General features: G+C 36.7%; 14 protein-coding genes, 1 long non-coding RNA gene and 1 pseudogene across 24 annotated transcripts; 6 read left to right on the top strand and 10 right to left on the bottom strand.

Annotated features, from left to right (window-relative positions):
• Positions 1–8008: 8008 nt before the first annotated feature.
• On the bottom strand, positions 8009–13277 carry LOC110748967 (putative E3 ubiquitin-protein ligase XBAT35). 2 transcript variants are annotated; one of them, XM_021948954.2, is made up of 10 exons: positions 12869–13277; positions 12611–12725; positions 11934–12014; positions 11702–11790; positions 11461–11552; positions 11142–11223; positions 9814–9916; positions 9608–9682; positions 9269–9354; positions 8009–8860 (listed from the first exon to the last, which is right to left on the bottom strand). In XM_021948954.2, exons 1-10 carry the CDS (start codon positions 12968–12970, stop codon positions 8210–8212), a joined length of 1476 nt encoding a protein of 491 aa, XP_021804646.1. In that variant the 5' UTR covers positions 12971–13277; the 3' UTR covers positions 8009–8209. The 2 variants fall into 2 exon arrangements, with proteins under 2 accessions (XP_021804646.1, XP_021804647.1); XM_021948955.2 differs by lacking the exon at positions 9608–9682.
• Positions 13278–14795: 1518 nt separating this feature from the next.
• LOC110748964 (PH, RCC1 and FYVE domains-containing protein 1-like) lies at positions 14796–21656 on the bottom strand. Its single transcript, XM_021948948.2, has 9 exons — positions 21074–21656; positions 20248–20334; positions 19922–20011; positions 19702–19788; positions 19504–19608; positions 16611–18656; positions 16362–16508; positions 15643–16007; positions 14796–15280 (listed from the first exon to the last, which is right to left on the bottom strand). The coding sequence occupies exons 1-9, from the start codon at positions 21119–21121 to the stop codon at positions 15103–15105; spliced, it is 3153 nt and encodes a 1050-aa protein (XP_021804640.1). The 5' UTR covers positions 21122–21656; the 3' UTR covers positions 14796–15102.
• An 858-nt stretch (positions 21657–22514) lies between these two features.
• On the bottom strand, positions 22515–26862 carry LOC110748999 (NAD(P)-linked oxidoreductase superfamily protein). Its single transcript, XM_021948995.2, has 7 exons — positions 26427–26862; positions 26246–26329; positions 25943–26103; positions 24930–25047; positions 24416–24551; positions 23657–23835; positions 22515–23139 (listed from the first exon to the last, which is right to left on the bottom strand). Exons 1-7 carry the CDS (start codon positions 26727–26729, stop codon positions 22900–22902), a joined length of 1221 nt encoding a protein of 406 aa, XP_021804687.1. The 5' UTR covers positions 26730–26862; the 3' UTR covers positions 22515–22899.
• A 316-nt stretch (positions 26863–27178) lies between these two features.
• On the bottom strand, positions 27179–29030 carry LOC110748995 (putative glutathione S-transferase). The gene is made up of 2 exons (XM_021948991.2): positions 28671–29030; positions 27179–27727 (listed from the first exon to the last, which is right to left on the bottom strand). The coding sequence occupies exons 1-2, from the start codon at positions 28983–28985 to the stop codon at positions 27374–27376; spliced, it is 669 nt and encodes a 222-aa protein (XP_021804683.1). The 5' UTR covers positions 28986–29030; the 3' UTR covers positions 27179–27373.
• A 1592-nt stretch (positions 29031–30622) lies between these two features.
• On the top strand, positions 30623–31780 carry LOC110748951 (cotton fiber protein). The gene has a single exon (XM_021948931.2). The coding sequence runs from the start codon at positions 30807–30809 to the stop codon at positions 31479–31481; it is 675 nt and encodes a 224-aa protein (XP_021804623.1). The 5' UTR covers positions 30623–30806; the 3' UTR covers positions 31482–31780.
• Positions 31781–32215: 435 nt separating this feature from the next.
• On the bottom strand, positions 32216–37240 carry LOC110748993 (pre-mRNA-splicing factor SLU7-like). 5 transcript variants are annotated; one of them, XM_088247687.1, is made up of 10 exons: positions 37086–37240; positions 36037–36200; positions 35831–35943; positions 34842–35255; positions 34569–34704; positions 34154–34453; positions 33132–33348; positions 32855–32958; positions 32639–32707; positions 32216–32537 (listed from the first exon to the last, which is right to left on the bottom strand). In XM_088247687.1, exons 1-10 carry the CDS (start codon positions 37099–37101, stop codon positions 32460–32462), a joined length of 1611 nt encoding a protein of 536 aa, XP_088103813.1. In that variant the 5' UTR covers positions 37102–37240; the 3' UTR covers positions 32216–32459. The 5 variants fall into 5 exon arrangements, with proteins under 5 accessions (XP_088103813.1, XP_021804681.1, XP_088103815.1 ...); XM_021948989.2 differs by lacking the exons at positions 35831–35943; positions 37086–37240 and adding an exon at positions 35575–35642 and having other exon boundaries at positions 36037–36176; XM_088247689.1 differs by lacking the exons at positions 35831–35943; positions 37086–37240 and having other exon boundaries at positions 34842–35642; positions 36037–36176.
• An 8935-nt stretch (positions 37241–46175) lies between these two features.
• On the top strand, positions 46176–48714 carry C-NAD-MDH1 (Lactate/malate dehydrogenase family protein). Its single transcript, XM_021948924.2, has 7 exons — positions 46176–46335; positions 46779–46937; positions 47029–47204; positions 47568–47845; positions 47928–48063; positions 48148–48259; positions 48351–48714. Exons 1-7 carry the CDS (start codon positions 46293–46295, stop codon positions 48443–48445), a joined length of 999 nt encoding a protein of 332 aa, XP_021804616.2. The 5' UTR covers positions 46176–46292; the 3' UTR covers positions 48446–48714.
• Positions 48715–48996: 282 nt separating this feature from the next.
• Positions 48997–50717, bottom strand: LOC110748950 (uncharacterized). Its single transcript, XR_002525541.2, has 3 exons — positions 50452–50717; positions 49997–50254; positions 48997–49341 (listed from the first exon to the last, which is right to left on the bottom strand). It is a non-coding gene; the product is annotated as an uncharacterized LOC110748950 (long non-coding RNA).
• A 560-nt stretch (positions 50718–51277) lies between these two features.
• LOC110748949 (transcription factor MYB30-like) lies at positions 51278–53544 on the bottom strand. The gene is made up of 3 exons (XM_021948930.2): positions 53271–53544; positions 52944–53073; positions 51278–52335 (listed from the first exon to the last, which is right to left on the bottom strand). The coding sequence occupies exons 1-3, from the start codon at positions 53401–53403 to the stop codon at positions 51804–51806; spliced, it is 795 nt and encodes a 264-aa protein (XP_021804622.1). The 5' UTR covers positions 53404–53544; the 3' UTR covers positions 51278–51803.
• Positions 53545–61652: 8108 nt separating this feature from the next.
• Positions 61653–62804, top strand: LOC110748958 (large ribosomal subunit protein uL18y). The gene has a single exon (XM_021948939.2). It carries the CDS (start codon positions 61717–61719, stop codon positions 62611–62613), a length of 897 nt encoding a protein of 298 aa, XP_021804631.1. The 5' UTR covers positions 61653–61716; the 3' UTR covers positions 62614–62804.
• A 1441-nt stretch (positions 62805–64245) lies between these two features.
• Positions 64246–66759, top strand: LOC110748986 (actin-depolymerizing factor). Its single transcript, XM_021948977.2, has 3 exons — positions 64246–64417; positions 65366–65631; positions 66313–66759. The coding sequence occupies exons 1-3, from the start codon at positions 64403–64405 to the stop codon at positions 66461–66463; spliced, it is 432 nt and encodes a 143-aa protein (XP_021804669.1). The 5' UTR covers positions 64246–64402; the 3' UTR covers positions 66464–66759.
• Positions 66760–68106: 1347 nt separating this feature from the next.
• CRY2 (cryptochrome 2) lies at positions 68107–72828 on the top strand. 2 transcript variants are annotated; one of them, XM_021948976.2, is made up of 7 exons: positions 68107–68267; positions 68430–68494; positions 68642–69283; positions 69947–70168; positions 70273–70979; positions 71129–71804; positions 72466–72828. In XM_021948976.2, the coding sequence occupies exons 3-7, from the start codon at positions 68974–68976 to the stop codon at positions 72489–72491; spliced, it is 1941 nt and encodes a 646-aa protein (XP_021804668.1). In that variant the 5' UTR covers positions 68107–68267; positions 68430–68494; positions 68642–68973; the 3' UTR covers positions 72492–72828. The 2 variants fall into 2 exon arrangements, with proteins under 2 accessions (XP_021804668.1, XP_021804667.1); XM_021948975.2 differs by having other exon boundaries at positions 68626–69283.
• A 3231-nt stretch (positions 72829–76059) lies between these two features.
• On the top strand, positions 76060–77495 carry LOC110748998 (phosphoenolpyruvate carboxylase kinase 1-like). 2 transcript variants are annotated; one of them, XM_088247450.1, is made up of 2 exons: positions 76060–76969; positions 77181–77495. In XM_088247450.1, exons 1-2 carry the CDS (start codon positions 76199–76201, stop codon positions 77247–77249), a joined length of 840 nt encoding a protein of 279 aa, XP_088103576.1. In that variant the 5' UTR covers positions 76060–76198; the 3' UTR covers positions 77250–77495. The 2 variants fall into 2 exon arrangements, with proteins under 2 accessions (XP_088103576.1, XP_021804686.1); XM_021948994.2 differs by having other exon boundaries at positions 76060–76976.
• A 5344-nt stretch (positions 77496–82839) lies between these two features.
• LOC110748991 (low affinity inorganic phosphate transporter 1 pseudogene) lies at positions 82840–86422 on the bottom strand (annotated as a pseudogene). Its single transcript, XR_015832816.1, has 2 exons — positions 86165–86422; positions 82840–84690 (listed from the first exon to the last, which is right to left on the bottom strand). The product of XR_015832816.1 is annotated as a low affinity inorganic phosphate transporter 1 pseudogene (transcript).
• Positions 86423–90025: 3603 nt separating this feature from the next.
• LOC110748961 (putative inorganic phosphate transporter 1-3) lies at positions 90026–93598 on the bottom strand. 2 transcript variants are annotated; one of them, XM_088246440.1, is made up of 2 exons: positions 93276–93598; positions 90026–91852 (listed from the first exon to the last, which is right to left on the bottom strand). In XM_088246440.1, the coding sequence occupies exon 2, from the start codon at positions 91803–91805 to the stop codon at positions 90195–90197; it is 1611 nt and encodes a 536-aa protein (XP_088102566.1). In that variant the 5' UTR covers positions 91806–91852; positions 93276–93598; the 3' UTR covers positions 90026–90194. The 2 variants fall into 2 exon arrangements, with proteins under 2 accessions (XP_088102566.1, XP_021804637.1); XM_021948945.2 differs by having other exon boundaries at positions 93363–93597.
• Positions 93599–104465: 10867 nt separating this feature from the next.
• On the bottom strand, positions 104466–108055 carry LOC110748973 (serine/threonine-protein phosphatase PP1-like). The gene is made up of 4 exons (XM_021948961.2): positions 107472–108055; positions 105889–106448; positions 105584–105802; positions 104466–104894 (listed from the first exon to the last, which is right to left on the bottom strand). Exons 1-4 carry the CDS (start codon positions 107644–107646, stop codon positions 104871–104873), a joined length of 978 nt encoding a protein of 325 aa, XP_021804653.1. The 5' UTR covers positions 107647–108055; the 3' UTR covers positions 104466–104870.
• Positions 108056–125023: the final 16968 nt, after the last annotated feature.

The following is a 125023-nucleotide window of genomic DNA, read 5'->3' as shown; positions in this document are numbered from 1 at the left end:
CAGAACCACCTATTTCTATATCTTCTTTTAAAATTCATTTTTGCAAGAGATATCAACTAAATTGAAAATTGTTTAGTCATCTAATCAACTGTTTTCAAATGAATAAACAGTTTTTCGATAATGAAATGATTATGATAGTAATCAAATGACCAAAAAATTTCACCATTGTTGATTTTTAGCATGAACGATCCGTGAAGGGTGGCCTCGAAGAGTCGGTTCCGATCATAAGGTCACATTGCGGGATGAGGATGAGAAAACAAAAGTAGAATACGAAGGTAGCATTCTCAAAACAATGGATGACATGTAAGTAACCATAGGTCTGTAAAGCCATCCCATATATTGGGGGGTGGCATTTGTACTAGCATGTAAATTTGAGGGTTGTTATGGACATTCGAGAGAGCCATGCGACCCAATCCCAGCGGCGGTATTATTGTTAGGTGGAGGATCCGCATGAAATCCAACCATGTCGGAGGCCTTGGTAATTGGCTGAGATTGGAGAGCGACCACCATGAAGGTTTACTTTTCAATCATAGAGCACCGAAGTTGGGAAAAGCTGTAAGAAACAGTTTTCTGTTTAATATTCAATGAGATGATTTGAAACCCTCCACTAAATGAGGTGGTTGAGGGTATTCATATGTATTGAATCTATTGATTTGATTAACTCAAGATTTAATCCATATAGTACGGATCTGCTCAATCACCTTGTATTCTTGTACAGGGATGGATGGAGCCCATTTTTTGGTTAGGTTTGTCTCAAAATGCATACCAAACCAATACACTTTCATAGTTCAAATTGTTTCAGTTTGGTCCTCAAACTAGTATAACTGAGCCAAATTGATCTATTTAGTGACTGATTTAGTTCAGTTATCTCCCTCCATAAGCAATTAAGTAAATGACGCAGCGAGATGAGATAGGGAGATCAAATGATAACCCTAAAGTAACAATTTCGAAATCCACCAGAAAATTGAGTAAAACTCAAAGGTATTTGATTGATAATAAACTAAATTAACCGACAGAATCCATAATTGCTTCCAACTTCCTCAATCAATTAGAAAATCCCAACGATACGCCTTCCTTCTTTTCATAGCGCCATAATTGATGCTCAAGCATGATTTTCCATATTTGAACCCCAATTTTCTGATTTTGAATTTTGTTTCTTTTCTAAATTTCCTTTGTAGCAACAAGCCTATAATTTGTCCTACATCAAGTCCCTTCACTTATTAATAATTTGACCTTGAGTTCTCCTTAAAACGAACCTAAGTAGAGCTTTAATTAATTTCATAAACAAGATTAGAATATGTCAGTTGAGAATCAAACTCCGTGTATGAATTATTTTCCTCTCCAACATCAAATTTATCCATACCTTTAATTTTAGAGGAATCCAATTGTTGTTCTTCATTTTTTGGGAAATCTTCTTCAACAACAATAAGAGTTTCAATCGGCACAATCTCTTGTTTTTCTTTAATCCCTTCCTCCATCTTGTGGGTTACTATATCATCTATTAATTCAACATCCATCATAGTTTCTTCTTGTTTGACATCTTTCTCCATCTTTTCTTGACTCGCCATGATATTGAGTTGAGCAATCTTGTAACCATTCCTTAACAATTATATATCATATTCAAAAGGAAAGAATTTGTTTCACAAGAAGTCTCTTCATCCAACGCCAAAAACTGATAGGATTTTCACCTCAATGTAGGAATCCACCAACAAACTGGAATCCACTAGAAAATTAAGTAAAACTCAAAGGTATTTGATTGATAATAAACTGAAGTAACTGACAATACAATGCCATGAGTTGGCTTAAATAGAAAACAAAGAAACTCTAAAATCATTGGAAACCCTAGGTTTCAGAATATTCCTAAAACTTAGCTAACAAGAAAACAATAAAAATCCTAATTAAAATCATATCAGGAAAATAATATCTTGATTGATAACTTATTCTAAAAATAAAATAAAACATTAAAGTAAATATAAATCTTGACAAAATCCATAATTGCTTCAAACTTCCTCAATTGATCAGAAAATCCCAACGATACGGTTTCCTTCTTTTCCTAACGCCATAATTGATGCACAAACATGATTTTCCGTATTTGAACCCCAATTTTCTGATTTTGAATTTTGTTCCTTTTCTAAATTTCCCTCGTAGAAACAAACCTATTATTTGTCATACATCAGTAAATATTATATATATTCTCTTGCATTAATACCATAAATTGAACAATAATTAAGAAAACTTTTACCGTTAGATGGATAACTTGTGAGTGAGGATGTCAAATGCAATGGTTTAGAGATTTTAATTTGTGGTATTAAATGTTTGATATTGATGTGTGGGAACAACATAATGAAAAATGATATGATAGTTAATTAAAAAAAAAGACAAGTTTAAGAAAATAAAATAAAATAAATATAGACGGTTTGATTCAGTTTAGTAAGTTTCCAAATGGACCAAATTGAAATTAAATTCATGTGATTTAGTTCGATCCGGCCAAACCAACAAACTGCTTTGATTGGTTTTGGCCGGGTTGAACTGTTCAGGTAGTTTTTGCCCACCAAATGTGACCTTGGAAATTTTACGAGTTTACTAAAATTTCAGACTTCCGGTTTCATCGTTTGTATGCTTGCTCCCATTTTTCAACATTCAATGATTGAATGATTTACCTTGTTGTATATAACACGACTTCTTTATTTGGATTGTCAAGCACTCAAGAAAGAAGATTGGAAATTTCTAAGATGATGCCATATGTTATATGCTTTTCCTCGTCTGCGATCTATCATATGTCAAGAATCAAATATGCTGATCTATCTTTCATGTCAAGATCCATTGATATGAATGAAAGGAAATTCCAATGTGGGATTCAGACAATCATATATAGTCAAGACGTACAAGTTATTTTCATATGAAAACGAGTGATTGGATTCAACTAAGGAAAGGAAGGTGATAATCAACCTTCCCCGACCCAAAAAAGGGAAATGAATGGGATAAATTTTGCTGTTAAATTAATAACATTTATCAACCTTTGTGCATGTATGATGACTTATTAACCTACGAATAAAGCCAAAGAAACAGTGTAATTACTTTATTCAAAGATGCACTCATGGGTCTTGAATAAGTGTGATGACAGAATTGACTCCCCATGCCACTATTATTATTGCTTTTATATATTTGTCCTTTTAAATGTTCTCCTTGTTTTTTATTTCTCAACTTCTGTTTTTTTATTTTTTTCAAACTATATATGATGAAGTTCAAGTAAGGCTTGGATATATAGGTCGAACCATTGCAGTTGTAATTGTTTCATAGCAACATATCAAATTGTGACACAATTACACCTCAAATCGTGACACAACATATCATATAGGTCGAACCATTGCAGTTGTAATTGTTTAAGATCTCGTTCGTTACTTAGAGTTTTTTTTTTTTTTTTGAAAAATTCTAGGATTACATTAATAATTCAGCCAAAAAAGCCACTAACCACAGATAGTCATTACAATAATGGAGCGGTCTAACATCAAAATTAAGACAATTTGGTGCGCCTCCACTAATGATCACGTAGGATCGAAGAAACTCTGGCATAGGCATCCCAACTAAAATTGCAAACTCAAAATTTAAAAAAAAAGAAAAGGATAAAGCTGGAAAAAACCAAGGCATTACAATACAAATAAAACTCTCACAAAGAATGGATGAAAAGCTCTCACAAAAGGAGAGGTGAAAACTACACAAAGAACCCAAAGAGTTTCTGTGACTTATTCCGAATATAAAAATTCTGCAAAAAGGATGGTGGTGAAGATCCGACGCCGAAACGCATGTGGAGATCCGACTCTGAGATGCAGCCACCTGTGATTGTTAGAGGAAAATCATAACAAAACGAAGACAAATAGGGAAAATATTTTATCTCTGGAAATGAGGGAAGAAGAGAAGAGGGGGAGAGGGGTTCTTCCTCCCTCAAAATAAAAATGGCTCTATGAAGGTTTTTTGGGAGAGAGGAGGTTAGGGTTTTCGTTACTTAGAGTTTAAGGTTTAGCATTTAGCTCCCCTATTTTGAATCATAAACTCTAAAATGACACCACTGTTACACCCGAAAGTAATGAATACTAAATTATATGTCATAAATCTTTTGAACCATACTAAATCCTATACTAATCAATCCCAATAACTCATAATAAGCCTTATAAACAATTTAAAAACCTATTGTAATTGTGTCCAAGAGTACGGGTACTAAATGGAAGAAGTTGGGTGCTACTAAGGAATTGGACTCTTACTTGGGGTTTTCAATTTTAGTTTTCTGTTTTTTTTTTTTAATTTAAACTACAAGGGGGTGCTGTTTCTCACACACATTACTAAGGCGTCATGAGGGTTTGAACTTGAGACCACTGGTCTGTAAATCAAGGCCTTTTTCCACTAGTTTGCAATTTTAGTTTTCTTTTGTTATACCAAGAAATTGGCTAGAAAGCATGTCAATACAAATTCCATTAACACAAGTTTGGTATGCATTCTATACTATCTCTTGGCTACTCTCATTTTCTTGTTATTCATCATAAGAATATATTTGACATTTTTTAATGATCAAGGAAAAGAAAATGTTCAATATTTTTATTTTCTTATATAGGCGACATTGTCAAAAGGGGAATCAAATGAAGAACTTCGGGTGGCGGCAGGGCCCCCACAACCCACATGTAGTTTAATATATAAAAATAATAATTATATTATAATATATTAATATAACAATAATTAGTAATTTGAAAATCAACATTTGGTTTCCCGTTGAATGATTTGTTTAATAATACTTTATAGTATTTTTTTTAAAAACTGTTAGCGATGAGTTTTAGTTGTAAATTTATCATTTTGGCTCAAATATATATATTTTTAAATATTTTCGTTCAAGACTTATATTTAGAAGATCATATTGTTGTTTTGGCACATCGCCTCTAAAATCGCAGAACTCTCTTGATATTCTTAATTACTTGAGTTATAAGTCATTTACCAAAAAAAAAAAAGGGTTTAATTGTTAAGAACTCCATTCATAATTTCATAAAGGGGAAATTATACATTGCACCACTTCTAGCTCACCCACACACATTCCACATTGCACATACATCACCGTTGCTAGGTCTAAGAAGGGAAGTCAATTAAAAGTGTGGAGACATTAACAACAACATTAATATGTTGCAGGCATCAGGCTTGCCTTGTCCAACATTTTGATTGATATTTGATTTGCAGAATCAAGTTTCAAAATCCAAAAAATAAAAGAAAAAAAAAATCCCAAAATTCGAATTCTCTCCTCTTTTTCCTTCCCTCACTCTGTCACTCACACAGTTGAATATACTAAGAGGTGATTAGAGAATTACTTCGATTACACGCCAACTAATTAAACGTGTAAATCTTCATAATATTCGAGTTAGTACAAGCATGATTACATGTGTTGCTTCTTTAATGAAAGGGTTAAACTTCAATTTTACAGCAAAGAGATATCAAAATAAAGATCCGGGCAGGGGTACCGGGCAAAGAGCATATATAGCTTCCTACCCGCATTTTCCCTATTTCCTTGTTCTCTTTTATTGAAAAGAAAAAAGCAAAGTAACTTGCATAGATATATCATGTCTCCATCTTTTCAAGTATGGGACATTATGTGAAGTAAAGGTTAACTTTCGACAAAACTAAACCATTTTTAAATTGCAAACATGGAATTTACTCTTCTTGGGTGGTAGTAGGTGGTGTAAATTCACAGTAGTGAACCAAAAGTTTCATTCAAGGGAATTCGGAATTACCGATGCACTGTATATGTATGAACACAATAGAATCTTTACGCTATAATGTAACGAGGAATTCTTGTTTAGACTCATTATCATTTATTGGAATCTCGAGAAATAAGAAAACATCTTTTAAATTTATGGTTTATGGTGGATCCCGCACTTTATGTGTGAGATTCTGACGCTAGCAGTAAAAGATAAATAGATAATTTAATTTAAGAAACTCACCGATTCCAATTACTTTTTCGGTTTGAAATCTTATTTGAACTTTAGAGAAATGTTTTTGTAATGGAGCATGCTTGTGTTGACTAGTTACAATGCATCAAACGATCACAAAAATGTGCGTTAGGGTCATTGTTTACCATGAGCCTCACATCTTCAATGAGAGAATTCAACAATAATATTCGTGTCAAAGCTGTTTACATACAAGGCGTGAGACTTGCCGTGACCAATGAGCCAATCTGCCAATTTCTATTTGGCTGCCAATTTCTTGCTAGCTCAACGAGTGGTTCTTGGAAGGTAAAAAGAAAAGAAGGTAAGAAATCGCCAAACTTGCATGTACCACAGAGATTCAGGCCTAGCTTGCATGTACCACAGAGATTAAGGCCAAGAATATCATTCTCTCTTAGATTCTTAACCAATTTCAAATCTCATAAGCTCATCTCAAATTCAAGTCACAAACGACCTTTAGCTAAATAAAATTAAGCCTAATCAACTTTGGCCATTGAACAAAAACAAAACCCTAACTAATTAGCAATTTACTGATGAGAGAGGTAAGCGAGCCCCATGCGTTAGTAACACTTTTATAACCTTAAATGTAAGTCCCATGGAGGTTTAATGAGTAATCGGTTGGAAAATCTGTGACATGATGATTACAATGGAAGCTTTAGCTCGTAGGCTCACAAGATGTGTGGTTGAAAAAAACCCCTACCATATTATTCTATAATTTCTCCACGAGATGTGGGGTTTATTTATCTTAATTATGCTTTAGTATTTGACCAAAGATTTGGCACAACCCCAGCTCTTTACTAGCTGAGCTACCCAGTGTAACTCAAAATTATAGAGTTCAAGAAAATTTGCTATTGAGTGGAATTTCTTGTTCCAACCACACAAAAGCAACGGAATATGCTATAACTAGCTAGCTAGCTAGCTTTTTTTTGGGGTCAGAAGCTAGCTAGCTAGCAAAGGAAAAATAATAATAATGAAACACGACCATCCATTAGGTCTTTTGTGGTTGACAACCATATTATATATAAAAGAGTAATGGATTTCTGGTGATGATGAAATATAAATGTACATAAATATTTCTTTGTAGTTAAAAGGTGCAACAAATGTAGTAATTGGACCCTGCTGCCATGGCCACCCGTAACAAGCTAGATTCCTAAGATACTTTAATCATATGCATGGCTCATAACTAGATCACACTGTCTTTTCTTTTGGCATTCTCAAAAGGACATGGCTTTCCTCCTTCCCACGAAAGAGACATTCCTACTTATTGTAAATTGTAGTTTGATACATAAGCAAAAATAATTCATCAAAAACACAGAAATAAAAATCTCTACACACATGTCAAATTGGGATTGGCAGAAAAGTAAAGTTCCTACTCTCAAAGCAAGTATTTTCCTTCTCAAAATACAAAACCCAAAAAAGAAAAAAAAAAAAAAAAAAAAAAAAAAAAGTATTGGCAATCAAGGAAACGTAGCTATCCAGCATACCACCAATAGTTTGTGGCTGACAAGCAATCCCCCAACATGGACATGGTACCCTACAACTACAACGCACTGCCCATGACCTCACATTTGGTTAAATGCTTGGCGTCATGGAAAGTTAGGAACAGCACAATTTGAAACCAGTCCCATTTTCTTCAATTTTTTTTTTTGCCAATGCCATATGATATTTGATAATTTGCAAAATTTCAACTCTTTAAGAATATCATAAATTGTGGTCCTATATCAGTCTGATGAAATTCATTATATTTATGGTGGATGCTGAAATGAGTTGGGATTATGTAAGGTTTGATTTTCTTCCATTGAAACAAAAAAATAAATAAATATAACAAACTATTTAAACTTAACTAGTTTAAAGCTTCAGAAGTAAAAAGAGTTCGTTCTCCCTAATTTCAAGGAGTAAATCCTATAGCTTGAATTCATTGAAGACCCCAAAAAGTATATTTGAAAATATACCTTTTGGGAAATGCATATCATTTTCATATACAACTTATAACAATGAAAAATCAAAATTAAGAGAGGCTGCTGTCTCACTGATACTTAAGAAAGCATGGTGAAAGGTTTACTAATATGTGGTAATAATATGTACAGAAAACTCAGGTGGGGGTCCCAACAAGAACTTCATCTATTAATACAAACACAAGCAGCTTCTTTACACACAAAAAAGAATACAAAGCTTCATGGTGTTCAAGTTGCAGTAACCATGTAGAGCTTCATTATATGCTGGTTCGAGGATCATACAGCATACAGCCTTACGATCTGGTCAATCTTGGCCCGACAGACAGGGCAACCCCATTTCTTAGCTTTAATCTCACCCAAACAAGACATGCATCCAGCCATATGCCCACATGGGATGCAAGCTCCTTCAACCGGAGCATCCAAACAAATCACACAAGAAGAAGAATCACTTCCACCTTTCTTTTCATTAAGTTTAGCAGGTATACCTTCAACACTTGGGGATGGCATATCAATAGGACTGAAATCAATTGATGGATAGTGAATAGGCTCCTCATCTGCAACTGGTGGAGCTGATGGGATTATATCTGGAGTAGGAGCTGTTTGGATGGAAGAGATATCCTGGATTTCCGTTTTCTGGCTACTTTCATTCCCTGGCCACTCACTGCTACTACTTGCATTTGGATCAGCAGTTGGTGCATCCCAACCATTATAGATGCCAGTATTCATGGAGGATGTGCTCCAACCATTATCACTACTGGATGCACTTGCTTCATAGGTCAGGTGTGCATCAGGAAAGGACGGTCTCTCCTGCAAAGCAGACTGAATGGAGGCATTGATAGCCATGTCCAACTCTAAATCTTCTGCAGGTGGTGGTGCAGTTGCTGGAACAACTGGGGGCTGGTTGTTAGCCAAAAATGCAGGACGTGCCTGAAAAATTCCACAAAATTTAAATTATGATAGCCTCCCAATCATCATGCCAGAGATAAAATGGTGACCTAAAAATTTAGCGAATCACTAGTCTGCAAGATAAAATTTACAGAGTTTCTATTTCGACTTTTAAGATAAATGATTGCAGTGTTTGTAAATAAGCACTCTTTTCCACATTTTCTATCCGCAGCCCTTTGAGCATGACAGTAGAAAATGTCTAAAAGAGTGCTTATTTACAAACACGATCATCATTTTTACAAAAGAATAAATTTCTTGAGAAAACTAATGATTTTAGTACTTCAAAAGTACTTTCACGGTTCTACCCACAAATTCGTCACATTTAATTATCGAGGTGATTGCTTTAGACAGATGGCAGAGAAAGATAAGATCTGTGCAGATGAGATTTACCTGTGGAATTCCTTTGCATGCATTGCAAAACCACTGAAGTTGTTGCTTATCATTTTCATCTGCAGATGCAAGTTTGATGCGTGTTTCTGCAAAGAAGGCATGCTGAGTTTGAATAGGATATTAACAAAAGAAACCTAAAACTCATGAGGAACTTCCTTTTCTTCCTAGCTAGAAGGCAAGCCTATTATAGATAGGAGGCTGGAGAATGGCATGAGTACATTACTGCAGCACTTAATTTGGAAGATACTGGAAGATGTCCAATATCTTCTGTTAAAGTGCTTCTTCAATCACTTTCATCATTTACATTGATCGGAAGTAATTAACAAACAATGTACTTACGCCTAACTTTTTGATGCCTACACCTAGCCTCTTGGGAGATGTAAATGCTTCTTCTCCGCCTCCTGCCTCTTGGGACTAAGCATGGACATAGAATTCAATTAAAAAAGGGCTAGGAAATGAATGTGACATCAACTCCTAGATTTATAGCCTAAAGAATTAAGGTTTAAAATTAGTCCTAAAGAATATTTTTGGAATCAAGGAATTACTTGTGGAGCTATCATGAATTACAACAGAAGGATCAGACTGGTGTAACTTCGGTTCTTCCAAATTGACTTTCCACAACGCAACAACTGTCCGTGGTCGGGCGTCCTGCTTATTCCAAAAGAGTTCAATATAAGAATACTACCAAAATAAGAGATCCATTAGTTAATTAGATCCATCAATGAACTTATCGTCAAAATATAAAACAATGCAGAACATAGAAACAAAGTGCACCCTAAATACATCAATCTAGAGTAGAGAAAGGTAGATAATTGATTTTGGACAACTAATTCTATTAAAATGTTCGGGTAATAGGAAATGAGCCAACAGCGTAAATCAAGCTTGCATGCAGAGAGACAAGCTAGCCTTTCAAAAGCTTCTCAACCAAGAATCACAGTAGAGAGCTGAGAGTAAGAGTTGAGTGGGAATGTACTTCGATGGAACTTGAGTAAAGAGTATAGTAGGAGGTATTCGGAAGAATATACAGTTCAAGTTAGGGAGTACCTATTGAGCAGAAACTACTTGAACTAGTTTGCTTTCTCTGAAAGTGAATTTGATTTCACATACTTAACTTCTTGGCATTATTATTTTATTTTTATCATTCCCATCATTATTTGTCCTGACTAGGAGTTTTATACCCCCACAACTGGTAATAAACCAGGATTCAACTTTAATCCTAACAAGAAATATTAGCTCCAAATTTAAAATTGAGAGGTTTGATGGAAAGGAAAGTTCTACGATTCGGCAAAGAAGGGTAAAGGTCATCCTAGTTCAGTGGTGAGACTACCAACTCACCAACTTCCTAGGGGAAGTAACATGATTATTTGTTATGAGTTATACAAAAAGAAATATTAAATGGTGAAGTCATTTTATTTCAAGTATTAATTAGGACATAGCATTCCAAGTGCATAAACTTTAAATGATTGAGAAAATTATCACGACGTGACAGCACTATAAATTAATGCCTAATACATCTTCAATCCTAAAAAGAGGCATGAGCTCGGCAATTAAAATGATGGCGAAAATAAAGATTTAAGAACATCTATTATAAAAAAAAAATAGTATTCATAGAAATTATCCAATTTCAGAAATTAGCCATCAGATTTAACTCATCCAGACATTCATGTAGGTTTTGAATTAAGCAAGTGCTATTTCTTTTAACAAAAATAAACTCAAATTAGTGTCCAGGATATCTGCAAGAAACCATTCAATGTAGCCTACATTAGGAATGACTTGAATGCAATGTATTAGTAGAGGCACAAAATGTAGAAAGAAGTAAAATCATACATAATGCATAATCCACCTAAGAATAGCCGACTATACTGAGTAATACCTGCATACTAGAATATATGGCAAGTTCCAACTTGAAAGGCTTGGTAGGTTTGCGGGAACCACTTGGCAAAACAACAACCCAACTGCAAAATATGCAAGGCAATAGTAGGCACGCATATTAAGTGATCTTTCAGACAATTACTCAATAAGGATACAAAAATAGATAAAACAAATGAGAGCTATGTAAACTTCTTCAAAGCAGGTCAAAGCAATCTGCCTATATTGCTTAGACATCTTGCTGAATAGATCATGAATAGAAAACTAAAACGACTAAATATAAATACTTCAAGATGAAATCACTTGTTGTACATAACACTCACACTTTTCTTGAAACCAATAGAGGAGCAAGTACTTCAAGAAATCCAGGACCATAAAACTCCCGCAACCAACCAGAGAATAAGCAAATATGCCTCTACAAACATTGGGAAAGAAAGGAAAAACGAAAGAAAGCAAGAGATGTAAGAGTGAAGAACCATCTTTAAAAGAAGACAATTAAAAACATATTGTTGGAACGTAAAAAATATGCATATACTGACATTGCAAACTAATGTTTGAATATACCTCAATCGCACGGACAACATTGGTGTGCCCTTTTGCCCTAGCAACGTCAAGAGGAGTTTGACAGTCATCATTCATGATTAACACATTTGCTGAAAAAAATTTGAACAGATTATATATTTATGCAATAAAGACAGCAGGAAAAGAAACTGCATTTTTTATTCTAAAATCATAAGTCATAAACTCCTTTCTGAATAAGACTTTGCAGAGATGAATTGATGACAGAATTGCATACCTCCATGTGACAGAAGTAAATTAACAATATCTTCTAGCCCTTTTTTAGCTGCATGATGTAGAGGAGTCCCAGCATTGCGACCTAAAGCGCATTGAGAAGAGGACAAATATAAATAATAATAAAAACATTGAAGCAAGCTAAAGATCAAGATGCATGAGTATATAATAGCATTTCTCAAGAATACTGGGAATTACAAGATGAGTTTCTTATACGTTTGGTAAAACACAATAAGCAGCAAAAAGTTTCTAGGGAGGAGAGAGAGATCAGAAGAAATAAATGTAATCTTAGTGTTCCATTTTCTGTACTGGAAATTTTTTTTAGTACAACAGTAGGACTTAAGATCCATGGTGCTATTGCCATTATGATTGTAGTATACATGTGAATCCAACATGAGTTCCACATAATCACACAATATTTGGAGGGAGGATTCAGACTTAGAATCTGCATTTGGTACAGTTCCTCAATATCTATGACCACAAAATGCAAATTTGTTGTTAATTTTCAATAACCATTCTTTCTTCTCCCTATACAATTACTTAAAATTCAACATGATCAACCCAACTAAGAAATTATCAAATTGCAATTAATTTATTAACAAGAGTGATAGTGATAGGAAAAAAAAAACAAAATACAGAAGGTTCGCCAAGAGAAACTCTAAACCCAGAAGTGAAACATACCGGGGCGATAGGCGTTGACGTTTGCGCCAAGTTCAATCAAGGCTTTCGCAACATTATAAAGTCCAGGATTTATACATGCCAAGATCAATGGGGTTTTCCCCTCTCTGTCAATCCACTGACCACCAAAATCACCATAATCATCAATAATTCAACAAAAAGTACCCCAAAAATCCAAAATTTACAACAATTATCACTACCAATAAACACATCATGATTACAGTTTTAACAATAATCGAAATTAACCTCCATTTTAAATACCTCAAGGCCTGCGCCTTCTCTGCAAAGGGCTTTGATCCCTTCGATGTTTCCATAGCTAACTTGCTGATAGAGCAGCTCGTCTTTGGATTGCTGTAGCCCCATCGAAATCCCACTAGGAACTGAAATAACCTTGCGGGTTTTGGAAGCAAAATTTGAGGGGCGAGGGTTTTGAATCCAGAAAAACTAGAAACTAAAAAATTTTCCAGGAAAATCAGGACGGATTCCCTGGAAAATGGATGGAAAGTGTTGTGCTTTCTACGGAACTTGTTCAAAATGGAAATAAATATAAACAATTCCTTACAAATAATGAAACAAGTGGATGATGAAAATTAATTGAATTCGTTTCCTTAGCAACGAAGATATTTTTTATAGCGAAAATATTGGTAAATTAGCAACCAAGATTTTAAGAGTCAAACTCTTTATTTTACTTTATAACATATGAAGGTCCTTACAAAATACTTTCTACAACGAGTCATAGTGTATTATTGGACACAATTTTTTAAAATATGTTGAAAAATTCGGTAATTATGTAATATTTTAATATTATTTATTTAAATTTTATAGTGTATATTTGTTTTATTTAATAATATGTGAAAATACGTGATTTCAACCTATTTTATTGAAAATTTAGGGGGAAAAAATAACATTTGTTATACATGAGGAATATGTATAATTCGTGAATTGTCTGTTTGATTTAAAATAATATGTATTTTATCATATTTTTATGACGTATATGAAAAACGGAAGTATGTTTTAATTAAAAAACATATATATTTATATAATATATATATATATATCATATGCGAATTTACTAAATATCGAACTCAACACAAATATAGACAATTGCATTGATGAGAGAAGTGAACTTGAAAATTCACTCATAAGTATCACTGGTTTGTTTAAGAGTCAAACTTCACATAAGGCCAAACTTGGTGCAACTATTTACATTTTTTTTTTCGTGCAGTTTAGTTCAGTGTTCTTTTTTTTTAGCCATCCATGACAGTACTTTTGTTTTGATTATTGCCTCTTGGACTTGTGTCTGCACAACACTTTTTCATACATGTCATGTTAAGGTGATTGTTGGTGGAATTGATTGTTGGGAGAGGAGTTTTACACAAATATTTATTCGGGGTGTTTGGGGGTTTCGAATCTCTGTACACATGGATGTAATAGCTCGACCAACTGAGCTATACCTTACTGATAAGAAATGGGTGGCATTAATAGGGTGAAATGATATTGCCAACCACCTTAAATCTAATCATTTTAATAAAGTCATACATGCTTTATTGAATTCAAACCGTGTTGTTTAATAATGAAAAATAGGTGACGTTTATAACTCTAGTCTCACCTATGCATATGAATATTGAGGTCGAGACTTTGGTTGGCCTTGACCGACTTGGATAGATAACATTAGTTGGATTGGAGACAAAGGACAATACCAAGTTGGGTAAGAAATCGGATGGCCTTCCTCACAACTCTCACCAAAATCATAACTCTCAACCAGTACCTGTCCACACGAAACTCATAACTCATGATTTCCAGAAGAGGCATTTGGATTTTAGAAAGTGAAATTGGTAAAAAGCAAAGGAATTTGTAGTAAGATACATCCTTAGATAAAATTGGTCTAAGATTATTGAACATATATAAAGCATATGAAGGTGCTGCTGCTAACTATGTAGAGGCAACTAGTGGTTTTTCCAGCTTTTCAATCTAATGTTACTTAGGTGAATATGATTTCTTATTAATTAGTTTTACCTCCCAAATTGATAGCAGCACCTCTAGTAGTCAACAGGTTCATGCAAAAACTTCAATTTAGTGATGTCTCTAAGAGTATTTAAGCTATATAAATCGACCGACGGCATATAAGCATCGTAAGAAGTTCACTTACTACACAATTACAGTGGTATCAGATGCCAGAAACAGCACAGAAAGAAAGAGATCACCAGTTTAAATTGAATGAATGAATTATAGTGAAGCTTTCATGCCTTTAAATTGCAAAACTCTCACATTCTGACCTGTCCCTCTGAATATGAAGTATGTTCCCTTCTTTTTTTGTGGTGAAGTAGAACTCCTCTCAATCATTCCTCTAAAAAGAAAAAAGGTTCTTGATCTATTTTGTTCTGAACAAAGATATGTTTACACCTAAACTGATTCATACAGTGCCACTCTAAAGCAGATTCTTGATCCTACTTACCCACTTTCTAAACCGTAATGTAAGAGACTAAGTTATGAAACTATGTAGTGGAAGGTGAGGCTGCCTCACTGTTTTCCTCAGCAGCAGGTACAGGACTGCTGGGCGGTAGACTTGGGGAAGGACTTGCCCTTGCCTTCAGCTGACTGTATCTCTTAAGCAGCCTATCTTTGTTATTTGTCCACCATTCTTCTGCCTGTTGCGAACTAAACTTTCGTTTGCTGCAAGAGATATTGGAGATTGGTAAGAGACAATTAAAAGAGAACGGCATTAAAATGATCGAAGACTTGGGGATACATTGCATTGTCATAAATAACAAATTAACTTGAGGAAATGAATGAAGTGTGCAGGTGCAGAAAATGTGACTCCTAGAAGAAACACACAAGTGCAGCCCCACTATGCACCTTGAAAATCAACATAGCAGTGGGGAATGAGGACCATAAGTTTTGAACTCAGGACCTCCTACACGAAGAGCTCTGATACCATGTTAGAGAACCATTTGACCCAAAAAATTAAGGGTCTATTGGCTGTCTAACACAAACACATAATTACTGAATTTTGAAAAAAGAAAAGAAAAGTTTACCTGAATTTAACACGCCTAAAAACCCTAGCACCATTTTGTAGTTGAAGGAGAGTAACATAAACACCCGGTTCAAATTGTTCAATGACTTCCTTCTGTCCTGACCGTATTGTTGATGATTCGGGTGATCTCAAGTGGCTTTCTGAGCTGTTTTGAGGTTCAGCCTCCCCAGGGTCTTCTCCTTTGTTGTCTTCCGTTTTAGAAGACTCAAAATCCAAGGAAGTTTTATCGGCCGCATATTGTTGTTCAAGTTCTAAGCTTGGTCTTCCGATACTTGTGTTAATAAAATCTTCAGCTTGAGTACGCAATTCTTTGAAAGTATCACTGTCAGAAACCTCAGGAGGCAACTTCTCTTCCCATTCTTTCATCTGCGTGACAAAGAAAGAACACATAACATCAGCATATTTCACCTCAATGGGGGCAGGGGGTTGAAAAGAGCAGATGATTATCTTTTCAATGCCATTGTTATTCTGTCAAGGGAAATATTCATGCGACAAAGATTTTCCTTTATTGAAAAGCTAATTTACCCTATAATTACAATAGTATTTCAGAGACAGCACCAGGCATTAGTAGTAAACATTTGGTGAGTACGTTATACCATATAGAAAACCTTATTTAATGTTTTTAATTATTGTTATGACTACATTACCCCATCTTATTGCCAGGAGCATCTTCTCTACACAAAAAAATGACAATTGGAATATTGAGAAAATTTAATAAACCTGTTCTGTGATGGATTTGACGAGTTCTTTGGCAGCTCCGCACTTAGAATATTGCTCATCAGCTAATGAACCAGCTTCTTTAGCATGTTTCTGTAGTTTCTGTATCTCTACATCTTGAGCATCACACTTGTGCTTCAGACTTTTAACCTGAAGTAAACGGAGGAAAGCTTACTGAGAGAAGGCTTCTTGGCTTTGACATTTCTATACCAACCAACAAAATGATGCAACAAAAAGGTGTAAAACTAGTACCTGGTTTTGCAACTTCGATACTTCTTGAGTCAGAATGTCATTTGTCTTCTTAAGACTGTCAATAACACTCCTAGAAAATATAGGTGTTACAGACCGTGGAGGGCTTGGTCTCCTTGAATATGGTGAACTAGATCTTGAATTGGGCTGAGGAGGTGTTGTCATAACAGGCTTCAAAGCATTTTGAAGCGCACTCAATGAACTGGGAAAAGCCATATCTTTTAGTTGTAAAAGGGATGGAACTTGGGAAGCCCTGACTATAGAAGGAGATTCCGATCTGACCCCAGGCTTTGTCGACTTGACCTCAAGATATTTAATGGGTTCTATAGTGGGAGAAAGCAGAATCCTTGAAGATTTTATATCTCCCCTGTTTAGAAAATCCCTGCTATCCATTGAACGGGTGACTGTAGCTCTCCTACTAACATTAGAAGAATAACCAGCCTCAGCAGCTTTAAGTTTTGTATAACAAGCATCACATACACGATGTGGTTTTCCAGGAGTGGGGGCCAATGCTGCTCTCAGTGCTTTTTTGGAACTACAAGCATGACAATGGACCAGTCCACAATTATAACAATTATGCCTCTTTCTAGTAAAACCAAATGTCTGTCGACAACCTGAGCAAATTGATTGATCAGCTCCAGAGACCCACTTATGGATGCATATACTTGATGTGAAGTTTGAGCCACATGAAATGCTTTTCACATGCCTATCTTTCAGAGCTTCAACCAAAGTTGGAGTTTTCCGGTCTTCTGCATCCCCGTGTCCCAGCCTTCCGTTAGCACCTCTTCCCCAAGTGAATACTTCACTTCTTGATGTCAGGACAGCAACATGATATTCCCCACATGCAATTTCTTCAACAAACTCACCAACCAATTTATCCTGTACTAGGCAAGGTACTCTCCCATCAGAACTTGGATTGCCTAGCTGACCATATGCAGTGCCACCCATGGTAAACACATGACCTGATGTGGTGAGGGCAATAGTCATAGTGTGTCCACATGCTAGCTGGTGGAAATTATAGTCAATAAGGGAAGAGACACAGGTGGGAAGAAGATAAGTATCTTTGCTTCCATGACCTAAACGATGTTTGTCACCATCACCCCAGGTGAACAACTTTCTGGATGAAGCATTTGGACCAGACTGGCCCATAACCTCTACAATAGCTGCAGTATGCCAAACTCCGCATGCTACTTTTATTGTCTTTAGTCCATTCAATAACTGTACCTCCCTTGGATATGGAACACTCTCTCGATCTCCATGACCCAAAACACCAAATGCTCCATCTCCAAATGTAAACATTTTTCCACTGGAAGTTGCCAAAGCTGAATGCCATGCGCCACATGCAACAGATAGAACCTGAAGTCCTTCTAAAGGACCAGTAACCCTTTTAGGGATCCAGTGGCTAACATCAGTTCCATGACCAAGAAGTCCAGCATTATGTGTACCATCACCCCAAGTAAATAAATCACCAGACGTAGATACAGCACATGTATGATACTCGCCACATGCAACAAAATCTACATTATTAGTTGCAAGGAACTCAACAAGGCGAGGACGACTAAAGTCTCTATCAATCCCATGACCAAGTCTTCCACCAGATTCCTCTCCCCATGTGAAAACCTCACCTTGCCTTGTTACAAGAGCAACATGTCGCACACCACAAGCAATCTGATGAACATCAAGAACAACATTCGACTCCAAGGGCCTTGGAATCAGCACATCCGTTTTTGTAGGGATTGGATTTGCAGACCCATCAGATACATTTCCATCAGACCAGATCTCTCCCCACACATAAACGTCTCCTAGTGATTCTATGTCATCAGGTCCAGACCCTCCACTTGAACAGCTAGGAGTGCTTGAAACACTAATCCGAAAACCATCTCCTGCACTTGTTCTTAGTTGCATATTTGCACGTTCTGAACCCACATCTGAGCCTGAATTCACTGATTCACGAGAATCAACTGATACCCTACCACGGGCAATGCTTGAAGCGAACTCTAAGGTCTCACCAGAAGGACGGCCATTAATAGAGTCACCACAGTCTTGCAACTGAAATTAAAGCAAACAACTAGATTGGATCTTCAGAAAGAGTATGAATGCAGAATAAATCTGGTAGACCAAGAAAATTGTGTAACATTCACTTTGCAAATATGAGTGCTGGTGGTTTCTCATAGTGCATGAATTGTATGAAGGAAACCACCAAATATATTAATGCAAAAATGATAGAAGTTACATCACAATGCACACTATTGTACCATTCAAATTTTAACTTATATATAATTATATCTTAGAAAATCTTCAATTGATAGTTCTGATCAAAGATTTCTTGGCTTTTTAACTATCCTTTTGATTCCATAACTTACAATTCAGATGCTCCACATGTTAAAGCTTATATGCAAGAAAACTTAATCGTTGAACATGAACTCAGTTTTAATGCAATAATGTTATCCATAGTTGAGAAGATGTAGTTGAACCATGGAGACCACTATTACATTAATAAATCACTGAGTTCATGTTCAAAACATTGCCAAAACCAATCTGCAAATGATATAATTTAGTAAGTATAAGAATAAAGATAGCCAGTTACATAAGAAATATAAAATGGTTGTCATGCAACTTTGGAGCAGATTTTTTATACCATCTCTAAGTATTTCACCAGAAACATTCAGCCCTTTCAAAAGAAAAACTGGGATCAACTAACCTATTATACTCATTTCAAAATTAACCATCTAGACATCGATGTTATTTCAAAGGCTTGCATACTCCACTAGTTTTCTAGATTTAAATTAGTAATTAAGGTCAGAATATAAGGGACAAAGAGCAAGTACTGGGAGATAAAAAGAGCGAGAACAAACATAAGCAGTCATATATACATTTGGTCAAAACAGAAACTTACATCAGAAATATCACTCTTAGTACGTCTACCACGTTGTTGTCCAGAATAAATTAGCGCCTTAAGGCCAGCAAACCATACCTCTGCCTCAGCTTTATCCTTGCAGATCTACAACAATAATTTTCTGGGTTCAAACCTTTCATCTAACTGACCATAATAGAAAAACTTGAAACTAGTACTTTAGTACTTGATTTTACTGACCAGATCAAGTGATCGTTCACTGTTGTTATATAGAAGAGAAAATGACAAGTAATCCTTTTCTGGGCGCAAGAATCTTCGAAACACAGCCTATAAAGCAGATAAAGTATATATTCTGTCAACTAGGAAACGAAAGTAGTTCATAATTATACTGAAACACAGCATTAGAGAATTGGAACAACAAAATATTAATTAGCTCTTAGGAGTTGAGTATTTAACTCACTGTTCTCTGTCCAGGGATAATTCGAGAGACGGAAGATAACTTCAGAGTTCGTTCTTCGCCATGTGAGTACCAGATTAGAGTAGTTTCATCCTGTTAATAATATGAAAATTGAAGTCATTCAAGCGGTTAAGATATGTGATAATTTTTCATGGAGATGCGCTCATAGATAGATGATCAAGGTAGTTGCTCAATCCAAAATATGTGTGTAGAACTACCAAGATACATGAGCACATGTCTGGAATAACTAAATGGGCAGCAGATGCAGCATGATAAACGCATTGGTATGAAATAAATCCAATATCCCTACTGTAAAGAAAATTACTCACAGTAGAAATTCTGAATGGACGAAGCTTTGGCTTCCCTTTTCTGCTATACTTGATTAACTGGGAACCTTTTTTTAATGCAACGAGTGCCTTCATAAGAGGGAGGAATATTAGGGGATAAGTATTGGCAAAGTACACAGAGATCAAAATCCCCAATAGACTTAGCCATATAAAAGAGAGAGCGTTGAAGGGTGCAGTCTGCGCAAAAACGCAGACAAACTATTTCCATTACTTTTATTAAATGTTTACCAAGAAATTGGGTTTCCATCAGTTCCTATCTCATATCCAAAAACATATTGTTTGAGTAGTACAGGTAACTTCAAAGGAGAAGGCTGATCCATGCATGAGAAAAAGGGGCACTTTACATCAAAATACAAGTACATATAGATCCTATTTTCATCCTCCTTCATCTATTTTTTTCTTTCTCCCCCTTTTTGTATGTGTAATACATTAATTTATTAATTCTGACATTAAAATTCAAGTATTTTTTTTTCCCTGTATGTCATCCATATCATTAGTTGCAAACTGAGCGAAAGAGTAACATTTACATTTTTATGTTTGTCATATTGTCATTGTTTCCATTACCATTGGGTTTGTATCGTTTTCAATCTACATATGCTTTGACTTATGAAACTATCATATCAAGGTCGGCCAACATGTGATCTGCATAACACAATTATAACCTAATCCTCATAAAAATACAGTCAATTACCCTCTTTTCACAACGAAAAACTGCATAAAAATGTATGGGGTGACTTTGTTTTCTAGGCAAAACAAACAAGACCAGATGATCTAAGGAAAATAAAGAGAGCTTTGATGGGAAACTGACTTGTTCAATATCACGCTCGTAATTCCCATAGCTAGCAGGATCTGCCATTCCATCTGAAACTTTCGTAAGGAATTAAACACCGAAGAAGAAGCAAGCTCAACCGACAACTGCATCGGCGACTTCCCTTCACCAGTCTTCATAGATGCATATGCTTTCTTCCACTTTGGCCTCTCATCAAAATTCCTAGTATCCTTCTAAATGAGAACCATATACATTTCAAAAGAAAAATACTTCAATTGGGTTGTTGAAATTGATAGCTTATTCAACCCTAAAGTGCCCTTCATAAAGAAATTTCCAAGGAAAAAGATGCAACCAAGTTATATATATTCACCAAAAAATTTGGCAGAAAATGTGAATATTAGATTTCTGAGCGTTTTAACAAATTGGGTCTGGCAGATTGACCATGAAGACAATGCAGATCAATCAGAGAGACAGAAATCAGAGAGAGAGAGAGAGAGAGAGAGAGAGAGAGAGAGAGAGGAGTGGAAATGAGAGGGCAGTAAGCGATCACATGTTTAGGGAAGTTTGCAGCTCAAAAGAAATGGGGGCGAGATATTGGCGCGCCTCTTTCTCTTCCTCCACGTCTAACAACGAATTAAACTGCTTTTCAAATAAATAAATAAAATTAGACCCAATCTGCCACGTCATATGATTTGGGAACTCAAATTAGTAGATGTGGATGACATAATTCATCACAAACGTAAGGTAAATAAGGCACTGCACTGGTGTGACTTACGGTAAGTAGTATAGATAACTTTAAGGACGTGTAATTAAACGGACGATAATTGTTGAATAAAAGAAAAATGTGATAAATGGACAGTGCCGAAGAGCATCCACAATCTTGCTCTTTATTTTTTTGTTAAATTTTAGCTAAAAACATATGAAAGTTGTTTTAGGAGCTCTTTATAAAATTTAAACTTCAATCATGCTCTTTGTTTTAGAGAGTCATAAATGCTATAACTCTTTTTTAATTAGTCAATCTCTATTAAAAAATAATATAAAAAATAGTTAACATTAATTAAAGGTTTGAAATACTCATTAAATAAAGCAGCATTAAATTATAGGGAGCCACTAGAAGCCCTTTCTCTCTCCTCATATTTAGAAGCTCCTAGAGGTTTTCCTATTTTAGAAGGTGAATAGGGAGCATGGTTGGAATTGTATTTTTCCGATTCCTCCTTAAAATTTGTCTAAATAGGTGGTTTAGGAAGCGTATTGTGAATGCTTTAAGCTGCCACAGCCAGACAAGGTGCACAACTATCATCGGTCGGGATCCTTTGCCAATAACTTGGAGTCTGCCTACTTCGTGGTAGCACAAGATACATGGTTAAACAAAATATTGGAGTTAAAGGTAGCAATTTTTAACATGATACAACAATTACATGAAATTAGCAGACCAATGTTGACGATATCCTGATTTTCTAACTTTACCTCATAATATATGTGAGCCAAATTGAACACGACATGACACCATTTGAGTATGTTAACCCAGGCGCTCCCATTGGTGAAAAGGGAAAGAAGAAAGAAACGAAAAATACAGAGTTGAGTTACAAATCACGACCCCGCCCTTCATACTGATCAACCTAGACAGTTTATCAAGCATGAAGACAACACTTGCGCAAATTAGAGGAAAAGAAAGAAAAAGAAAACAAAGAAGGATACAGAAAATTCCTGAAAAGGAAGTCGAGGCCTTGTTAATCTCATGCTTCTGCTCACCGCACAAAACCGGAATTCCCAAGGTCAAACAAGGGATATCATTGACCTTCGATTGTCATCTAAACCAGACATGTGAAGTGAAAACAGTAATTACACTTCCTAGGCTACTTTTTTCAAAGAATGGTAGGGTCTTTGTATCTCTTGAAAATATCTTCAATGTCAGCCACCACTTCCGGTGGCAAAGGCCTCTCTGTCAACAGAAAAGCATCAATGTCTTCCTTCAGTTGGTTCACAGAAGTTGCACCAACGATTGAACTTGTCACAAATGGACGGTCCCGTGCAAACCCAAGTGCAAGCTGAACCAGAGTTAGCCCGTGCTTCTTGGCTGTCTCGATATACTTTATTGTTGCTTCCTGAAAACAGAAAAAGTAACATTAAGGCAGAAAATCAAAAAGCTGTAATGGAAATTATCCTCATCAATCTATATTCAGAACATAAAGTAACTCGTCAAGCAAGGCAAACCAACTATTTCCAAAACATCCAGTGTACTAACTATATTTCATGCTGCTGTCCGGCCATGGTTTTTAATATATCCAATGACAAGTTGGAAGCAATCAACCTACTTGTGGGTGCGTGGTGCTAAGTTCAAAGGCCTTCTAATTAGGAGTCCTAGCCTTTAATTGCAAACAAGGGCACTTGTATCAATAATGGGATTAAATTAAATTTGAAATTTTCTTCTAATGAAAGTATAAACAGTCAGCAAGTGCTTTATTCAAATCAACAGTAAACACTGTTGATAAATCCCCATATCAGAGCAGTTCATATTTTTTTAGATAATAAAATAACTAAATATATCGTGCATGTCTGGTGTTTATTTGAATTTAGTCTACATGATCTATTATCTATATGACATGTTGAATATTAGCATACCCTGGCAACAGATTGGTTATATCTTTCCATGTAGCCAGGGAAGAGGTTCAGCCTCCCTTTTTTTGCAGCTTCGGAATTGATATCTATGTACTTTCCAGTAAGAGATCCACCAGCCAGTGGAGAATAAGCCAGTAAGCCAATGTTGTAATTTTTTGGGTGGCAAACTTCAACAAGATCAACTGCAAATAATCAAGTAATAGAATTACAAACTCAGTGAAGTTAAGAGAATGGCATACAAAAACAGGGAGGGAAAAGGTAAACATGGCATCATGTAAACATCTCTATCCAATGCACACAACAGAGGTGTCGATGAGTAAAAGCAACAGGTTGGATACACAGCCCAACCATGTCGACATCCCAATACATGAGAAGATATAGGTCAAGTGAGGTAGGTATAACTTAGCTTAGCACTCAAACAAGTAAAAGACTGTAATTTCAACAAGTTCAGCAAAGATTAGTTAAAGACAGTCAAACAAACTGACAGAACGGAAACAACTAATGAACCATGTTGTATTATTTAAATGTGTCTCAAAGGACTAAGATTGCAAATTAGTAATCAAAGAAAATGGAGGCATTTACTTTACCATTTTAGGTATAATATACTTAGTTCAAACATATTTTGATGTATTAACTAGCCTATTCACATCATGGAGTTGATATAACTATCTAAAGAGAAATATCAATAGCAAGTTTTATGTCAAGCTGACTAATATTAACGTAAAAGATTTTATCTGCTCATAGCATCAGAATATAACTTACTTTCAAAATGAGTTCTAACTAGCAGACTGTAACTGTTTTGGATACTGACGATCTTTGGTAGTCCTTCAACTTTAGCTGCATGTACAAATTCCATCACTCCATATGAAGTTTCATTGGAAACACCAATGTAGCGTACCTATACCATTCAAAAGGAATCTATATCACGTAAGTTAAAGATGCTTAGAGACATCAAGCAGTTACACAGAGCACGCAACACTCCAATTTTTAGTAACATTCATGAATCATCTCAGAAGTTATGCTTTCAAGATTCACTCTTCTTCTAGTTATGAGTGTACCAACTCATAAATCCCCAGTATGTTCCATCTACATTGATGCAGACACAACTAGGAATTCACAAAGACAAACTCAAGAGAACTATGATGCTATGTTTAAATTCACATTATAACAAGTCTTGAAAAAATTAGTAGTTTTTACATAACTTCCACCTCTGATGGCAGGTGCTTTACAGTTGAACCCTAAAGTCAAAACTTTCATTGGTTTGAATAGTTGTTACCTTTCCTTCATCAATGAGTTCTTGAAAAGCCTTCAGCTGCTCCACGAATGGCACACTTGGTCTCCATTTGGAAAAATCATAAGAATACACACCAAATAGTGGCACATAGCGATCTGGCCTGGATTAAACAAAATACTTTAGTTTTCGGAAATCACCACCTTAAACTAGTTAACATCCAGATTCTTTTTCTGAAAAGCAAAGAGCAAACATCTTCACTAGTCATTCCAACATATCATGAGACAAATTGGAAGCCTACAAATTCAAAAAGAAGTAACAGTGCTGGTTTAATGCTTAGTTTGCCTTTACCCCTGCTTTTAAGTGATTCTAAGAATGGAAATGTGAATCAATATGGGAAGGGTTCCAGACCAAATGAATGGAGAAATATACATTTTCTGTTACTCACTTATTAGTATCATTATTTCTTGCACTCCCAACCTACGTTAATTAATGATTTTCCAACGTGAAATAATTATTTCAGCTTATTTTCTTCAATGGAAATGGAAGTTACTTGTAAATTTAATACATAAAAATTGACAAACTTGTCCAATGATGTGTTAAGTGCTCATATGAATGTCACATGACCAATTTCCATTTAGAGTCTTAAAAGTTTTCGAACAGAATGGTTGGTTTGATTGCTCGATTAGGAGAGGGCAAAACAAAAAGGGAACAGCATGAAAACCAGTCCTTACCAAAGGACTCTGGTTTGCTTCATAGAAAAGATCTTCAGTTCATAGATACAAGCAAAATGTAGAGTTAAAAGACGCTTGAAATGTCTAATAAAAAACAGACTAAATAGTTGGCCCAGTCCTAAGTTCATTTGATGAGTTGTTGTGTGATACCACAAGTGGGTCAGGAAAAAAAGAACAATTTTGCAATTAGAGCGTGAGTCCATGTAAAGTTCCAGTTAAATATCAGAACGGGTATATAGCGTGTGATACTAAAAAAATCACAAACCAGGTGAGAATGTAGCATGTAAGTTTGTATAATGTGTGAAGTTTGATCAATAAACTTACCAATGAATTTGTATTAAATCAATGTAATCTGTGCCAAGGCGCTTAAGGCTTTTCTCTACACTTTCCTTAATGTTTGCAGCATCGACCCGCAAGACCGTGGCATTGTCACGCAGATAACTTATCATCTCTGAATACCCAGCTACTTTTGTTGCCAAAATAACCTATTTACACAGCATAGTAATGAGTTAAAGACAGAGTGATGATCCTTGCCTTGTTATCACTGTGAACCAGGACCGCACATTCAGACATCATTCAACCAAATCAATGGTCCTAATTCAATGTGACAACATAACCATCAAGTACCTTATCACGGGGTTGAGACTTGAGCCAGCTGCTGATAAAACGATCAGTCCTTCCCTGAGTTTCCTTCTTCAATGGAATTGGGTACTGCAACAAACAAAAAAGATTTAAACTTTAATCAAAACCCAAACGAAACAAATTTAAACTGAGGCCAACAAAAATCAAGCAATCTACAAGCACTTACAGCTTCTGCAGTGTCCAAAGCGTTAATCCCATTTTCGAATGCGTAGCTGAGAATCTCATGAGCTTCTTTCTCTGTGTTTTGCTCGCCGAATGTCATGGTTCCGAGAGTGATTTCGCTAATTACAAGGTCTGAGTCTCCGAGCTTATTGTACTGCAACGACGTCTTCTGGTCGAGCTTGGCATTGATGGTTGCTTTCACAGCGCTCCGCCTACAGAAGCTTCTTCTGGTTCCGGTTCTGGAAGATGACCACGGTGCTGCTGTTGTTGCGTGGTTGCAGAAAAAGGCGGTGGGGCAAGAGGCCATGGTGACCGATAAGGCTTTCTTGCGCCGTTGCTTAGGCCTTATCGAATTCCAACCGTTTCAAAAGTCAATGGAGCTCTGTGACACACAGCGTTAAGGAGAGAGGAAGTGCTTGGGTACGTTGACCGGACATCCATAATTGGGTCAACCAGCGTTCAATATTATCATTATAGGCCCAATAGATTAAAGTGTAAGGGAGTAGACTATGGTGAAACATTTATATAGCCCGTAATGTTTTCTAAAATTATTTTCATAAAATGTTTTTTAAAAATGAAACTAGAAAACAAATTAGTGTTTTTAAGATTCAAGCATGCGTTGGTAGCTTAATTTGAAAAGTATCATAAAATAAAACAAATATTTAGTATAAAAAGGGCCAATTGTCATGCATAAAGTGTGTGCGGATAGAATTTATAAAACAACTGTAATTAGGACGAGAGATTCGAACATAGCACTTCAAGAGCAAAGGTCAAATACTTTTAATACACACCTAAATTAATAACATCAAGTGATAGTGCGACTGTTACATTAAAAAAAAAAATCAAAAGGTTGCACCAAGTTTTTTAGGCCTTATTACATATATCACATTTATTGCAACTCTAGTTTTAGAAACTAGTACAATATGGGCAGACGAGCATCTATGGCTAAGTCTACCCAGAAGTGAAAAAATTTCTCCTCCCATGAAAATAAGCAACCGTTTTGTCGCGACGAGGTAAGTTGTCCTTGATCAGAGGGTGGCTAAGAAATTTGTTCATCCATGAAATGGTTGCAGGAAATTTTGAAGGGTCCAAAACCTGCCTGGAGCCTACTTCCTCCCAAATAGGCAGCCAGTAAGAGATCCATCCCATTGCAATGTCCAAATACCCGAGGCTTTCCCCTCCTAAAATCTTCTTTCCCATGAGGTCTCCTTCTATGTGTTCCAAGGCCTCTATAGTTGATTTCAAAGCCTTTTCTTGTTGCTCTCCAGTGGAAAATATTAAAGCTGTAAATGCACCATCCAGAACCTAACAAGAAATTAAAAGTTAGTCAATCTATGAAATCATATCACAAAAGATCTGTTTGTAAAATATTCAACAATAACATTTTTGATCATATCTCTTACTTAGTATAACATTGGTGAAAGCAAAATTAGACTTGAGTGGCCGGTAGCTCCGTGCAACATTTGAGAAACTAAAAGCTTGTACTCTTTTTTAATTTCTTTTTAGTACAAGCGATTGGAGGATGGAGGTTACACAAATATTCATTGGTTGTCTGGGGGTTTCGAACCTCTCTCCACATGGATGGAGGTGGAGGCTCAACCAACTGAATTATACCCCATTAGCAGCTTGTACTAATTTTTAACCCTTACCAGAAAAGAAAAAAGAAAAGTTATATGTATCTAAGGCTCACATTTTCCCACTCAAGTTTTCAACCCAGTAACTAGGGGTGGATGGATTTAGGGAAAAGTAGGTAAGGTGGGGGCAAAGTGTTTGTTTTTTCTCAACAAATTAACTCTCCATTGATCTCTCAAATTACTTGGCTAGGGCTATGGAAAAGTAGTTAAGGCGAGGGGCAAAGTGTTTGTTGAAATGCCTCAAAGAGGCTGGGTAACCAAACAACTGGTAGTTAGACAATGTAGACCTTCTTCTTTTACAAATTTTTTTGGGAGTTTCTTAATCTTGCTCTAAAAAAGAAAAAATCTTAGATCCGACACTACTAAAACAAAAGCCACCCACTATTAAAATACTAGCCCACCCCTTCTCGTCAACTGTAGTAATAGTAAGTAAATGCGGTAAGGAAAAATGCTATCCACAACAATCGTGCATGGCAGTATCCACATCCATCAACCGTTCAAAGTCGTTTATGTGCACGTGAGTGACTAATGCAACAAAACACGCCTTAATGCAGATGATTTTGATGCATTTACTAGATAAAATTGAAACAAATTAATTCTAGCATATGGCTCACCTTCTCTTCCGTGAAGTTAGCCCAAAAGCGTGATATGGCTCTTGCATAAGGATCTTGAGGCATCAATGGATTTTGCTTCCATGTCTCATCAATATATTCAAGAATAGTGAATGACTCAGGGACCACTTTGTTGCCATGAACCAAAACTGGAATTTTTTTGCGAACTGGATTGAGTTGCAGAAGAAGAGGGCTCTTGTTGAAGATATCTTCTTCTACATACTCATAATCAATGCCCTTCAGCTTCAGAGCCCACTCCACTCTACGGGAAAATGGACTGAAAACAAACCCCAAAAGCTTAACCTTCTCTGTTGCCATGACAATTTTCCTAGTACTTAATTAGATAATGTTTCTTTGTCTGTTGCTTGCTCTTGTCGTATTTATAGTGTTTTTCTCTCACAATGCGTTGGGAAACAGACGCCATATTTGACTGAAAGGGGTAGGCACACCAACCATTCATTCATTATCTTAAGTTGATTACTTCACTGATTTCGTCACAAGTTTCTCGCAATGAACAGAGGATTCTATCCTGAAACTTCTATTGACAAATATTTCCTATATGTTTTTTTTTTGTGATTGTTCATGGATGAAGCTTATTATGTATTCTAGTTCAATTATTTTAACAATTTAACTACCGGCATAGTTTAGTATACACGGCATTTTATATAAATAGTCTTGATGTTATTAGTAAATAAACCACTTATCATATATTGTATTTTATTTTGTGAAGTTTCCGACATGTGACTTTACATTTTTGAACACCCACTTCTGTAGTCGGTAACTAATTATTTTTACTCTAAATACATGGTTAGGGTAAGAGAAAACACACCAGCGAGACACCATGATTTCAGTGCTGGAGATAAGCAAGATAAAATTTGGTGTGAGAAGAACTTTTTGAGTGGACCATTTTATGCATGCTAAAAAGTAAAACTAAAAGCAATCAGGTCGAGATGACAGTAGGGATTTGTGCGAAGGGTTATGTTACACTGACCTGGAAAGCATACATATGTTGCCCAAAGCCCTGGATTTGATGGAGCTAAAAGAGAAAAGGCAAGTATAAGGCACCGCCTTTACCTGGTTGGAAAAGTGACTTACGAATTGGGTTAGCTGTTGGGTTTTGAAAGAAGGCATACTGGCATTTGATTAAATTTATGATAAATTATACAAATGGCGAGGGGACAATATTCTTCAAATTTCTTCTAAAGGACACCAAAGCCTTCCTCCTATATTCTTCTTGGTAAGCTTCCATTTAACAATTAACAAGAAAACAATACATCCTCCTCATCCAAGATCGAAGCAAATCATTCTAGCCCCTCCTCAATACAAACCAAACTTTGAGAGTACGAAAGAGTAAAACGAGCTAATTCGTGCGCGGTACGATTTCTAGATCTAAGATCAATACTGAAAAATTCTGAAGTGACATCAAGCATAAGAATGCCATCAATACAGACCTTTTTGTCACCCTCATCAAGATTTGGATCACACTAATTCACCTAAAATTTTACTGGGTTCTGACCAAAATGTGAATTTGAATCTGCATAGATAACTAAATGTTGTATTATTCTATAACCTTATAAGGAGAGAGAATATGTGTACTTGCTGTACTCAACTACTCATATATACTACAACTAGTTGGTGATCAGAAAAAGAAGAACTGTAGAAAATTGTCATATCATACAATTTCTACAGCCCACAACAAAACAAACACAAGGTGACATACTGGAAACCCTACCATATATAAATACAACCCAAAATAATTAAATGAGTGCTTTACAGTACAGAACTAACATATGCTAAATACACTTTGGATGGTCTTCGTCTCTCACCAAACTTAGGACCCAAGCTTGCTCCAAGCTGGGGCCTCCATGCTTTGCCGAAAGCGAAGACAACTTTGGCTAAGCAAACACCTAATAATTTAATTTTTATTACTGCTTTGCCATTGGCATCCCACAAGCTGAATCTTTCTTAATTGGCTGGCTGCTGTGACTCGAATGGCATTTCCAGCAATTTTCTCAAAAACCAAGAACATTTAGCAAACCAGAATACAAGAGTAAGGTATCAAAGCTTCTTCCTTAAGTGCCATCATCACGGCCTCATAGCCTATCATTTGCAACCAAGTCCTTGCTTAGAGAGGAAACAATGATCTCGTCACGACTCGATGCTTCTATGTCACGCCGGGTGCTGTCAAAGAAGCTTGGCTGTGCCAAGAAGGCGTGGAAGAGCTTCACCAACAAGCTACAATCAAAACTCCACAAGCTCAACATCCCCAAAGCTGTCGAAACCACCACCAGACACCTCCGTGCCTTGCGGAGCAAGTTCCATTTCCTCATCCCATCCAAACTCCGAGCTCTCACCAAAGCTTCCTCTACCTTTCCTAGAGACCAGTTTTACAACCATCACTATGAGGCCTTTGAATCCCACATGGGCTATGCACTAGGTAGATCTAGCTACCAGTACCACAACAAGGTTGTTCACAATAAGAATTCTGCAGCCATACACATAGATGAGCTCTTTGCAGAGCCTGCCGCAGTCTATGAGGACACAAAGAAGAACCAGCATTCAGGTGAGCAGGCAGAAACAAGCAAAGGGAAACAAGTGGTCGAGGATAACGGTGATGGGAAGGCTGTAGCAAGAGATAAAAAGAGTTTGTATAGCGTTGAAGAGGCATGGCAGGCAGTGGTTGCTAAGTCACCGCAGCTGCGGGTGGTGGATGAGAGGGCAGAGGAGTTCATTACCAAGTTTAGGCAAGACATGAAACTTCAGAAGGAGAAGTCCCTTCTTGAGTTCCAAGAGATGTTGGCTCGGGGTACCTAAATTGAGTATATATTGATTATGATTTATTATTAGATTTGTTAGTTTCATTTTTTTCCAATACAAAAGTTGGAAGTGATACAAGAAGCTTGAAGGTTTGTGAGTTTTTGGTTGTGGCTTTCAGGTGAAGTGATTGACGCAGTGATTCCTGCTGCAGATAGTGTGAAGATGTGTAGAAACTTTAGGTTCTTTTCCTTTTAATCTGTCTTTCTTTTTATTTTTTTGGTTTCACACATACATGGATTGCTCGTGTGGATTGGTGTATTGATCGAAAACATGAATAAAAGATTTTCGTTTGAGTATTTTAAAGAGCGCACAGGCGCACAATGAATTACTTGATTATTTCTTGGCAAGTCAATTATTGAAGGACATTAATGGTGGAATGTCTCACATTGGTTGTAAGTCCTTTATTTTTTTAATTTTACACAAGTTATGGTATAACTACTCTAATCTACGGAAAATGGATATTGAACTCGACTGTAAGGAGATGGACACACTGCTCTAACCCAAAGTCTGCACATTGATTGTAATAATATCAAAATCATTCATTAGTAATTTACTTGCTTTGGATAAAGTTCCCATGATTTTTTATTAATGATTTATTGAAGTAAATTAATGGTGAATTGTACCACAGGAAACTATTTTATTTTTAAATTATTCAATTAATTACTGCGGCTTTATGCAGCCAAATTCATTAGTGCACCACATGAGCTATTTAGAAGCAATTGGCATCACTATGAACATTGAAAGAACTCAATCCCAATTCCCAATCCCCAATATCCATGAGAAAGAGTACAGTTAATCTCTCTTTTTTTCCTTGTATGATTTCCTTGTTCTATGGATGTACACAAAACAGCAAGGTCCAAAGAGCTGAGACAACAGCAGGTTTCTGCAAATGTTTCTCCAAGCTTAACCAATAAAAATGCTACTTAAGTTATTCGAGCTTACAGTATCCAGAAGAAAGGCAAACCCAGTTGACACTTAGTGCAGAAAATCTTTCATGGGATCATCGTTATGTATCTTTTTCATCCGATATGCCTCCATCTCCTCAGGAGTAACCTACAAAATGCATTGCATGATGTAAAGACATTTATCAAAAAGGCTAAATACCAACAATCAAGCAATATATCACCAATAGAAGTATAATGAGATCTTTATACCTCATCATCCCATTTAACATTATATTTTCGCTTTCTTTCATCCTTCTCTTCCTTTCTTCTCTTATCCTCCTGCCAAAATAAAAACACATGAGCAAAACAACCAACAAAGTTCAGGAAAAATAGGGTGATGTGAAATTTGAGTCACATCAATTCTATCTTAAAATATATTGCATGACACTAAGAGAGGTAACTTGGAAATTTAAGCCACAAGATCACCTTCTTAAGAGCATCATCAAGTTTTTTCTGGTCAAGAACCAAATCTTCAGGTATATCTGTTCCCCAAGTAGCAAGCCTTTTCTCTTCTGTTGGAGCAGGCGTCTCTGCATCATCAATCTTGAAGATCCAATCAGAATGAAACTTTTTGTATAAAAATCAACATATAATCAAACTAGCAAGACTTATCAACATATAAATGGAAAACACTATCATAAGAACAAACTGTAAATGAAGTAAAGGACATACTAAAACCAGCCACAATATGAAAGGTACAAACCTTCTGAGGCTGCTTTGCGGGCAATATTCGCCTTCATAAGGTCTGCTGCTTCCTCAGCGGCCTCAATTCCAGCTGCACCGGTGCAGTAACTGTTCCGAATTGTTTGCTTACAACACTTGTATCCCCATTGGTGACCCTTCCACCATGATCCCCAAACACTTGTGTGGTTATTGATGTAAACATCCTCTTCATACTTGCTTTTGGGAAGGGAAGTCTCCTTCAAAAGAAAACCAGAAAAGAAAAAAAAATGTTAAATTTGCATTCAAAACGCTACATATAAAAGTTTAAAAGAAAATATCTGGATTATCATTTATATTTTGAAGATGAACAACTTGGGTGGAAGACAATTAGGTAGATCAATTAATCTAATAAATTCACAAAATACTTAGTTTAGCAAACAACATTTATGCTACTTTGCATAGCATTAAAAGAAAGAACAGAACAATCTACACCAGACCAAAAGACTTTAAAATTTATAACTTTACTTCAGCACCATGGATGCTGCTCTAACAAAACAGCACCTGCTATAAATTCCTTCAAAACATTAGTCAACACGTAACCACTGACAACAAAAATAGATATCCACACATGATATTTCAGAGGCTCAAGCAATGCCACATTAAGGTGGGGTTAAATAGCTTGAAAATAATTTTGGTCCACTACCATATATCACATTCTCTTGTGGAACAGTCACATTTTGAAAAGTAATCCCAATGAAAATATTGACTAGTACCAAAATATGAGCATCGAAAGGTATATTAGAACTAGTGATTCAGAAAGAACTGGAAGATATTAAAATTGTTAATATGTGTCTTAAAAAAATTATAGATGCATAATACTAGAAGATAGAGCAGAAACTTGCAAACGCACAAACACTTGGAGGCATGCACACACACATACTCCTAAAGCAAAGCCTTTTTTTTTTTTTTTTGCATAACATAAATGGTACAAATATAAACAACGAGAGGCAAAATCCAAAAACAGAGCTGATTATTTGAAAATGAATTTAATTTCATATATACCATGCCCTTTACAACTCTGCCGGCACGATCATATTCAACTTGTTTCTCACTTTGTCCCAAAAGAAGCTCCTTGGGAAGTACTTCTTCAGTTGCAGCATTGCCATACTTCTCCATGATGGCATCTTTCATTCGTGACTTCAATTTGTCCTTAATGACCTTATAGTTTTTATACAGCAATTCTGCTTGAGATGGAGCAGCTTGCATGTGGATGTCTTGTCCTTTTTCAAATGCCTCCCATGCATGAATATTAAGCGTCTTGAACTCTAGAGCTTGCCCACTAACTCTGTATTGGTTATCTCCCTGTAACAATGGCAAGCTGTCAAATCAATTGTTTGTTACAATCACTATATTAAAGGAAAAAGTTACCAAAAAAAAAATATTCCTAGTATATTCCACAATTTCCAGAGGCACTCACTCCATAAAACTTCTCATTCAGGTCAGCATCAGGAAGAGGATCTTCACGCATGGATCGGGTTTTAGGATCATAATAAGCAGAATTGACATCAAGGTTTAAAAGATATTTAGCTGTGTCCTCCCGAATACGCAAATTTCTGAGCCAAGAGAATTTAAAATTAAAACAAGGCGTGTATTATCTTTTAGAGGAAGGTTATACACAAAATAAGATATATTTCTTACTAAGCAACATACAGACAATCAAGGAGATAGCAAACAAAATTGCAATACGTACCTGACAGTTCCAGTGCTTCCACCACCAGTTGTTCGAACACGCTTCTCAACCTTTGCAAAATCCATTTGTTTGCTTTCATCAACCTTGGCCTCATCAACCTTCAGAGCATCATTATCCTCATCATCATCACTAACCTCCCCCTCCCCGTTCTGCTTATTATTTTTCTCCTCCAACTTTTTCAGCTGCTGCTCCTTCAGGTATTTCCTTCTAGCCTCATCCCTTGCTTCGTATCTCTCAATGACACGAGCATAAGTTGCTGCATCAAAACCATTCCATCTATCCCGTTTTCCATCATAATCCAGCTCAAACATCTCTATCTTTTCATCAGGTGCAATGTGCAAATTTGTCCACTTTGCTCCCTTCTTTCTAGGCCTCTCCATGCAGGACTTAGCGCTATGTGTCATGGCCCCACAGCTGTCAATAGCAAACGATGAAAGGTAATACAAGAATCCCAACTCAACACAGTATATGATAAGAATACAGGAATTTAGAAGAGTTTTTAAAAAAAATTCATGAGCTAAAACATGAATCCTATGATCCTATCCCCAAAAAAACAAATAAATAATAAACAAACTTTTGTTTGCTGACATAATTATATGACTATACGAAACCAGACAAAAATTTGTTTGTAGGCATTCATGAATTTAACCACAGAATATCCCGAAAAAACTCATGGCACCCTCATAAATTTGAGAATTAAGTTGCATGTAAATTATTTGATCAGCTAACAAACCAGTGTTGGACATGGGTGGATATACGAATGTTGTGAGCTCATAACACCATCAGCAATCTTGTCATTCCCTATATGAAAAGCATTTTCCCATTATCAACTGTACACAAAAAATGTCTTCCCCAATGGAAAGACGTGATCATTAAACACGCATTACAATTATTGAACAAAAATATTATATTTGAGATTTAATTAGCAAGTATGATAGCAGGAAAAACAATCAGGGACCAATATTATAAGCAATGCAACGTCCATATACTTTTCACATGCTCCTTTCCGGTACTTATCCGCGTGATAAATCTTTGCACCTCTGTCATACCAGGATTTTGTATAATTCGGATCGGATTTCCATTTCCTTTGATGTTTTAAACTCTATACAGAAATAGAAAGGAAAATCCCCATAAGCATATGCAGCTTCGACATCTCAGTAAAAAAGGGTTTACAAATCTTTGAATGTTAGCTTACTGGTCTCTCAGCATTAAGATACCAAGGCGCAGATGACATATATTGAGGAATGTGAGGATTAATCTCTTTCCCATCTTCATCAACTTCAGCTGGTGCTAACCCAGCTTTACGCGCTTCCTCCAATTCAATCTGCTTCCGATGATCCTCCCTTGATTTGAAAGCCACTGCACACACCACAAAATAGAATAACAAAACTTTAGAAAACAATGAAATTGTGACATAACATTCTTACTGAAGTTTAAATTACCAAGGCAAATTTTCTTGCAACATTTATATAAAAAAAGAATTTGAATCGAAATTATTCACTCCAATATTGGAACGAAAATCCACCTTCGTGAAGCATTAATATGAACATGATGTTTTGTGCTTTAGTTTTACGCGTAAAATGCTTTTGTATACTAAGTTGTTCGGTAACTATACTCTAAAAATCACCCACATTTGTGCTAGTACATTGTGAAATTAGCAAAAAGGATCATTTTCATTCACCAATCACCAACTATTGTGCAAAGATAGATATCTGAAATACCATTCTCAATCCCATCCTACGTTTACGTACTGTCATCCTTCAGCTTTGCACCGGTGAAGCTTCACATAAAAGTTACACTACATATAAACATAAATCCTAACTTTTGATTTCTCTCATCTCATAATATCGTCTTATCATGTATCTCAAAAATCAAAAACACCCAATCCTTTTTAATTTTCAATAAATGGGGTGCTATTATATTCATGGTTAGCCAGCAGCAACCTAGACCAATCTTCATCAACAATTCACACATCCCAAAATCGAACCTTTAACAACAGAGACAAGGTACATTGGATATAGGCTATAGCAAAAGAACAAACAACAAAATAAACCCCCACCATACTTCTCAAAATTGATGCGAAACAATGAAAATTTCCTCGAATTTTAAGCTTTTTATTTCAATTCTACGTTGTATAGCGTCTAAAATTTGGCCAACAAAGAACCCAAGTCGTCATTTCAATTTAAAAGGAAGCGGCATTCGAGAAATTGGGGGCAACGAGAATTGTAAAGTCCGTAGCTTTACCTGATGCCGTAGCCATAACTGAATGCAGGAAGAGAAGCACCCAAGGAGAAAGGACCAGACTCTTCTGGAAATACAGAGGGACAACGAAAAGCGTTTTTGGGGGGGGGATATGTTACGGTGTTTTTACTCGCACCGACTTTGGTCCTTTTATGAGATGATTATTCAATCTTTCAGATTTTTTTTTTTTTGTTATGAATCTTATCTTAGAATTACTTCTCTACATTTTTTTTATTTATAGTATCCTTTGCATTATCATTTGGTTTTGCAGTATAGTTTTTATTTTATTTGACGATCTTCAAAGTTGATTTTTTATTTTTTATTTTTTTTTATTTTTTTTAATAGAAATGGTATAGCCGTCCGGCTATATTCCGTTTTTTTTTAATTTTTTTTAAAAAGAAATAGTATAGTCGCGCGTCGTTACTCGATATTTTAAAGGATTTTTCTAATTTTTTAAAAAGCAAACGTACAATACTCATATTGAACATGTATGTATGTATTTTTCATATTTTATACACATATTTCATTACAAATTTTCAATAATATACACAAAATTCACGTACACATATTATTGAATACAAATAACATATATTCAAATATTATATAGTGGCTGAACTTTTAATTTGTAATTTGCCAAAATTTCACCGAATAAAACACGTACGTATTTTACTTGTATAGCCGCACGGCTATTAAAAATTCATATCTATAAAGTAAGCCGCGGCTATTACAAATTAATGCAAATAGGAGGGTCCTTTTTTCCTTTTTCTTTTTTCTTTTTTTTATTAAATTGTATAGCCGACAGGCTATGCTTGGTTTTTTAATTTGTTTTTTAAAGAAATAGTAATCCCGATGGGCTATACTCCATTTTTTCTAATTTGTTAACAGAGATAGTATAGCCGACCGGCTATACTCAGCATTTCCTAATTTTTTATAAAAATAAATCGTATAGCCGACCGGCTATACTCAGCTTTTCCTAATTTTTTTATAAAAATCAATAGTATAGCCGATCGGCTATACACGGTGTTTATTATTATTTTTTTTTAATTAATTTTTTTTTAAATAATATAGCCAGTCGGCTATACTCGTTTTTTCTAATTTTTTTAAACGAAATAGTATAGCCGGGCGGCTATACTCGGTTATTTTCTATTATTTTTTTTTTAAATAATATAGCAGGACGGCTAGACTTTCTTTTTTCCTAATTGAAAAAATAGTATAGCTGCGTGGAGACACTGGTTTTTTCCTAATTTTTTATAAATTAAATGTCCAATACTCATATATGTACGTACCTATTTTTCATATTTATTAAACATATTTTTGACAAAATTTTCAAATATACACAAAAAATTCTCGTATTATACACATATTATTGAATACAAATAATATATATTAAAATATTATATACGGGGCCGAACTTTTAAGTTGTAATTTGACAAACTTTTGATAAATAAAACACATACTTATTTTATTCGTATAGCCGCGGCTATACCAAATTAATATCTATAAAGTATAAACTAATGCAACTAGGAGGCTCCTTTTTTCTTAAATTTTTTTTCTTTAGTAAAATAGTATAACCAACCAGCATTACTCGGTTTTTTCTAATTTTTTTTAAAAAGAAATAGTATAGCCGCGCGGCAATACTCGGTTTTTTCTCATTTTTTAAAAGAAATAGGATTACCGCGCGGCTATACTCGGTTTTTTTAAAGAAATTGTATATCCGAGTGGCTATACTCGATTTTTTAATATTTTTTAAAGAAATAGTATGGCCAGGTAGGGGTGGGCATCAATCCGGCCGAACCGATGAAACCGGCCGAACCAAACCGTAATTACCGGTTTGGTTTTCAAACCGTTTGACTTTTTTTTGGTCAAAACCAAACCAAACCGGACCGTATATGGTTTGGTTTGGTTTGGTTTTGAGCTTTTGTAAACCGGCTTAAACCAAACCGGACCGTTTATGTGTATATTTATTTATTTTATTTTATTTTATATGTGTAATACTCTAATTAGTTAATAACTATATATGAATATTTGAATTGAGCTATATTAGTTAGTGAAATATGAAGTTTTATGACCTTTTGAGCTTTAGAACGGTTTCGTACTCTAGAAGATGATTTATGTAAGAAGTAAGTTGTGAATTTGTTGGTTATAATTGGGCTAATAATGTTGAAAAAATGCAAAAAGAAAGAGAATTGGGCTTAGGCCCAAACCGGCCGAACCAAACCGTCTTAAATTGGTTTGGATTGGTTCGGTTTCCCTTATAACTTTTATCCAAACCGAACCAAACCAAACCGTTATATTTTAATTGGTTCGGCCGTGGTTTTGACCTAAAACCGACCCAATCCGGACCGTGCCCACCCCTATGGCCAGGTGGCTATACTCAGTTTTTTCTAATTTTTTTAATGAAATTGTATTGCCGTGCTAATATACTCCTTTTAAAAAAAAAAAAAATTAATGAAATAGTATAGCCACCCGGCGATACGCTTTTTAAAACAAAATTTAAAAGAACTAGTTTAGTCGAGCTGCGATACTCAGTTTTTCTTAAATTTTTTACAAGGAAAAAGTATAGCCACGCTACGATACTCACTTTTCTTAACTTTTTAAAAGAAATAGTACCGCCACACGGCTATGCTCGGTTTTGTTTTCTATTTTTTAAAAAAGAAATAGTGCGGCTATACTCGGTTTTTTCAAATTTTTTAAAAGAAATATTATTGCCGCTCAGCTATACTCATTTTTTTAAAGAGATAGTATAGCCGAGTAGCGATACTCAATTTTTTAATATTTTTTTAAGAAATAGTATAGTCGCGCTGCTATACTCGATTATTTTCTAAGCTATACTTCATTTTTTCCTAATTTTAAAAAATCGTGTAGCCGCGCTGCTACACTCTTTTTTTCCTACCTTTTTTTAAAAATTAAACGTCCAATACTCGTATTAAACATGTACGTACGTATTTTTCATATTTATTATACATATTTTTGACGAATTCTTCAAATATACACACAAAATTCTAAGTTGAATACAAATAATATATATTAAAATATTATATACTGACCGAACTTTTAAGTTGTAATTTGACAAAATTTTGATGAATAAAACACATACGTATTTTATTCGTATAGCCACGCGGCTACACCAAATTAATATTTATAAAGTATAAACTAATGCAACTAGGAGGGTCCTTTTTTCTTGTTTTTTTTGTTGTAAAATATTATAGCCATCCAGCATTACTCAGTTTTTTCTAAATTTTTTTAAAAAAGAAATAGTATAGCCGCACGGCATTACTCGCTTTTTTTTCATTTTTTAAAATAAATAATATTGTCGCATGGCTGTACTCGATTTTTTCTAATTTTGTTTAAAAGAAATCGTCTAGCTAAGTGGCTATAGTCGGTTTTTAAATATTTTTTAAAGAAATAGTATTGCCGGTCGGCTGTACTCAATTATTTAATATTTTTTTCAGAAATAGTATAGCCGAACGGCTATACCTGGTTTATTTATTTATTTATTTATTTAACGAAATAGCATATCCGCTCGACTATACGCCTTTTTTAAAAAAGCATTAAAGAAATAGTATAGCCGGTCGGCTATACCCGGTTTATTTATTTATTTATTTTAACGAAATAGCATAGCCGCTCGGCTATACGCCTTTTAAAAAAAAACATTAATGAAATAGTATAGACGATCGGCTATACTCGTTTTTTAATTTTCTAAAGAAATAGTATAGCCGCGCGGCGATACTCAGTTTTTCTTAACTTTTTTTTTTTATAAAAGAGACAGTATAGCCGCTCGGCTATAGGCTGTTTTTTTCCTAATTTGTTTTAAAAATAAATAGTATAGTCGCCCGGCTATACCCGGTTTTTTCTAAATTTTTTTAAAAGCAAACGTACAATGCTTGTATTGAATTTGTATGTATGTATTTTTTTTATATTTAATATACGTATTTTTGATAAAATTTTAATTAATACACACAAAATATATTGAAATATTTTATAGTGGCTGAACTTTTAAGTTTTAATTTGACAAAATTTTGACAAATAAAACACAGTTGGAGGTGCCCGGGAGGAGGTGGTCGGACGACAACAACTGGAGGCGGCAACCAGGTAGCGGTGGGAGAGGTGGTCGGACAACATTGGCTAGAGGCCGTGGTCGAATGGTGGCAATAGTGGCAGGGTGGAGGTGGATCGCTGGACATGTGGCATAAGTTTATTGACTTCAAATAAATTAGTTCAAATATAAATGGAGTGGCATTGTGTGTGATTTTTTTAAAAAAATAATTATATTATTGTAAAATTACACCTTCTTTTTTGGTCATTAGCCTCAAGTAAATTAGGTTAAATTAGTTTCCTATCTATCATAAGAAGAAACTCTATAGTGACTATAAACCGAACCTCCCTTTATGTTTTATAATAAATAAAAAATGGTGTTAATTTGGTGTACTTATTATATTGGTCAAAGGGAAATAAGGGAATTTGAGTTGAGAATCTCTCCCAACATTGAGAGGAGAAATATAATTAGACGAACGTATAGTTGATATTCAAATTACTTATTATTGATTTAGTAAGTTGTGTCATTTTATTGTCAATGTTAACAAAAATTAAGTATTTTAGTTGAATTACACATACCTCCTTTCATATTGTGCTGAATTGACATTTATTCTAATTCATATATTAAAAGTAAATCATCCAAAGGAAACCAAATAATGAATATTATTTATCTATTTATTTTATGAAGATCTATATATTTTTTATGGAGCATTTATTTTCACTACTTTAATTCATAGTGTTTCATAACCATCAAGGATGGATCTCATAAGTGGCTAACTTGGGCTATAGCCCATGTGGCTTTTTTTTTTTACAGGAAAAAATAATAATTTAGCCCACCCAAGTCTACCCCTATCATGACATTTGAGGAATTTTTTTTTGGGTTAATTACTGTAGACCTATGTTGCACCGACACTCCAAACTGCTGGAGTGTCGGACACTCCGACACGCCGACACGCGTTGGACACGGTCAACGGCTGGGACACGGTCAAGACACGCCGCCGACACGGTCAAGACACGGCTCCGACACGGTCAAGACACGGCAGGGACCTGATTGAAATTTTGAAAATAAAAGTTGGGGTCTAAACGTGATTTTTGAAACTTTGGTGGACTGATTTGAAATATTTTGAAAAAGATGGGTTAAAATTGGAAAAAGACATTTTTAAATCTAAATGAATCAGTTCCGCGCAGCTCTTCCTCTTCTCCTTTTCAATTTTTTTTTCTTTGTTTTCAAATTCTTTTATGCCAGATGGAATGATTATCCTAATTTTGTTATGATTCGTGTTCTATTGTTCATTGGCTGATTGATAATTGTGAAATGATGCTTAGTTTTGTTTTGAGAAAGTTAAGTCACACACAGGTTTTGGTAATGGAATTGACTTGAGTTGGATTTAATTTGCAATGGGTTTGGTTTCATTTGCTTGTCAGGGTTGATATCAAAGAATTTTGCTGGTCTTGTGTTATTGATTTTGGTTTAGTTTTCTGAGAGGGAAGTTCTTATATATATATATATATAAGTAGATTGCCATGGCTGAGTGTGACCAAACGCGGAGCATATGTAGTTGTAGTGTAGTTTTTACATCTTTTACGTTGAGGCAGAGGACCATCTTCACACTTTTTTAATTTTGTTTCTCTGTTTTGATGTGTTTTTTGTGTGTGGGTATTTTGTATGATTGTATCTGTTTGGAGCTTTTTTTATTTTTAATAAAAGTCTTGTTATTAGTTGTTGAGTATTTTTTAATTTGGTTTATTAGGGAAAGATGAGTTATTCTAATGCTAACTCTAGTGGGGATTCGGATTTGATACTATGAACTTAGAGAATGCGGGTGTGCTTGAAATTGCAAACCTTTCACTTGATGAACCGAAATTAGAGGGCGTGTTGTTTTCACTTGATCATTTATGTTTTATTTTGTGGTGTATTAATTATTATGTATGGATGATGAACATGAGTTATTTATTTTGTTTTATGGAATTATGTGACATTAAAATATTGAGAATTAATTATTATTTTAATTGTCGTGTCCTAGCCGTGTCTGTGTCCTACTTTTTTGAGATTTTCCGTGTCGCCGTGTCGCCGTGTCGCGTTCCCGTGTCCTCGTACCCGTGTCCGTGCAACATAGCTGTAGACGTCCGTGAACTATGGCCCCAGTTGCAATTGGGTCCGCGAACTAAATTTCGTGGCAATTTCGTCCTTTAATTAGACAATAAGGTGCAATTAGGTCCTGCCGTCCAATTCTGTCAAATTATCCGTCAAAATGAGGGGTAAAAGCGTCGTTTCGAGTCTTGAACAAATATATCTTAAAGAATAAAATAACAAAAAATTCAAAAAAATAAAAACTAGAACAAGAACAATGGAAACAAACCCAGAAAAAGGCACCCCCATCTCATCTTCCCCAACCCCCATCCCGACCTCCCCTTCCCCATACCCACCTCCGATGCTCAAATTTTTTTTTTTCTACCCTTATTTTCTAAGGAAGATCATTAAAAAAAAAAAAAAAAAAAAGGAAAGAAAAAGATTTAAAATAATTAATTGCCCCACGGTTTCTCTGCAACCAAATGAAACCTTAAATAATTTTAATTTATTTGTCATCTTGAACAACAGTTACTTATTTGATAAATCAGTTTCTATTAGAGCTCGGATCTGAGAAGCCGAAGGCCTAGAGGCCATGGCGTCGTTGCAGGCCGACCAGAACGGCGACTCCGGCCAGATTAACGGCACTGGAGGAGGTGGAGACTCACAAAGGACGCTTCCGACGCCGTTTTTGACCAAAACGTATCAGCTGGTGGACGATCCGTCCGTCTCAGCTTCACCGTTCCAAATTTTCCAAAACTGCCCAATAGATAATAAAATTTGAAGAAAAAAAAGAGGAAAGAGATTCCTCAAATCTGGAGGAGAGAGAGTGACGCCGGAGAATGTTTCTCAACTCCACCATTTACAAATTTTTCAGATTTCTCCAATAAATATACCTTACTAAAATTAAAACTGAGAGATCAATACCAAGTGTGGGCTATGAAGGATTACTGATTGAGGAGAAAAATAGGAATGCAGGGTTGTGTGGATGATGATGGAGGAGTGACTAAAGTGAAGAAAGAAAGTTTCGACCAAAAAAAAAAAGTGAAGAAAGAGAGAGATGAATGGATGAGAGAGAGGGATGCGGAAGAGACGAGAAAATGGTTGCAGAACATTTTTTAATATTTAAAATTGAAAGTAAAATTAGTTGCCAGCTGTTGACATTTTATTGGCTTGGGATACTTATGTGGTTTGGGGGTCGAAGCCAAGGGTTTAAGGCAAGTGTTCAGATTCGAAGGAGAGTCTTCAGACTCGAAAGGACGTTTTTACCCCTCATTTTGACGGATTCAGTTACGGTAGGACCTAATTGCACCTTATTGTCTAATTAAATTAAATGACGAAATTGCCATGAAATTTAGTTCGCAGACCCAATTGCAACTGGGGCCATAGTTCACGGACGTCTACAGTAATTAACCCTTTTTTTTTTTATAGAGTTTATGAAGTATCAATTAGGGATTTGCAATTGAGACTTATGAATTGTCAATTTAGGATTTGTAATGGGGGCTTATTAGTTTTAATTTATGAGTTATGAATTATCAAATAGAATTTGTAATTGATTTTGGTGTTCTTGCTTATTCAATAGGTTATACTTTATTAAACATGCTCATTATTTCCCCATGACTAGATATATATATATATATATATATATATATATATTTGTTATCAATAAAATTCACTTGTGTTTTCTATCTACTTAGTAAGTTTGTACATAAGGTAAATTTAGCCCATCTTATTTTGAAGTCCTGAGTCCGTCCCTGATAACCACCTTTCTCAATACTTGAGATGTGTTTATGAGCATTACTATGGTTCCACAAATACAAATCAAATAGTTAACTATAGTTATGACCATTGACACATGTTAAGTGTTGAAAATGATGATAAAGAAACTAACTTTAAGTGGTGAACAAAAATATTTCCATATTTCTTATGTTCATGTTTGTATTGTTAACTAGCCTCTCCGCACGCGTGCTTCTGTGCCTATGAGAGGCTTTTTGTTTTTAAAATTTAAAATTTAAAATTTATTTTAGAGTTTAAAAAGATAATGGGTAGTTGTGTTCCATAAAAAATATTATCCATTATCTGATTTTTCTTTTAATTTTAACTTTTTAAAAATATGAAAAAGTGTGAATTTACCATATTATCTTCATTTAATTAATAATTTCAATTCTTAATGTTTGCATTAACCAAAGATATTTTTTGGTATTTTGAATATTTTACCATTCTCTGCCTTTTGCTTTATATATACTAGCCTCTCCGCACGCACTTCCACTCATGCGAGAGGCCTTTTTAAAAAAATTAAAATTTATTTTAGAATTAAAAAAGATAATGGGTAGTTGTGTTCCATAAAAATAGGCCATTATCTAATTTTTCTTTTAATTTTAATTTTTTAAAATATGAAAAAGTGTGAATTTACCATATTATCCTCATTTAATTAATAATTTCAATTCTTAATGTTTGCATTAACCAAGGGCATTTTTTGGTATTTTGAATGTTTCATCATTCTCTGTCTTTTGCTTTATATATATATATATATATATATATATATTTGATATTTAGTCGGAATTTAAGCAAGGCCATGATTTAATTTTGTTTGGTACCTTTTATTTTTCTGAATTATTATCAGTCATCTGTCTGACTTATTGGTGTACTCTTAACGAACGTGGCAACGTCAGCTCAAACGAGGACCAATAGTTAGAAACTTTAAAACTACTTTTTATGCGCTACGCATGGATCATGACGATTGTCGTTAGGACAAATCACGAGACAGAATCTAAACGGAATATGCCTCCTCCGCTTCTTCCGCTGCACGCGCGTCGTCTTCTCCAAGTCATCGCCTTGATGCCCAAACATGACGCCGTCTAACGGTCCACTTGTTTCCAAAACTTGGAAACGGTACCGTTCCACTCCTTATCCCTTTCTCAAACCAGCAAAAACGCAGTCGTTTACAACTATCCCCTTCCCTTTCCTTGGCAACAAAATTTCCACGCCTATAATAAGTACTTCCCCTTCATCTTCTCTACTCTCTCACTGTAAGCTTTTCTCTCTGATATCAACGAATCTACTTCATCGATCGAATCTTCTTCCTCTTCTCTCCTCAATCAGAATCCATGGCGAAAGAACCAGTTCGAGTCCTCGTTACTGGAGCCGCAGGTACTGTAACGTTTCCTTTACAATAGGAATCTCACTGTTTAGCTTCACTTCTAACTAGTTTTGAGCGATCTTCTAGTTCTAGATCTGTGCTTTTTAGCTTGTAGTTTTGCATATTCTTGATGCGCCGTTTAGATCTGGTAGGTAATGGTATAAAACTTACATATGGTAGGGCTGAGATTCTCAGAAGATCGCTGAAGTAGTAAGTAGATGTTGTCAAATCATACGGCTTATGATTTATTTGAAGTATTGATCCAGAACTCGATGAGTTTGAATTTTGTCTTTTATAGTGTTATTTGATAGTGTGTATCTTTCTCAATGAAGTAGTAATTAGATTGATGCTTTCAAATCATATAGTGTATGATTTGTTTAAGTGGCGATACGAGATTTGATCAGTTTGAATTTTTGAGTTGTGTATAAAAGTATGTATATTTTTGGATTTCCAGGACAAATTGGATATGCGCTTGTACCAATGATCGCAAGGGGAGTGATGCTGGGAGCTGACCAGCCGGTGATTCTTCACCTGCTTGATATCCCTCCAGCTGCTGAGGCTTTGAATGGTGTCAAGATGGAGTTGGTCGATGCTGCTTTCCCTCTTCTTAAAGGTAAATAGGGAAAAACACTCGACGGATCCGTTATATGCACATGTACTGTGTTTGTGTATGTGATGTAATTGATATTTGTGTATTTTATCAGGTGTTGTTGCTACAACTGATGTTGTGGAGGCATGCACTGGAGTCAACATTGCCGTTATGGTTGGTGGATTCCCAAGGAAGGAAGGCATGGAAAGAAAAGATGTCATGTCAAAGAATGTTTCTATTTACAAGTCACAAGCTTCTGCTCTGGAGAAGCACGCAGCTGCTAACTGCAAGGTAAGTGCCAAATTTTCAAACAAATTTTATTTAGTTTGTTGCGTTTTATCTATGTTACTGGGTTATGAGATGAGTTTTGTACACGTCCCAAATACACAACTCCATCTTCATGGAGAATTATGACTAATTTGTCATTGTATCGGACTGTTCCATGTATCTCTTTGTTTTCTCAATGAAATTCTTAAGATGGTTCCACAGATGCGAGATTGTAAATGTGTCATGTCTGTATAAGGGGTGTGATCAAGCCCCCTTTGGAAAACAACTAGCTTTTTTAGGTTTTCTATACAACATGAAGACAGTTGTTGCAGTTTAAAATTTCAAATTGATTTGACATTTATATGCTACCTTTCCTTTCTTTTGCAGGTTTTGGTGGTTGCTAATCCTGCAAACACCAATGCACTGATCTTGAAGGAATTTGCACCATCAATTCCTGAGAAAAACATAACCTGTTTGACTAGACTGGATCATAACAGGGCTTTGGGCCAGGTTTCAGAGAGATTGAACGTTCAAGTTTCTGATGTTAAAAATGTTATTATCTGGGGAAACCACTCATCATCTCAGTATCCTGATGTCAACCATGCAACTGTCAAGACACCATCTGGAGAGAAAGCTGTCCGTGAGCTTGTTGCTGATGATGCATGGTATGAGAATGGGCAAATATTTAATTCTAGCTTTAGTCCTGTTATGAGGTTTACTTACATTGACGCACTCCTCTTTCGGTAGGTTGACGGGAGAATTCATTACCACTGTTCAACAACGTGGTGCTGCAATCATCAAGGCTCGTAAGCTGTCCAGTGCATTATCTGCTGCTAGCTCTGCTTGTGATCACATTCGTGATTGGGTACTTGGAACCCCTGAGGTGTGTATGATTCTGTCTGGTTTTCAGTTATATCATGTTAGACACATGTATGTATGCTTATGATTTATATGCCCATACATTCAGGGCACCTGGGTTTCCATGGGTGTGTACTCTGATGGCTCGTACAATGTTCCTTCTGGTCTCATTTACTCATTCCCAGTCACTTGCCAAAATGGAGAGTGGAAGATTGTTCAAGGTAAAACCCTCCAGCTCCTGCATTCCCTGACATTTTAATAGAATGTGAAATTCTCAGTGTTCTAATATCTTTTTGATTTGCAATTGTCTAGGGCTGTCTATTGACGAGTTCTCTAGGAAGAAGTTGGACGCAACCGCAGACGAGCTCAGTGAGGAAAAGGCTTTGGCATACTCTTGCCTCTCTTGAATGTCCACCCGTCTATTATTCCTGGGCGTGGTTTAGGGTTTGCCTGCCTGCAATGTGTGACAAATGGAAGTAGCTGAAGTTTTGAATAATGCCATTGTTAAGATAGAGAGATCTGTTAATGATGCAGAAGCTGCTTCTGTGGGTTTTACAGTTGTTGAACCCATTGTTATATCCCGGATGCTTGACTTCTTTTCTCTCTTTCGTTTTTTTGGAAAAATTGCGAATTTGAATGTGGTATTGAGACGTAAAATAACCCATATTTGCCTTGATTCTAAGACTTCGAAAAGAGTCCTCAGGTTTCATGTCACTTAAATTACCTTTTAAGCCTTAAGAGTTTGATAACATATATGTTCCGCTGTTTGTGATCATAATGATGTCTACAATCTGGGGTTATATTTAAATGTTAATCTGCATTGTGCATTATATAGGGATAGTTGAACGCGATCTTGCTTCCATTTTCTAAATGATTTGGTTTTTGTGTTTTTGCTAAAAAGAGGACAAATCATTCGTACCCAGAATAGTTAACAGTGAACTGAAGAACATTACAGCCCCAAATCCAGGATGGTCCTATCCAAACTAAAGATTACATAGCAAGCGCAAAGGCCAGAAATCAATGAGCCAAAAAACCAGAATACTACCATCCCACTATAAACCAATACACCATCAAGTATCAGTGTCAAATAGAACCCAGCTATTGAGGCAAAATCATCTCAAACTTGATGAGATACCACCACCAAGAGAATGAGCATAACCACTCAGAAATGCTCCCAATGCTAAGCCAAGTATCAAAGCACTCTCCCTTCTCCACTAGGTCCGCATCACCCAATCTCTGAAATGTTCCATCTCTACAAAAGGCTTCTCCACCAAATAATCCCGATCCTCAACGCATAGAATTCCTTGGCAAAGAAATAAAACAACTTCAGATTTACAAGGAACTCCATTAGATCGGAGCAACACAAAAGAGGAAATGGGAAAGAATTGGTACAAGAGCCAGTGAACAAACCCCAGAAAATAAACTAGGGAACTCCATTAGTTATTATTACAACCGTCGTTGTTCTTATGTAAAGACGACCGTTTTATGTTAAAAATCGTCGCTATTTATGGGTAAAGACGGCAGTTTATAAAAAACATCGTTATTTGTGAGTAAAGACGACGATTTTTGTTTAAAACCATCATAAATTATGGGTAAATAAGTCAAAATTTTGTTACAAACCATCGTTAATTGTATATAAAGACGACGGTATTGTATTGAAAACGGTCATTAATTATATGCACAGAAGACGGTTTTTTCAATAAAACCATCGTTTTATTATCTTTAAATTTGTTGTCTAATAAGTTCTCAAGCTGTTACATTTTAGTTTTTTGTTTCCTATGATTCTATACAATGATTTTAACTAGAAAACCAATTATAATGCTTTATTAACGAGTATATACACTCAAAAATTATTTCTTTCATAAAACGTGAAGATTCAATAGTTATTACATAGTTAACCAATCTTTATTCTATTACATACATAATTCGTACTTATAATTAGAAATAAAGGAGCTCACAAATTCTACTAATTTGATATGAACTTTATCAATTTGTTCTTGGATTGACTTAGCTCTGCCTTCTTGCACATTTTCCAAGTTGTTGTATTCCCCTCCCCCTGTAACAACATCAGCAACAACAGGTCCTTCTACAAGACTTGCAAAATGAACATCAAACTCCACAAACACAAATCTTACTTCAGCAATCATGTTGTTTTTGTCCATTCACAGTGCGCCTTGTGTGAGCTTTGAGAAAAGATAACCATAAACAAAGTATTCCTGCAAATAACAATAGGGATAAAAGGCAGAGCCAAAGTAAGAGAAGGGGTTTAACTGAACTGCTTCAATTATCTATAACCAATAACCAAATCCAAACCTATAACCAATACCAACAACAGCAATACTGAACTCAAAAAACAAAGATATTCTTCAATTGAAGAGTTAAAAGTCTCAACAGTCAACAGCGCAAAACTCACGTTACATAGAGTCTTTGCGTCGATATCCGTGAGGTTGTTGTGTTTACCACAGTAGAAAGACTGGCCTTCCTCCCCCAAATCACACCTTCCTGTTATTGTTCATGGAATTCAATCTCTCATTTTCTTTACTGGGTTCACAAAGAAGTAGCAGTCAAGACTAATTGATGCTTGACGATGACTGAAAATTGATTTGACGGTGATTTTAACAAATCACAAAAAAGGAAGAAAATTTACACTGACGACAAAGTTCAGTAAATCCACGAGGACCACAAAAATGGATATTTTGATTCAACTTTTTTTATTTCTTTAACAAGACCACAAGTTTGTAAGTCGTTAGCTCCTTTGTGAGTCGTGACCACTCCTAGCTTCCTACTTCAACTGTCATACGTAACCATCTTGGAAAAAACTGAGAAAAAACACTCCTATTCCCTCAACTTTTAACAATTTTAAAGAGCATGTCATCAATCATGGGCTTGAAAAGTTTGTGGAAAAATTGAAATGAAATGATGGACAAGATAGAGACAAGCTTATTAAAGTTTAGAAGTTGTTCTGCTTTTTCCTAAAATCAATGTAGATAAGTACATGCCTGGTGTTCAAACCAAAATGGGAATGCGAATTTTGGATCACACAAAGTTTATATGTATTTATTTGACTTCTCTAGTTCATACATACAAGTCTTGTATACAATCATATTGCCGACAAAAAAAACTATTATTAGTGGTGAAAATCTGAGCTCATATGGCCTTTTGATGAACCTCTAAACATCCATCCATGATCAAAGGCATTACTTCAAAACATAATCCGATGCATATATGTTCATAGCATATGATAATTATATTTCTTTCCTTGTGAAAAAAGTTCAACTACATCATCGATTTCGCCATCATCGTCGTCATCGTCATCATCATTGTTACATAAACTTGAACAAATAATAACAAGCTTCTAAGGAGGATCATCACTAAAACCTAGCTAGCCATAAACTATATACAAAACTGTTTCCACCAACTCAATCTTTTTAATTGTCTCCCACACTTTATTCTGTTCTTTATCCACCTTTCAATTAACCACCAATATTGTGAAGACAACCCGAATCGCCTTTTCTAGATTATACATATATCCTTTATCCTTTATACGAAGAGGTACTAGCTAGCCTTTTAGTTTCTTCGTCAATGCACAAGTCTTACTTTTGGACAAAGGGGACAACAGACTTTGCCCCCACTATTGAAATTTCTGTCCAATAAGCTAGCTTTTTGTTAACGGTCAAATTTGAAGATATAGAAATATTTAATAACTATTCTAACCGCCATTTAAAAATTGCCTCCAAAAGAGAGAGGGTCTGGTAAAAGAGTTTATCAAAATTCTGGTAACTCTCGTGTGTCCCCATAGCCAGCTCTAATGAAAAGGTCGTACCAAAACTCCATGCCATCATCCATGTTTGGACAAAAAGTAAAACCCAACTCCCCTGAATCGTTTTCAGTGATTGGAAATTGGGGTTGTGCTTGATCATTTGTGGCCTCTGGAAATTCCAATTGGATGCTGGAGTTATCAGCTGAGAGTGCCTCACACCAGAAACTGTCGTCGATTTCGGGGAATGTTTCCGAAAGCTCCATGTTTTCGCCTTTGATGGTTATCATGTCCTGGTGATTATCATCAGTCAATGCAGCTGTGACTTCTGTGACTGAGGAAACATCACTGGAACTGGAAGATGGTTGTGGAGAATTCATATTTTCTGGCTCAGCAGACTGGCTTGCGACATTGGAAGCACTGCTTGCTGGTGATGAGGTTGAAGTCTGATCTTTGAGTCTTTTCTTCAAGTGGGTGTGCCATACATTTTTTATCTCGTTGTCTGTGCGTCCTGGTAATCTTGCTGCAATTGCTGACCACCTGAAAATCGATGGAGGAAATAAATAAAATTAAAATATTTTGCGTGAGAGTTTGGCTTTTTTTTTTGTGCAAGTACAAAAATTTATGCTTGATTTTGAATTTGACTGCAACTTGTGACCACATTTTCTGGCTGCATGTGGTTCACTTGGTTTAATTTATTGGGGTGACTTCCAATTAATCTAGAGAGAATCTTTTGATCAGCCCACTTGCTATTCTTTTATAGATATATAGAAACCAGTTGCCTTTGTTTGTGTGTTCGAGAAACGATCGTGGTTTTAATTTCCATGAAATTGTTGTGGTTAATTCTAGCTAGTCATCATGCCCACTTAATTAAGGGCAAGAAGAGAGGAGTATAATCCTTTACTTCAAAGCAATGTCTATAGCCTAACATCCCACTTGATAAACATATATAGGAACCTACACCCATAATATCCAGCCAAAATTAAAAGGAAAAACAATACCATCATGTAAAGGTTAACTGAAAGCCTGTTTCTAAATTACGTGCAGTGTGTGTGAGTTTCGTATGTTATCGCCTCTCTCAATATGAAAGGTCCTAAAAAAAACATGTTTCTAAATTAGCTTAATTATAAAAGTTTCATGAAAAATACCTGTTACCCAGCATTTCATGCAACTTAATGATAGCTTCCTCTTCTTCTCTTGTGAAGTTTCCTCTCTTGATATCGGGTCTCAAATAGTTTATCCACCGGAGTCTGCAGCTCTTCCCACATCTCAACAAGCCTAATTAAAGAAATAAGTGGAGAAAAATATATGAGTCCAAAGCTCAAATCAAACAGAATTTAGCTTCTATTTGAAGTATTCAGAAAAGTTGGATATAACAGTAAAACTTGTGATCCTGCAATGCACCAAGCTATGTGAAAGAAATGATCTTATTAATCTATGGAGAAAAAACCCCCAGATTTGGAACTTGTAATTACCAGCTTGCTTTGGCAGGGCACGCCAGTTTCCATGACCATATTTTCGGATGAAGAAAACTAGAATTTGGTCTTCTTCAGGCGTCCATGGCCCTTTCTTCAATCCCATCTTCTCACAGCAAGGAGCTCTCACCATCTCTCTCTCCCTCCTCTCTCTCTCTGCTGAATAATTTGGTAGTCGATAATGTACACACTATAGCTATATCTTTCAAAGGAGCAAAGCGAAGCTAAGATATAGTAGCTAGTTTGGTTGAGTTTTTGATGAGCTCAATATTTTTGAGGCCATGGTGTGGCTATTTATATCCTATAAGATCTCTACTCATATAAAAAAGGTGTCTGAATTGGACCAAGACAAAGAAAATGTATATTCAAAGCGCACTTGCAATTTCCGGGAAGGAGATAAAAATACGAAGACTTTAAGCTTTTCATTGAGAGTGGAGAGACTAATTAAGAGTTGCAGAGATTTACAAGGCTTGTCATATAGCGAGTATACTAAAAGTACACGACCCAGGACGTGCAGCAGACAAAATATCTGGCCCATTATCTCATAAATTAATAATAAGAAAATAGTGTGACGTTCGATAGTTGAAGCAGCCAAAGTAACAAACCTTTTCTCTGTAGCTTTGCTGAAAATATTACAATTTTTTTTCTTTTCGTAATTGCAATTTTCTATTGGATACTTCTTGCCTCCTTTCTTGGCAGGAGATATTCCTTCCTGCAAATTACTGTTTGACAAATGTGCAAAAATAATTCATCGAAAACGCAAAAAGAAAAACTTCTACACACATATCATGCTATCATTGACAGAAATACAAGAGTATCTACTTACCGAATCTATTTGTTCAATTAATTATGGTGAAGTGCTATTAATTAAGTACCAATGGCAGTGATTAGTTTGAAGAACTAGTTTGGTTATATAATAAATAGTACGCTACGTGTATAGAACTACAAGCAAATAACATAATACAGGTTTATTTTTTCATGAAAAAAGAAATACACACCATCTCTTTCATTGTTTTTGTGGATATAAAAAGAAATATAATTGAAAAAATGCTCTAATAAATAGATTACTACTGACCTACTGATAAATCACCTCATCTTTGACAAGTTGAGCTTCGTTTCGCATCTTTATACGGTATAAAGATGCGAAACGAAGCTCAACTTGTCAAAGATGAGATGATTTATCAGTAGGTCAGTAGTAGTCTATTTATTATACCTCACAATTTGTATTAATATATAAATCGGTCCGATCCCAGGCGCTTGCGAATAGAGCAGACTTTGTTGGGAGAGGTCCCCGCTTTGCGCCCGACAGTACCTCAAGGGTTAGTCCCCGCAATCGCGCGGGGGATACCTTGGTTTTCACCCAAAAAAAAATATATAAATCGGTCAATTCTAAAATGTCCTAAACTAAGTCAACCAATTCACAAATTTCCTTTTCGCCTGACAACTAATTCTCAAAAAAATAAAAATAAAAATTGAAGTATGTTAGTTTTGATCGAGTAAGTGTATTTGCACCCATTAATCTGCTCAACACACTTTTTAAATTTAGTATCGACAATTCTACTCTTATTAAGTAAAAAACAATCATGGCATGAGGGAAAAGATAGAAAACTCCTCTCTCACGTGTTACGACCATGTATTAGAGTAGAAGACATAAAACGACCTATCCTCCTTGTCATGTCTAATGACTTTGGAGGGCGGAAGGGGAAGGCCTCCCTCTTTCCCGTCGGCCCTCCTTCCTCTTCGTCGGCCCTTTCTAAGTTTATCATGATTATTAACTTTGCCACAATCATAAATAAAAAAAGTAGTGAATGTTAATTAGTATTAGGGAAACACCGAATCAGGTGGGGTGAGATAAGTTTTTCATTATTTTTTATAAAGGGCCTAGAGTTCATTAACTTTGAAAACATAATACAATGGTAGTAAAATAACAAATCTAGAAATTGTCTTAAAGAAACGAAAATGTATTGAGTAATTTATTAGATGCAACTAGATCAACGAAATGATAAGGTGGTGGATCCAGTCTTCAAAAGTTTTGGTATAAAAATTAATGAATTTTGTAGTGTAATTGTAAATCTTCATAAATTGTTATAGTTGAATTTAATTGTAACAGCTGGGATAAGGATGGTATATGAAAAGTCAACAAGTTTGACTGGTATTCTTCTCATGGGTCAAAGAAACACGCATGTGCGGATGCGCTGATCTCCAATCATAAACAAGACAAACGAAAAATGATCGGCCGGTCACCTTCTCAAATAAGCATTTTTGTAATCATTAACTTCATAAGAGGATGGCGCGCCACTGAGTCAAAACCCCAGGATTTTTCAATGTCTCTAAGACTAAGAGGCTTCGGTTTATTTATTTGTTTATTATAACAAGCGATATTCTACTTTAAATACTACAGAAAATAAAATTTAAATTTGAGTGCAGAGTCGGAAACACATCTGCTCTAAAGATAAATTTGCTATAAGAATAAGAACCACATTAGATTGAAAATGCTCTTTAAAATAACTAGATGTAGTATATTTGAAATGAATTTAAAATGACTATAAATAATTCGAATTCCTCTTTTTTTTTTTCACATCTTGACATCTATATATGCAGAACTTAGATTGTAATGGTTTAAACAAGCAATTTTACCATATGACGTTATATAAATCATAAGATTTAGAATCGCTCCATCCAAATGGAGCAATTTTTTTAATTTTTTTTTTTTAGTAAAGTCTAAGACTTAGTATTTGCATGCATTATACTTACAAATCACATTATATTATTACATTTATTTTCGAATATCTGTTTTTGAAAAGTATGATTGAATTTTGGAATACAATAGTTGGATTTTAGAAAGTAATTAACATCTTACCCTTGTTGACTTGAAAGAGTTGATCCATAATTAAACAATACACTATCAAATATGCTCTCTCCCCCACCAGGCCACCAAGTTGGCAATATGAAATATATATATATAGCTTGTTTGGTCAACCAGAAAGTTGAAGAATATTTAAACTTTGTGGCGATTCTAGGCTTCAGAGACGGGGAAGATGCAGCACGTGTTCATATTGTCCAATAATAGGTGCGCTTCTTATATTGAAGAAGTCTCATCTCATGCATTCACGTAATTCTGGCACCGCTGTCAAATTTGGAAATGTAACTCAAAATATAAGTCAAGAAAACAAACTTCAGCTCACAAACTAGCAAATGGTGAAATAAATAGACATATTAACATTGAATTCATTCTTGGCAAAAAAGAAGAACAAAAACGTTGAATTCATATGTATCATGGTAGTGGATTAATCAACACGTTTAAAGTGTATTTTTATAGTCCTGATCTCTTGGACTACAGGGGTCCAAGAGATTTGTGGTCACTCACCGTTGGATGTAAATTCAATGGTTCATTCAATCTTGCACTCATTTTAAGAAACTTTTTTGAACCATTGGATTAATATCCAACGGTAGGTGACCACAATTTCTTGGACTCCTGTGGTCCAAGAGATCAGGACTGTTAGAGACTGTTAGAAATCCTAATTAAGACTTTATAAAATTATATCTTGCTTCGATTCGTGCCGTGAAGTAATTTCATATAAGTTTCTTTTGTGAGTGCTACTAATACTATTTTTTGCACTCTTATGTGCGAGCGTGAATAATATTTATTTTTTTAATGTTAGATAACCCCATTATTTGTACAAAGATAACCCCAGTCTTTCTTCAAGAGAGTGTCTCATAGGGATAATGCTTCTTTTTACCTAATCTAATCAAGGGAGGAGTGTGAAGACAAGCTTGGAACATCTTTCAAAATTGAAAAGATAAATATTGTTATAGTTAGTTGGCGCTCATTTTTTATTGGGAGATTCACTATTATACCCAATATAGGAGCCCAATTATTTAAAAAAAAACCCTATATGAAATAGACTTTAGAAACACACCAAAAGCCTGTTTACAACATAACAAAAAGGCTTTTAATTTCTTTTAAATTATAAAACTGCCATTGATTTCTTAAAACAAACTCAACCTCAAAACCTCATACAAAAGCCCAAAACACTCAATAGGGCATTAAAGTAATTTAATAATCAAAATTAAATTAAATTGGTTTGTTTATAGAAATTAAATGGTGTAGGGTTTATCTATAGTATTAGTGTTAATAATGGATATATCACTAAATATCTCTTTTTTTTTTAAAAAAAAAAAGGTGCAAAGAGTTTAGTGATAAAAAAATAAAAGGCCTTGCTACAATAAATTCATAGATTTTTTTTTTTCATTTTAAAAAAGGGATAGTATATTATTGATGAACAAATAAAATACAAATCAACTATGTGTCGAATATGAGTAAATCTTCTCCAGTGACCAAACACAACAACATGTTGAATTGATCTAGAGAGAATTACGCACAACCCAAACAATGACTAAAAGTTTACCAAACGCCAAACTGTGTTATCACACAGCTGATTTCTCTCACAGCAAATCTGATAGCGATTATTTTCACAGCACAGCAATGCCAAACTGGCCCTAAGTGAAAAAGAAAAGTGAGGCAATGTTGGAAAGGCAACATGGATGGTCGCGGTACATTGAATAAGAATAGGAGAGCAATATAAAAAGTTGACTGGACTAGCTATTTATAATAAATAAATAAATAAAATTTTATCCGCCAGTTTATTTGAATTACTATCTCATAGACTCATAGAACTCTGCGGTCCCATGTTTGAACAAAAATATGTTTTTAGTATATGGATTTAAATTTAATTGGTTTAATTTCATTATCATTGAGACTAATCCAAGTCCAATTTTAGTCCATTTCATTATGCGCTATTAATTTTGATGTTACCCTCGCTATTAATTTTCACGTCGACAAAACACTAACTCCATTTTATATTCGTTACTCCTTCTTGGCCAGTTATTTTCATTCAAGTCTATGTCTCTTCCATCTTTTCCGAGCAGATGCTGAAGATGGAGGAGAAAAAATTAGCTCCAATGAGTATCTCACATTTTTCATTATGCGCTAGTACCATGATATGAATGCGTGAGACACAAGTTATATAATTGCAACGAAAGCACGTAAAGGTTTTGTCATGATGTATGGGTTTTTTTTTTTTCCAACGAAAACGAAAGCACGTATAATTGTAGTTAGTTAGAATTAAGAACAAACAGTTTCTTTAGTTGGGCTTTTTTCCTCAACTCTTCTTCCTCTAATTGGTAGTAACCAGAATTAATTACAATAATTAATGTGATGCATGCATTCATCTTTATAAATAAAAAAATAAAAAAAGATTCAAGAAACAAATTTTATTTCGTGTATCTTAGGTTAGATAGTTTTGCACTGACTTAAGTTGAATAGCCATCCATCCCATCATTGAATCTTTAATGGATGGCTTTTTCTACGGACAAGGACTTACTGCATATTTTCTCCCCCTCGTATCTAATACGCAACTTCCACCTTTCATCTAATTGACCCAACAATCGTTAGAGCAAGTCCACCCCAAAAGGCTAAGGCCAAGGCAAGGGCTGCCATTATTCATGTGAATAGTGGCAGCCTTGCCTTTTTCGGTTCCACCCCAAAAGGCTAGGGCAAGGGCAAGAAAAAAAAAGATTATGCAACAAAATATAAACAATTTAGAAATGTAAGAAATAAAATGATTATGCAAGAAAAAAAATAAATATGGAAGAAAATATAAAAAATTTAACAAATGCAAGAAGAAAAAAAAAGATTACAATATACAAATATTTACAATATACAAATATTAGAATGAGAAGAGTTTGTATGAGGATTTGGTGTGGAAAGTGAATAAAATTGTTATGTATTTATAGGGAAAACATCCATAATTTTTTGGTTTTTTTTTAAAATTTTGTTGGATTTTTTTTCAATTTTTTTCGCTTTCTGACGTCAGCGTGATATTAGCAATAACGTTAGCGCCCAGGATTGGTGGGCCCCATGGCTTGCCCAGGCTCCTACTCACGCGCTGAAGGGCTTCTGGGCTCGAAGGGGGTCCTTTTGCCCGGTTTGCTGTTAAACATTGCCTTGCCCTGCTGGTAAGAAGTTTGGGGCATGCAATGGTGATAGGACTTTCCAAGTATTTGAATGAAAGTGAGATTATTATTGTTTTTTAGGAAGAAGGGAGATGTGCCATTTTCTGTCAATTTTTTAATTTAAAACGGTTGGAGTAAAGACAAGCTTATATTAACCTAACCATTTTTGTTTGTATTATATATGATCAAAATTGGTTGTTATTCCACAAATGTGTGCCACAAGTAGTTGCAGAAAAAGATGACTATATGACAACTCTGGGAACATTCTTTTTTTATTCTCTTAGATTGCATGGGTCTTTTTTTTGACTAAATGAAGATTATTTCGCTAATATTGCTCTGGAATCTCTTGATTTTGAATGATCTCACGGTGAACTGCCAACTAAATCCTAATGACTCATTCAATTTTTTCAATGCATTCACTGTCATTATAACTTAATATTAGCTTTAAGGTGACAAGAGACTTGTAATTCAAGTGGTAAAAAACATTTATTTTGCATCTGAGGTACTAGGTTTGGTTCCCCCCTCCCCTAATATCACTTGTATAAATTTATTTTGAAGGTGCTTTTTTCCTCTTTGGTTTACAACTTAAATTGATGGGCTCGTTTGATGTCTATTATTCGATTGTTGAAAGAAAAAAAAATGACTCCCATCCCACGTGTTTTAGCATTTTGTGAACTAATCCAAAAGTCCAAGCAATGCTTTTTCATTGTTAATTGCATAGAGATATGTAAATTAATAACAAGTGTACGTAATTTTATAAAAAGACTTTATCCAAAGGATATTAAGAAACTTCTACAGACACTTAAATTAGTAACAAGTGTACGCAAAGACTGCATCCAAAGCACAAGTGTATGTGTTAAGAAAATTCTACACCTAAACAGAAGAAAAATCAAGCCCACTCTGTGGCTTGGACAAGTTCTTCTATATATATAAAAGACTTGGTATTTGTATGTATTATTATTACTATCTAGAATCTAACCATGAAAATAAAATAACAATGTGATAAAATACAGATTGTGTTTGGTTGCAGAAATGGAACGGTGTGTGAAATAATCAAGAAAGGAATGAAATAAAATAAAGGAATTAACTAATTCCAGAGAATTGTTGTTGTTGGCAATCAGGAATAATCATCCTGCACTTCTCCTCTCTTATTTTCTGATAACGGAAATGTGCAACTCCTTCCAGCTTTTTTTAGAGGATGAATATTTTGGAGTGTTAATTAATAACATATCCCTTCTATTTGTTTTGTGGAATACGAGCATCAAGCATTGGGCTTTGGTTTTCAGCTCCCTTCTTATTGGGTCATGTTCGAGGTTTTAGAATTAGGTCATATTTGGTGGGTTTGACTGGAAGGATTCCGGGCCTCTAGATTTAGTAATTATGCATTTATTTGCATTTTGCAAGATCTGAATCATTCTAATCATTTAACGACTCAAGATATGACTAGTCAATTTTTAACTTTTGACACCTATCTATTAAAATAATTATTAACACAAAAATAAAGAAAAATAAAAACAAAAACCTAGTAGCCATCCTACATACCCCAGAGAGAGAGAGAGAAAAAAATAGGAGAGAAGGTTGGCTGTGAGGAGGTAAGGGGGTTGCCGTGAGTGGGGTGGGGTGGAGAGTGTCATGGGTGTCTGCTGATAGGTTTATGGTTTTTTTTCTTTATTTAATTTATTTAGACTTAATGGTGTTAAATTAGAGTTAATTATATGGATGGGTGTCAAAATTTAAAAATTGATATGTCATATCTTGAATCGTTAGATGATTAGAATGGTTATGATCGAGTGAAATGCGGGTAAATGCAAAGTGGCTAAATATAGAGGCTTGGGATCCTGGATTGGAATTGACTATTTCAATTAAAATGGGCAAAAGTTTTGACTGTTGTTTGGTGTGTGAGAACTGGACTTATTAAATTAAATAGCAGTCTAACATATTGTGTTTTATAAGTACCACCTATACGTGTGAGACTCATAAGGACTGGTTTTGGAGTCGACTCCAATTCAATCGAATCCGGCCACTAAATGAGGCTTGGGTTTAGTGCGCATGGCTTGGATTAAGGGCTGAGGCCTTGGGTAGCCAGTTACGTGTTTTAGGTCTGAGGCCTTGGGTCTAAGGGCTTATAATATGGGCCTCGAATTTGGGTCCAGGTAAGGTTTTGTGTCTGAAGCGTTGGGTTCTTGATTTCGGGCTTATTTGATGTTGCTTTTTGTTGTGGGCTTGGTCTCTTTGTTTGGGTTGTAGTTTTCTTCTGACTGTTAGGTTTAGGGTTTTGTAGCTATTGGGCTTTCTCCAATGGATTTCCCAAAATGGTAAATTCAAGGCAGGGTCCTAATCAAAAGGGTATAAATTGCTGCTCATTTCTCTTCCTCAACCCTTCTGAAAACCCTAGCCGTTCCTCTCTCTTTTCTCCCATCTCCTCTTAGCCATGGCCTTCGTGAAATCTCTGAAATCCAGGGCCTACTTCAAGCGCTTCCAGGTTAAGTACAAGAGAAGAAGACAGGGAAAGACCGATTACCGAGCCAGAATCCGCCTCATCAACCAAGACAAGAACAAATACAACACACCCAAGTACCGGTTCGTCGTCCGATTCACCAACAAGGACATCGTCGCCCAGATCATCTCCGCCAGCATCGTCGGCGATCTGGTTCTCGCCTCCGCCTACGCCCACGAGCTTCCTCGCTATGGGCTCAAGGTGGGCCTCACCAACTACGCCGCGGCCTACTGCACCGGGCTTCTCTTGGCTCGCCGAGTCCTGCACAAGCTCGAAATGGCCGACGAGTATGAGGGCAACGTCGAGGCCACCGGCGAGGACTATTCTGTGGAGCCATCGGAGAGCCGGAGGCCATTTAGGGCTCTGCTCGATGTGGGTTTGATCAGAACCACAACTGGGAACCGTGTGTTTGGTGCTTTGAAGGGAGCTCTGGATGGTGGGCTTGATGTGCCTCACAGCGAGAAGAGGTTTGCTGGGTTTTCGAAGGACAACAAGCAGCTTGATTCTGATGTCCACAGGAAGTACATCTATGGCGGGCATGTTGCTGCTTACATGGGGATTTTGAGCGAGGATGAGCCTGAGAAATTTCAGACCCATTTCAGTGGGTACATCAAGAAGGGCGTTGAGGCTGAAGGGATTGAGGAGATGTACAAAAAGGTTCATGCCGCCATTCGTGCCGATCCAACCGTGAAGCTGACTGAGAAGAAGGAGGTGAAGGAGCACAGGAGATTCAATCTGAAGAAGCTTACTTATGATGAGAGGAAGGAGAAGTTGATTGAGAGGTTGAATGCTTTCAACTCAGCTGCTGGGGATGATGAAGATGATGAGTGAGTGTGGATGGTGCCCAGTGGGGGTTTGGGGCTTGAGATTTAGTTGTTTGTTTTTGTTATGTAGACAGCTTTTCAATTCTTTACTCTTAAGATGCATTTTGATTTCTGTTTTTATGTTTCCAAGTCCTTTTTTGGTGCTTTTGCTGTTTGAGACAATCCTAGCTAGAAATATGCAATTGGAAGTTTTGAATAGTGTTGTTGTTATTCAAGCCCCTAAACCCAAGTTTTATTTCAAGTGTTGAACTTTGATTTCCATGAATAACCTCACCGGAAATGACCTACAATTGAAACTAAAATGAAGAACACTAGTGATTTTGGTTGCAGAGGTTTTTAGATTCATACACACAAATTACGGAGTGAAAAGCATTCAAGATTTGCATTGCAGATCCTCCAGGAAAATCTTTGCCATCAAAATCTAGTTTTACTGGAAGGCCTGAGAATCCTCCTATCCTTCAATGCTGTTCATCCCTGTTTCTTGATAGCTTCAGAAATCAGTTTTTGAGGGGCGGGTTTGAGGATTAGTTATAGGCAGATAATTAGATTGTTTCCCCTAAAAGAACTTGGTTATGCTAATTTTGATGTCTCTGCTGCTTCTGTGATACATGATCCAACCAAATGGTGACCTTATATTTAGTGGAGCAACAGCAACTAGGAGTCTAGCCCTTCACGTTATCTTCTTGTAACCGGCTCCATCAACTTTAACTAATGGTGGCAGGCACTTGGTTTAGCCTTTGGGCTTTGTAGCTTTGTTGTTTGTCTGGTGTTATCTTGGATTAAATGGGTTTCTAGCCTTTTATGGGCTCTAGTTTCGGGTTTCTCTGTCTTGGATTGTATGATTTTTCTTCGGCCGATGGACTCTCAAAAGTTGGTTTTGTGTTGGATTGTATAATTTTTCTTTGGCCCTTTTCTCTTTTCACCACATTGGTTTAGGTTGTATCCTTATTGTTTGTAACTAGAAAAGCTTATGCATAGTTTATACAACCATCCAGTATATAATGATTGATGGTCCACAAATGCTATATAAATCTTACATAAATATTGCCAATAGAGTCTAGCTTAATGAAAAAGAGTCATGATTTATAGACCAGTGATCTCAAGTTTGAAGCTCCATGACACTCTTGTAGTGTGCGTGAAAAACCCTCCTTTTTTTATGGTTGAGATTGTTGCTTGTATTAAAAAAAAATCCAATCATCCACTCTGTAGCTATAGACTATAGTAAATTAATTTTGGATTTATTAGTCAAAGGTCACATATACTCTCACGTAAATGACCTAATACATGTTTATATATGATCAAATTTTCGGTGTGACAATAACACCGTCATATTGTACTACTAATTCACCGATAATAATATAATATATATACATATATAGTTAAAGTAAACACACATGTCCTACATATATTATAACAGGTAAATTGCAAATGCTACTTGAAAATATTACGATTATTATGTAAACCTAATCCACGTTTAGGAATCACGACTGCATTAGTGTCACTAATCAAAAAAATTTAGTAAACCTAATCCGATATGACCACATCAATGAATTCTCCTCCAACACGGAATGGCGGGTCGTTGTCTGGAAAAAGAATAATACAATACTTGATATTTAGACCGAGATACGAAAAACACACATACGAGACGCGCCTCTTTTTTACTTTCCCCTCCTCAAAACGCGAATCTTGTTCTTTTCCCTTTTCTCCTTTTGCTCTTCAGTGGCTCCCTATTCTCCTTCTTTCTTCTCCATACGCTCCTCCCTCTCCCTCTCTCTCTATCTGCTTCCGTAACAGTTATGGCTTTCAGAGGAGTAAGTTTCACCTGTTACTTGTTCAGATCTATTTATATTTTTTTTTCTCTCTCTTCTGGGTTTATAGATTTGTGTTTCTGTTTTTTTGGTGCTTTTAAAGTTCTGATTACTGGGTTTTGGTTTGCTTTTGGCAGCAGATAAACACATGGGCTTGATTTTTATCTGCAAACTCATTTTCTCTTTGTTTTCTGTAGAAATTTAAGATTTTTTTTGGGTCAATTATCGATTTACTTGCACTTATTAATGTCGTTAGTTAGTAATCTGCTTGTTGCAAACCTTTTCTCTTCTGGGTTGTTTATTCTTTACTTTAATTTAATTTATTAAGAAGAAATTTAAGAAATTTTTTTTGTGCTAAAAGTCCTGTTTATTCTTTTTCGTACACTGGATATATAATGGTGGCTGTAACTTCTGTTCTTATTTTTGTCGTAGCAATTCATTTTCTTGCACAAAATTGATGGCTTTATTTGAATTTATATAAAGGCAGTATCTGGTTTGAGGTTTCTTGTTTGTGGATGTGGGTGTGCGAATCTGACAAAGATGTGATTCCTTTCATTGCATGTTATGGAGACTTGGGACTTGGACTTTGAATTGGATTATCATTTAAGTTTTTTTATTTGGGTTTGGTGGCTTTGGAGTGATCATGGGTTTTGTTCTGTTGGCTCCAAATATTAAATATGAAATTCAATATCCACAATTGGAATTACAAGTTCAAATGTTGTTATGGGCCATCAATGTCTGTGTAATTCCAAATGGTAACTTTCAAGTTTGGGAAGGATTAAGCATATGTTTGATTTAATCCTGTACAGCGTCCTGGTGCTTGTTCTTCTTGGACGGGTTTGTTTAATGATATCTTGAAGTGAAATTCTGATTTTATTATGCTCTGCAAAAATGACAACTGGTAGTTAATGCTGTTTGGAACAATTATTAAACACTGGGTTTTCATATCAGGGAAATGCTTCATCAGGCATGGGTGTTGCTGAGCACTGCAAAAACACATTCTTGGAACTGCAGAGGAAGAAGGCTTATCGCTATGTGATTTTTAAAATTGACGAGAAGAAAAAAGAGGTTGTGGTTGAAAAGACTGGAGGTCCAGCTGAAAGCTATGATGATTTCACCGCTTCAATGCCTGAGAATGACTGCCGATATGCAATTTATGACTTTGATTTTGTCACTTCAGAGAATTGTCAAAAGAGCAAGATCTTTTTCATTGCATGGTTAGTTTCTTTTGTACGGTTACTTTTTCTGATTCAAAATGCAGTTGAAATTGCCAATCAAACTAATTGATGCTAGTGACTCTTCTTTTGGTGAACTGTGTTTTATTTGAGATGATGCTGTGTTTTGACCTTCTCTAATCACAGTATGTCCTTTGGAAAGTTTGTCACATAAGTAGGTGAATGCTCCCCCTGGACCAAATTATGATGGCAAACATAGCGATGAGTTTCATTTTCCACTTGCTTTACTTCTCAAGCATTTGGTGAGGATCGTTTTTGTGTTGGTATATTGGAGGATTTTTTATAGTTTGCTTAGTTTTTGAATTGGAAGCTGAGGTAAATGTAGCCTAGAACACTTTTGGATCGACTTCAGCTTAATTGCTCCTTGCTGAGCTCTTTTTCAAGGATTGCTTCCACCTCTTTTCATCATCATATCCCACTTGGTTTATGTGAAACTTGAATAAAAACTATGGATCTTGTTGATGATTTGGGTCTCGTTGTGATCTCTATGTGAGTAATGGAGAGGAAAGATGTTTGCTGTTTACATATGCAACTTTTAAAGGTCTTTCGTATATGGTTGTGTTTCTACTATTTTCTGTATGATACTGCTTTCCTCCCCCCTTTTGAGTTGCTATTGCCATTGCCATTTCAATTTTGATGTGATACTGATGCTTCCTTTTCCAGGTCACCCTCTGTGTCACGGATCCGTGCCAAGATGCTCTATGCAACATCAAAGGACAGGTTCAGGAGGGAGCTGGACGGTATCCATTATGAAATCCAGGCAACTGACCCAACCGAGATGGAACTAGAAGTCCTTAGGGACCGTGCACACTGAGCACTTGTTTTAAAAGGGTTAGGTATTTTAGAGAAGCACCTAGGCTTCTTTTGGAACTCGAGGGAATTACTTTTCTGGTCTGAATATGTGCATTATATGTTCCTGGCAGAAATTAGGTATAGTTTAATATAATTAATAATCAGCACCTGGGAAGGCTGATTAGGGGCTCTGATTATGAGCTCAATGGCACCGGAATATGAGCTTCCTTTTTACCATGATGCTTCTCAGGTGAAATTGGATATGGTAATGGATAATGATAATTTGACTCATGTTCTATGGAATAGATATTCATACTCTATCGGGGATGTCTCTCCTTGCATTGCATTTACCACTTATCATCATAGTACATTTTAGTTTTGCAATGAGTACTAAAAAGCCGAATGGATCGGTTGTGAATTTTATGACCTTTGTTCGAGATAGTTGAAGGGATCTATTTGCTGCTACAGAAATTTGCCTTTAGGGTATTCATCTGAAACAATAATAACCCTTTTGGTATTGTTTCATTGCTCTTCGTTAATCAATTTACCTTTCGAATTTGCGGCAACTTGGTGCAAGATGGGTCACCTAAGAGAAACCAACACAAAGCTGAATGTTATAGATGGCCCCCTGTTTTCTAGCTTTCATGTGTTTTAATGCTAGTTTAGCTCAGTTATTGAATGGTCCCGTGCATTAATATAATTGGATTGTCTCCATAAACGAGTCAAATTAAAATTAAAAATCAGATCAACTATGTTACAAGTCATATTGGTTGTCTTCTTGTTTTGCATTCTGATGCCTTGTAACCATGCTCAAGCATCATACCATTTGGTATAAGGTTGGATTTCAGGCACATCACGTGGTGTAAAACGGTTTGGTGATGCAGCCTAAATTTTGATCCAACAGTTAGTGAAAATGGTTTTGTGCTCAAAGAGAATATGAGACTAAATTACTTTTAAGTTCTTAAAAAAAAAAAAAAAAAAAAAAAAAAGCCCCAAAGAAAAGCAAATGCTGATAAGAAAATTTCAAGGCTAACCCAGATGATCTTTTTGCCTAATTTCTCTTCGTACATCAAGCTTTTATCAATTTGGTTAAACAGAACTTATAGAATTGTGGGTAATTCTGGTTTTTTCGATGCTAAAATGGTACGAGATGAACATTATCTGCATGCAAAGAGGACAAAACCAATTAATACTTTACGGAAAAGCCCGTGTTTTCTCTTCCAATCAAAATGAGGCTAACTAAACAACATTAAAGAAAGTGGTAACAAAAGCAAAACCCTTTCTTAATTTATAAACAAAATCAAGATAATTTGAAAACGTTTGGAAGTTTGGTCAAATCAAAAGTTCTAAAACATGTACTGCTGTCTTTGAACTTCAAAGGATTTTCGGGACTTTTCGGCTGGTCTTGCAATTCTGAAGGACCAAAAGGTAAGGTAAAAAAAACTGTAGGACCCTGTAGGTGCAAATGTTAAAGGGAGGCCTAACAAGACCTTTAGCCTTATCTTTTTTACCAGTGCGGTTCACAGAGAAGACAAGAAATTGTCGTCTACAATAATCACTGTCACTATCTCCTCGTGATGTTACGTTAATGGGATAATCATACAGTCACGTAAAGCCATTTCTTTGATTCACAGTATTGACCAGCGCTCTGCACAGATTGTACACAAGATAAAGCTTTTTATTTGTTTATTTATTTGTGCACTATTTTCTTTCCCCATGTCCAGGAAATAAGGGAAAAGTATGCATCCTTAATATTTGATTTTGGGTTCTTAGCCAAGTTGTGGGTATTTGAGATCTTTCTGGATAATCTAGAAAAAGAGAATTGGGTATTGTTTAAAGCCCTCTGTATGATTGTTTCTATTTTCCTTTTTCCAAAATTACATTCTTTATTGCGTATGAATAATTAATTATTTTGGTTTGGTCTCACTCAGATTCAGATTCGTAGTTTTTTTTTTTTCAGTCACATGAAATCTAATCTTCTATTGCAGGTGGAATTGTGTTTAACGACACAAGGTGCACCCAAATGCATGAACTGTTCTTTGAATCTTCTTGAGTAAGTGTTTGCCAGTTTGGGTTGCTTTATTTCTAGTCTTTAAAAGTTGTCTGCTGGGTATTGGCGATTTTATTTTGTGGAGTTCTGTTGTTCTTTGGTTGATGGCTTCATGGTGAGTTTTACTTTTTCAGTTGGTGAAACATGTAGGGAAGGCTCAGTTGGTCCACAGATGGATTGGGAACAGTCAAATTTCTTCGACCCAGAACACCTTGATAGGCTGGCGTTTTTGGGTCCTTGGTAGTTCAAAATAATCTTCACTTCCCAGGTTCAGCTGGGGAGAATTATTTCCAGATCTTTCCCTTGACTGGGCAAAGTTTTTTGCTGTCGTTCTATTGGCGAAAGCTGCAGTTTCTGATTTCTGGGATTTGTGGCTACTGGCTACTGGCTAATGAGCGGAGGAAGGAAGGAAGAAGAGAAATTTTTGAGACTTTTATAAAACTTGATACTGAAATTTGATCCTGAAGAAACTGAATTACAAGATGGGTAGCAACAAGACTATAGTTTGGTTTAGAAGGGACCTCAGGATTGAGGATAATCCTGCCTTAGCTGCTGCTGCTAGGGATGGTAGCGTCTTCCCTGTTTATATATGGTGTCCTCAAGATGAAGGACAATTTTACCCGGGTCGAGTTTCGAGGTGGTGGCTAAAGCAGTCTCTTTATCACTTGGACCATTCCCTGAGATCCCTTGGGGCTGAACTTGTGCTAATTAGAACCCAGAGCACTCTTGCGGCTCTCTTAGAGTGCATTGAAGCCATTGGAGCTACAAAAGTAGTATTCAACCATCTTTATGGTATGTTCTGGAGCCAACCTCAAAGTAGTTTCAGTCAACTGATATAACTTTGATTTTCTAAAAGCATAGTGAAGATCTAATTTTCATTCATTTCTGATACCTTATTTCGTTTGTTCTCTCAATATTTTTGTTTATGTGACTTAATGCCCTTCTGTGAGAGACAGAGAGAGCTCAAGGTCCATCATTCTGGATTTCTATATATTGAATTAGAAATTTCAATCCCTCTCTGGATGTCTATATTTGTTTTTTGTTTTAGGGTTGTAGAGGATGATTGTGGCATCCTTAATGCCCCTGCGCAGTTGTAACTGTTAAGTTACCATTGATCCCAAAAGATAAGGTGATAGCAAATTGACCAGTATAACATACACCACAACTAATGGTTATTTTTCAGCTCGACTAAAATGAAGATTTTCTTGTAATATCAATGACATTTCACAAATTTCACTCACGAAATGAGGTCAAAGATTTTGTTATCTTATAGTCGAAGGCACATGTCACAAATCAAATTGAAAATGATTTTATTTAGTCGGCAATCAGCATTGTGCTGGAGAGCAAAGCCCTTATCTGTCATGCATGCTAGGTGTGTTGATGCTTCTTGCAAATTGCTTCAAGGTGTTTCATTTCTTTCCAATTTGTAAATATGCTATTGCTTTTCCTTCCCAGATCCTATTTCACTTGTTTGTGATCACAACATCAAAGGAAAGCTGGTGGAGCTAGGCATTTCTGTGCAAAGCTACAATGCAGATCTGTTGAATGAGCCATGGGAAGTATATGATGCAAGAGGGCAAGCTTTTACAACCTTTGAGGCGTACTGGGACAAGTCCTTCAACATGCAACGGGAACTTGTCACACTCCTTCCTCCATGGAAATTGGTGCCAGCAACAGGTACATTTCGACTTTCTGAGTTTTGTGTGTGTGTGTGTGTGTGTGTGTGTGTGTGTATTTGCTGGGAAAGAAACAAATAAAGAAGAATTTATTTCATTTGACAGGAAATGTAGCAAAATGTTCAATTGAGGATTTGGGTCTTGAAAAGGAAACAGAAAAGTCTAGCAATGCCCTCTTAGCAAGAGCATGGTCTCCTGGTTGGAGCAATGCCGATAAGGCTCTAAGTGAATTTTCTGAGTTGCACCTGCTTGAATATTCAAAGAACAGGACAAAGGTTGGGCAAAACTCTACATCACTTTTGTCCCCATATCTTCATTTTGGAGAAATGAGCGTGAGGAAAGTTTTCCAGTTAGCTCGAATGAAGCAGATACTGTGGGCAAAAGAAGGGAACTCTATAGGGGTTGAGAGTGTGACTCTTTTCCTGAGGGCCATTGGGCTTAGAGAATACTCACGGTATCTTTGTTTTAACTTTCCATTCACTCATGAGAGACCACTCCTCAGCAACTTGAATTTTTTCCCTTGGCAAGCTGACCAGAACAATTTTAAGGCTTGGAGACAAGGTCGGACCGGCTACCCTTTGGTTGATGCAGGAATGAGAGAGCTATGGGCAACTGGGTGGATACACAACAGAATAAGAGTGATCGTATCAAGTTTTGCTGTGAAAGTATTGCTTCTTCCTTGGAAATGGGGAATGAAGTATTTCTGGGACACACTTTTGGATGCTGATTTGGAAAGTGATATCCTTGGTTGGCAGTATATCTCAGGGAGCTTACCAGATGGCCATGAGCTTGAGCGTTTGGACAGTCCAGAGGTGAGTGTTTTGCTTCAGTATTTTATAAATTGAAAGCTAAAGAAAGTGCAGCTACATGAATACCCTAAAACACAACAAATTTATTCTTGAGGAACATAAACCTATTTTAGTCCATTCTAACTTTAATTCATGTGAATTTTGGGAGTCAGGTTCAAGGCTCAAAATTTGACCCAGAGGGTGAATATGTAAGGCATTGGCTGCCTGAGTTAGCACGTTTGCCAACTGAGTGGATCCATCATCCTTGGGATGCGCCGGATAATGTGCTTAAAGTTTCAGGGGTAGAGTTAGGATTTAACTATCCAAAACCTTTCATTGAGATAGATTTGGCTAGAGAGCATTTGACCAAGGCTATATTCAAGATGTGGGAAATGGAAGCAGCAGCAAAGGCTGCAAACTCAAATGGCACAGATGAAGTTGTTGTTGACAATTCCGATGGTATTGAAAGTTTGCCTATCCCAAAAGTGATCTTAAAGAATAATGCTCCTTGTCCTACTTACTCATCGAATGATCAGAAGGTGCCTACATGTCAAAATTCCAAGAGTAACCAATTTAATAGGAAGAGATCCAAACATATGCAAGAAGAAAGGCCACTCCAAGATAATTTGCACAATCCTAATGAAGCTAGGACCTCGAGAACAAATGAAGATTGCAGCTCTACAGCTGAATCTTCAATGTCTAAGAAGCAGACAACAAGCAGAAATTCATTTTCTGTTCCACAGTCATGTTCCTCATCAAAAGACAACTCTTTTTTGGAGTGTAATTCTTCTGACATGAAGCAGTCATGGCAAGAACAGATTGACATGGAACAGAGTTCAAGCAAAGATGGTAAGCAAAGAATTCACTAATTGTTTGAGTTTAAATTCATTCCAAATTCCAATATATGAAAGCAGGAACAGGTTGACTTAGTGTTGATGATTTATTTTGGAAAACCTATCTGTAGTTCATTCTACTAATTAAATTTCTTCAGTTCTTTAAGTGGCTTGAAATTTTACTGTATATTAACTCATTTTTCATGTTTCCATAGGTCTCCTCACTATTCAAATCAGCTATAGTTTTGGCAAATTTAATTTTTGGTGCATGCAAAAAATTGTTTGAGCTTTGTGAATTTGGCTTTCAGAAACATGTCTACCAATATGAACAAGAAAACAAAGAAAGTTCTGGACTACGAAATCCACCAAAAGTTAACGGAAATGCTGTTAGATCAGACTTGTATCACAATAATTGCGAGGTTGACATATTATTGTGTCTCCCCCGAAAAAAATTAGAGAGGCAGAATTGTGTGTATGTGTTTAGCTGGGTGGTTTTGGGCTGTGGAAAGGATGAATTGACGCATGATAAATGACTCAAAATCTGAGAATTTCTCTCCATACTTTCCTTTCTACGATTCAATGGTTATAAAAGTTAGTTCTGTATCAGTATTTCAATTGAATGTTATTGCTTGTATTGCACTATTTAATTTAATTATTTCAAACTTCTGTGGGAGTAGGAGCTACGGGAGATGAATGCCTATAAGTCGGAATTCATAGGCGACTGTTCTGTTCATCAAGAAAGAGGATGGTTCTGCATTTGGAGTAATGTAATGCAGTATGCATGGTGCAATTGTCCTTTCGGTATGACAACAATAACCCGAGTGTAAAATCCGTAGCATGTAAATGATTACTGGCTGATAATATTCCCTCCACAATAGTAGATATAGAGATTGAAGAACAGTTGATAACAAGGTTGAAACAGAAAACTTCTTTGTTGGTGCATGCTTGCTCTATGTACTGTTGTTGTAAGAGAAAGGACGCATCATAAGTTTTATTAAGGATTTGGCATGGCATAATAAATTTTGTAAATTTTGAAGCAACATATGCCTCAGTGGAGCCATGGCTCAAATATCTTGTTCTTCCTATTTCTATTGCTTCCTTTCATATGTAATAATCACTTAATCAGTACATTCCTCCAAACTTGACTGACAGCCTTAGACTTATGGTTAACTTAAGGTTTCTGGGTGGTTTTTTTTCCTGCATTCGGGATTTATATATATAAACAATTTAGCTTCCTAACTTTGATTATCAAGTGCCAAATAAATAATATATCTGATACAATCACTTGAGTTTTATTTTCCTTAGCCCTTATTTATCTGTTAAAAAAGATCTGATACATTCAGATTCAGACATGATTTCATCTGCTGCTTGGTCCTGATTTGGAGAGAAACTCTCATGCGACGTGGGATAACTTTTCCACATGTTATTATGTTATTAGTCGGAAATAGCAAGTAAGTTTTCTTCCCTGATTTGGATGTCTAGTAAAATAACCCACCAGTATTTAGAAAATGTTAGATTGTCTAGTCAGAGAAGATTATTTTAGAGATATCGGCAACTTTATTCTATAACTACAAGACACAGGCTGCAAATCCTTCACTAAGAAATGGGTCAGCTTGTCACATCCTTTATAGTATAGAAACACAAGCAAACTTGACAAATCTTCTCTAAGTTGACAGCCAGAGTCCAGGGATACTCCAGATATTTAATTAGCATATTGCTAATAAAATAAAATTCTGTTAGACAAAGCTGCTTGAGAAAATCGCCAAAAGCAGAACCTTAAAGCCAGCATGCATGCTAAATGTTTCTTTGCCTACTTAGAATTTGGCATGAATATGGCGTATGGGTTAGGTCCAAGTACATATGGATTCGAAGAATTGAAGTGCACTTGCATAGATCACCATCAAAACTAAGGTTTCTTTTGAAATGCTAACTCTATTTTAAAGTCAAAGTTCACAACTTGCTTTTCGATACAAACTGAAAGGGTTAAGAAAATCTTCGACCTCTTCACTTATTGTCAATTATTAATTTCAGATTCGATATTCACATCCTAATAGCTGTCAATTATTAATTTCGGATTTGATATTCACATTCTAATAGTAATCCTAAACGGGGTCATCTTTTATTTTGAGTTTTATTATTAAATTATAAATTATAAACGAGAAACCTTAGATTTGCGGTATACAATAAAATTTGGATGGAATGTAAAAGAATACAAAGACAAGTATATAATATGGTGTGAATCTTGAAAAAAGAAAAAGTCCGTCAATGCATGCATACAAGATCAAATACCAAGCTTTTGTTATTTGTAATTTAAAACAAAAATCTTCCATGGCAGTGCCTCTCAAGAGTTGACAGCTGAGAATAATTTATCATGAAACAATCGTAAAACACAGTCCTGTTGGCCATGGCGATTAATCTCAATTTCCTATAAGACAAACCGCCCATAAATAAACTTAAAAAATAAATAAAATAAAGCAAAAATAGCTTGCATTGAGTGGTGCAGGCCACATTGCATGCACAAACAATTGTTTGTTCTTGACATTATATATTATGAATGTCCGACGCAAACAAGGCTTGTGAAGTGGAAGTCCAGGTTGATACATTTGTATTTGTTAATGTGTTAATGTGTCCCCCTCATTACCTAACTATTGATTTGGATCTCTTCACTAATCCAATACGTTAAATTAAGAGATTGTGTTATGTCTCCCATGACTTGCACCATCCAGTAGGATTTAGGCAATATGAAGTTTTAAGAGTATTTACTCCTGCATATGAAGTTTTAAGTTTCATTCCCCGCTCTCCCAATATCGCTTATATATAACTAAATAAAAAAGCGTGGTAGGATTTAGTTTTCCTCAAGACTTATATTGATAGAGTTAATGATTCATCAGAAAATTTATGTTGATCACCAGTTGTCAGTCATTTATTAAGTTTAAACATCTAATAAAAAGAGATTAGGATAGACTAATTATAGTTAAAGTTTGGAAACTAGCTGACTATTATAAGAGATTACTTGGAAACTTGTGATTCCCCCACCTCATTCTTCACTAAAAACAAACTCTATGATTTACATGTGCATGAAAATAAAATAAAAACCGTACTCCCACGAATACGAATAGAATATAACATTATGATTATCTTATGATTTGATACGTGTGATTTATGAGTGATTTTATACGCAACCCTAGTGTTCATCATCCAAATAGAAAGAAGAAAAAGTTTTGAGAGTCCGTATTTCGTGGACCATTTGGAAAGGGACATTCGCAATGTATTCTTCCTCAAGTTCATAATCGTCCCCTTAACCTTTTGTGCAATAATTGTCCTTGGGTTGTACTGCACAACTCTGCAAGCATATCTCTGAAATTGAAGAAGTAGCTCTCAAGATTCCAATGTACCTTTTGCTTCCCCCCAAAGGCCATTTGATTCCTCATCCTCACATTTTTACATTTGTAAATTTTGTGAGAGTCTCTTTGTCGCATTTCAATGACTCTGGAGAAATAGAAAATAATGGGGATATGGACATGATTGTCGAATGTTGTTAAAGTGAATTATTAATTGTCAATGCCACTAATTAGTACCCATCAATTAAAGAGTTTTCCAGGTTGTTTCCTTCTCAAATTTTAACAACATATTAAGGCTCCTTAATACTTCACCAAACAATATTAATCTCATTTACTTTTATTAGAGAATCATTACTTATAACTTATAAGTAAAACATAAGTGATTGCCAATCATAAACACAAATATTTTTCACCGCACATCAACGGACTACAGGCATGCACAACTGTTATGAATAATATCAAATTAAAAAACAAATAGTGTTGCCAACGAGGTCTAATCCAAAGAAAAATGATCTTAACTTGCAAACAAAAAAGAAAAAATAGTGTTTCACCCAACATGCACTAGTGCTTGTATGAATGATATGCATTACGATGTCTAGATACGCACTTAAATTGTGGCAATCTGCAATTACCTTTTATTGGTGGGAGTCGAATAGGTTTCCAACTACTAAACCAACCACAAAGAAAATCCTTAAAGAAAACCAATAAATAATAAATAAAGCAGCAGAAGAAATACCTGATAGTGTACGACACGGACTTCAAATCCTAGTCCTCTTACTACGAAGGACGGCAACAGTACGGAAATCACGTTCTCCTTTTCCATTTCTATTGGAAAAAAAGGGCATTTGCGTAATTCCAACCCAACCACCAGGTACAGGTTCGTTGATTCACTTCGAATCTCCAGCCGTTAGATTCTACATGAAACACGTGGCGGGCGCAGAAGGGACGATTCCATTTACACCCCGAATATTCTCCCGAAACATTCCGTAACCATCGCGCCTATTAAAATCCCACCGAAATCAACCCGACCTCCCGTTTGACTCCGAATTTCACAAAATTAGTTACACTAATGAGTGAGGCACTGAAGCGAGACTACCAGCTGTGCGAGGAGCTCGGCCGTGGACGATTCGGCGTCGTTTTCAAAGCCCAGAGGAACGGCGACGTTTTCGCCGTCAAATCGATCGACAAGCGAATCGCCGACTCAGGCGACTCGCTCGACGCCCAATGTCTGTTGACGGAGCCGAAGATTTTGAAGCTTTTGGCCTCTCACCCCAACGTCATCAACCTCCACGACCTCTACGAAGACGACGACCACCTCCACATGGTCCTCGACCTCTGCGACGCGCCCGATCTCTACCGCCGAGTCACTCTCGGAGTCTTCTCTGAGCCGGAGGCCGCCTCGGTCATGGCTCAGCTCATGCTTGCCGTCGCGCACTGCCACCGCCTCGGCGTGGCTCACCGGGACATCAAGCCGGACAACATCTTGTTCGACGGTCGGGACCGGCTCCGGCTCGCCGATTTCGGATCGGCAGAGACGTTCGGGGATGGCGAGACGATGAGCGGCCTCGTCGGAACGCCGTACTACGTGGCGCCGGAATTGGTAGCGGGAAGAGAGTACGGGGAGAAGGTCGACGTTTGGAGCTCCGGCGTTGTTCTGTACATAATGCTGGCCGGTTTCCCGCCGTTTTACGGCGAAACGGCGACAGAGATCTTCGAGGCGGTGCTCAGAGCGAACTTGAGATTTCCGGCGAGGGTTTTCAACGGCGTCTCGGCGTCCGTCAAAGATTTGTTGAGGCGGATGCTGTGTAAGGACGTTTCCAGAAGGTTCTCGGCTGAGCAGGTCCTCAGTAAGTAGTCTTCTGTTGATTTTTGTTTGATTAATTTCAGTTTTCAAGTCTGATTAGACTGTTTGGTTGCGCGGATAGGTTGGGTAATTTGATATCCTTAATTGGAATAGCGAGACATCCTAATTTCAAAGTTTGTTAATCATAATAACTCAGTGGAAACGGGACTATAGAGTAAAAATCTAATGTGGGGTTGTTTGGGTACAGGACATCCATGGATTACAAGTGGGGGAGGGGCCAGAGCTGAGGCTGATTAAGCGTGAAGCATCTAATTAAGCCTTGTTATAAATAGATTTTGTAAAAGCTTGGTGCTAGCTACTGTACATATATGCAATGGTGTCGGGGAAAAAGGAAAGCATTTGTAGTTGCTTTCCTGGAAAAGAAAAAGGAAAAAAACGAGTGTTTTTTTTTTTTTTTATAAAAAATCTGCGCTTGATATTTGAGTGTTTTTTTGTCTGGTTGTTTTTAATTTTAATATGGTGGAAGTATGTGTAATGAGAGCTTTGGAGTTGAGTTTCCTCTGGTTTCTGCTATTATAAATCTTTAATTTTGATCCTAATAACAGATAAAATAGGGGTTCTTCCATGGTAAATTTACCATTCTTTTTTAACAGACAAGATTAGATAAATCGGTGTTATGTCTCTCTATTCCAGTTAAGAGGCAAATCTTATCCTTGAAACAATTGGAAGTGACGTGAAATAGAAGTAGACTTTGTCATTGATGGATGCTATATTTCTATAGCCTATCTGATATACGCATTCTCTGTATTATTCTTCATTTTTAAGAATGAGTAATGTAGCCAGCCCCTTTTGCCACGAGAATATGCCTTGAAACCATTTTAAGGTGGCACGACGTTATTAGGCGGTTGATGCCGAAATAGTTTCAAGACAACTTTTTTATTTACGAAAAAGTTATAATTTAAATGATTAAAAGCGTTTATTTTGTTTTAAAATGCTTTTCTTTCGTTAATATGAAATGAAGTCCCATTTTATGTGGGCACAGGCAAAACATTGTTGATAGAATGGCAACATCACCCTTGATTTGATTTATGTGGATGAAATGGATGTTAGAACTAGCGAGGTCCAAGGTCATTAAAGTGAGTAGAATAGAAGAACGATGGTCCCCGTCCCTCCATGCCTAAATAATTGGTAGCATGGTACTGATTATTTATCACTACTTGGAGTACAATTTGGATATTTAGAGGGACAATATTTGGGCCTACTAAATTGGTGTGACAAGGCTGATTTGTTTTACATGTTCCAAATCTAGTACGTGCCTGCCTACTAATTTAGCTACTATACAAGGATCAAGTTGATGCTATCAAACAACCAGTCGTTATTTTTTTTGGTCGAAAAGCAAAAGTCGTTGAGGAACAGAAAAACCGACCCATGTGAGGAAAGGGCCACCCAACCATTCCCATTTCTTTGTGTTTATCAAACATCAAATTATCCATTCGATCACTCTCAACGTCCCAGTGCAAAAGAGATCTGGCATATATAGTTGCTTCTGCCTTCTGAGAGGTGGTGGTGGCGGCACCGTGGCATATTTGCATTTATATCCGTTTTATCCGTACGCATCCGTAGTTATAATATAACTATTTCTTTTTACCTACGTGACTAGTTATGTGATGAGAGAAATAGAGGGAGGGATGTGAATAGTAAGAAATATGTAAGCAGAGAAATAGAGAGAGGGATGTGAATAGTAAGAAATATGTAAGCTTCTCTCTGTGTAGTGAGGCGAGCGTGAGAGAGCATAAAGAATGGGCAACGACGTCACTTCTTCAGGTGGCGGTGAATAGGAAGACACTTCTTCAGGTGACGGTGGTAGGATTCATTCAGACTCTTGGGTTGTTTTAGGGTTTCGATTATATTGAGCTTATAGGCTTTGATTGGAATTATGTTTAATTGTGGTAACGTGAGCTAGCAGTTTTAGTGCGCCTTTGTTATGTATTTTTTAAGTTTATCGGATGAAGTTGCTCTTTGATAAATAAATAAAAACATGAAAGTCTTTGTGATAATTTTACATAGAATAAATATGTTGCACGAACACAAATACAGGGGCACGTGGATATGAAAAATATCAAAAAATTAGGATATATGATGAGCACAAAATTAATACAAGTTTTATCCTTAAATTTATAGTTGTTAGTATTTTCTTTTGTTTTATGTAAATCTATTAGAGTATTTTTATTGTTTCATTCCAAAACTTGTTTTTATACTTATTGAGTGGTTATTTGTAGATATTAAGTGCCTTCCACCAATGGCTGAGGAGGAGGAGGAATAAGTAATGTGTTGCAAAAAGAAGATAGAAGAAAGATGAAAATGTGTGCAGCCATGGTCAAGGAAATATGCTCAAAACAACGTGTGGTTCAATGCCAAAACCAAAGAAGAAGCAATCAATTGCATTAATATGCTCTAGGACATGCATGCAAGCTTCCATCATTGAAGAAATAAAGAAAAAATGAATAAACAATGAAGGAGAAGTTCAAATTGACTACTTGCAACCAATGAATGCAAAGAAGAATGATGATGCTTGAGTTGTTATCTAGCTACAATTTGAGGAAAGTTGTTGCAGTTTTTATGAGAAGATACGAGAGATGAGATGGAGCAAGTGGAGCAATTGATAAGAAGACTCAAAGATCTTTGTGAAACCAAAGTAAAGGAAGTAGGCTAAAGATGAGAAAGATATTTGGAATAGTAAGTTACTTGATTATTATATAATTCAAGACTCCCTTTCTTTGGCTATAAATACAAGTTTTGAGCAAAGATCAAGGGAGAGAAAAACACACGGCAAAGATAGAGAGAGAGTGAGGAAGAAAGAGAACAATGATGGAAAGGAAAGAACCAAGAGCTAATAACTCTTTTAAACTTGTTCTTCCTTTCCTAGTTCTCATTTAATTTATGTATTTTAGTTTCTTTGTTTTGTTTTAAATATTAATTATGTCTATTTAAATTACCTAACCAAGGTTGGATGAAACACCATTATTAAATAAAGTTCTAGTTTTTATTTTCAATTCTCAAATATTGTGGTGTTCAATGATTATAATTTTCACTTCACATGATTAATAGATTAATCTTCTTTTCACCACTTCTATCATGTATTGTGACATATAACATGTATTTGTGGTAGTTAAGAGTTTGGATTAATCTATTAATTCATCCTTGGTTTATATTTCTAATTTACAATTTTCTTTGATATTTTGTTATTCAAATAAACTTTTTCACATAGGATGCTTAGGAAACTTTGATCCTTTGTAGTTAAATAATTTTGTTTACATATTATGCTTAGAATTTGTACTTATGAAGGGAAGGAAAATTTACTTATGATCTAAATTACAAGCTTAATTGATAAATCTTGAGAAAGCAGTAGATTGATTTCTAGATTGCTACTCCATGGGAATTGAAAGATAAATAATTAGGATCTTATGGAATGATGGTGTGGATTCTAATACCTCATGGTTCCGTAGGCTAGGGAGAAAGCTTTTAATATAAGTGTGTAATTTTTATTAGTTTGATCCAAACTTAAGCTTTAATGTGAATTTGTAGTATTTGTTCAAATGGAATTTGTAGTTTTCTTTTTAATTAATTGATGAATGTTTGATAATCTATTTCATGGGTTCAATCATGTTTTTCCCATTGTGTAGTAAAAACTTTCATGCTTTTAAAAGAGAAGAGAATTACTAAAGATTAATAGAATTTTGATGAAGATTATTTTTTGATAGTTTGTTGCCAATGGTACAAGTTATGCTTAGAATACTTCTAAAGGAAATTAAAAAGAGCTTTAATTATTTTGAACAACTACATTGGAAGATATTTTGTGGATCAAATTATTAAGAGTTGCATGTTTATGTTAAAAGTGGAAATCTAATACTTTAATTATTTTTCTCATAAATGTAAATCTTAATTTCAGTTTATTGTCATTGCTATATTTGTTTTATGCTTTATTTTCTTTCATTTTCTTTTTGAACAAACAAATCACCATTTGAATCAACTAGGTTGGCAATGAAATTAACTTGGGTGAAATTGGTTTTCTATCTTTACACGCAATCCCTTGGGTACGATCTCGCTCTTACACGCTTATGCTATATTCGATTCGTGCGCTTGCGAGTTTATAAATTTTTAAAACACCTCTTTTGAGGCACAACAATATGGACACTGCAATTAAAAAAATTTCGAATGTTTGATCATGAACACTCATCAGCGGCAACTAACATCTTCTTCTTCTTCTATCCATGGGCTCAAACTCTTCTGGTTTTGGAATTGTGAAGTGGAAAACCTCACTGGGCATCATAACACGCATCAGCGGCTTACGAGTTTCGTTGTTGGAAGCCATTTGTTGACGCTCGGTAATCACCGAGCGCTTCGGCCCAATAGAATCCTAACACGTGGGCTTCAACAAACGCCTGCAGAAGACCATGTCAGTGACAAGACCCTCTCTGACCACCGAACCACCTCGCCTCGTAAAACACGCCAGTCCCTCAGAAGCTAAGTGTTGGCCGCGCAGACCTCCCCCTTCTTCCCCGATGGGACTGGCGCCGGTTATACAGAAAGGCTACTTCTGTTTGTCCCTGCCCCTATCAACGAATCCGGGCCACTCATCCTCTGACGGGTTTGATGGGACACAAACAGCTCGACTCCGAGCCGAGCTGACCATGTTGGGAGTTGCCCCTCCCTTTTTTCCTATAAATAGAAGAACAAAAGAATAAGGGAGGGGATCCACGAGAGAGAGATGGAGATATTCTTAACCTGTTATGTTCATCCCTCGATTTAATACAAAAGCCTTCCACTACTCTTTATCTTGACCCCGTAACTATCATTGGGTTAAACACCATTGATGATGCAAAGCCTAGTCTGCCCAAAACTAATCAAACAGAGAGAGAGAGAGAGAGAGAGAGAGAGAGAGAGAGAGAGAGAGAGAGAGAGAGAGAGAGAGAGAGAGAGAGAAGGTTTCTTTTCTTAAGATCTTTTATTTTTATTTTTATGTTATTATATATATATATATAATTAGAAAATGTTATTTTATTATTTTATATAATGAAATTTAATTTAATTTAAAAAAAAAAAGAGCTATGAAAAGACGTATACACTCTTCTTGTATCCCTTATATGCCGTTCACATAACTAAAACTCATAAAAAAATGCAATAGTAGGGCCAATGCACTGAATAACAAAGAGTTGATGGACCATTTGAATGAATAATTTAATTGAGGGACCAAAATATAACTCGAATATAAATTTAAGGACCATTTAAGTTAAAAACTCTATATATTAAATAAACAAAATGTTCATGTTCATACTTCAATTTTTAATACCATAAGATAAAAAAAGCACTCATGTATTCCTCATGATTCATTCACATAATAATTAAAACCACACAAAATAAAACATAAATTGATCTCAAGTACCAAGAAGAGAAGAAAATATAATGAAAAATGAAAAAAAAATTGAGAAGAAGAAAAAGGTGGGGGGAAGTCGGGAGAGAAAGAAGAGGGGCAGATAAGGTAACTGGAATAAGTATAAGAGAGTTTTGAAATTATAATTTTTGCCCCAGATTGTTAAAACTTTCCACATTTGTCCCCAAAATTGCGTTTTGACTCCGTTTTATTTTTGAAAATGTCAAAGTCGCTCATGCCTTGTCTCGACTATGGCCTATGGGTTGACTATGTTTGGAGAGTGTCTTGACCACGTCCAAGTCTGTTGATCGTGTTCAACGCGTGTCCGAGTGTCTGATACTCCAACACTTCGGCTAATTAAAGTGTCCGCGCAACATAAAGTGTTCCAAATGAAGTAATAATTTGCATAAATTTGATCAGAGAGTGCATTCATGCAATTATTTGGACAGCAAGTAGAAGATAATGCTAGATGAGGGGGCATAAATGATATATTTTAAAAAAAAATTACAACTGGGAAATTAGGAGCATTTAGCCAACTTTCTTTTTAATTACTTTTAATTGGAACGTAGGCTACCACAAACACTAAACAGGCTCAGAGCATGAAGATAAAGCAACATGATCAAACATTCGAAAAATCCTACACAACAATGCTATAATAATCTGATAAGAAAAGATAAAGCCTAATTAAACTGGAGCAGTTCTTGTGCCACTTTCAATCTCCTGCTGCCTTGATTCTGATGGAGCTGCATTTTCTTGCTCTGCTTCACCAGACAGGTCCTCCAGTGATCTTCCCTTTGACTCAGGCACCAAGAATGTAAACAACAGCCCTAGGAAGTTAACCACACCCAGAATTATAAGGCAGTTCCTCACCCCAATACCCTTTTCTGCATACTGAAATCCAAATGCACCCACAATTGCCCCAGCCTTCCCTGCTGCAGCTGATATACCATGGCATGTGGACCTCAGCCTTGCTGGGAAAATCTCTGCAGGCACCACGAATGTCGTGGCATTCGGACCGAAATTGGCGAAGAAGAAGGTCAATGAGTACATCACAACAAACCCAACTCGGTTTTCTCTAAGAGTCCAGTGCTGGTAAGGAATGGCTAAGGCAAACATGAAGACTGTCATGAAGAAAAACCCCATTATTTGAATTGTGAACCTTCCAATCCTGTCTATGAATGCCACGGTGAACCAGTACCCGGGGACGGTGCTGCAGAGAGCAATGAGAGTTTGTGCTCTGGCAATTTTGAAGACCTCTTCAAGAGCGCTCATGGTCTTTGCCTTTGGGATCCAGCCAATGGCACTGAAGATGTCCTTTTGGAATAGATTCTGGCTGTAGAAGGCAATGTCCAGCAAGAACCATGTGCTGGTAGTTCCAAGCAAGTGCCAGCCATGGCGGCTAAGAAAGTCCTTGGAAAACAAACCAAAATCATTCCCTCCTTGTTGCTCTATCTTCTCCTGCTCTGCTTCTACCTCAACCTGCAAAACTTTCGACATATCAGCAGCAGCCTGCTTGGCATTCTTGGCAACCAAGGCAGTGTACCGAGCAGTTTCGGGCATCTTGGCACGCCAGTAATAAGTAAGCAAAGCTGGGAGTGCACCAAACATCAAAATAATTCGCCAAACATAATCAGCTTGTGGGAAAATAGAGGCAGCTGCATCAGCTTCATAAGAGGGTGCAGGAAAATTGTGCTTGAATGCTGCAGATACTATAATTGCAACCATTCCACCAGCCAAAATCCCAAAACCTTGCATGGCAAACACAGCAGCAATGAAGGCTCCACGGGTCTTTTTATTTGCATACTCAGACATGATAGTGGCTGAGAGAGGATAGTCGCCGCCAATTCCAAAGCCTAGCCAGAACCTGAAAAAGCAAAGTGTCGAAATCACAGCCTTGGCGTCTCTCCCAAATGAGAGGCCGGATGCAACTGAGCATATGACCATGACCATAAGGACCATGCCATAGACTCGTTTTCGGCCCAATTTGTCACCAAGCCAGCCGAAGAAGAGCTGGCCTGTGAGGGTGCCGCAGAAGGCCACACCATTAACAGCAGCCGAGACATTTGAAGGCAAACTTCCAGGCTCTGCAGCTCCAGGTTGTTGATAATATATGCGGCCAATCAATTTGGTGACAAGGGAAATGCAGAAGAGATCATAGGCATCTGTGAAGAAGCCCATGCCAGCAATCACAATTGCTGTGAAATGGTACCATTGTGTTTTCGCCACATCAAGTGCATTCAGCACGTCCAGTTGTTCCTTGGCCATCACAAAATCACCCCTTCTCTAAAGTTGGTCTGCCTTGTTGTATTTTCTTCAACTATTTAACCTGAAATTTTGATTGCAGAAGGAAAAAAAATCAATCTATTAAACTTGTGATTGCACAACAAAAAAGAGAGAAAAGAAAACAGGTATTGAGAAGAAGACAAAATAGGGGTTGATTTGATTCCTCTACAATCAATGAGCTTACGTGAGCAGATGAGTTTTAAAGAGAATCATACGACCTTTTATTTTAGGAGAAGCATGAGGAGGAGTGATAGTCTAAGCTAAAGAGGAGGGTTTCTCATACACACAAAATTAATGTTATGTTATGGGAGTTTGAATTTCAGACCTCTAATTTGAAAGTCAAGACGCTATGGTATACCGAATTCGCGATAATGATGACAATTGACAACTAAAAGAAACATGAGAAAATGACCCAGAGCATAGGAAGTCATGGGTCAATAAAGTGAAATTAATTCTAAAGAAAGTGGAATAAAATACTTTTGTTCTTCTATAAGAAGAAAACAAAAGCTGGTCTATGTCAAATTCAGAAACTAAATTAAATGTTCATCAGTTAGAATATATTAAATTGCCAATGGATGCAGCTGAATTAGCAGACAGATGGATTTACATATGAATTTCAAACAGTGAATTTAAAATTCTTTAAAGCAGGGATATGGTCAAACTACACAGCTGCATCTGCATCTGCAACTACAACTACTCGTTTTCTGAGCTCTAAACTGACAAAATAAAAGGGATAAACTTAGAGTTAAATAATTTCTTATGCAACCCAATTTCCATCAAATAAAGGAGAATTAATAAATCACTACACAACAAAGAAAGAACTAGAAACAACACAGGGAAATGATCTCCAATATTACAGGAGCTTAGAGAAAGCAAAAGCAATAGACCTTTATAATTAACTTTGAAGCAGAAAACTTATGAAAGAATTGTGCTTTATAAGCCCAGATTATATAGTATGATTTTCAGTTACACCTTTTCATTTCACTGCTTGAAAAATCTGTCACGCAAAGAAAATATCTCCCTTTTTCCTCTGCTTTCTTTGAGAACAGACGGGAAGTATGGAGAAACAGAAAATAACATCCAGGAATATTCTTGAACAAGAGCAACAAAAGATGGCCAAGTTGCTTGACATTACGGTAATTACCCAATTACCATCCAACTCCAAAGATGAAAAGAAACTGATTTTCACGTGCCCAAATCAAGAAAAAGTTTTTGCCTTTTCTAAATTTTTATATTGGGTTTTTGATAACGTTGCACAACACAAGGCTTAGCAAAACAAAGAATAAATGTCTGTGCATTAGATAAATCTCTGCAATATGTCACAATTTATTTACTTTCATGGAAAATAATGAAGCTTGTGAGAGCTGAGAAAGAAAGGAATTGAAAATTCCAGGCATTGATAGATCCCAAATTATGCAGGCAATTGAAGAACAGATATGAACAAAACAAACCCACATGAATGAGAAATCAAAGCAAAAAGAAAGAAAAAAAAAGGTAAGTGGAAAGAATCGGCAAACCTTGTAGCTGTAGCCGGAAACGAAGGTGAGAGAATCTGAATGCAATTATGAGGAAATCACAGTGCAAGGAGAAAAACCCATGTCTTGTCTTAATGCAATTAGTAGTGGAAAAAAGAAAACAGAGAGGTTTAAAGAGAGTGATGAAGCTAAGGAGAGTGGTTTTCTTTGTATGTTTCTTTCTATTATATTTAGACTCAGAGAGAAAAGCAGGAGCGAGCGAGCGAAGTATGGGAATGGAGGGAAGGGAAGCGGGGTTGGTTCCGTATTTAACTGCAACAGACCCTCATCATCTCCCAGTAAATGTTCAGAGGAATCTTCGTTTTTACCAGGCATTATTCCCCCCCCTTATTTCTCACTCACCGCACCTCTCTTCTTTGACCCTATCTTTCCTATTAGTCCAACATAGTAACTTTATTTTTCTCAAAACCCTTTTTTTTCACCCATACAAAAGATGCTCTGACTATTCCCTACGTCCAAATACATAACTCATTTTCATTTTATTTCGTATAAGCGATGTTGAGAGAGAGGAATTTGAACACAAGATCTTGGGTGCAAGGAAAACTGCTTTTAATCACAAGATCTACAAGCTCCTTGCAAGACCCATTTTAGTTTTCATGAACTTATTTTTATGTCTTTATTCATACTAATTGTTATGGTATGTGTCATATTAGTTGATATAAAAAACTGAGAGAAGATAACCCCATCCACTATGGGTGGGTAGCAGATCAATTATAGGGAAAAAAAAAAAGGAAAAAAATTGAGACGAGTTGCTTGTCTCCCCTAGCATTACAAGAAGAAAATATATACATTGTCCAAAATGTGCAACTAAAGAGAAAGAGAAAGAGAAAGAGATTGGAATTTGAGATATCTTCTAATTTTCAAAAGAGAAAGAATCGTACCAATATACCAGGACTACGAGAAATTTTTTAAAGTAAAAATGTGCAACTAAAAATTAAAATGCTGTTTTTATATAATATTGTTGTCAAATGACAATAACACATAATAGAAGTTTAATTGGAGTCTTAAATAAATAATATATCAATAATATCTCTGTCGATGTGATTAGTTGATGCGTCTTTGAATTGAAATGCAAAGCTTTTGGTCTCGAAAAAAAGCATCTAAATTGAGATATTCGCGTGAAAAACATGCATGCATGGTGTTTTGATGCTTAGCACAGATTAATATAAAAAAGCTACGATTTCAAAAGAAGAGCTAGCCATATAGATTTAAACAACTCATGAATGCCAAGAAAAGTTGGACCACCAAAGTTTCTGAGTTCTCACGAAAGTGCGATCTTTATACTCATTCAATCAACCTGATCATAAAGAAAAAAGATATCCCTAGCTACACGCAAGTTAACATATCAAGAGAGGCCCTGGGCACAGGCAGACAAAACGGTCGTCTAGGGCCCCCAATTTGTATAATACCTTATATTATTTAAAAAACTATATTATATAAGTATTATGTTATGCCCAAACCAACTATTGTAAATTAAAAAAATATTTACATAATCATTCAATTCAAAATTAAAAAGTGTAAACTCAATAAAGGCCCATTAATTGTAAAAAAGATAAAAGAACAAAAAAACTTGCGCAATTACTCAATTCAAAATTAAAAAGAGAAAACTCGATAAAGACCCAATTTTTAAAAAATTTATAGCTTAAATCAATTAACCTAGTTGAATCAGGAAACTGAAAAATACATGGGAGAAAAACTTGATTATGTTAATTGATACTTTTGAATCTAAAAATGAAAAATGAGTGAAATTTAAGTGATGCATTTTATAAAGTTGTTGTGTAAATTACACATTGATTGTTTCTTTTATGTTACAATTGTGAATTTGAGTTCATATAATATTTTTTTAACTTATAGAAAAAAAAATCACATAAATATACATATAGAGTAGAAGGCCTCATTTAGGATGTTCGCCTAGGACCTCCAAAACGTAGGACCGCTGCTGTAACCTACCCATGTATTTGTGGTTTCAAAGTTGTTTTTGTTGACCTCAAGTCACATGAAAGAGAACTAGTTGGATTGCGTTTCAATATTTCTATGTGGACCAACTTATAGTTATACATAATAAGAACATGCTTCCCAAATGTAAGATTGGCCAGTTCTGAAATTTTGGTGAAGGAAAATATCGCAGGAAGTGTATATATTTTATCCAAAATTTTCGTATGCTGATCGAAACTGAAAGAAGAGCTAACAATGATGCAACCAAGTTGTCTCAAAGAGTCTTGGTATGCTTGCAAGTTGCAGCATGTCCTTTCTTCTTGTGCATGCTTACAGCTAACATGTTACTCTACAGAGGAAAAAGATGATTTCATTCATGTCAAAGAAAAGATTGAACCAAGAGATTTAGACGCAAATCTGAAAAAGATGATTTCATTCATGAAAAAGATGTTTACATATTTCCTAAGTGTCGGGAGCAAGCGATCCCAATCACATGAACCAAGAGATTTAGAAGCAAATCTGTCACCAAGTGAAGTGAGCATGCGAGAAAATAACTGCACTGAATGCAGCTGTCATGCAAAATGTCTTGCATCAATGCTCATAATCCCCCGGAGTGCATCAATTTGACACAATAGGATGAACTTTTAGTAAGATTTTAACATTTTATAGATCTTTTGTTCATACATTTGTTATGAACCTTCAAATCCATCATTAATATCTACAATTGATTTGCTAAATGATTAAGTAGTGTGATGCACATGCACCTTCTCTCATCCTCCTCCTTGTCCCCATGCCTTCTTTTCCAAACTTTCTGACTTGTCTAGTCAACTTGTCATCCTAGTGAAGTGATGACCTTCCCTTTCAAGCCAAGCTAGCTACTAGTACAGCAAGTACAGCAAGTACAGCAAAGCTGGTAAGAGTCAATGACTGGAAATCCTACCTACGCACCATTTTCACCAAAACAGTCTAAACCATCTCGTTTTGTACAACAATATTGATTGGGAAACTTTGCCATTTTACCAGTCCAATAATTAAGCATTTTCTTGACTGCCATTAGGTTCAAAATATTATTTTCACATTAGCCTCTTCTAATATTAATTATGCATATAATATATTCATGCAACAGACAGATTTTTTAGAGGACAAAAAATCGGCCCAACTGTTCAAATCTTGACCTATTTTTCATCATTTTTGATAGTCAAATTCTCTTCCTAACATTTCGTCACTTGAATAGGGTCTCACAGACTTGCACATTTTTCTGGTTGCACATTATTGTATGTGGGGTTGGAATTAAGACTTCAAGCTTTACTCTGCCCCATTGTCACATTTTTTGGGTCAGAAAACCTGAAGTGTCACTCGAGTTTAACCTTAACCAAGAAGGAGCGACAAAAAATTCAATTTCAGATGGTCCAACAGGCTCTAACATTCCAGCATGTGTTTGACATATGATCATGAATGCTATGAACTACCACTACTAGACCGGTCATTTGATCATATCTCTCAGATTCTGGATGATGGAAGACGGAGACAGAGCTAGTTGGTCATCGCACTGCACTGTGCTTTAGTATCGTAAAAAACGCCTGTGAAGGGCACCTATATTTTCCTAAGTTTTATGCATTTTGCGTCTTGCCGTTGGTTGAAGGGTAAATATGCTTTTGTCTAGGAAGAGATGCAAGTAGCAACAAACAACTACACCACTTTTCCCTGAACAGAAGTTTTAGACTGAAATCCTTCATATTCGAGCATCTCTGGTTGAATTCAGAAAACGGAAGGAAATGGTTTCAAATTTGGGCTTGCAAACTAGGTTGCATATGCTTTCCCCCAACTCCAAGAGATCCATTAGGCTTGTTCAAACAATTGCAAGCAAAAAGAGGTGGAGATATATTTCAAAACAGAACAAAATAAAAATCGTATAAATAAATAACATACACAATCGAAACAAATCGAAAACAAGATACAATTGCTTCTGCAATTCGGCTTCCACAAGCAAATATATGTCTACATTATTTTTATTGCATTGCAAATGAAGTAAATAATAACCATTGTAAATTCACAAAGCTTTGATTAAACAACCTCATCAAACTGGAACAGTTCTAGTAGAAGTGGCCTGCTGCCCTGCCCCCTCTTCTTCTTCATTCTCACCAGTCAGCTCTTCAAGTGATTTTCCCTTGGATTCTGGCACCAACAGAGTAAACACCATGCCGAAAAAGTTGATCACACCAAGCATAATTAGAGAATTCTTCACACCAATACCAGGTGGGTACCCTGCATCAGTCTTTGTAGGGTCCTTGCTCTGTGCTGCATACAAAAACCCAAATGCTCCAACAATAGCCCCAGCCTTCCCAGCTGCAGCTGATATACCGTGACATGTAGACCGCAACCTTGCTGGGAAAATCTCAGCTGGCACAACAAATGTGGTGGCATTGGGTCCAAAATTGGCGAAGAAGAAGGTGAATGAGTAGATGACAACAAATGCAATTCTGTTGGGCTTCAAGGTCCAGTGGTGGTAAGGAATTGCTAATGCAAACATGAACACTGTCATGAAGAAGAAACCCATCAACTGGATTGCAAACCTGCCCAAGTAATCAATGAGGAAGACAGTGAACCAGTATCCAGGGACAGTGCTGCACATTGCTATGAGTGTTTGTGCTCTTGCAATTCTATAAACCTCATTAATTGCGTTCATGCGTTCTGCTTTCGGGATCCAACCAATGGCGCTGAAGATGTCCTTTTGGAAAAGGTTTTGGCTGTAGAAGGCAATATCTAGCAAGAACCAAGTAGAAGTGGTGCCAAGCAAGTGAAGACCGTGGCGACGAGCAAATTGTTTGGTGAACAAGCCAAAGGTATTGGATTTCTCTTGAGTAAATTTCTCAAGTTTTTCCTCCTCAGCTTCAACTTCAACTTGCAACACCTTAGACATGTCTGATGCAGCTTGCTTGGCATTTTTGGCCACAAGGGCTGTGTACCGAGCTGTCTCGGGCATTTTCATACGCCAGTAGTAAGTTAGAGCAGCAGGAAGAGCTCCAACCATCAAAATGATACGCCAAACAAAGTCAGCTTGAGGCGCAAGAGAAGCAGCTCTGTCCACAGAGTATGCAGGAGCCTTGAAACTGTGATCGAACGCGGTTGACACAATCAAAGCCACAATCCCACCACCCAAAATCCCGAATCCTTGCATCGCAAACACCGCGGCTATAAATGCCCCACGAGTCTTTTTGTTGGCATACTCAGACATGATTGTAGCTGAAAGGGGATAATCACCACCAATGCCAAATCCAAGCCAGAACCGGAAGAAGCAAAGAGTGGAGATCACACCCTTTGGGTGATCAGAAAATGAGAGTCCTGATGCAACGGAGCATAGGACCATGAGAACAAGGGTGATCCCATAGACCCTTTTACGACCCAATTTGTCACCAAGCCAACCAAAAAAGAGCTGGCCTGCTAAGGTGCCACATAGAGCCACGCCATTAACAGCAGCAGCCACATTGGGAGGCAATGTGCCCGGCTTTGGCTGGTTTAGGTCCGTGTAGTATATGCGGCCGAGTAACTTGGTGACCAAGGAAATGCAGAACAGATCATAAGCATCAGTAAAAAACCCCATTCCTGCAATCACAATTGCAGTGAAATGGTACAACTGAGTCTTGGCCACATCGAGCGCATTAAGCACTCCCAATTGCTCTTTAGCCATCGCTTGCTAGTAATTGCCTCCAACAGTCCACTGAAAATTAAATTATTCTGCATATGAAAAATCAATAATCACTGCATCAGAAGCAAGAAAATACAAGAAACATATTGTTTCTGTAACTTAATTGACCATATGATAAATAAATAAATAAATAAAGTTCCCATCATTTTTTGGTGACCCCAGATCAATCAAAATCATAACTTTCTAGAAGCATACCACTTAGAGGAAAAATTAGCTCATGACTATGTCTTACTGTGAAGAAGGAAAGAAAGACAACCAACTAAGTTTTCTTCACTTTGACATAAGGGGGAGCAGGATGTTGAATTTTCAAAGGAAATGCTTGTTTTTATTCACTGCAGGTCTGCATCAATGGAATTGATGGACCAACTACTTGGCTCAGCTCACACAGGCCATTTTTTGTTTGTAACTTTGTATTATAGTACTTGCACCGCTGGTTTTGTTTATAGCGTTTTGGCAAATTGACTGTGGTTGACTATTGGACTTCAAAGAAGGAGTAATTTTTTTATATTTTAAACAGATATATTTTTGTTTTTAAAATTCGATTCAAAACGTCATCCAGAAGTGACATATCCTAACTTCTGAATTATTGTACTAAAGATAAAAATTTCTCATTCCATAACGTACGTAGACTTTTTCATATAAAGACAAAATAAATATATTTAAAAAAAGGGAGGAAGAATCGACGAAGTATTTTTTATTTACAGAAATTAAATGGTAGGTTTTATGGGATTTGAATAAATGAAGACTTTTGACCCCAAAAAAAAATGAATGAAGACAGAAAGGGGAACATCAAGGGACGGCCATATGGGGCTAACTTGCAAGTTGCAAGCAAACTCCATGAATGGCTTTTAATTGAACAAGAGAAAAAACACAGACAGAGAAACAAACCCCACATATTTTTTGGTCCAGATACTGGAATTCATATAATTTGTGTGAAAAAAAACAAATCAGAACTGAGGAAGTTTCAATTTTTCCAAGGAGTCGGTCCTAAGTGAAGAAATATTTTGAAGTATGGTACATGTGTGACGAGGCAGGAGAAACATTTGTGTGGAACGGAGATAACACTGTTTTGTTATATCTGTCCAATTACGGTATGCCAAGTGGAAAAATTGGCATACCGTCATTGACCGGAGATAGCAGTTTCACACAAGCTTTTCTGGACAAGGCAGATCCCAAGTGTGCTCAGAACAAAAGCAAGCTCTGGTTCATGAGCATTTGTTCTAATTATGGTATTATTTTCTTGGTTGACCCAATGAAAAGAAACATTTGAAGCATGTTTTTGCTAACAGAAAAGAAGAAAAATTCAGCTACACAGAGTCTAAAAACAGCCCTTAAAAGTAGAGCTTTAGTGTGATATGGGCAACCTCTTCTGGTTGGATACATAAACCCTCAACTTCCAATGGATCTGGTTTCCAAATTAAGAAACCAGTTCAGAAAAACATGGAACTTAACTGGTAGGCTTTCATTTCATTTCATGCATCGAAGTCTGAAAACTTTGCAGGTACAAACCAAGAGAAAACAGAGATTGCAGGAACTAACCTGCTTCTTGAACTTAGCATTTGGAGGAGGGAGAAGATGTTGTCGTGCTCTTGGGTTATGGCGTGGATATTAATGAGCAAAGTGGCTGACTATTTAAAGGGTCACTGACCTTAGAATCAATTCTAGCATCTTTAGGCATATACTTGGCTTCAATTGCTGGCTCAGCTTCTCGGGTCAACTCTTTAACAAAGTCTCTCTCTATCTCTTGCTTCTTCATTTATTTATGATTAAGTTCATTATCTTAGAAATAACCACACGGTTTCTTCTTTGGAATTTCCCTGGTTATTTATATTGTAATTACAAGTTTCCAAAGATTGTCAACATCAATTTTATTAGAGGGGTAATTGAAGATCTTTTAGCAAATATAGGACGCAACTTTTTACAGCCTTGTGCCTGGTTTTCTAATTTTCTTTTTAGTGTAGTACTTAATATCTATTTTGATGTACGGAATGGTGGGAACTCTAGGGGATCCTCTTTGTAAGTTCCTTTATTTTGTACACAAAAAAATAAAGAGTAATTGAACACGGAACTTCGAATGCAAGACTGAATACTGTTAACCACTTGGTAAAACCATTAGCTGTGGAAGAAAAAAAAAAGAAAGATTAAACATGGTTGTGAGAAGGCAAAAGATACAAATCAATCATTGGAGTATAAGTCACAAAAGAATAAGGCCAGAACCCGATGCAATGGTAGCAAAAATGAAGCTTAGTGTCAAGCCATTCCGTTATATTTTGAATTGGGTTGCTTGCTCTGACCAAGTTGCATATATAATGGAAGAGTAGGAGGGAAACTTGGTATTCCAAATCAGAATATTAATTCCATCGTCGTCATCTTATAATGCTCTTTTTATAAATAATTTCTTGCCGGATTTCATGTAAAAGGAAATGGGTAACTCAAAAAGGACTTTTTGACTCCTGCTAGTGATGCAAGCAAACTACATATATAAAAGACGGCTAACTGTTTTTTTTTGTTGCCAAAGTTAGGAAGATGGAGGAGAGATTCTCACAAACACTGTCAATGTGTTATGGGGATTCGAATTTGAGACCATTGGTCCACAAGTGAAGGCCATTTTCCATTGAGTTAAATCCCGTTGGCAAAGATCATTAATTGATTAAGTGTTTGGAAGATAGGAAACCATGTAATTAAATTGCTTTTTGGTTTAAGGATTGAACTTGAAAAGTCTAGGCACCTTTTTACAAGTGGATGGGTTTTTGTTACTTGTACAGACAGTTTCTCAACCAGTTGGTAACCAAAATTTTAATCTTAGCTTTGGATTTTGTTCTCCGCCTATATATAAGAGAACAAAAACATGGAACAAATGGTAAAACCAAACACAACCTTAAAAAATGTACGCATACATATTAAATTATAGTTTGGGTTGTCTAAGCTGGTGTTGTTTAATTTGCACAAATGTCACAAGTATTGAAGTGGCAAATGAGAAAATTCCAGTCTAATGTTTGCCAACAATTTCCAAGCAACTTCCAACCAGACTGTATACAAAGTGAGACATCCAAGGACTATGAAGAAAGTTGAGGGAGGGGAGCCCACAAGTGGGAAACCTCAAACAATTTTCCAAGAAGTATATGGGTATTTTCGAGGTCGACGTATAAAACGGTTTGATGGAACTAAGTTTAGGGAGTTGGTAGCAATCGCATCAAAGGAAGCTAGCCTAGCACAAGTCACCATCGAACTCGGGTACAAAGCATCGAAGACACTGTCCTAGCCAATTGCTCACATCTACAAGTGAAGTGACTGTGCATCTTAATTATATATAATTGATACAACATGTTCATATAAAACAGGATTAGCCGATAGTATTAAATATAAATTTATATGTCCACCATTGACCGATTGATGAACATCTAGATGATAACGATTTTTCCATGACCTAATGGATGACGCAGAATCTTATAGGCTTGTGTTTTTTTTTTAATTTTTTTTTTTTTTAAAAAGGTCTTAATTCAACCATCATTCTTGAAGTAAAAAAAAAAATTCAATCAAATCAGACACCATTTAAACATCATTATTATGAAATTTCATTTAGTTTATCTACTTTCTTATCTATTTGACTAATTTTTTTGGAAGAACGGATTTTTGAATAGAGATTTTTTTGTGGTATTGGGTGATAAGAATTAGGATTAACTACACTTTAGTCCCTGCAGGTTTAGTGTCAGTATCGAAATGGGCCCCAAGACTTCAATTCAATCAATTTCATACCTGACATTTCAAAGTATTATCAATTTACACCCGCCGTTACATTGACCGTCAAAGTTAGACGTTAAATGCTGACGTGGCAGTTGTGGGACCCACCTCATAACCAAACAGTAGTTAGAAAGAGACCAATATAGGACAAATAATATTAAAAAATTCTTTATTTTTAAAGTTAATTAAAATCAATTATTTAAACAGCAAAAAAAAAAAAAACAACAAAACATGGACTCTGTAACATTCCAGAGTATCAAACGGAAGCTTTCAAGTAATTTTCTTGATTATAAAGCGAGATAGATTTCTTGTCTTTTTTTCTTTTTTTTTTTTTTTTTTTTTTTTTTTTTTTTTTTTTTTCTTTTCTAATTGAAGTTTTGTATTGTCTCTGTAATTCATTTACAGCAAAACTCCAACCGTGGAAATGCACAACGACACCGCCTCCTCCACCGCCAATGGCGGCCTCGCCACCTCATCGCAGTTCAAATCGCAGCCTCGCTCAGACGACGCCGTGTTCTCTTCCCTCTATTCCGCCATCTTCGATCGCAAGCCGTCCCTCGCTTGATACAACGAATCGGAGCCCGACGCGTCCTCTAATCATCCCCACCGCCAACTCTACCACTCTCTCCTCGTCCAAGACCACCAGGAGATGGTCAACCGCTGTTTCACAATCTAGAGTCTAGCCACTTGCAGATCTGGGTATGGGACTTGGTGGTGGGGATATGGGTGTATTAGCATAACTGGATCGAACCATATGTAAAGAGAGAGAGAGAGAGAGAGAGAGAGAGAGAGAGAGAGAGAGAGAGAGACTAAGAGGGGCGGAGATATTTCAGAGGAGGGAAAGGGGATGGGGCTGGGGCGAGGCTGCGTGGAGAAGAGGGGTGACGCTAGGCCGAGAAATTTTCGAGTGATCGGGAGGGGCAATGGGTCTTTGTCGACCTCGAAAATCCAGGTGTTGAATCTGCCATACGTCTCCGACGACGCGCAGATCTCCTCCTCAGATCTATTGGCTAGGGCTCTGTTATTGGTTGGAGCTAGGAGGAGAGGACTGAGGGAGAATGAGGTGGTGGGTGGTGGGTGAGGAACGAAGGTGGGGATGTTGGAAGAGAATGAGGAGGAAGAAGAAGGATGGGTGGTGGAGATGCTGGATTTGGATTTAGGATTTGATGGGTGGAGAGAAGAAGGAAGATGAAGAATGATGGGTGGTGAAGATCTGGGTTTGACGGGTGGGAAGTTTGAAGGGTTTTTAAATTTTTTTTTTTGTGTGGTTTTAAATAATTGATTTTAATTAACTTTAAAAATAAAGAATTTTTTAATATTATTTGTCCTATATTGGTCTCTTTCTAACTGCTGTTTGGTTATGAGGTGGGTCCCACGACTGCCACGTCAGCATTTAATGTCTGACTTTGACGGTCAATGTAACGGCGGGTGTAAATTGGTACTTTGAAATGTCGGGTATGAAATTGATTGAATTGAAATCTTGGGGCCCATTTCGATACTGACACTAAACCTCCAGGGGCTAAAGTGTAGTTAATCCTAAGAATTAACACAGATGGTTTCAAATTAATTGTTCAATATGTTGGGGAATGCTAGCAACCTTCTCTCCAACCTTCTCTTTTCGACCTTCTCCTTTTTTAGCATGACATGTGTCCCTTACTTATCCTTAAAACAATGTTATTAATGCACCAGACAATTTAGTTTTCATTTTCCAAATTTACCCTTATTAAATATATTAATAAAATAATAATATATTTAATTACACATAATACATTAAGTCTCTTTGTCTTCCTCCTTCTCCGTCAACTCCCTCCCACTTTAATCATCAACCGCCCTCTTCCCACCCCACCCCAAACCAGATCCACCCCACACCCGCCAAACCACCATCTTACCACCTTAGCCACACACACCCACCGCACCCCACACCAAACTAACCCCATCAACAAACCCAGGCCTTATTCTCTGCTCCAACTTGTCTTAGCCCTCTTCCCTTCTCCAACCTGTCTCATCCCAAACCCACCCATCCTCGATGCGGTGGAGGCGCGACCCCATTTTGATTCTCTATTACTACTGAAATCAATTCCAAGATTTATAATGTATCAGCAAATATTTTTACAATTGAAACCTAATTTTACTGTTCCAAATAATCTTTGGAATTTGGATGAAAAAATAGTCCTTTTGCCGCTCCACACTCACCCAGCAATTTGTTTTTATGATATGAAATTTAGGATTTGGATTTGTTCTTTTCTTCATTATATGGCAGCCTTGACCGCATGAGATGGGTGTCTCTGTGTTTTTTTTTTCCTACAACAGTTTAGGGGTGGTGGGGTGGGGGTTTAACGTGGAAGAGGAAGACGAAGGGAGAAATACTTAGTTTTTTAAAATAATTTTAATTAATTAATTGTTTTTTAATTATGGAAAAAAGCCATGGCATTACCCTTTTCTTATTTAATTTTTTTAACAAGGCGATAAGAAAGCTGTAAAAAAAATTTGGATTAATTGAAAGAAACATGGAAGTAATGGGAAAAAAATTATATTTAATAAGGGTAAACTTGGAAAACAAAATCTATGCATTCATGACATTGTTTTTTTTTTTGGATGAGATCCAAGGGTGTCCACCGCCGATAGCAGTGACTAATCCCTTTCGCCGCGGGAGCTCTCCAAAGGAGGTAAATAGCTGGCCACGAAATGCGCTCCATTCATGGCATTGTTTTAAGTGTAAGGAATATGACACATGTCATGCTAAAAAGGGAGAAAGTCCAAAAGAGAAGGTTAGAGAGAAGGTTGACTAGCATTCCTCCAATATGTTTCAACAATGCCCGACGCACACTAGAGGAAGCTTAACTTAAGCTAAAATAAAGTCACAATGCCAAAGTCATAACAAAAGATTTGTACCTTTAAGAGGGAGAGAAAGAGCAAGTTTTTGACAGTATGCAAATCCTTGGCGGTGTTGCCAAGGCCAACGTCACTTACGCTTGTGGTGTTGTTATCTCCTTTTTCAAGCAATACGTTACGTTTTTATTTCTTTGTTTGTTTGTTTGTTTTTTTTTAAAACTATGGGCTGAACTCAACAATGGATGGAATACGGCGGAATGAAAAGATGTTGGGAAACATTTCTGAATTAAAAGTCAAAAAGCAAATTTTAGTTTTATTTATATGTTTGGCTGGTTCAGCAGGATACATGTTAAAGTCAAAGTATATAATATTTTGTTCTTCAATCTCTGAATGAATTTAAAATTGGTGCCAACAATGTCAACTATTATTTATTTTGTACAAAAATAAAATGTCAACTATATAATATATATATATCTGCAAAATATTGAAATTAAACTGCAAAATTGGGGGCATAATATGAAATTGATTATAAGGTTTTTATGCACACCAAGTTCGTAAACTGCAAGCACTACATATCTCTTCGTTTTTATTTATTTATTTATAGAAATTCTTAGATTGCATTTATAATTTAATTAAAAAAACTATTAACCACAAGGGCCATTACAAAAAAGTCAACTAGCCGCAAGCACTACATATCTGGATGCTTATCAAATGGACCACCTACTAAAAACTCCCGAAAATAAATTAATTAAAAGGGTCGACTAAACTGATGAGAGAAGAAGATTTTGCTTCCCCATATTACTTATCTTATTCGACCAAAAAATATATATATATATATATTATATATCTTTCAGCAAAAAAAATTTACATGTAACGGAAAGAACATTGTATTGCTATCTCCGATCAATAACACAATGACATATGAAAAAGTTATCTTATGTATCTTAGCGTTATTGACCTGGAATAACAAAAAGTGTTATTCCCGTTACATGAGAGTTTCTCTCATCTTTCAGACAACAACATCTGAATAGATTTGGGATGTTGGCAGATGATAGACGACACGCATATGTGTTGTATACGCTGGGCCATGCAAATATCAAATTAAAACCATCTCTTTCAAATATTGTCTCAGTTTTGATTTTCTCGTTTCGACATGATAAAGAAGAAGAAAAAAAGTTGTGCCAAATCAAGGGTAAAGGGTCTAAAACCCCCCTGGACTATTTGGCTTGTCGAAATGTCCACCCTGAATTTTTTTTTTCAGCCAATTTAGCCTTCGTATTAAATTTAATCGCCAATTTCACCCCCGCCGTTAGGTTTTCCCCAATTCCATCCAAATGCCTGTCTAAAAAGAATAAAATAATAATTTTAAAACACAAGTTGAATAAAATATTAATAAAAATAATAAAAACCAACAAAAACTTTTCTTTTTCTCTCTCTAGAACCTCTGTCTCCCTTCTTCCCGATCAAACCCAATCCCCTCCTCTCTCTTCCATAACCACCATTACCAGCCACACTCACCATCATCACAGCACAAACGATGTATATATGGAGCACCGCATCATCCCCAGACCCAGCGGCGACTCCACAACCTCACCACAATCTCTCTCGGGATCATGTTCTCATGCTCCTCCCCGATGCCCACTACCACCCCAGCCAGATCCCATCCGCCCTCTTTCTCTCTCTCTAACCGGATACAACATTAGGCACAAAGAGAAAATTCCTGTGCTGGATTGAATTCATTCTCTGTTTTCAAATTATTATTTTTTTTGTTTTTGAATTTGCAGACATAGAAGCAGATAATTTATTTTTTGAAATAGGCGGGTTCGAGTTGATGGGGTGTTGGGAAGGATGGGGCGAATTCAATTTTGTAGTTGTTGGGCTATCGGCGATGAAGCTGGTAGGATGGGGATGAAAGAGGCCAGAACTGAAGAAAAAAAGAAAAGAAAAGGGGAGACCAAACCCTATTGCCCTCCATCTCTCTGCCTCTCTCTTAGGGTTTCAGATTCTTAGTTTCATTGACGCGGAGGAGGGTCGTCGGCGGAGGGAGGACAACATGGTGGAGATCAGGAAGAACCGCAGAGAAGAAAGCCTCCAGAAGAAACGTCGCGAGGGCCTTCAACCTCCGCAATTGTCCTCTAATCTTTACTCCTCCGGCCTAGAGAAGAAGGTAACCTAATGTTTGATTGAGGTTCCGATTGGCTGGCCTTAGCTCCTATATCTCCATTTCCCATTCTAGGCGATTGGGGGTTCGGCCTAAGAGAGAGGCAGAGAGATGGAGGGCGATAGGGTTCAGCCTCTCCTTTTCTTTTCTTTTTTTCTTCAGTTTTGTAGTTTTAACAATTTAATTATTTTAAACTAAAAAAAAATTAAATTTTAATTGAACAGTGAGTCACGTGCCTAACATGTGACATTTAGACAGAAAATTGGATGAAATTGCATGAAAACTAATGGCGGGGGTGAAATTGGCGATTAAATTTAATACGAAGGCTAAATTGGCTGAAAAAAAAATTCATAGTGGACATTTCGACAAGCCAAATAGTCCAGGGGGGTTTTAGACCGTTTACCCCCAAATCAATTCCCCACCTCTTTGCCGTGGATAGGCCCACCAAACATGAATTAACGCGTAGGACCAGTTGCCTTGCTATATCAAATGAGCCGAAGAGGTTTTTTTCCCCAATATATTAAGAGAGAGAAATCACAACATCTAGGGTAGGGGATAAATGCTTTTTTGTCCCTTTCACGTTGTTAGGTATTTTTTAATTTCTTTTGATTTTATTTTATAAATTTGAATATAAAAAGGTACTAAAAAAATGTTTATTTAACAACAAAGGAAAGCTAGTAACAATTTACTAGCTCCCTTTAGGAAAGTGAATAAAATATAATAGATTGATGAGGAGGAAACAGTCGAAATCTCATATTGGATATCTGTGAACAAGGCTAATTACCATTGAAGTGTTTGGGGGAAAACGCTGAGATTATGGTTGAGTCTGTTAATCTGGACTTCTTAATGAAATTATTATATAGGTTAAAATTTGGTAAGGGTTAAGAAAACTAGTTGAAATGACAAGGATGGAGTCGATAGGTGTCGAGATCATGCATTCTATATCTACTACATAACAACTTGAACATAGTCCAAAACATTAAAGTTCAATAATAAGAGCCAGGCATGCTTACCTATCATTTAAATCTGCATTGTCACTATCATCTTTATTTTATAATAAAAAACTTTTTGTTAAATGAAGATGATAATGACAATGTGGATTGAATGCGGTATCTAAGAGCTTTACAACATCAAATAATTAGGTGGGTTAAGAGTATTTACTCCTGCATTATATGAGGTCCTATGTTCGATTCCTCTCTCTCCCAATTTCACTTGTATCAACAAAAAAAAAAGAAATCTGTTTTGTTAACATTTTTTTTTTCTTAATTCCAACGTTTTACACCATGTCTCAGGAATAAAATTTCCCCATATCCAAATTCCTTTCCTATAATTTTATCTTACCAAAAATTGGAATAATAGGTTGTTAATCTTTTGTACAAAAAGAATATTAATTAGTCAAGCAGTGTAACCATGCACCACAAACCAAAAAGACATACAGTATATAGCTATAGATAAGATTCGAGCACGGCACACAAAAAGCTCCCACAAGAATCCCAAACCCAACAAAGAAATCTAGAGAGTTTGAATTGTTGACTTAAAATCCAAATCGTTTCGGTCCATTTTCAATTCCAATTCCACAATATAGTGCTAGGTTAACGTGAGAATCGTTCACTTAATCAAATCACTTGACAATAACTTACTTGAGCCAGTTTGATGTGGCTGATAAGAGCGGAATTATAAATTTTTATAAGCATGAGTTATCATTTTTTATATGGATCAGATTTAAATAAAATTTCATTCATAAGAGAAAACTTGAAGCTTGAAATCTCTGAAATATATATGGTTAACTGGAGATCTGCTTGGATAAGATAGACTAATTTTTGCTTGAGCGGGCTAGGCTACTTTTTGTGATTTGAGGTGTAATGTCTTAAAGTTAGTACTAAATTTTATTTTTCCCAAACATTGCACTACGCTAGAGCCCACCTATTCATGGTGTAGTTCCACCCTTGGTTGATGAGAAGAAAGCATCTAGAAGAGCACTCACCTAATTCGGGACAGAATATGAAAGCCAAAATCAATGCATGAGGACGAGGGCAAAGCCAATATGGGGTTTGGCCAAGTCAACTTGATCTACTACATTAAGTCAAAAAGGCATCACATACCACTAAAGAATCCCCATCAGAACAATACAAGCTCGGAATAATTCATTTTTTTCTTGCAGAATGAAGGCCGAATACAATTTGAAATGAAAGGGGTCCATCAAGGAATCAATGGAGTCTTTATCACAAGACTTTGATCAAAACTTTTTGAGGTCCGCGGTTTAAGTATAAGTCGTGCAGATTAGGATGATGGATGGATAGATTGTGATAAAATGGATGGATAGGTCAAAAAGAAAATTTGGACCAAAAACCTTATGAGAAAATAATGTTAACAGCCAAGGGCGGACCTAGAAAATTTTATAGGGGTGGACTAGTATTTTTTAATGGGAGATCCATTATATTACCTTTTTTTTCTTTAGGTTTACATGGTTTTTTTGATGAGGGGTTTACATGGTTAATTGGCTATAGGCTATAGGTTTTTTTTATATGTAAAAAAAGAGAGTGGTAGCAACTATTCTTCAATTAACAATTTTTAAATTTGATGGGAGTACACATAGACGTACGGAGTGCAGTCATCTAGATCTACAATTGCACAATCACAAGCTACAAGAATTCAACAAAACCAAGAGACAACTAGACTATATAAAAGCAGAGATCAAGTAATAAATAGATTAAATTAGAAAAATGACAAGTCATCAATAAAATCATAGCAAATAAGAAAAAAAATTCCCAAAATTTAACACCCAAACTCTAAATCATAAAAGATTAACAATAACAATTGAAATTGGAAATTAAACAAAAAGTAAGTGAGAAACTTACTAATATTAAAGAACCTATTGGATATAGGTTGATACAATTTTAAAGAGGAGGAGACCTACTACTTCTAAGCTCTCAAGTTCAAATACAAAGTTATAGCTTACATGGGTGGGTAATAGAAAAACATGATTTTTGATGTGTGTGGGTGCCTCTAGAGATGAAATCTTACGGTTGTGATAGGCTAAATTCAACAAAAAGGGGTGGACTATTTTTAATTAACTTGGGTTTAACTTATAAAATTAATATTAAATTATTTTCACCTCCAAATTTAGCACTAGGCTAGAGCCCACCCTAGCCCATGCCTAGATCCGTCCTTGTTAACAGCATAACGGAACGTGATTGGTTTGAGATAGCAAAACAGTATTATCTGTGTGATATACAAGTTCTTCTCAATCTTCCTGCCAGTTCATTGTTCTTTGTCACCTTCCTTAAGATGTGACCAAGCAAAAGCCTAGGGAAGCCCAAGTAGCCCCATTATTCCTCTTGCTCAAGGGTGTATTGGCATTGGGCCAGCCCCACTAAGTCGGCCAACTCAAGCATCTCTATCATTTTATTGTGTTTATCAACAACTTTATGATATTCGACTTATTTCGCATCTAATTTGGTAGAGTTATTTCTTTATAAGCTTAAGTGCTACAGTGCCTCCTGAAACATTGGTCAATTTTCACTAAACCCTCTTAAAGTTAAAGTGACCCACTTTACCCATTTGACTGATGTTTTGCATCTCACTTTGCCTCTCACCGTCAAGTTTATTTACACAAGTATGTTATTAGCAAACTCATAATCCAACGGATTTAGGAGAAAAGGAAATCAAATTGACCACAGATGCGTTCACCAGAAGGAATAAATGGAGCATAAAAAATTTGCCACTTCTAACCACCTATAAAGCCCAATAGCAACATCGATACTGTTCCCAACTTAACCACCTAGAAAGCCCAGTAGGTGTGAGGTTTTATCACAAAAGATCTCGGTATTATTAAGAGTGAAACAAATTATTATAAGTTGTAATTTATTTAGTCAAGTTTTCAATGTGAGACTTTTATATCTTCAAAATACACAACAAACAACCCAAATTTCCTTTCAACTTTATTTTCGTTCTATGCATAATACACAGATTGAACAAAGAGAAGAGAATACTGCAAGTGAGTCTTACAACTGCAAACTGTTATTATTTAACATGGAAATGCAAGACCCAAATAACCAAAAAAAGAAAGAAATGATTCAACCCAACTCTTTTTCCAACTTTCCCCACTCTTACATGGAAGGTTTTACAGTCTCACTTCATATGATTGCAGATTCTCCGCGGAAGATCTTCTGCACTCTTCCTAGCTGAAGGAATTTGCTAAATTTGTGTTTGTCCCTTGTGTTGAAAGCAATCGGGACTTCTAAAATTGCAACCTTATTACCTATGTCCAACCTAAGGCAGATATTTTCTTCAGGATCTCCTATCACAATACCTTACGCCATTGCACCAAGAAACGACTGGAAGAAAAAGAAAAAAACACATTTTAAAAAGGCATGCAAGTGTCAATTATAAAGTGAAGGTTCATGGAAGCATAAATATAAATTCCGGTACAAAATGCAGCCCAAACACAAGGAAGGAAAGCAATGGACTCACTCACAATGCAGCCAAGTTTAGATACTTGCAAGAACATTGGTACCAATAAATAAGACTAGGGCCATTTTTTTTAAAGAAAAAAAAACTTAAAAAGTTGTTTACAACCAAACATCTAAACAGACACTCGAACCACTGAGAACGACAAGATCCTATGCCTTCTAACATAGACCATAAATTGAAATGTTTCTACAACAACATGACTCAACAGAACAAACCTAAAATTGCAATTCAAGATGTGATATCACATCTGTAAACATGCCTTAGAAACCGTTTTTCTTTAGAACCCATTAAAATTATTTTGCTTAATTGCCCCGGGGTCGCTTTGGCAGGCGGAAGCAACAGGTCCATGGTACCATAACACAGTTTACTGAATGATGCATTCATCTATGGATGTACAGTGCTTTTCTTGCTCAAATCAGTATGGACGATAGTTGAAAAATATTTCTATATAATTCGTTATTCCTCTGTATCAGTTGCAAACAAGTAAACGTATCTTGCCCTCATTATACACTCAACAAAAGATTCATAAATTGGGTGAGACAGATGAACATACCTTGACTTTCATTGGAGTACCCGGCTTAGCTGAAGCTCTACCCCCAAAGCCAAACTTTGGCTTCTTTTCAGCAGGTTTCAATATCTGGAAAGAGCACATAAGAGACTCATCCACGCTCATCATTGCCCCAGCATTGTCAAACTCACCACAGTAATTAGGTGCTGAAAATATCGTCACAAGTTGTCTGTTGGCAAAGAACTCATATCCATCTTCGACAACCTGAAAATTAAATGATATCCAGTCAGTGGAAGACACTCTAGGTTGCGTGATTTTGGCAAATTCTCAAATTAAAAGATAAATGAGACCTGGTGAGCTCGGCAAATTAAATCTAGATCATGCTTCCGAAGAAACTCCGTCACCCTATCAGCACCAAAGGTAAAGGAAACTCCCCTCTCATTTGGTCCCCAACCTTGAATGTCTTTGCTAGGATCAGACCACAGGAGATCACATAGCAAACCACTGTCTGGGACATCAGTAGGTCGCTGTAAACTCTTAATCTGATTTAAATTGTTTAACTCAGGAGATAGTCCGCCATGCATGCAGAGAATTTTCTCATCAATGAGAGCTGCCACAGGAAGGCAGTTGAAACATTCTGTAAATACTTTCCAGAGTCTGACATTAAATCTTCGTTTACACTCATCAAAAAACCCATATATTCGGTTTATTGAAGCACATTCATGATTGCCCCTCAGAAGGAAAAAATTCTCTGGATACTTTATTTTATATGCAAGGAGAAGGCATATGGTTTCAAGGCTTTGCTTCCCACGATCGACATAATCCCCCAAGAACAAGTAGTTGGAGTGAGAAGGTAATCCGCCAAACTCAAAAAGCCTCAGAAGATCTGAATACTGACCATGGACATCACCTGGGTGACATTAAGAAACTCACGTGAAGACAGATAATCAGAATTGTTGTTTTAATAATATAGAAAGATGTAATTACAGATAGATAAAAAGATTACGACTGAAATTATCAACAACTCATCCCATGCACGATTTTAGCTGCACAAGATATAACAATCCTGCACTGGAGGATTTCAAAAATTATACTACAGTTGGGGGGGGGGGGGGGGGGGGTGGCGGCGGCGGCTAGAGGGAGAAGGGTTTACAAGCATGGAGTTTCCAGTGGTGTTGACATAACATCCATATAGACCTCTGCTCTCCTGGGAGAAGAATATCCCTTACACTTCAAAAAGTGAAGTGGTGCAAACTAGGGAACACAAAAAGAATTGAAGTTCTAGGGTTGTGCTTAGTAGTGGTAATTGGCCAGCAAATATTCCCAAGCCCTCACGGCCTCAAGTACACCTTTCCATAGCTCAATGTTGTATAATGCTTAAACAAATTGAAAGTCAAATAGTAATAAAGTAGACAGAAGAGAAGGTTATACAGGAAAGAAAAATACACAGAAGACGAACAATAGAGCATTATCAAAAGATACCACTAGGCATTTACTAGTGTCCATACATCTCGAATCCAATATGAATACCAAGTTTTCAGAGTTTCCAAAGATCTTCGCAGCCATGTGATTCTTCCCTTTAGTCAAGTGAAGATTAGGGACTCAGCTTGTTATGAATTGGGAATAAAAATTGTGGTGGAAAAGGGCCAGTTATCAAGTTTAACTCGAGAAATGAGCATAAAGATGATATATTTTAGCACGATTGTTAATCACTTTATGATGGAATGGAACACAACTTATTAATCTTCAGATTTGATCATAACCCAGTTCAAGCCAATAAAAATTATCCATACCCAGCACAAGCAGACTACTATTTATTTATACCCAGAACAGAGTTTTCATATTCAAACTCAAAATTTATCAACCCACCAAACAAAAAGCAAATTATAATTAATATAAGACAAAGGAGAATATGGGGTTCATGTAAAAATACCACAAATCTTGATAGGAGCATCAAGCTCCAAAAGATTAGGCTGCCTCAAGAAAATATCCTTGGATACAAAACAAAGTTGCCTTATCTCAGCCTCCTGGAGCTGTACTTGTTTACCTGGTCTCCCTCTAACTTCAAGAAGCCTATTAATTATACTATCAAGAACACTAGGTTCCATCTCGCTCTTAACAAAAATGTAATCTTTCAACAAGCAGAGAACAAAGCAAACCCGAAAAGCAAACCCCAAGTATAAGAATAAAGAGCAGTGCTCTGGCCTTCTAGAGCTCCAAAGACTTTCATTCCTTAGAGGAAAAAACAGAAAAGTTAGAGGGACTGTGAGCTTTAAATCAAAATGGATAGGGAGGGGATTTGGGTTCCTTCTTGAGCTTTAGAAAAACGAATGGTGCACACTGAAATAAAAAGCAAAGAATATATTCCTTGAAATCTTTGTTTCTTTGGAGAAGAAAGTGGAGAGCAGGGAATGAATGAGAGGGGAAAAGTGGGTTTGTGAGTGCGGAATATGGACCCCTAACAAACCAGAAAGATGATGCAGAAGGCCACCAATTTCGAGAAAAACAACTATGAAACTGGGTCAGTGAGCACTTATGCGGCAGCACACCAATTTCACACGCACACACGGCGGTAAGTTTTTTTTATTTTATTTTATTTTAAAGGTTTAATTACTTCAGTACACCCTAAAAGATAAGTATTTCTGCTCACCATTTTAACTCAAGGTGTATTCTTATCACCATTTTTAAAACATGACACATGTACATGTGTAAACCACAGTTAATAATATATCTTTAAATCTTAAAAAAAAAGTATTTAAAATCATAAAATAAAATAAAATAAAATAACATTAAAAATAAAATAACATTAAAAAAAACTCTCTCCCCCTTCTCGACCCAACCCAGCCCAGACGCCCTATACCCTCTCATCAACCCCAGCCACCATTTCTCGGTGTTTTCGCCTCCGTTGTCGTTGTTATACAACAAGTAATCTGTGATCTCTCTGTGCCCAGATTTCCTAAACTTAGCACCATAGTCGAACGTGGTGACTTCATGTTCGTCTCTATTCATTGCTTTTCCTGCTTCGAATATGGAATCTCATTTAGATTTGAGCCGGGCTTGGAATATGTAAGCTCTCCTCTTACCACTATAGGGCATCTTGAAACATACCTCACTTTCTCAATTCTCACCGGAAGTTGGGATTTTTCCCAAAACTTGCTTTCATTGAAATTTTTTATTTTTTTTGGTTTGGATACTTTCATTGAAATCTTATTTTCAAGAGTCTCAAATGTAACTAATTAATTTCAATTCAAAGATACTATTATGTATATGTGTGTTGGGTGGGTGGTGGCTGTAGAAAATTGGGCGTTTGGGGTAGTGTGTGGGTTGGGAAGAGGAAAGGGGAGGGGTACGGGGATGGGGAGAGGAGAAAGTGTTTTTTTTAAAAAAAATTAAATAATTATTATTTTATAATTTTAAATACTTAAAAGATTTAAAAATAATTTATTAACTATGGTTTACACATGGGCAGGTGTCAAGATTTTAAAATGGTGGTGAGGGTATACCTTGAGTTAAAGTGGTAAGCAAAAATGCTCCCTGAAACATTAGTCAAATCCCACTTTACCCTTTTAAAGTTAAAGTGACCCACTTGGCCCCCTTGACCAGGTTTTCATGTGTCATTTAACCACTTTCCGTCAACTTCATCCCAAGCTCCATTAAAATGATGACGTGGCATGGGTATATTGGTCAATTCATCTTAACTCGCATATTTCTCACCAATCTGAGTTGGTGATGTGGATTTGTGGACCCCACCTTGAACAAAAGTCGTTTTGACTGCTGATGTGGGTTTAAGATTTGCAACGAATGACGTATTTGGGAAATCAATTAGGAACTAATCAATTATAAACAGGAGGTTGATTAAATTCAAATGAAATTATCGTAATAGGGTGAGGGCAGTGTGTGAAGGGAATTGTTGATGGGTTTGTTTTGCTTCAGCAGTGAATGGGTTCAAGTGAAGAAGTTTGTTGACGAGCATGATTGTGGGACAACTGAGCAAAACTTTCATGCTAACTCAACATGGTTAGCTCAAAGACATGTCATTTTTCATGCACTCATGATATGAATGTTTTTTGGAGTTTGATATGATTTTATTTCCTTGATTTTTAATGAAATAGAATCCCTTTAGAAGTGCATCTCATTTAGGCATATTTTTCAATATCTTTCGTTTATTCTTCCTATCTCATTATTAAATCCGTATTACATCATATCAATCCTTTTGCCGTAATTTAATTTAATTTGTTCCTTATAATTTTTTAGGTAGTTTTTACCTATCCTACAAGTATTTTTAGAGTTCGAACATAAGACCACTGGTTTGCAAGTCAATGCCCTTTTTCATTGGGCTAGACCCCGTTGACTTTTCCAAGTTGTTTCTGTCAAATTTTCCAGGTTAACGGGCTGAGGACCCACTCCAACAACACCGATACTGTCCCCACTTTGCCACCTGCACAATCCTCAGGTGTGAGGTTTTATCACAAAAGGCCTCGGTGTTAGTTAGAGAGGGATATTTCTATTTAAACTACTTTCTCTTTGGCCCTCTGGTCGATGTGGGACAACAATGAGTTCCAACACTCCCCCGCACGTGAGACCCCATTTTTATGGGTCACACGTGGAGATCCACATTGGCAACCACGTGGAGCCATGTAGAGACTCACCCATCGCGCGGGGCCAAACGGGGACCCACCCATCACGTGGCACCTTTGGCCTACGTGGAGCCAAACGGGGACTTACCCATCGCACGGGGCCAAACGGGGACCCACCCATCACGTGGCAGTACGGGCCCGCAACCTGGCTCTGATACCAAGTCAAACAATATGGTAGAATATTTTCAGATGTATTTCATTCTCCGAAATGAGGTATTTATTATATAAGGTTACAAACCCTAGTAGGGTCAAACTGGGAAAACAAGTGGAATCTTAATTACATAATATCTATATAAAAGGAAATAAATAAAATAATATCCTAATAGAATAGGATATCTCTCGCTAACAGTTTCTAGGGGAAAAGAAATTATTTTTATATTTTGACTTAGCTTAAACCCAGTAGCCCGCCCAAAGTAAACGTAATGACTCTAAACCCGCATATATTAGTTCACTAAGACAGAGTTCCGATCCCACTAGTAAAAAAAAATAGTTGGCCCATTCAATTAAAAAAATTTGGTTGGTAATCTCTTGACATATTTCACTTCCCTAAACTAGTTGGCTCATAGACCAGAACCACTTTTCTTCGAGGTCAACTGGAATATATCTCAACTTAATTGGTTTTCAACAAAGGACCCAGATCCTCTTCTTATTTATAAGCTTAATTGGCAATGACAAGTCCTGCTCCGAGAATTATAAAGCATGAGCTCATATAGATCGATAAAGATGTTTGAAGTTACTCATAGTACGTGGTACATGACTAAATTTTCCAAGAAGGCGAGCGGAGTTTTCTATCTTTCAATTCATTCGTAGTTGAGCAAACTTACAAACGTAATTAAACAAGGGAATGAGCAACCAGCTGGCCCAAATATCCAAAGGAGTATATGAGCATATAGTAAGGGCAGCTCTTATTTTATCATGCATATACTATTATACTAACCTAGCCAGCTATATACACATAACTAGTGAAGTGAGCTAGGCTCTTAGTTGAAAGAACAAGCTTTTGAGGGTGGCTTCAACGAGCCTTGGTATCCTTTAGTACCGCAGGCAGGCTCATCATCATAGTGGGGTAATTGGCGGCTTAACAATAATCATCGCAGTGTATTGGGAATCGACAGCAGGGTGGTGGCCACCGGCGGTGTCTTGGGAGCGGTGGGGGATTGAGAATTGGAGGGGAAGGTGGCGGGTAGAGATCTGGGGGTGGTGGGGGATTGAAGCTTGGTGGTGGAGGCCGTGGTGATGGCCTGTGCCTTGGTTCTGGAGCCGGATATCGGGGTGGTCGCCGCCAGCACTCTTGGTTTGCAAGCTTGCTCTTTGGTCCCTTGAGATGTTTGCCACCTGGCACTGGCAGAGACTCTTGTTCAAAGGAGTTTGCTGCTCCCAAAGGAAGTGGCTCGTGTATTGATCTGTGGTGATCAACACCAAGAGAAGAAGTGCTGACAAGCGACACACCCAGGAATAGCAACAACACTAATTGCAGGGATTTAGGACGCATCCTTTTTTTTGCTAGCTAGCTAGTTGGGAGTGAGCCTAGATGGTGCAAACTAGTAGCATATATGGTGTTTATGCTTGAGGCCACATTTACTGGACTAGATCATACCGCAGTTGATGTACATGCCAAATCCACTAAAGACACTGATTGGTTGATACTAATACCAATCTACAATATTTGATTCACATTGTTGATATTTTGTTCATATTATGAAGTATATTGATAAAATATTAACAACAAATTAGTTACTTAACCGAAATCTTTTTACGTATTTTTTTGAACAGATACAAAATACTTTATTGACATATCATTTTGTGAACGTATTTAGTCAGTCTGTTTTTCTTTTTGGGTTGCCAAAGGATGAGATTCAATCATCCAAGTATACGAATTGATAATGCATGGATTCAATCATCCAAGTATACGAATTGATAATGGAGTTAATAAGCAGGCCAACTCTGAGCGAAACTTAAATTGAGGCTTTCACATATAATCTAACACAAAAATACTAAATAAAACATTGGCCAAAACTTAATACCATAAAATATATTTTTTTTATAACTAAAATTCATCATTAATTAGCATGTGATGTACGTAAAAAAAAGTTTATTTTCCCTTGTTTAACCAAATATCGATATGAACTATCAGATATATAACCAATCACAACAAATCCATATGATAATAAAACAAGTCATGTAGTATATATAGACTGAAATTTAGATACATATAATTGAATTTGAATTAAGATGTCGATAGGACTATTTGATTTTTGAGTGACCTTTATGAATTTAGAAATTAGGGCTTTCACTCTTTCGGCGTTGAAATGCTTGAAATTGAGAAAAAGGAAAAGACTTGAAAAAGGAAACCAAAGAGATAGTATAGAGATTGATGATGATATTACTACTTACCACAAAATAAGAGTTCACGACCAAGAAAAAGAGAAGACAAATTTTTTTTCAGTGGGACAGAAAGCATGTCCTTTTTTTTTTGTGTTGGGTGTGGGAGAAATTTTGCTGGTGTTTCCTTTTTTTTTTTTTTTGTCACGTTTTTTTGTTGTTGTTGTTGTTACCAAAAAACAAAAAGGAATAAAAACGAAAATCTTGAAGTACAAGAGAGGGATTCCAAATCCAGTCCCTTAAATGAAGCTAATAGGCCTCAAACCAACTCAAATTCACTGCCATTTGTCAATGAATTTTAGGCGCGCTTATATATATACACGGTGGCTCTACTTGCACCATGTTAGTGCTGCTCTAAGTTCAGCAGTATCATCAAGAGAAGTTGCATCCGTACGTAGGGTCTTGGAGAGTTTAAATAATTAAGTTCCTGGTCTCATTATACATAGTTTTTTTTTTTTTTTTAATAAGGGGGAGGAAGGTTACTCACATATACACACTACCAAGATGTCATGGAGTTTCGAACTTGAAATCATTGATTTGCAAGTCAAAATCCTTTTTCATTAGGCTAGACTCCGTTGGCCTCATTATACACAATTAGTCTAGCACCATTCAAAAATATTGAGGAAAAAATTGTAGAGAATAGATGATCTAAACCACTTTGCTTATTGTGAAACCCCGTATTTATATATATATATATATTCCTTGTAATTTTGTCAATTCATAAACCTTATTAATTGTCCTTGTACGTGTCAAAGTGAAAACCATGCTAAGTAGCAAGGTTAGCCAACTCACCAATAAGAAAGGAATAGGACTGGAGGAGTTGGAAAAGTCACAAAGACATTCTTCCTTATCTAATATATATATTACTTGGATAGGAAGTAGATATCAACCGCCATTGCACCATCCAATAAGAAGTGATTTATTGCCAACTTTATTCTAGTATAAATAGGAAGCTTACAAGTTATTTACTACTACTTCCAAAGATAAGAGAGAGAGAGAGAGAGAAAGAGAGAGAGAGAGAATGGTGATGAAACACTTGGAGCTTGCTTTGAGTGATAGTATATGAAGATAAGTAGATGGGTTGTCTTGCCAATTTATTTTAAGGGCTCTCATTATCGAGGTGAGTGGTTTATGTAATGTGTTCTAAAAGTTCTTATTTTGTGATAAAATATGAAAATCATGAATTATCGTGGATTTATTCTATTTACAAATATCTCTCTATTTCAAGTCAAGCATGTCTAATTTGGTGCAATCTTTCACACTATATATATATTGTTTGGAATATTTGTGAAGTATGTATTATTCATGGAACATAAGAACTTCAATGTTGGGGTATCCGAGGGATAGATGTACCACACAGGGACATAGGGCAGTGAGACCAATAGGAGTCACGTGGTTGGTTACATGCTATGAAGGATAACCGAGATATGAAGGGATGATGTGATATGATCTAGACTGGTATATCTTTTCATGATATTTTCTAGAGTGTGTAAAACGGCATTGCTTGACTGGCATATTACATAATCTACTCACTGAGCGGTGGTTGCTCATCCCTCACCCTGTTTAATTTTTCCGATGAATTTATGGGTAAGACAAGAACTAAATCAGTTGAGGCTGAATTAGATGAGAGTGATAGAGCTTTATTTATTTATTGTAAAGTTGTAAGATTTTGGAACTATTTTTATAAGAAAAGTTTATTTTATGTTTCGGCTTTCTTTTTATTTTATTTTACTCACACACCGGGCGTGGGGTTTCCACCTACCCCTGGGTCCAGGGCGTGACACTTAATCTCATGGTTGCATCAAAGGTATAGAGCTTTTGTTTCTAAATACATATGCCAAGTGTCTTGAGTGTGTATATCTTTTCTGTGGTTTAGTTTACATTAAGCATTTACCTTAATAGTAATCTTCCTTCTTCATTTGCTAGAAATAGAGAAAAGAAAACAAGAAAAAAATTTAGTGCGTTACTCTTCCTTCTTCATTGGTCTTTGTAGACAAATTATGTCAAGTGCGTTAGTCTGACTTTTTCTGTGGCTCACATCAACGCCAAATTGCAATGATATTGATAGGTACAAAATTAAAGACAACTACAAATGGCTAATTAGTTTAATAAGATTAGACTAATAGTCATGAAATTCACTCATTTCCTGCAGTAATCGAGTGACACGATGGCATTGATGTTATTATGTTTATGGATTACAAGATCTATATATCTCATTAGTTTCCCCATTTCTCACTTAAATGAAGCACTAAAAAAAGGAACTGAGATGGAATATTATAGTCGTGTTCCAAAGTGCAATGATGCTTAGTGGAACACTCAACCATTATAATGTGGAAAAACTCATGTTCACTACTGGTCCAGTTCTACAAACCCAAAATGAGAACATATGACAGAATGAATGAGACGGCTAAAGTCGGTAGTGTGAATCCAGAAAGATATGTGATGCAGAATTTTGCTGCAATTGCAGCTAAAAGAAGGGAGGAAATCCTCCTCCCCTGCATACCAGTTTACAAAAGGGGTTTTCAAAAAACTGCTTTGGAAAATAAAAAATTATGCGTCTGGTAGTTTGACACGAGAACGAAAAATACAAGTGTTTGGTACTGATATTTGAAAAAGGGAAAAAGCAATAAGAATGCGCTTGGTAGAATTTTTTTTAAATATATTATTTAAGAAAAGTTGATTATTCTTTCCTTACTAAATTATAATTCTAGTCTTGTTAACATTAAGGCTTTTTTTAGGGCGAAAATATATATGTATATATGTACTTGTTGGCACTAAAACTGAACAGATAGAGATAGGTGTAACTTACAGGTGATGTGGGCGATCAAGGATCGATTGAGTGCTTGACATAGGTTCTTTCCATCTTGGGGAGCCGATCCTGAATCAAGAGAAGCCGAGGCTCGTGAGGTCTATGGTACCGGTGTGGAACCAGCCTAAGACCCTCCGATGCCAAAGTAAGTTTCTTTATAAGAGCCTTTTTTGCTACTGATAATGTATTTATCATAAAAGTCGAGCTGAAAAGTCTTAACCCTTGCGTTGTAGTAAAGGGGCCTATTTATAGAGGGCATTTGGTATGCTCTTAGTACTTAATTTCGATATGGGACTCATGGGAGGGTTCTCTGAGGTTGACACGAGTCTTTGGATATTTAGGGCGGGGCCTTCGAGGTTTGTTCCGCATAATCGTCAACATGTGCCGATTGTAGACTTGACTCGGCGTCATCGGTAGTTGATGCCGATTGTTTGCTCGTCTAGGCAATTGGGAGAGCTTACCATTCCACGTGTCACAGTATGCGTCGAGGGTCAGATATGGTACAAATAGTAGTCCCTTAAGTTACCGATTGAGAAGCGACTTCTTGGTTGGGGACTTGAATGTGTCTTCGGCATTCTGACCCGGACGCGATAGTTTCGTTTCTGCCTTCGTGGCTTGCCGATGGTAGTCATGTAGTCCCCCAAGTCCCCGAGCGAGGGAGCGTGGAAAAAGACAGCAGGAGATGCCAAAGAGTCCCAAGAGGCGAGTGTAAACTTGGCTTTTGAACTCCTGCCGTTCGGCATGAGAGGTGAGTGAAAACTCAACAATGGGCGTCTGCCGTTCGGCATGAGAGGTGAGTGAAAACTCAACAATGTGCTACTGTGAACCAGATAGCGAAATTGAGATGACTGAAGACCATTCTTGAAAGCGCCGAATGCCGCCCTGTCGTCGGTTTCTGGGCATCCAGAATATTTGTGGCTGAATCTGGCCGCATACTCCCTTAGGGGCTCGTCCTCCTGTTGCCAGATGGTGTAAAGGTCATCGGCAGAATACAGGCGATCGGTCTGAATCAAAAAATGATTGAGGAAAGTCTGTTTCAACTGATCAAAAGAGTTAACCGTACCTGGCTCCAATCGGTAGAACCAATTCAAGGCTGCTCCGGCCAGGGTTGAGGGAAAAAGTAAGCATTGGCCTTCATCAGTGAGCCCTTTGCAACCCAAAGCCGATTGAAAAGTATGGATGTGGGTCACGGGATCCTCCACCCCGCTATAGAATGATATTCGGAGTGCTTGGACCTCCTTTTCGTGTCTGAACGTCCAGATGCACTCGGTAAATGGTCCCGATTATACTTTTCCCCAAGTTGGCGTTCGAGCTTGGTTCTGCTCTTCCTCGATCCGGTTCATTTTCTGGAGGAGGAGGCGGATGGTTAAATCGGCAGGGGGAAGGTCGTCGCAGAATGTTTCTACCGCTCGATTATCTATCCGTTGGCCGGCATTGCGGCCCTGTATTTCTTGATCTGTCGTTCGGCTGGAGTTCCTCCCGTAGCCTCCCTTGTGTTGATCGTTCTCCTTGCTTGATCAGTGGCTACGACGCTCTTTTGAAGGTCCCGCCGATCGGTGGGAGATAGTGGTTCCTGGTGAAGTTGGAACGTAGTCTGATTCATCCGTCTCTTCCAGACCGATCGCGTCGTACCTTTGGCGTATGGGGGACTTTGGTCCGAGTACCTCCAGACGCCGATCGTTGAGTGTTGCCCGGATCGAGATGGGTGAAGACTGTCGTTCCTTGCACCGATCGTTGATCCTATTGCGGCAGTCAGGGTAGACTTGGTATTCTGGGCGACGTTCCTCTGGGAAGGGTACGAACAGACTTCGGGAGGCAGATGGTTTGCCTGCGGTTTGCTGCTTTCCTTTATCCCAAGAGCTGGGCTTTGGCACGCTTTTGAACGACTTCTCCTGCCGAATCTGCATGGTCCACTCCAGACTGTCCTGCAGTTGGGCTGAGTGTGTCTGCTGATCATGAAGCTGCCTCTGGGTGTCATCAAGTTTATAAGAGAGGATATTGTTGTGCTCCTACATTTTTGTCATTTCCCGTTGTAGAGTCTCCATGCGAACTTCCAGAGTACTTTGCCGAACAGGTGTTTCTGTTCGAGGCGTGTTAGGCAGGGGAGCGGGGCTTGGCTCATTATTGAGGCCGATGACGGGACCATCGTTAAGGAGGGATGAAGACGGGTTCATTTTCTTGGTTTAAGGTTTTGAGATTATGGGTTGATTGACAATCGTTTCCCACAGACGGTGCCAATCTGTTGGCACTAAAACTGAATAGATAGAGATATGTGCAACTTACAGGTGATGTGGGCGATCAAGGATCGATTGAGTGCTTGACGTAGGTTCTTTCCATCCTGGGGAGCCGATCCTGAATCAAGAGAAGCCGAGGCTCGTGAGGTCTATGGCACCGGTGTGGAACCAGCCTAAGACCCTCCAATGCCGAAGTAAGTTTCTTTCTAAGAGCCTTTTTTGCTACTGATAATGTATTTATCATAAAAGTCAAGCTGAAAAGTCTTACCCCTTGTGTTGTAGTAAAGGGGCCTATTTATAGAGGGCATTTGGTATGCTCTTCGTACTTAATTTCGATGTGGGACTCGTGGGAGGGTCCTCTGAGGTTGACACGAGTCTTTGGATATTTAGGGCAAAGCCTTCGAGGTTTGTTCCGCACAATTGTCAACCCGTACCGATTGTAGACTTGGCTCGGCGTCATCGGTAGCTGATGCCGATTGTTTGCTCGTCTAGGCGATTGGGAGAGCTTACCATTCCACGTGTCACAATATGCTTTGAGGGTCAGATATGGTACAAACAGTACTATATAACAGTACCCTTCTACAAATTGTTTTTCAACGATCCAAACCATCTATTTTTTAAGTATACATTCATAGATCATTATCTTTGCAAAAAATTAATCGGAAACCGTTTCGACATCTAATTGTGTCCTACAAAATCAATGAACACAGTGCTTCAAGAAAGTACTAAAATTTCAATAATTTAATTGAGTGATCAAATGATTTAGGATTTAAGTGATTTTTTACAGAGATGATCTTTCAAGAAAGTGTTGAATTATACAAATCAAGGAGTAAACTAAAAAAAATTTCATTGTTATTAAATAAAAACCATAAATCACAGTGTCATATGTCTTTGTTCGTCGTAGGAAACCATATTGGGGGTGGTGGTGGTGGCAATAGTGGTGGAACATGGGAGATGAAACTCAGTAATTGATAAAAAAGAAAAAACCCCTACACTACATAGGACATAATTATCAAGTGAGTTTAGAATGAATGATCTAAAGACTGCAAATCAAATTAATAAACGATTTAACACATATTGGAGAACCCTAACCAACGATACTTCAAATTGATTACAAAGGGTACTTAGCTTGTATGGTAAAAGGAAAGTGACCGGCGTTTTCATGCTCAAGGATATAAACTAGTTAATCCAAGTACATACGTAGCAGTAGTAGTAAAGTAAAGGCTTATAAAATGATTATATTACATCTCACCCGCGTGCATGCAGCACTTATTTTGATGCATATTCATATGCATATACGTACATATTAAGATAGCTAGCTAGCTAGCTTCATAATAATTTAGTGAGGTGAGGTGGGCACTTAGGTGAATGGACTAGGTAGGTTCTAACGGTGGCTTGCATAAACGGGTCTTCGGCATCCTTTAGTGCAGCTTCGTCAAGTGTGGGGTAACTGGCGGGTTGTGTTTTGGAGTGGTGGCGGTGGTACCGGGGCTCTGTTTTGGGGCTGCTGCTGGTGGCGGAATGAGGTTTGGGGGTGGTCTCCTTGGTGGTGGTGGTGGTGGCGTGCGCCTTCGGGGTGGTGGTGGTGGTGGTGGGTTGAGATTTTGGGCTGGCGGTGGTGGGTTGAGGTTTTGTGGTGGCGGTGGTGGGTTGAGGTTTCGGGGCGGCGGCGGAGGCCTTCTTTTTGGGGGTGGTGGTGGGTTAAGGTTTGGTGGTGGTGGGCGTAAGTTTGGGAGTGGTGGTGGTGGGCTGAAGTTTGGGGGTGGTGGTGGGTTGAGTTTTGGTGTAGGTGGTGGTGGGTTGAGTTTTGGTGTAGGTGGTGGTGGTGGGTTGAGGTTTTGTGGTGGCGGTGGTGGGTTGAGGTTTCGGGGCGGCGGCGGAGGCCTTCTTTTTGGGGGTGGTGGTGGGTTAAGGTTTGGTGGTGGTGGGCGTAAGTTTGGGAGTGGTGGTGGTGGGCTGAAGTTTGGGGGTGGTGGTGGGTTGAGTTTTGGTGTAGGTGGTGGTGGCGGCTTGTGGTTTTGGGGTGGAGGTGGCTTGTGCTTTGGGGGCGGTGACTTTGGCCTCTTACGTTTGCCACCAAATGGCAGCAACTCTTGTTCAAGGGAGTTTGCTGCTTCCAAAGGATGAGGACGCTTATAAATTGGTAGCTTCTGTGGTGGTCTATGGTGATCAGCACCAATACAAGTGGTGAGAAGCAGCAGACCAAGGAGCAGCAGCATCAATTGCAGGGATTTAGGACACATTGTATGGCCAGCCAGCTAGTTGGAGCATTGAGTTCTAGATGGTGCAAAACTAGAAGTCTTGGTCTTCCTTTTTTATAAGAGGTAACAACTCTAGAGAGGAATATTAAAGTATTGTGAGTTCGGCACTCACTTACCTGCCACAACACTCATTTACATGAGAATTCAAAGTTTTGACACTTGTTAAATTCCAAGATAAAAAAATAAAAAATAATTTGACCTGTGTCAAAAACACATTAATTGGTTGTAAGGAGAAACTCCTCTTCAATTTGAAGGAGCCAAGCTTTTTCCATTTTGGATATAGTAATATAATCAATATAGGCTTTCATATTTACTCTTCTTTCTTATATACAAGTCAATATTTAAGGAGGGAAATTCGAACACGAGATCCTCGGTGCAGAAGTAACTGCTATAGCTACATTTATTCATTTATCGTAATTTAAACAAATCTTTTTTGGGACGAAAGAATCATTTTCAATTTTATTTATTTCAAACAAATAAGATATTTTAACATATATTATGACACAAATTTTGGTGGACAAGATTAGGGAATAGTTTTATTGTTTTGCTTAGCACATTTTAGGAGGAAAACTTGTATATCACGGGTATAGAACTGTTTTGTTATTCCCAACCAATCACGTCCCATTATGCGTGATAAAAATTCCATATGACAGAACATGATTGGATGAGAACAACAAAACAGTGTTATTCCTGTGACATACAAGTTCATCTCCCATTTTAGAATCCACCAATTTAGTTGTTAAGCTGCACTATCAACAGAAGTTGCACTGGGAACAGGTTCTTGGGAAGTTGCAATAATTAACCACTAATAAGCGATGACCAATCTTAGGACGCATGGCTATATCATCGCCCAGGAGAAAAAGAGAAAAACCAGTACATATAATTTTCAAGTGTAGAATTTGGTCTAGCGACAAACAGTCTGTATATATCTAGTGCGTTACTCCGACTTTCTTTGTGTCTCACATCATAGACACAAAGAAAGTTTATCTCCAAAAAAAAAAGTTGAAGACATAAAGACAATCGTCGCAGAGTTTATTATTATTATTTCTTTTGGCAACAAGTTCAAAATTTTCATTAGTTTCAGGCAGAAAAGTTCGAAAAAATCTCTTAAAGAAAAGAAGGCCGAGCCTGTGAAATATTGGGCTCAAACAACAAAGTAACGAAAGCTTATAAAGAAAATAAATACAAGAAAAAAAGAAACGAAAGACTCAATTTGGGTTCAACCCCAACCCCAACCCAAATTGAATTGATTTGGGTTACTTACAACTTCGGTTCTGGACATACATTCAGTCTTCTCCGATAGGGTGAAGAGTTACGCCATGACCCTACTCTCATATACAATCCAATTAAAGAATGTGAATGATTCGATTTCAGTTCTAAACATAAAAAGTACGCCATCGTATTGTACAGAAGTGTCAATTTGTTAATAGTATACAATATCCTTTAACTTCATTCTGTTTTTAGCCAAATGGAAATGTCAAAGTATTGCTCAAAGAAAGTCGAGAATATCTTTCAAATAACGTTGTTTAAAGAATCTCTCAGTTGAAACTCCTTTTATATATATAATTTATCATAACGATACATCTTTCAAATTACACAGTAGTAAGTACATTTATTAAAAAGCTAGTTAAACGTGAAGCTGAGTATGTTTCATGCTCATGACCAGCTGTGGACCTATTAAGGCGCAAGGAGGTGCAGCCAATGGCGGATCCACCATGGGATCAATGGGGTCAGACGACCCCATGGCAGCCCAGGAAATGGCTTGGAGGTCCTTGGTTTCTCTTGGCAGCCATCGACCCCATGGAGAAGAAGATGCAAGCTGCTAGGGAGAAGAAATAGGGAGGAAGAAGAAAGAGAGAGAGAGAGGGGGAGGAAGAAGAAAACCAGAGGGAAGAGAAAAGAGAGAGAGAGGGGGATAGGAAGAAGAAGGCTGAGAGGGAGAAGAAAGAAGCTGACATAAATTTTAATAAAAATGAAGATATTTGTTAGGATTTTTTAAATATTTTTTAATTCTGTTGGGTACACCTATAAATATTAAAAGTATACATTAATAATATAAAAATATCATTTACCATAGTGGTTTGTGAATTGAAAAGGACTTTGAGGTCAATGGTTCAACACCCATTGTGTTCCCTTGTTTCTGTAATATTTAAGGTATTTTGTTATTTGGGTTATTTTTGGGTGAGTTTATTTATTATTTGAGTTAGTGTTATTATTTTGATAAAATTTATTATTTACATAATACATATATGAGCTTGATTTATTGAATGATATTTTTGTAATATTTAAGGTATTTGTTATTTGGGTTATTTTTGGGTGAGTTTATTTATTATTTGAGTTAGTGTTATTATTTTTGATAAAATTTATGATTTACATAATACATATATGAGCTTGATTTATTGAATGATATTTTTATTAATTGGAATAAGTTTGGTGTGTTTTTTATTTTTGCATTGTTTCATCTTAAAAAGAAAATCGGAACTTTAACACTATGACCCCATAGAGTAACAATCCTGGATCCGTCACTGGTAGCTGCACCTCCCCTCGCCAGAAAAACCATTATAGGTACTTCAAATTGCATCTCTGCTCAGCTGGTGGTTGTGCACTCCAGGTGTTCAACAAAATGACTAAGCCAAAGTCTATTTGTTACGCTGCGTTGCTGCTCGCGCGCCTAATATTTTTTTAAAAGTCCTAGCTAAAACGACGTCGTTTTAGGCCAGGCAAAAAAAAAAACTTAAGGAGAGGCGGACTACAATTCATGGGCTTTCAACAACATACTTAGGTCTGCATTTCGTGGGCTTTAAAAAGTCTTTAAACATGTTTTTCGTTCTTATTTAAACAAGGATTCCAAAAAGATTTTAAAAAAAGGAAATCAATTGTTTTGCTATTGCTGCGTTTTTTTTCCTTCTTCACCAAACGTAAGTTTGTTGTGTTGGGTTTTTTCTCCTTCTTGACCAAAAGCCAATTCGTTTCTTTTTTTTCCCCTTTTTTGTAATATGCTTTTTATTTTATTTTTTCTGATTTGGCTCTTATGATCAGTATTTAGTAGTAAGGCCTAGTTTGGGATTGCTGTCACTTTTAAAAAAAGTTGCTTCTGCTGTGCTTTGAAAATAATTAGCTGTAAAGTAAAGCAGCTCCATGTTTGGTAAACAATATTTTTAAAGTGCTGTTAGTACAAAAAGCAGTGTAAAAGCGTTTGGTAAATTTTAATATAAAATTGTTGTAACTGTGAATAATGACTAAGATAGACATGATGTTAAAAGTGTTATGTATTAATCATGTGGTGGTAGTTGTAGTGATGGAATGGAGGTGGTGGTGGTGATGAAGGTGGAGTTGGTGGTGGTGGGGATGGCGGTTGTGGAGGTGGTGGTGGTGGTGGTGGCAGTGGCAGCGTGGTGGTAGTTGTAGTGATGGAGTGGAGGTGGTGGTGGTAATGAAGGTGGAGTTGGTGGTGGAGGGGATGGTGGTTGTGGAGGAGGAGGAGGTGGTGGTGGAGGTGATGGATGAGGTGGTGGTGGCGGAGGATGAGGAGGAGGATGTGGTGGTGGTGGTGATGTTGGTTGTGGAGGTGGTGGTGGATTTGGAGGTTTTGGAGGAGGTGGTGGTTGTGGAGGTGGAGGTGGAGGTGAAGGAGGAGGTGGTGTTGGATGTGAAAGTGGGGGTGGTGTTATTTTTTAAAATGAATGATGGTATTTTGGGAATTTAAAAAATTTATTAAATGTTCATATCTGCTTCTTTTGAAAGCAGCTTTGAAAAGCAACCTAGAGTCTGCTTTTAAAAGCTGCTGTCAAAAGGTCATCGCTTTTAAAATAATCGGGATATTTTTTTTTTACCAAACACCTTAAACTGCTTAACTTTAAAGTGAAGCAGGTTTTTGGCAAAAAAAAGCAATCCCAAACGGGGCCTAAATTTGACACGATTAGAGGTATGATCAATTATAAAAAAAAATTATTCAATTTTTTTAATAAAGCTTTTAACCTTTCAAAATTTCACCTCATGACTAGCAGGGACGGACCCAAGATTTCAAACTTGACTTAGCTAAATTTAACTTACATTTAAACATACTAAGTAGATAGAAAACTCGACCGTATAATGTAATTTCATTGATAACAATAAATAATAATACATGAAAAATTGTTTTATGTAAAAATATTGGCTAAGTATAAAAAATAGTTTTTTAGAATAATCATTTTCTCAAGATAATTTTTGGCAGCTTTTATTCCTTACACATCAAATAAGAAAACTTGATTTTATGGGATTTTAGTATGAAGTATATATTGACTTAATGAGCGAGCCATCATTTTTAGCCTAAATATTATTTTGTACTAAAACCGATTTTTCATATTTTGATTTGGTGGGAATTTGATTTTTTAGTATATTTTTATTTGAATCCAAATGGAGGGTACTTCCTTATTTACATTGTAAACTTAAGTAAATGGAGTAATATAAAAATAAAGGAAAGTAAAAGGAGAAAGACAGTTACTTAAACGCTGAAAATGGAAATAAGATAGCAACATAATAGATCACCGACTGGGCTATAATTTTTTTATGAGCTGGAAAAAGAAAAAGCCACCTGGGCTGTAGCCCAGGTTAGCCAAGCCTGGTCCGTCCCTGATGACTAGCAAGTAAATACAAGTGCATAACAACAACAAACGGGCTCGAGCATGAATAACTCAAGCTACCTGTAGCGGTAGTTGTAAAATAAGGCTAATAAAAGGGTAATATTACATCATCATGCATGCAGATGCAGCTCTTATTTTTATACGCATCCATGTATATTAACCTAGCTAGCTACATATAATTAGTTAGCTAGGCATGCATGCGCTTAGTTTGATGGAGGAGGTTTGTAGGGTGGCTTGTACGGGCTATGTGGTGGTTTCTTCCCTGGAGGCTTGTACAAGGCTTCGACGTCCTTCAATGGCACTGCTGCCTCATTATCAAGCGGTGTTGGCAGCTTGTGCTTTGGGGGTGGTCTCGGACCCAAAGGAGGGGGCTTGTGTGGTGGTCTCGGACCCAAAGGAGGTGGCTTATGTGGAGGTTTATGGTGATCATGATCAGCAAGAGAACAAGTGGTGAGAAGCAGCACACCCAGGAACACCACCAGCAGGAATGTGGGAGACATTTTTGTTAAGGTATAGCTAGTGAGTGATATTGTGGACAGT

The sequence above is a fragment of the Prunus avium genome, chromosome 1, assembly GCF_965620075.1.
Source record: "Prunus avium chromosome 1, drPruAviu1.hap1.1, whole genome shotgun sequence".
Taxonomy (NCBI): Eukaryota; Viridiplantae; Streptophyta; class Magnoliopsida; order Rosales; family Rosaceae; genus Prunus; species Prunus avium.
This window is presented reverse-complemented; position numbering and strand designations above follow the sequence as displayed.

Excerpts from the sequence above, each read along its gene's own strand:
- LOC110748998 (XM_088247450.1), top strand. The coding sequence starts at position 76,199 with ATGAGTGAGGCACTGAAGCGAGACTACCAGCTGTGCGAGGAGCTCGGC. Across the intron at positions 76,970-77,180 it reads GAAGGTTCTCGGCTGAGCAG|GACATCCATGGATTACAAGT; the intron begins GTCCTCAGTAAG and ends GTTTGGGTACAG.
- LOC110748964 (XM_021948948.2), bottom strand. The coding sequence starts at position 21,121 with ATGGCAGATCCTGCTAGCTATGGGAATTACGAGCGTGATATTGAACAA. Across the intron at positions 19,609-19,701 it reads GTGAACGATCACTTGATCTG|ATCTGCAAGGATAAAGCTGA; the intron begins GTCAGTAAAATC and ends TTATTGTTGTAG. Across the intron at positions 16,509-16,610 it reads TATCGAAGTTGCAAAACCAG|GTTAAAAGTCTGAAGCACAA; the intron begins GTACTAGTTTTA and ends CGTTTACTTCAG.
- LOC110748949 (XM_021948930.2), bottom strand. The coding sequence starts at position 53,403 with ATGGTGAGAGCTCCTTGCTGTGAGAAGATGGGATTGAAGAAAGGGCCA. Across the intron at positions 53,074-53,270 it reads TGCCCTGCCAAAGCAAGCTG|GCTTGTTGAGATGTGGGAAG; the intron begins GTAATTACAAGT and ends TTCTTTAATTAG. Across the intron at positions 52,336-52,943 it reads CATGAAATGCTGGGTAACAG|GTGGTCAGCAATTGCAGCAA; the intron begins GTATTTTTCATG and ends ATCGATTTTCAG.
- LOC110748986 (XM_021948977.2), top strand. Across the intron at positions 65,632-66,312 it reads AAGATCTTTTTCATTGCATG|GTCACCCTCTGTGTCACGGA; the intron begins GTTAGTTTCTTT and ends TTCCTTTTCCAG.
- LOC110748973 (XM_021948961.2), bottom strand. The coding sequence starts at position 107,646 with ATGGAACCTAGTGTTCTTGATAGTATAATTAATAGGCTTCTTGAAGTT. Across the intron at positions 105,803-105,888 it reads TAATTTGCCGAGCTCACCAG|GTTGTCGAAGATGGATATGA; the intron begins GTCTCATTTATC and ends TTTAATTTTCAG. Across the intron at positions 104,895-105,583 it reads GTACTCCAATGAAAGTCAAG|TCGTTTCTTGGTGCAATGGC; the intron begins GTATGTTCATCT and ends TTTTTCTTCCAG.
- CRY2 (XM_021948976.2), top strand. The coding sequence starts at position 68,974 with ATGGGTAGCAACAAGACTATAGTTTGGTTTAGAAGGGACCTCAGGATT. Across the intron at positions 69,284-69,946 it reads AGTATTCAACCATCTTTATG|ATCCTATTTCACTTGTTTGT; the intron begins GTATGTTCTGGA and ends TTTCCTTCCCAG. Across the intron at positions 71,805-72,465 it reads ACAGAGTTCAAGCAAAGATG|GAGCTACGGGAGATGAATGC; the intron begins GTAAGCAAAGAA and ends CTGTGGGAGTAG.
- LOC110748961 (XM_088246440.1), bottom strand. The coding sequence starts at position 91,805 with ATGGCTAAAGAGCAATTGGGAGTGCTTAATGCGCTCGATGTGGCCAAG.
- LOC110748958 (XM_021948939.2), top strand. The coding sequence starts at position 61,717 with ATGGCCTTCGTGAAATCTCTGAAATCCAGGGCCTACTTCAAGCGCTTC.
- LOC110748967 (XM_021948954.2), bottom strand. The coding sequence starts at position 12,970 with ATGGGGCTACAGCAATCCAAAGACGAGCTGCTCTATCAGCAAGTTAGC. Across the intron at positions 11,553-11,701 it reads ATGTTGTCCGTGCGATTGAG|AGGCATATTTGCTTATTCTC; the intron begins GTATATTCAAAC and ends CAATGTTTGTAG. Across the intron at positions 9,917-11,141 it reads CCATATATTCTAGTATGCAG|GACGCCCGACCACGGACAGT; the intron begins GTATTACTCAGT and ends TGGAATAAGCAG.
- LOC110748995 (XM_021948991.2), bottom strand. The coding sequence starts at position 28,985 with ATGGCAACAGAGAAGGTTAAGCTTTTGGGGTTTGTTTTCAGTCCATTT. Across the intron at positions 27,728-28,670 it reads CTAACTTCACGGAAGAGAAG|GTTCTGGATGGTGCATTTAC; the intron begins GTGAGCCATATG and ends ATTTCTTGTTAG.
- LOC110748951 (XM_021948931.2), top strand. The coding sequence starts at position 30,807 with ATGATCTCGTCACGACTCGATGCTTCTATGTCACGCCGGGTGCTGTCA.
- C-NAD-MDH1 (XM_021948924.2), top strand. The coding sequence starts at position 46,293 with ATGGCGAAAGAACCAGTTCGAGTCCTCGTTACTGGAGCCGCAG. Across the intron at positions 46,336-46,778 it reads CCTCGTTACTGGAGCCGCAG|GACAAATTGGATATGCGCTT; the intron begins GTACTGTAACGT and ends TTGGATTTCCAG. Across the intron at positions 47,205-47,567 it reads ACGCAGCTGCTAACTGCAAG|GTTTTGGTGGTTGCTAATCC; the intron begins GTAAGTGCCAAA and ends TTTCTTTTGCAG.
- LOC110748993 (XM_088247687.1), bottom strand. Across the intron at positions 35,256-35,830 it reads CGGAAAGGAGCATGTGAAAA|CTGTGGGGCCATGACACATA; the intron begins GTATATGGACGT and ends TGCTATTGACAG. Across the intron at positions 33,349-34,153 it reads GCAGAGTTGTAAAGGGCATG|GAGACTTCCCTTCCCAAAAG; the intron begins GTATATATGAAA and ends TTTCTTTTGAAG.
- LOC110748999 (XM_021948995.2), bottom strand. The coding sequence starts at position 26,729 with ATGGCCTCTTGCCCCACCGCCTTTTTCTGCAACCACGCAACAACAGCA. Across the intron at positions 26,104-26,245 it reads AGTCTCAACCCCGTGATAAG|GTTATTTTGGCAACAAAAGT; the intron begins GTACTTGATGGT and ends CTGTGTAAATAG. Across the intron at positions 25,048-25,942 it reads GATTTAATACAAATTCATTG|GCCAGATCGCTATGTGCCAC; the intron begins GTAAGTTTATTG and ends TGTTTAATCCAG.